The sequence below is a fragment of the Pseudonaja textilis genome, chromosome 4 (genome assembly GCF_049901715.1).
Source record: "Pseudonaja textilis isolate UNSWEBS1 chromosome 4, rPseTex1.2, whole genome shotgun sequence".
Taxonomy (NCBI): Eukaryota; Metazoa; Chordata; class Lepidosauria; order Squamata; family Elapidae; genus Pseudonaja; species Pseudonaja textilis.
In genome coordinates this window covers 41647781-41791959 of record NC_141993.1, presented here as the reverse complement: position 1 = coordinate 41791959, position 144179 = coordinate 41647781, and the positions used below count along the sequence as shown (strand labels likewise).

At 35.5% G+C, this 144179-nt stretch overlaps 3 protein-coding genes across 3 annotated transcripts; 2 read left to right on the top strand and 1 right to left on the bottom strand.

Annotated features, from left to right (window-relative positions):
- Positions 1-5463: 5463 nt before the first annotated feature.
- On the top strand, positions 5464-9095 carry ADRB1 (adrenoceptor beta 1). The gene has a single exon (XM_026704814.2). The coding sequence runs from the start codon at positions 6088-6090 to the stop codon at positions 7390-7392; it is 1305 nt and encodes a 434-aa protein (XP_026560599.1). The 5' UTR covers positions 5464-6087; the 3' UTR covers positions 7393-9095.
- A 58227-nt stretch (positions 9096-67322) lies between these two features.
- CCDC186 (coiled-coil domain containing 186) lies at positions 67323-101224 on the bottom strand. Its single transcript, XM_026704815.2, has 16 exons — positions 101016-101224; positions 87353-88014; positions 84592-84718; positions 83674-83802; positions 82930-83142; positions 81069-81188; positions 80015-80119; positions 78327-78425; positions 78068-78154; positions 75589-75731; positions 73997-74252; positions 72967-73156; positions 72790-72870; positions 71164-71374; positions 69262-69481; positions 67323-67649 (listed from the first exon to the last, which is right to left on the bottom strand). Exons 2-16 carry the CDS (start codon positions 87997-87999, stop codon positions 67566-67568), a joined length of 2712 nt encoding a protein of 903 aa, XP_026560600.2. The 5' UTR covers positions 88000-88014; positions 101016-101224; the 3' UTR covers positions 67323-67565.
- Positions 101225-107928: 6704 nt separating this feature from the next.
- Positions 107929-141150, top strand: TDRD1 (tudor domain containing 1). Its single transcript, XM_087932548.1, has 25 exons — positions 107929-108169; positions 108316-108462; positions 109250-109302; positions 109845-109980; positions 110511-110616; positions 115573-115624; positions 117472-117573; positions 118704-118877; positions 119877-120020; positions 120556-120724; positions 123297-123383; positions 124046-124222; positions 124540-124647; positions 125536-125706; positions 126957-127199; positions 127892-128014; positions 131425-131535; positions 131942-132112; positions 132973-133197; positions 133976-134095; positions 137788-137901; positions 139164-139331; positions 139944-140153; positions 140308-140354; positions 140978-141150. The coding sequence occupies exons 1-25, from the start codon at positions 107929-107931 to the stop codon at positions 141068-141070; spliced, it is 3492 nt and encodes a 1163-aa protein (XP_087788674.1). The 3' UTR covers positions 141071-141150.
- The last annotated feature ends 3029 nt before the right edge of the window (positions 141151-144179 follow it).

The following is a 144179-nucleotide window of genomic DNA, read 5'->3' as shown; positions in this document are numbered from 1 at the left end:
ATCTGACTGAGCCCCTTCTTATATCCATTACAGAAAATATCCTTTCGACTTCAAAGCAGTCTGTTTTTGTTCCGTGTTTGCAAAAGGTAGGATCTGTTTTAACTTATTGTGTGATGTGACAAGCTAATGTTTCACATTTCATATCTAGCTAAAATGACAAGTGTTCCAGATGGATATTAACAAGCAAGTAATTTTGGCTGATGAAATTAACAATGTGTGTTTGTGTCACTTACCAAAAAGTAAATAGTGTGCACAATTTTTTTAAATGTTATTAGAAAGAAAAAAAAAGTCTTGCAGAACCTAAGTTAAGAAATTAATCTCAACTTTTAGAGAATATAATCTATTTCATCTGAGGCATCTAATGAAATGGGCTACAAACTACAAAAGCTTCTACATGCATTCTTCAACCATAATCCTCCCAAGCAACTGCTATAGAGTACAACCAGCACAAAGTATGTATATACTAATAAAATCACTTCATCTATGTGAAAAATGATCATTGTGTGCAGCTTTCTCAAGATATGCTTCAGTCGTAGAACAAATATTGGAGACTTCAGATCAGATTCATGTGTAATGCTAAGTCATGGTTTCTTTCATTATAATTTATTGAATAAAACATAGCTGCTTGGCATAGCAAATACACAAATCACTAATCCACAATTAATATAGTTCATGGCTTAAAAATGTTTGAACCTTACCAACAGGGTTCCATCTAATAAATCATGGATGGTGGACTTGGTAAATGCCATTATTCTGTCTTGCTTTAAAAAGCATCTCAGGGATCTATTCTTAATCACACATTAAGAGCTTCCAAACTATACAGCAATATAACAGACTTTCTGTTAACATACTGTGCCTAAAATTGCTGTAGAGGCAGAATAACTGTTATTGTACCACTTACAGTGCTAGTTTTATCTACTATATTTTCAGAGTTCAATGGAGGGCTATATTTCACATTTGGAGGAGAATATTGAGGCTGTAAAATAGAATGGAAGGCCATATTATGCATAATATGAATGAGGCAAAATTAGAGAAGGCAGTTTGGAGGGTTTCTGTTTCTTAACTATCTTATGCTTATATTAGGGTTTACATTATCATTGTTGCGTATTTCTCACCTCAAAATGACAGAAAACAATGTTACTCATTTTCAGTCAGAAGAAGGTCTTAAGGCCACAAAAATGGGACTTAAATAGAAATGACTACTTTATTTAGAAGATTCATGAGAACAGATAAAGCAGACATTCAAATACTCCTGCCAGAAAGGCAGAACAGATTTCTGAATCCAGACAGCTCTTAATGGATTCTTTGTGGGCTAGATCTTATCATTTTCTTTTGCTCTCTTTCATCACAGAGACTCTCAAGTGACCTCAGACAAAACATGAAGCCAAAGTTCACTATCTTACAGAGATCAAGAAGTCAGTGCCGTTAAATCAAAGGTTAGGTGTGTGCAGTGATAGTAGTCACTTGGGGATGTGAAATTCTAAGCTTAGATTGGACCTCTCTGTCCAGAAGAGTGCATGCTATGAACAGTGAAGATCTTGCACGGAACCCTCCAATCCTAGGCCTATGGTGAATACTCAAGACTTAGGAAAACCCATGCCACCAATAGGAATGAGAAAAGAATTATTGTTTATTTTGTTATTTATCCTTCCATCCATCCATCCATCTATCTATCTCATTGCAGTGTTAGCTATCTGAGTTAATCTGGGAAGTGATTTTCTGCTATAGATAAAATGGAAACATTATTACCATTGTACAGCATTAACATTTCAAAAATCAATAGCACATTTTATGATATTTCAAATAGGGCTCTTCAAAATTCCTGCTGATACTGTAATCTTGGTTGGTGCTTTTGTGATGTAGAAGTATGTAAACCTGAAGGCTATTACTTTCCTGTCTGGGTTGTTATGTGATGTGAATTAGACTGACATGATTTTAGGGCTTCTTAAACTAGAAAAGCAGGATAGATATATTTAAAATAAATAATCTTGGTTTTTGTAACTTGACACCCTCCACCCACTGGCAAATCCCTCCAAAGATTTCTGGAAGTTGTGATGCTGACACATCTGGAGAAGCATTCAACTGGAGAAGACTATTATATAGCACCTTATATTAATCAACCTTAAATAATACATTGTTATTTAAACCCACCATAATGTAGGAGTTAGAATGTTAGATAAGAATTAGAGTTTTAAATATCTTATTATTTTATATATAATTATAACACACGCTTTTTTAACCTGCGCAATTTCCAAAGTGTTCTCACACATCTAATCAACTTTCCATTAAAAAACCCTAATACTCAAAAATCAACAGCATCATAAGCTAAAGACTGGCTATTCTAAAAAGTACAAATCTAAATCAATCTTTATGAAAAACAGAAAGGACAAATGAATCATTTCTGTCACGAGATTTCAGAATCTAAGCCAGATTTCTTGAACCTGGTGTCCTCCAGATGTGTGTAAATACTGCCAGAAGTAACAGCCAGGATGCCTGTGGAGGAAACAGTTGTTCGTCATTCTGGCCTGTGATGTCTATTCCCTTCCCCAAGAAGCATGTGAGGACTGGAATAACCTTCCTCAGAGATTCACCCCTGTCCTATCTTGACCAAGAACTTAAGAGGGATGTGCTCTTGAGATGGACCCAAATTTTTAGGCACTCAGTTTGAATTACCTGAAGCCAGGGATTCTTGGACTCTTTTTTCTTCTACTGAAAAACTGCACATCAGCAAAAAAAAACAAACCCAAAAAACTGTATTTCCTGCTCACCTCAGATAGAGGCACAGTTCAGGTTTTCATCCTGACCTTAACAATGACATCTGACTATCCAGAAGGGGGCCTGGGATAGGATCAGTTCTGTTCCCTTTTCCTGATTCTGTATATGGTTCCAAGTGAAAAACATCTCTTGCAGATTTTAAGGGTTTGAAGTATTGTGAAATTGAATTTTAAAAAAAAAACAGAAAGCAAAGAATCCAATTATCTGATTCAGAATAAAATATGCTCGACTCTTTACATAGCCTTTAGCATGTCTAGTTTTTCCTGTATATTTTACTTCCGAAATAGCTGATACAGCCCACATTCAGTAACTACAAATGCTTTTTTAAAATAAAGCAAGCGTAGTGCCCAGTCCAGCTTGGCATAGTAGCAGACAAAGGATTAAAGACCCCTTGCCTTGCATTAGGATTTTGAGCCAGATAGAGAAATAATCTTCGTGTTATGTGCCGTGTTTCAATCATATTAATTAAAAGCATCCCCTCAGGTATTATTTGCTCCAGGAAAAAAACTGCCACTGTTAACTAATACTAATGTTAGCTGTTATCCTGGAATAAACAGGAATTTGGAAGAGGGAGCAGTATTATTAATGAGGCCACATGTGGAAAGAATAATTTAAACAAATACTTTTTGTATCATGATCTCGGTTTTGATATTTCTCTTTCTTGCTACTTCTTTTAAAGAAATAAGCCATGGGAACTATAGTCACACATTTCATTTACTTTGGCTCCCATCCATCTGTATTCACTTGGAAAGGGGAGAGTTATAAGAGCAGGATACTGGGAATACTGGATGGCTGTGATATTAAGGGGCCCTCTATATAGAACAATTAATTCATTATTAATATATCTTTCTGGTGTACACTCACTTTCCATTCATATGTAATTCTATCATTCTGCGGGTATTCTAAAAGAGGTTGATGAAAAAGATAATTTATTGTGACATTTTTCTCTTTTGCCAATGATTAGAGTTATAACATTGGATATAGCCATAAAGTGGTGAACCCTAGTTTATTAAATAATGCACAACTGACTGTATTTTTGCAACATAGCAAATTATAAATCAAGGGTTACAGATTTCTACATATTGAACCAAGATCAAATAAAACACATTATTATAGTAACAGATCTGTGAAAATGATTGCTGTCTAGGCTAGAAAATACAACAGATTCTGACTACAATGGAGTTTTTTTTTTACTTGACATCTCTCTCTCAATGGCATTGGTAAGCTTTTCAATGGGCCATTGTATCACTAAGGTATCACTGTTTTTCTAGTAGCCTAATTGCGTGCAAACAAAGAGGAAGTGAAATGTAGATGCGGTTATTCCGATTCATGCACCAGAACACTGCTTAACAGGTTAAGTTGGCTACATCCTCTTTCTCCCACTGCAATCTTATACACTGTACTATTAACTCATAATTCAATCTTTACATTTACTCTCATGCTTATTATATCATATAGAAATTATCTTCAGGTTATGCTGCTTTATTCATTTATGAAATCCCTATGCTATCATAATAAGCCACGTGAGCTGGCCAGAAGACAAAAAGAAGAAAATTTCCACCACACCATGTCCTCTGCAAAACTTTCTAGGGAACAACTTGGAAACTAATGGAAGATAACGATATGAATGTCTACCAATCAGTTAGAGCGGAGACCTAGGACTAGGAAGATCCAGGTCCAAGTCCATTCTTAAGTTATTTAAAGGTAACTACCAGTAGTAACTTTGGAATCAATTATTATCAAGGGTCAGAATCAAAAGAGATCACCATTAAAAAATGCCTTGACCTTAGGAGGAAGGGCAGGACACACACCTAAGAAATAAATAAGCAATACTGATCTACATTCCTTCTGTCCTATGTGTGGACTTCCTGCACAGCAGCTGTTGGCTTCTGTGCATGGAAAGGAGAAGGCCCTTGTCCTTTTAATTGCCTCAGGCAGTAAAATGTTTGGGAAAGCCAGTTTCAAATCTAAAACTCAAACTGCTGGCAAAAGTAAGGGCAGTCGAAGTGGACGAAAATTCCTTTTATCCCCAACACACCTGCTGGACCGCAGTTTGGAGAAGATAAAAAGGTAAATACAGCATTGTTCCTGAATGGAAACCCCCCCAAAAAAAAAAAAAAATTCACTGTTTGACCATGGTTGATTGGCAAGCAAGAAACGACCCAATACAGAGCACAGGCTTTGGAACTCCCCAGACTTTTCCTATCGCCTCATTCCACGAAGTAATGTTTGGCGCTTCAGCTCAGGTGGGGGAAAAATAGCGGAACGTGAAGAAGCTGATCCGGAGCAGTATTGAAAATGAGTCGCCCCTCTGCCCGGCCTTGCAAACACACCAACCAACCAACTCTGTACTGCCTGGAAAAGACGGCAACAATTTTGTTCTTGAGAGTCACGCGCGGGTTAGAAAAAGGCAGCGACAACTTTGAAAGCCGGCTGCCCTCGTCCACTCTCGACACACACACACACACACACACACACACACACACACACACACACACACACCCTCGTCCACTCTCGACACACACACACACACACACACACACACACACACACACGACCACTCCCTCCCTCTCCCCCGCTCTCGCTATTCTCTCACAGACCGGCCGCTCCGCCGGCCAGAGACGGCAGGAAAAGCGACGGCGTGTTGCGGCTCGTCTCGTTTCAGCCACGAGGAGCTGTAAAAAAAAAAAAGGCTGATTAATTCACCCTGCCTGGCCAGGAGGACAGATCCGCGGGAGCAGAAGATGCCCCAAGGACACTCCAGGGGCCGCTCCACGCCCCTTCCCGAGAGCCGCAACCTTTCAACGCCGCCCCACCTACGGGACTTTCCTCCGCGGGAGCCAGACGGCAGGCAGACCCTCTCCGAGCCCTTCCCGAAAAGGCTTCCCTCTGAACTCCCTAAGCCGCCCACAGTCTCGGACAGGAGGGGCGGCGCGGGGGAGGGAAGACACCGCTCGAAGGGCTCCCCGGGAACTCGGCGGGTCGTAAAATCCTTGAGAGCAGCGCCGCCAACCCCTCTCCGAGAAGGCCGTCCCGCGGCTCTGCCCCCTCGGTCACCGGGCGAGTCCCGCTCCGGAGGTAGCGAAGTGGCTGCTATTCCAGCCGCCCATTGGTTGCTGGGCGCCTGACGCGCGGGCCACGGGGAGGTGTCCTGGACGCCGGAGCCCGCCGGAGGAGCGCTCGCAAACATGCTGCAGCCTCTAAGCAAGTCGGTCGCCCTTCCGACGGCGCTGGCGTGGAGAAGGACCCGCTTCGCCTTCATGCCTCCAGCCTGGATGCCCTAAGCTGACCCCTTTGCCTCGCTGCACAGCCATGGGAGAAGGATGGCGCTTCTTAGAGGATCGCCCTCCCAACCGAACGAACTTGACGGCTCAGGCTGGCCTGAGACCCCTCAACACCTCAGCAGACTTGGATCTACCTGGCAGCTGGAAAACGGAGGAGTTGTCCCAGCAGTGGATGGTGGGCATGAGCCTCCTGATGTCTTTGATGGTGACCTTCATTGTAGTGGGCAACGGTCTGGTGATTGCGGCCATTGGGAGGACCCAGCGGCTGCAAACCCTCACGAACGTCTTCATCACCTCTCTGGCTTGTGCTGACTTGGTGATGGGCTCTGTGGTGGTGTCCTTTGGTGCCACCCTAGTAGTGCAAGGCTCTTGGCTCTGGGGCTCCTTCCTGTGTGAATGCTGGATTTCAGTGGACGTCTTGTGTGTGACAGCAAGCATAGAGACCTTGTGCGTCATTGCAATTGACCGTTATTTGGCCATTACTTCGCCCTTCCGCTACCAGAGCCTCATGACCAAGAGACGTGCCAAGATCATCGTCTGTGTTGTCTGGGCCATTTCTGCCTTGGTGTCCTTCTTGCCCATCATGATGCATTGGTGGAGAGATACAGGGCTTGAGGCTAAGCACTGCTACGATAACCCCAGCTGCTGTGACTTTGTCACCAACAGGGCATATGCTATTGCATCCTCCGTCATCTCCTTCTACATCCCTCTTTTTGTTATGATTTTTGTCTACATTAGAGTCTACAGAGAAGCCAAGGAGCAGATGAAGAAGATTGATAGGTCTGAGGGCAGGTTCTACAATAATCACCAGCAGCAACACCAGCCTCCAGTCCACCAGCACCTGCCTATCTTGGGTAATGGCCAAACAAATAGGAGAAAAACATCCCGGATTCTAGCTATAAGGGAACAAAAAGCTCTTAAAACTTTGGGCATCATCATGGGGGTTTTTACTCTCTGTTGGCTACCGTTTTTCCTGGTCAATATAGTCAAAGTCTTTAATAGAGGTCTTGTACCAGACCAGCTCTTTGTATTCTTCAACTGGTTGGGCTATGCCAACTCTGCCTTCAATCCCATCATTTACTGCAGGAGCCCTGATTTTCGTAAGGCCTTCAAAAGGATGTTGTGCTGTCCTAGAAAAGCAGATCGGAGGTTGCATGCCAGCACTGGAGAGCTCTCTCATTATCCTGGAGGTTTCATCAGTACCCTGGGAAATACAGCTCCATGCACTCTTGGAGGGACGTGGTCTGATTACAATGGTGGTATGCAGAATGGAAGTGACTCCAGCTTGGAGGAAGGGAACAGTAAAATCTCCTATTCAGAGTCCAAGGTATAAAGGGCATGTGGTGAGTGGGATAAAAGAAATGGGAGGATATGCTGTATATTAGGAAGCAAGAAAGGAAGCCAAAACAAGATAGGAGAGGGAGGGAAACCCTTAAAGGAACACATTGGGAGTCTGGCTAATACTCAAAACTCCAGACTGACTTTTCTCAGTTGGAAGAAGATATTATTTACCTGAAGCACAAAGCAGGTGAACTTGTATACAGAATACCTCTTATCCAAATGGAAGGAAACAGAAGAGTGACTGACCACTGGGGAAAAAGAAAAAGAAAACTATTCATTTTCCAAGTCATTCAGCATTTGGATTATTATTTTTGGATTGTATGCTGCAAAGGTGGCAGTGGGGAGGTTAGGTAAGTAGGGCGTGGTATGCCAGGAAAGGAACAAAAGCAAGTCGCAAGGAATTGGTCAAAAAAATGTTTCAGGAAAAGTTGGATTTCTAGCAAGGGTTCAGCCAAACTATAATGGAAAAGCAAGGCAGGGCACTTCTGATAACTGAAGGAAATAGGAAGAAGCCCTTGGCTGACAGTTTAATTTTAGAGCTAAAGATAAACGCCCTTAGTTGTTTTTACTATTATCCTGTGTGTCAGTAGCACAAGCAGCCTTTATTTTTTTTTTGTTTGCTTTTAATTTATTCAATCCTTGAAAGGAAAAGAAGAAGTGCTGGCCACCTGTTTATCTTTCCTGAGATCATGTGAATTTCAGGCAGGAAACAACTTTAGAAACCATGCTTAAAGACTCTTTGGAATAAGCCATTGAAATATTTTCTAATGAGTTTTATTACACAGTCTGATCACCCAATGCATGTTTAGTCGGAAGCGAGTTTGATAAAACTTGTTCCTGTATACAGTTGAGTGCTCATTAGCTTGTAGCCTTGAAAACCTACATGCTCCTTAATATCCAAGAAGATCCATCAAAAGCACGGCTAATGGAGAGTATTTTGTTTTGATCCAATTTCTCTTGGGTTTGATCCTTTCGCCCAGTGATGTCAGGGGTGAGGGATATTACTTTTCTTATCATATGAGACATCAGCAGTAAGGCTATAAAACATCTACCTCAAGCTGTGCATATTGTACAGGGAAAATGTGTTTATATTAAACAGCTTATTTATGTATTATTGCTAGTTAAGGGTTTTTTTCTTTTTTAATAAAAATAGAGTCAGGAGTATCTCAATAGACAAATTGTTCACACTGAAAAATGGAAGAGAAAATTTGGCTACAAGCACCAGATATATGACTGCACATTTGAAAAGAATGAGAAATGCTTTTCCCCCTTTTGCACAGTATTAACAAAGTTCTCTCTGTAAGTCTTTCTCTCTTACGCACACACACAAACACACACATTCTTATAGAAAAACCCACTGGAAAACAAAGTAGATTCCAACTTGATTTCTACTGCTGGCTAATGGTTATTTTTTTAAAGCAATTTTATGTGATTTAATGGAGGTACTGTAAGTATGTTCATACCCAAGAGTTTCTATTAGTAACTTCTCTAACTCCCAGAAAATTATATGAACGTTTTGTGAATTTAATGCTTCATTGTCTTTCTCCGTTTTTACTTCTGTGCGTTTGTGTATCTGTGTGTCTGTGTATGCGAGGGACTATTTGCACATGCATTTTATATTGTATTTATATTCTTTGGGTGCCGTTTACTACTGTATGTCATTGGTCTACGTGCAATAAAAACACTGCAGCACAAGCAAGTGTATTTACAATGTGTCTTTAAAAGTGCAGGAATTATATTCATTTTTGATTAAAAACAGTGACTGTTTTTCTGGAAATATAGATCATGTTACCAATACGGTTGAACTTAATGGCTTTTCCTGACATAATTGTCTTTAAAAAAATAAGCTTGCTGTACCAAATAAGGCAGCATTCCAGTTACACTGAAGACTGTTGACTTCTCCTGAAATTCCAGGGCTAAAAGCAAATCATTTCCAGCTTGCCTATAATTAAATTTAGCTACTTTTTATAGGTTCTTTTTATCAATTTAATTTAGTCTGATAATAAGAAAAACTGGATGAAATGGCTGGAGATGATGCATAAACAGTGTGGATTTCATTTGAGAACTATTAGGAAAGAGAGATTAACTGTGCTTTGAGATGCACAAGCCATACATTGTTTGTGTACAATAAATCATACAGATGTCTAGTGATATACTTGAGCTACATGATAATCCATAATACCGTAAGATTTTAAATAAGTCCAGAATAAAGGGACTTTTCTAACTGCTTTACTGCAGTGCCTCTTTTGAAAAGTTGCAGTACAATAGAACAGAAATTACCATTAAAATAGGAAACAAATCAGTTGAGAAAGACAATCTGTAATTATTATGAAGTTTTTCAAAATTTATTGCTATTTTTAAATAGAAGCTGGTGATGATTAGAGTGTTATTTAACCTTTGATCTTATAATACTAAGAAACTGTCCCTTCAAAAATGCAACCATTGCCATCAGAATTTCAAATTCATGAGTGAGTGAATGCCAGCTTTACTAGCAATGTAGTCACTGTGTTTAATGAACATTTTGAATAGACTAGTTTGATTATCTCGCAATTTCTGATACTTATTCATTGATGTCATTCCTGACAGGACTTGTCCACTTTCATTAACAGTAAAGCAGAAGAAACTCAAATGAAATGTTATGCTTTTGGAAAGCATTGCCACCTAAATGGCCTCATGGCCATTAACTATCAAGAGAAAATATCCCCCCCCCCCCCAAAAAAGAGGAGGTAGCCTATCATTAGCTGATGTTGCCCTGAATTCATGATTTGGAGTAATCTGTTGAGACCTAGACAATGTTGAATACATTTCAATAAAACTATACAGCATACCAGTCAGGATAAAATAATTGCTTGTGCTTTTTAACTATGATTAGGTTTGACTTTGAAAGACAGGTTAAAAAAAAAACATTGGATCAATAGTTTATAAAGCAATAGTTTAAAAAGCAGAATGCTGCCTACTGCATTATCCTGCCCCAAGCTGCTATTCTCTAATAGCATTGGGATAAGAATTCCCAATCAGCAGAGCCAATCAGAATTCTACCTGACAATTCTAGAATTTCTCATGACAGCATGCTGGAAAGTCATTTGTGTGGAGAAGGCTGATATAAAAGATCTCCACGCAATGCTTATAGATGATATTGTAGACACCACTATGAATTGAGATTAAGATTATTAGAGATGTCATTGGTGCTGTCCACTTCTTATAATAGGTGGCCCTTGGTTCAGAGATGGTATTCAACAGGTTCTGACCAGTGGAAATTTTGAGTAGTTCAGAGAACCAGCAAATACCATCTCTGACTGGAGATTTTACATTATCCTTCCCCTGCCATGCCCACCAAGCCACGCCCACAGAATCGGTAGTAAAAAAATTTGAATCCCACCACTGCCTTGGTTCCATTTTTTTGTTGATTCCATTTTGTTCTTGATTTTCCTCTGAACAGCCTTAAGTATTCTTACGTTTACCATTATATTAGAAACACGTTGTGCTATGTACTAAGTTGTGTTATAGCTCTGAGCTTGTAGCATGCTCCTTGGTGTAGGTTTATATATGCTTCTTTCCGTTTCATTCAATACTGAAATTAAAATATGGGGGGAGAGAAGGAAACAGATAAAACTGAAGTGATTTTTATTGATAATAATGGACCATGAGAAGATAATTGTCAACATATTCAAAAATGCCTTTTTTCTGACTGAAGGATCATGTACTATATCAGGTTGTGAGGGAAGCAGTCTAGAGAGTATGGTGTTCATCACTTGCCTTGGACTATTTTAAATGTACTAAATAATCTGGGCCTCATTTGGCAGTGGCTGAGTACCACCATGTCATAGAGCTTAACACGGATCAAAACTTGGCCCTGGAATTTGTCTTCAGTGCCAGGCTGGAGTCACTTGTGTGGACTACAAAGTTTTGGAATGCTATGATATTCACACAACACTTACAAAAAATACACAGAGTTGGTCCAGAGAAATAGGTTTTGGTAACTATGGAGACTGTACTGGCAAAATGCCAATGAAGCGTGTTTTTTGCTGATGTATAGAATGTGATTAATGATAATAAAAGCTTTTCCAGTTATTTTATGTACTTTGATGAGAAGCAATACAAATCTGCATACATTTGATACATCTATTGAAATTTACATCCACAGATTTACCATAGACAATATGGCCAAAAATAAAATCTTGCACACTGAGAGGCCTTCCATCCTTTTCAAGTACACAGGCACATTGGCTGATGTATACAGTTCAATCTTTGAAAGCCAAATAATTAATGTTGGTAGAATTATTGTGAGAAGTAAAATGAAATCAAAATTGTTCATTTTATATTGCTGGCTGGACATTTTTAGTTATGTTGAAGCTTAAATTTGGAACTGTTAATGGACAGGGCTCACAATTCCAGAAGGTGTGGTTTGGAAACCAATTTTTCTATCCAACCAAGTCTTTCATCTTAAATTGCTATAGGCTTTCAGAACTGAGAGGAGTATTTTGGGATGAAACCAGATGTAAGAAGTCAAAAGGCTATTGTGCATGAGTGGAAGAATCTCTCCCTTCATTTAGATTTGGATAGATGTAATGTCATTTCCATTTCAGAAAACTCTGAAAACATTATAATATAGGTGAGGAAATATTGTTTATAGATAATATTTCTGTATTTGTAGTATAGAAAAAGAAATATTCATTTATAATCAGATACCATCCCTACCAAAATAAAGCTCTTTCTACAGTTATGTGGGTTCTCTGCTTGTTTACATGTGATGCTTTTTTGCCCTGTATTAACACCATTTTTAACAGCAAATTCAGCTGTCCAGGAAGGGTGTATGACACAAATCTGTAACACAATCATGGAACGCACATGAAGAAATGCATTTTGTTGGAAGGCGCATCAGAAATTTATTGCTTTCTGAATAGAAACAAGGGAAGTTGCTTATCCCAGGGGTGTATCTACCGACTCTCCATTGTTTTATACCTGATGATGTCTGGAGTTCAATAAGGACTTTTCAACCAAGCTATCATCCTGTCCTCATGTATATTTTGTAGGAAGGCTTTTCTCTTGATGTGACAGTATTTCACATACAGGTGATATTGAAATATTTTCAGATAAGTAATGTTCCATGTTTGCATTGACTTAAGCATAGCTTGGTGTTTAGCTTATATACCTCAAGTCAACAGAAATGCTGAACACCAAGTAGCCTGAACTGGATGCTTTTCATTTTGCCCTAATGTCCTTTATGGTGTAATATTTTCTTCTTCATAACATTGTAGGAATGATCAGAAAAGTCACCATTCAACGCAGCTGTTAAGCTTTTTACAGCATCACTTAAATTATATGCTTTCCTTCCACTTCCCCTTGCTTAGATGCTTTACATGGAATTTGCTTAGAATCAATTTGAGAACAAGGAAGTACAAAAAGCACCAGAAACTAATTTCCATGCAAAGCCATATCACAGTCTCCAATATGGAGACTGTAAAAGGCTGGCCTTGCATTTGTCTAAGGATATGAACAACATTGGGTGAAGGTAGGTCACTTGTCATTTGAGTAAAATATGTGCCTTGCTGTGATGCAGAATTATTTCAATCAGTGTTGGGGAATTTGAGGCTCTACAGTCATTGTTGAACTATAATTACCAGCAATCTCATGCAGCATGCTGGGAATTTGTTAGTCTGGGACACCTACAAGACCATTAATTGCCCCACCCTTGGTGCTACTTTTGCCTGTAATTCCCCATTTTTCCCTTGTAAATCTAAATTCTTGAAAGTTTACATTTGGTTTATTAAGTTTCCAAATGACTCATGAATATTAAGACTATCGGTCTATTAAGGATAATTTAGTTCATTAAATATATGAGTTCCATTGAATTAATTGATTAATGGTGCAATCCAATAAATGTAACGTAGGAACGGAATATAGTATGGCATGGAAAGTCTTTACCTTGAACTGGAAGGCTTTTTTATGTTCTTATCTCATGTTGGAGTAAATTTCATTGAATACAGTCCAGGTTATAGGGCTTTTTTTAAACATTCAGGTATTCAGGTTCATTTCTTAATAAAGTTATTTTAATTTATCAAATACGAGTCCTGGCTCTGGTAAATACAATTCTGGTGTTCCAACTATTAACAGAGAACAGAGAGGTTTTTTATTTTTTTGGAATCTCTGATTTTGTTGAATATAAATTTGTGTGCACAATTTAAAAATTCTTAAATGAATACAAAATTTGGGAAAGTGTGAGTATGCATTTACTAATCTGATTTTCCTATATTTTGGTTGGTTTACCCATGTGAATTGGTTTATTCATGTGAACATTGTCACATGAATTTCTCAACCATCATAACTCATAATATCTATCTGTATGGACAATTTCCCAGTCAGTTAATGATATAAATTGTATCCAAACTAACAGTGAATTAATCTGACTTATATAATCCATTGTGCAAAACCATTTGTTCCAACCCAAAGATTAATACAGAGATTAATAAATAGTATGTTAGCTACAATGGCATAGAATGTACACCATTCCTGGAAAAAAAAATTAACCTTCTGCAATGGCTATCACAATGGGCAACCTAAAATTCAGTTGTTGACTTGGCTAAATTTAACTCAAACTATGCATTAACTAGCAAACTTTCCCTACCTCACTAGGTTGATGTTGTTGTGAAGAAAAAAAATGTGGAGAAGCATCTATGGAGTATAAACTCTTTGAAAATAAATGTGTGATGAGTCCTCATTTCCTAAATCATTGAACATGTTCAAGGAAGGATACATAACTCAAATGCAAGTGAGATAATTGGAGAGTATGCATACTCTTGCAGGACTATCTGGTTGGAGTTTTCACTGATACTCTACAAACATGTATCATTTTCCTTCCTCCCTGTTGCTAATTCATCATGATAAACTAACTAATTTATACATCAAGATGAGCTTAGTTGAGCTATGAGTTTGTTGGACACTTTTTGATATGAAGCTCCAGCTTCATAATAAGAAAAAAAAAAGACAGTGCCCTAGTGTAGTAACATTCTTGGAGCATCATTTTATTTTTAACTTAAACATTTTGTTTATAACTTACTCAGTCTCAAAGATTCAGAATGGCTGTTAACGAATTTAAACCATGAATCTGTATCTTTTAAAATGCTTATCTGCAAAATGCAGCTCACTAGCTGTTCCTAAGATGACTCACAGCACAATCCTATGGAGTTCCCTGAGTTTGTTCCCAGGTAAGTGCAGAGGAATATTGCATCTTTAATCCTGTTATCATCTGTGAGATGACATTTTCAGAAGTCCAGCTAGGGTTTATGCTTTTAATTACAGAGGCTTATTAAACTTAATGTCCTGTATTACATGTACAACTAAGGCTGGTTTTATTTGTCTAGCATTAGTTTCAAAGAACTGTCAACTAAATAGAATTAAACGTATGGATTCTATCACAGATTTGTCTCCATGTATACAGGAAATATGGAAATACTTTATTCTGGGTTATTATTTCAGTACAGCATGTTCTTAAAAATGAAAAATTATGCCCAAGAAAGAGTTGCAGGACAGCTGGAATAGTGTGAGGCACGGAATCCAAACATCCATGATGGATCTCTTTGAAGCAAACCAGACATAAATTAACAAAGGAGCTGTAGTCAAAAGTGCAAAAATATCACATACATTTGGATTGAAGTTTGGATAACTAACAGAGTGAAGAAACAAAAATAATAATAAATCACAACCAGCAATCACAGCAGCCGAAATATGTTGACCTTAATAGGTGTTCTTGTCTATTTCCTTCCATTTAAGAAGGATTAATACTGTAATATCTAAAGCATATTTAATAATTAATGCTTCTAACTTTGTAAAAAAATATTCTCATTATAGCCTGTACTTTGTAATAAGAATGTTTTCTGTCTCACAACTATGTTTTTAGTTCCTGATCAAGTGTTTTCCCCCCTTCTGTTTCACTTTGTGATATCCTGATCTATTCACACTGACTATTCTATTCCAATAGGATATGTGATGAGCTTGAGAATTATGTTAAAATTATTATCACTATCCCTTCCTTTTAGACCCCAACTGTATGTCCTATTTCTATAACTTAATTCCAAAGAAGACTTCAAAATTACCTCCCTGTCGACTTTAGAAGTTATATTCCACGTGGCAGGAATGATAATGGGAACAAGAAGAATACCATGAGTTTGGATCATTGCTAAATGCATGAGCCACTGTATTTTTGCCAGTTTCTTTATTCATATCGACACCCATGTAAGCAGAGCCAGAATGAGCATGAAAATATATTTGGCGTCTGTTTTTTGAATTAGTCTGATCCAACAATCCTTCATCTCCTGTAGGAGTAAGTGGGGCATTTGGACAAGTGTTTTACACTTTCAGAAGCAGTTTAGCCGAATAATGCGAGAAAACAAAACTGCAGTTAGTTTTTTTATTAACAAATATACAAAACATGAGCTTTATTCTGTTAATTAGAAATAAACTGGTAATAAGCAATAAATGAGCCTTACTGAGAGTAAGAGATAAGTAGTGAAGCAGAAATATCTTCAAGGGGGATAGGGGCTCAGAAGAATGAAAGTAGCATCATCCTATTGTATCAGCCCTTTTGTAGATCTTTATACAATGTATATTGATAACAGATAATAGATAATCAGAGTTGGAAGGAACCTTGTAGGTCATCTAGTCCAGCCCCCTGCCCAAGCAGGAGCCCTACACCATTTCTGACAAATGGCAGTCCAATCTCTTCTTGAAAGTCTCAACTGATGGTGCTCCCACAATTTCCGAGGGCAAGTTGTTCCATTGGTTGATCGTTCTCACTGTCAGAAAGTTTCTTCTTATTTCCAGGTTAAATCTCTCCTTGTTCAGTTTCCATCCATTATTCCTCTTCTGACCTACAGGTGCTTTAGAAAATAGCTTGACCCCTTCCTCTCTGTGGCAGCCCCTCAAATATTTCTATTGTGTCTCTCTTCACTAGACTAGCCATGCCCAGTTCCTGTAACTGTTCTTCAAATGTTTTAGTTTCCAGTCCCCTAATCATCCTGGTTGTTCTTCTCGTACTTTTTCTAATGGTGCCACATTGCAATATACATTACACATGTTTTTGAAATGGATAGATATTATGGACAAGTAGCATGACAGTGCCTTTGCCTTTTTGATGAAAATAGCAAGAGCTTGTGAACACCCATATAGTGAAGTTTCCAGGAACATGAATGGTTAGGATAAGGCTGTGGCCACCAGCAAGCTACCATTGATCCTGAGTAATGTCAGAGCTGTTTATTATAGATCTGGTGCCACTTTAAGCAGTGGCCAAACTTGATATAAATGTTGTTAACTCAGTTTGTCATTACTATGATCACCATTTCACAGAAAGACAAATCCATGTTGAAAGGTTATGAGAATATTCACAAGACCACAGAGAAACCCTTAACCTTAAAGGAATGAATCATAAGCCCACCATATTTTTGTCTTCCTTAATGGAAAAAATATGTACTTTCTTGGAGAAGGAGGGGTTTGAATTCTATTTAAATAATATTTTTTTAAAAAATCACTGAATTATTCGAAATGGTAACATACAGAGTAATGGCCAATTTTCAGGGCACCCTTAGATGAAGTGTTAACCTTCACCCTGAAAATATACAAGGAAGTACAGGAACAGAATTTGCCAAAGTGGTCAGGGAATAGTAGACATGACTAGCTAAGCCACACACATTAGTATGCAAAGAATGCCTATTGGCCTTTGTGATATCCATGGGGTACAATCCAATCAATCAATTATTTGCAGCAGCCTGTACTATTTTTATGTAGACATACATTTTTCACTGGGGACAACTATAATTTCAAGTACAAACACATAACATATATCTATGTTATTTCTATGAATTCCTTTCTAAGCCCCATCTGAAGCTTAGATTTTATTAGTAACTTCTAAGGACATCAGCTTTTCTACTTTAAGGCATTTTCTCATCTGGGTAAGTGGGTGGATTTCCTCTTTTGTTTTTTTTAACGTGTCAGGTTGGATAAATAGGCTCTTAGGTAGAGACAAAGAAATCTGCATTGAGCTTTTTTATTATGCACTCATAATATAGTGGCATTAAGGATTCATTTAGAATATGATATACAGAGTAATATAAATATATGTGTGTGTGTATGTGTGTGTAAAGTAATGTAGATAAATAAGTATTGTATTTTAACAGTAGTATAGTAAGTAAGGAACTAGCAAATTAGCTGCAGATGTACCTATGGTAAATGAACTTAATTGTTACTAAAGGACATACACATTGCTGTGATGTCGTTGTAAGATGTTAGAACTTGTTTTCTCTTTTTTAAATTTTTGAAACTTTGAATAAATTTTTTTTTTTAAAGGGACTCATTTACCGGCACAGATTCTCAAACACTACAGGAAAAGAGTAAGTTTATAATTCCAAAATAGCAAGTCCATAACATTTAAATGTGTTTCCTGAACCTACTGATAAAGTTCATGAAATGAGGTTGAAAGGCATCCTTTTATTGTTTTGATTTGGAGAATTGCTGTGATTGATTTTACCATGGTTATCTCAAAGCATTTTGTATCTCTGCTGAGCTGCTGTGTCTCAGTACAAAATCAGCAACAACATTAGCTGGTATGCAAGAGTTAAAATAGCTTAACATCTTGTTTGTTGGCTTGTGATAGGTGATGGGCTGGGATGTAATTATCATTTGAGTAGCAGCCAGCTTTGTACTAATCAGAAAAAGAAGACATGTTCTACTGGAAGGATTAGACATCTAAAAATAGATCTGCAATGGTCACATCAGCAAGTGAAATGAAAATCTTTCACACAGCCATCGTGGCAAACAAACACACACTGTTAGTATTTCAATTCTTCTTGGACAATCCAGTTTGCCCAAACTCTTCTCATGCAATGCATCAAAAATATAGTATTATGAGATTCTTAAATGGTGTCAAGTAGTTCTCTCAACAATTACTATGGTTCACTGGCTTGCATTCAGAAGCTGAAAAAGTCTCGAAGGGTGAAGGAGGAAGTATATGTACTTGCTGTTGTATAAATAATAATTTGGCTTTTAAAAAACCAGGAACACTATTCAAAGTAGTGCTATTAAAACATATGAGTTTTATTTTTCTAAAGAAACAGCTCACAATAAAGACAGCAGTCACTTGCCTGATTCAGCCAGCTAAAAAGCAGGGGGAGAAATATTATCACAATGATAAGAGATATCCATCCAAGCAATCACAGCGCACGAAGAAAGACAAATGTTTGCCTTTAAATTATTATTTTCTTATGCCAGCTGGCCTTTTGCCCTCTCAAATGTCTCTAAATTATGACATATGAGTTATCAGGAATATCCAAGATTAGATCTCTGAGTATGTTCCCTTTTTTCATGGAAAGTGCCATGAGAGCAAAGACACCCACTACTTCATCAAGTGTTTTTCCTCTGGTCTTAGTCTAATTCTGCTGTGAAGCTTCTAAAATGCAGGCCTAGTGCAGAGACCTTGAATTTCCCCCCCCATCACACTGGATAGTGGCGGAGGGGAATGTGAGCTCATAGGGAGAGATCTAAAAAAAACAGCATGGGGAAACTATGACCTTCCTGCCACCCACTGACAATACTCCCCCAAGGACCCTTTCATTCTTCACGTCTGCCTTTAGCTGAATAAAAACACTTTGGAAGAACCAGTCATGAATTTGCTATATTGCATCTATTTGGTTAAGCCTTCTGTAAACACCCGGGTGAAGAAAGCGTTTAGAAAAGAAGCTCACAAGAAAAAGGAAATTGAGACTGAAGATGCTCAAATTTCAAAAGGAGAATGCAGAATTTTCTTTAATAACGTGTTAAGTTTAGGCAAGTTCTTGGAAAAGCATGCAGTAGCTGATTCTGTCATGGCTGAATTCATGTTCAAAACTTCCCTTAGTCAAGACTCAAGACAAGAGTAACTGCTTTGACGTATATGGAAATCCGTAACAAAGAATCCATAATTCCCTCTGGTCATGGTGGATAGGGCCAGAATGCTGAAAACTTCTCAGAAGAAAGATGAATTGTTTTAAAGGAACTAAATACTTAATAGGTAGGAAAGATTTTAAATTGCTGCTGCATTATCCTGCATACTGTGAATCAATAGTCTGTTGGCCAAGTTTTCAAAACGGAGGCGTTCAATTTAGGAAAATGAAAAATGAAATTATTCTTACATTTGTAGTTTTTCAGGGCTCCTGGTGCTCTCTGAGCTTGATTGTTTTCTTGGAGATGTTTCTTTACCCAAACTAAGTAACATCATCAGCTATAGTCAGAACAACCAAGCTCAGAGAGCACCAACGACTTCTCACCCCAACCCCGAGCTATAAATATTCTGCTTTATGGTCCTCTTTAAGTTTGTGGTTTTTGATACTCCTGGAACATACGTGTGAAAGAGTGAATAGAGTTTAAAACCAAAAGCAAGTTACTGGACAGTGCATAGAACTGGAAGTCCTTCCTTACAATTGCAATCAAACCATAGTCAGACTTAAGCTAATAAATATACAAAGAATCAAATGGCTTTTTAAACTATTTATTTAACTTTAAACGTATTTATGAAGTAGCACTCCATTCTCTGGATGCTCAAGATAATAATATAGATTTAGATAAGCCAGGTGACATTAAAAAGAGTGGTTTCCAGAGGTCATTAAAATTATATTATGGGATTAGTTGTATACACAAGGGGAAACTTTGCAGGATTCTGTTTCAGAAGTGTAGATTAATTTCATTTAAACCAAGAGTACACTAAAACCTCAGTTTTATAGACCAACTGGGGAAAAGGATTCCATTAAGGTAAAATGTTAAGCCCAAATTTATGCAATTTATGTCATATATACCAGTTTATACCTGATCTGTGCAATTAAACATAAATTACTTCATTATGCAGATGACATAAATTATATCAATTATCCAGGCTGCTTCAGGAAGACTTTGTCCTTTATTTAAAATTGTATCCATTCTGTTTTACATCTGTTCAACATGGTGCTATAAAATTGAACATTTACTGTACTGTGAATTGCTTGAAGAAACCTAGAAATAGCTGTATCATTATATAGAGTAATTATGAATAATCAATAAATATGCTATGAAAAACTCTCCCACTTGATTGGATTCATGAGAAACAGGTAATCTTAACAACAACTTCACAGACATTGTTTTTCATATACAGATATAGCTTCCATGGAAAAAATGTGTGTGGTCATGATTCCAGTGTTTATTTAACCACAAGGATGTACATCAGCAACACACTGTATAAATCAGTAATAGTGACTCATGCCATGTGTTGTATAATCATTTCAGTTATTGGATGGACTGAATACATAATAAATAAATAATGATTTCCTGTTCATTTCACAAGTAATCATGGAGTTGTTTTCTTCATCCATGTAGATCAGGGGTGTCAAACTCATGGTGGTGTTGTGGTAGTGTCACGTGATATATCAGGACTTTTTCCCCCTTCACTAAACTGGCCATGGGCATGGTCAGCATGTGACGCATCCAGCCCATGCGCCGTGAGTTTGACAGCCCTGATGTAGATGATCTCTTTGCTTGCTACTTTTTAGATATCATTTAAACAACAGCATGTGTAAAGCTGCTTTAGGAAACCTGGCTTGTGAAATTTCTTAAGTTTTTTCTTGGTGGCTTCTAAAAACTTGGTGGCCATATTTTGTCTATTAATGAGTCTATGTTTTATACTTACAAATGCAGTCTTCTTTTACCAACCCTTTTCAATCTTTAAATGAGCTTCCACACATTGCAACCTCATCACTTCACCCAGAGTTATTCTCGTATGAGATGTGGAGCACAGAGTATGTATTCTGTAAGAAGAAAACTATAACCTACAAATAAAGACATGAAATTCCTGTGTGTTTTTTTGTTCTTGTTTGTTTGGTATTACAATGACAAATTTGTTTTATTTGTTTATTACCCCACCATTATTATTTTTACAAATAATCCAAGGCAGCAAGCATACAAAATATTCCTTTCTCTTCCTATTTTCCCAGTGAGATGAAATGGATTATGAGTGAGTGACTGGTCCAGAGATACCCATCTGGCTTTGAGGACTAAGGCAGAATTTAAACTCTCGGTCTCCCTTTTTCTACACTGGTGCCTTAACATTAATTAATAGTAATTTGACTCAGAGTATACATTGTATTGGATCACAAAACTGTAGATAAATAAGCTCACCAATCATATTATGACCATCAACCAGTTCTACTTATTAGCAAACACATACAATACTGAGGTTATAATATCTTGTTTAGGTGCACAAGTCTAAAACAGTCAAGAATTATATTAATAAAGATTGAATAACTATAACTTGTTAAGGAACATATGGTTTGTTTCCAGAAGTTATGATTTTCTTCCTTGGCTACCTCAAATTAAGTTTGGAATCCCTCTGCCCAAAACACTGGGAAACAGCTGCTACATCTTATGGGAAAACTTTGGATCAGGAAATCAACTGATTTGGATCAGCCAAAGGCAGCCCTCTCTCTTTTGGGGAAATTTTACATTGATGAAATATGACACATTTTATCTAGTTTACTAGTCCTTATGTCAGCTTTTCTAAACCACAACAACTTTAAGAGGTATGCCTAGTGAATTCTGGGAGTTGAAGTCCATAGTCTTAAAGTTGCTAAAGTTGAGAAAAACTGTCTTAAACAATGTATCAAGGTGAAACATTAAAGGGTTATACAATGCATAGTATGCTGCTTTATTTCATTTTTTTTCTCTTAGTAAATGCAGTCAGACTAGAATCACCATGAATACCCAGAAGATAGTTTCACAAACCCTCTTGTTTACAGAAATAATACTTTCCAAATTTCTGCATTTTGCAGAACATTTTTAAAAGAAGTTTATTTATAGCAATAAAATATATGTGTATTTTAAATCTACCTAAATGGATGGGGTTAATTTGGTAAAGCATTGGACCATGGAGAAAGATTAATTCTTAGGAGTTTTATGCATTCATCCTTCTGCCACAGTGCTGAATCCAATAAGGCCACGACCATATCAGCAAAACTATGAGAATGTTATTAGTTTTAATAATGTTATTTGGCCCCACATATTTCAATTATTTCTAGTTTAAATTCTTAGATTTAAATTATTAACATAGATTTTGGAAGGTGAAAGGATATAGATAAAAAATTTCAGCTATAACAAGTTTGATAATTAATTACTGCTTCTCTTCTCTAACTGATTACATACTACACTTTAAAAATATTTTATTATATAAGCATTCCTAAATGTTCTGGGTTAATTAAGTGACAACTCAATGGGCACATTAACTACATAGATTATGTTTTCAACCTTATTGATGGCACAAAAGAACTTGTTCATACAGAATAATTCCACTTGTTTTCTTTCCAAAATTATACAGCCTTCTTGTTTCTATCTCTTTTTCTAAAAATAATATGTTATTGTAATTACAGAGGCACATTCTGCATAAATACATAACCACTGGGCACAAAATAATTCAAAACTGATCTGATAAAGTTGATGCCAAGACAAATTTCTGCAAATGAAAGTTTTGGTAAACTTTGATTGATATGTTTGTTTTGCCTTTTTAATAAATTCTTCTTTAAAAAAGACTGACTGAAATAAATTATTGATCCTTGATAGATTCACATTAGGAATTTCAAGTATAGCTAATGCTTTTCAGTCTCCAAAATGTTTCACTTCTGCAATATCACTCACTGCAAATGTGAAGAGTTTTCTATGGCATTTTTACGGTTTATTTTTACTGTGGCAGTACAATTAAATTGTACTTATACTGAAACTGAATATTTTGTGAGTCAGTATGAGGACACCATTCAAATTCCTTACAGGCAAAAAATAATTTATAATGTCAATGTTAGATAGGCTCCCAGTTCAAATGTTAGATAAATATTAACTGTAGAAAGGTATCTGCTAACAGCCTGCAGGTATCATTTTGTCTGAAAACTGAAAAAGATCCCAGAAACTATGAAACATTTTGTGATCCCTGTAATATTTTAAATTTTGTTTTTCCTGAATTATGGACGACAGTCTCAAAATTAGTTTAAGTTATGGCATAGGGTCTGCTTCCTATTGGAATTTGAACTTAGTCAGTACTTCATCTAGGACAGTGATGGTGAACCTTTTTAGCACCAAGTGCCGAAAGTGCACACGTGCACACATACCCAAAATGCAATGCACATGTGTGCCCTGCATGTGCATGCACCCCATAGATGCACCCTATGCATGTACCCCCGCGCATGCATGGCAGAGGCCCAAAGACCAGCTGGCTGGTGGGAGGGCACACGCACATGCGCGGTGGAACTAAGCTGGGGCACCGGCGCATGTGCCCACAGACAAGGCTCTATATGCCACCTGTGGCACGTGTGCTATAGGTTCACCACCACAGATCTAGGATGTATATGCTGAAAATGGTGGATTTTCAGATCACACATTTGGTCTTTAAATGGCCCAGCAAGAACAATGCTCTAAAAATTGATCAGGCCAGGAGAAATCCCAAATCTGAAGTGATGTACATTTACACAAATATGTCTGCTCCGCATGTACTTAATCATTTTAACTTGTCGCAATAACAGCCACAGAGGTTGGCAACATTAAAAAAGACTCTTAGGTGCAGATTCAAAAATATTGAAAACCCTGAGGTTATGGGTGAGGCAGGTATGATGGGAGCATATAGCATTGTCCTGGGCCTATAGGACCCTGGACCACTTAGGATAAGCAACACAGAATCTTCCTGGTGGTGTAGGACTATATTACTCATTGTCCCTCATTTAATTTGCATGATGGTTAAGGCTCAAATTCTGCAACACCCATTCTTAATCTCCCAAAGACAAAGGACTTCAAAGAATTCTGCTCATCTAAGTCCCTGCTTTCTCTAGGAAATGGTGTGAGCTCTTGTATTTTCATCTAAAATTCATATTCCCCAAAAAGTGAACTAAAACATTGAATATATATGCACTACTATGCAATATAATATCTTTGGGCTTCAGAACAGAGCACAGTTCAAAATCATATCATAGAAAAATAATAAAATCTCAACAGACATGAACCTCCTTAAGTAAAGCTAGCAACAAAAGATACTTAGATTGCAAGGGAAGGATCTCCTTATTCCAGCACTTTACATCTGATAATATAGAGGCTAAATAGTTTGCTCATATAATTGCAGGTATGTATGTATTCTCTGGTCTGTGGAAGCAAGAAGAATCCACACCAGGAATCAGGTATATGTAATCATTGACCATCTTATAATTGCTAAGCAAGACAGTTGTTAAGTGAGTTTTGACCCATTTTACTATCTTTCTTGCCACAGGTATTGTGAATCACTGCAGTTGTTAAGTTAATAACATGATTGTTAAGGTGGCTTCCCATTGACTTTGCTTGTCAGAAGGTTGCAAAAGGTGATCACATGATCCTGGCACACTGCAATTGTCATAAATATGAGTCAGTTGCCAAGCATCTGAAATTTGATCATGTGATCATGGTACAAGGTCATAAGTGTGAAAAATGGTCATTGGTCATTTTTTTCAGTGCTGTTGAAACTTTGAACAATCGCTAAATGAACAGGATTACCTGTAAGTGGTTACTGTGCAGGTGTGTGTGTGTGTGTGTGTGTTTTTTTTTCTTCCAACCATGTAGTACCCTATCAACCAGGAACTCTTTGGACTAAGCCCAATTTTACTAACAGTCTTATCAAAACAAACCCTAGAGGCTCTGATCCAGCAAATACATACATCTGTGTTTAATATGACATGTTACATAAAGTGGTATTGGGCTGATGTAATGGTTTGGTTATGTACTTGATATTTCCCTTTAGCTGATAGATGAGACATCTCATGTCCTCTTCTCCTCTCCCACTCAACATTTTACAGATTGTATTGTATTATTCTTGAACATTACAGGGATTTTAAAACTGCCATAATTATTTCATAGATGTTAGTTCAGGTATGTAAGCATCTAATCTCGTCAAAAAATCTTTTTTAAAAGGAGGACAGAATGTTGTTCATTCAAACAAGTTAATTCATGCAGTTTTGAAATTGCTCATTGCATAGTAATAGAGCTAAGCTATTTTTTTTAAAAAAGAATAGCAGGGGAGTGGCCAGATCAGTCAAAAAAACCCAACAATCCAGACAGATGGCATTGTGGGGATTGTAATTTTTACACAATAGAAATCTAATAACATCAATCTGTCCAAGTTATGAGCAATTACTAAGAACTGAAATATTTGTTGATAAGTTTGAACAGTTTCAGCAGTGAAGAATGCATGCTTACACCTACCCACCCATGATAGTCAGTGTTGACTTGTGTTCTTGACATCAAAAAATTTTATGCAGTAAGCGGAGACTAAGAGATAAACACAGTTTCTGCCACCATCTAAAATAAAGTCAATATACAGTATTACTTAAGAACAAGCATACCAAAGTGATCATACTGTCAGAAACAGTATTAGCAAGCAGATGAGTTTCCATTAAATTATTATCTGAGATGGCAGTGCCAATACCAGGTACAAAGCACTAGGATGGGGAAAGATATTTTAATTTATCTCTCATGGGCTTATGAAATTCACTGCAATGCTAGATGAAATGCAGATTATAACACTGTACTTTCCACGGTTTGATAGGTACATACAAACTCACTGTTAGTATCTAATAGAAAAGAACTATTGGGAGTCAAAACATGATTAACTCTGTCACATAAGTTGCTGTGATAATAATAAAGTATTACAGTAGAAGAAAGGCCACACTTTGCCTACCAAGCTCTAATTAAAAGAAGAAGAAATTACTACAGTTTTGGGTTTTCCCAACTTAATTGTATTGATAGGGAATTCTTCAGTGGCGGGATTCAATTTTTTTTACTACCGGTTCTGTGGGAGTGGCTTGGTGGGCGTGGCAGGGGAAGGATACTGTAAATCTCCAGTCAGAGGTGGTATTTTCCAGTTCTCTGAACTACTCAAAATTTCCGCTACCAGTTCTTCAGAACTGGTCAGAACCTGCTGAATACCACCTCTGGAATTCTTGTGGTTGCTGTCAAAGATAACTTGAGACAACCAAGTTGTTCAAGATTTTGAAAAATTTGTGATAGGAGAGAAATATGGAATCCATTATTATGCCAATTCTTTTTGTGAAATATGAGCTCTTCCTGACTCTTGCTTTTTAAAATAAAATTATAGCTTTGGCTAACATGGAGAGCAGATAATTATAGGGATAAAATCAATATTGAGAGACATACCTATTTTCTGGGCTGGGAACTTCCTGGTTCATATTTAAACCTTTTCAAAAATTGTAATCATTCTACAGTAATCTGTGACAGAGATTAAGTTATAGTAGACAATACAAAACAATTTGTTTTCCATAGTTAGATTTCTAAACATGCACTGCTATTTCATGAAAATATTGTGTTCCTTTCCCCAAATTAACATTTCCATTCATTAACTGGTATTTTTCAATCAGCTTAAATGCAAACAATGTATATGATGGCTTATCATCTTGCAATAAGCCGAGCAAGGGTGTTACACTAGGAATGTGAAGGAATCCTGCCTGTAACACTATAGGAGCAGAGGTGCTTAACATCCTCCATTTCTCCTGGCACACTGAGTGTTTCAAATTAATGAGGAGACACTGATTGCTGTAAATGGGTAAGGAAATAAGGGATCAGTCTGGAGGCCAAAGATCAACCTAAAGGGGTCATTTTAACCAAGAATATTCTTTTCTATCTAGGAAAATCGCTGCCTTACTGTTCTCATTGGTTGGCAACAGTGATTCCAAGATAATACATTAGACTAATTTTACATATAACATCGTGTTTTGTTATTGAACTATGATGATCCCTGCCCAAATTATTCACATTTCATCCAGAACAATCTAATTAAAAGAAGAAGAAATTTCTACAATTTGGGGGCATAATTATGCATGGCATAATTCCAGCAAATTAGAGAAGCTATCAGTAGAAGGTTTCTGATATAAGAGATCATCTCTGATTCTTGATGGGATTACACTGGTTTGGTGAAAGGAATTTGTAACCCTCCTCAAAATGCTTACAATATATTTAGAATAGAATAGAATAGAATAGAATTCTTTATTGGCCAAGTGTGATTTGACACACAAGGAACTTGTCTTTGGTGCGTATGCTCTCAGTGTACATAAAGAAAAAATAAAATATATTTTTCAAGAATCATAAGATACAACTCTTAGTGATAGTCATAGGTTATTAATAAGCAATCAAAACATACTAGGAAACAAATAAAACAATATAAATTGTAAAGATACAAGCAACACAGTTATAGTCATAAGTAGGAAAAGATAGGTACTAGAAAGATGAGAAAAAGAATAGTAATACAGTCTTAATAAATAATTTGACAGTGCTGTGGGAATTAATTGTTTAGCAGAGTGATGACATTCGGGAAAAAACTGTCCTTGTGTCTAGTTGTTCTGGTGTGCAGTGCCCTAAAGCAGGGGGTCTATAAGTCCGCAAGTTTTAAAGTTACTAAGGTTGGAGTCCCCTACCGTATAGTGTCATTTTGAGGGAAGAAGTTGAAACAATTTATGTCCAGGATGTGAGGGGTCTGTAGATATTTTCACAGTCCTCTTTTTGACTTGTGCAGTATACAGGTCCCCAATGGAAGGCAGGTTGGCAGCAATTGTTTTTTCTGCAGTTCTAATTATCCTCTGAAGTCTGTGTCTGTCTTGTTTGTCTGTAGAGCCACACCAGCCAGTTTTACAGGTGCAGATGACAGACTCAATAATTCTTCTGTAGAACTGAATCAGCAGCTCTTTGGGCAGTTTGAGCTTTGTAAGTTGGCACAGAAAGAACATTCTTTGTTGTGCTTTTTTGATGACGTTTTTGATGTTAGGTGTCTATTTTAAGTTTTGAGCTATGATAGAGCCTAGAAACTTGAAGGTTTCTACTGTTGATATTGTGTTGTCTAGTATTGTAAGAGGTGATTATATAGGAGGGTTTCTACGATTTTGAGTGTATTTCGTTCAAGTTTGTTCTGGTTGTACCACTAGTTGTTCAACCTCCCGTGTATAGGCAGATTCATCGTTGTCTCGAATGAGACCAATCACTGTCTCATCTGCAAACTTCATTACTTTAACAAAGGGATTTTTTGAGATGCAGTCATTGGTATACAGAGAGAAGTGGAGAGAGCACATAGCCCTAGGGGCTCCTGTGCTAATTGTACAGGTATCTGATGTGATTTTGTTTAGCCTCACCTGCTGCTTCCTGTCTGTTAGCAAGCTTATGATCCATTTACAAGTATGGTCAGATACAGCTAGCTGATTTAGTTTAGTTAGAAGAATACCTGGAATGATGGCATTGAATGCTGAGCTGAAGTCTACAAAGAGGACCCTTGCATAGGTTTTTGGAGATTCAAAATGTAGGATGTATTGCAGAATAATATTAACAGCATCCCCTGTCAATCTATTTGCTCGGTAGGCAAAGAGGTAAGAAGGCTCTTTGCAGAATTACAGGTATATCTTCTGCAACTGTCATACACTTTCTTGAACTGAAACATAACCACTCATGTTGCGGTTATTTTTTGTCAAACTAAAGTAACATGCTGCCCTGAAATACTACTTAGAAGCTTCAACTTGCCCAGAATACAACAATATTAATATTGCTGTGTGTCCCTAGGTATAACACATATACTTGTGGAATTACACTGGTCATATTTACCTTCCTGGTGCAATTCAAGTGCTGGTTGTCATTTTCAAAATCCTACATACCTAAGATATGTGTACCTCCAGACCAGCAACTCGCAGTGGTTTCTATTCATTAAATAAGATCTAAGTGAACCTTTGCCATGTCCCTCCCTCTATGTAGTATCATCTTGAGGATCATCTTGACAATTATTGCATCTATACTATGGAAGAGCATTTCTTTCAAGATTAGATTGGTTCAACTTGCTGATTTGTTTTTTGAAAAGCCATTAAAACTTGGTTATTTCAGAGGGATTTGAGAGTAGATTTGCTATGAGTACATGTGCATATATGCACCACACAAATACACGCACAAGTTGTGATTTTATGTCTGGTTATACCTCTGCAGTGTGGATTGTTTTTTTTTCTTATCTTTTCTGCAATCTGTTTAGTTTTTATGATTCACTTTTTTAAAGTCAATCAGTGTCTTCAGATTGAAGAGATTTATAAGTATATAAGTAGCTTTATTTCTATGTATGAACATTATAAATTAAACATAAAAATTAAACTGTATAAAAATAACTTAGTCTGAAAATCTGTATCTAATGTTCATATCATACCACCTCCCAACTTGTCATTCTATAAATATGAATGACTTATCTATTTATTTATCTGATTGATTGATTTGTGTGCCACCCATCTCATCTCTTATTAACAGTCAAAAATAACTTTCTAGGCCTTCCCATAATCTCTGTCACTACGTCAGTTTCATGGAAAAAGGCTTAACATACTTTCATGCTCAATTAGAAGCTCTGTTGAAACCTCTCCAGATGAAGAGATAGGCAGTTCTTTTTATTCCTTATATCTCTGACATTCATAGCTACATGGAACCACCATACTGCTGGCGAGAGATCCAGTTGACTAGACAGGAGATGGTAAATATTAACAAAGCCCTGGGCTATGCATATCACCAAGGCCTGTGCAAGGCCCAATTAATTTAGCCTATCATTTTCAGGGACAATGCAGATTGCTGTTCTAATTGGATCTAGGGGTAAGATTATCTGCCAATTCAGCAACTTTAGTGCGTCATCTTGTCCTTTGCACCTGAATATTTAGTTTATTGCCTTGTTTCACCTTTCCCCATTTGTCAACATGGTTGTGGGATCCAGAAAGAAGGCTATCTTCTTACTTTAAATAAAGGCAATTGATGGAACAATTGGATTCCCCTTTTCCACACTCTCTTCCACACTGGAAAAATCAAGAAATAGGGGAACACAAGACTTGGTTTATAGTCCCAAGGTTCATTTGCAAGGTTAATCCAAGGTTCACTTCAATACTATGTTGCCATCATTTATAAATTCACACATTCATTGAAGGGAGATGAGCTGGTGTTTGAACAGTTCCAGGACCTCCAGGTTTAAGGGGAGCAAGATACTCTAAATTCAGTTTTACTTTTCTCTTTCAATCTGAATGGATCAGAAATAATTAGATTGCACATTTCAAAAACCGAATTGCATGTTCAAACTGTGAGGTGATCAGAGTGAGGTGCTATGGAAGCAGAATGCTTTTGCACTTTCCCTGTAGGAAACATGCATCCACATACATATATTTGGCTAAGTATAGAATATATGTTTTCAACTTTACTTTTCCCAGTACATGAACAAGCAGACTATAATAAATGGATACAAATTTTGCAGTGTTCATTTGTGTTCATATTAGGAAGCACCTTAAGCAGTAAATTTAATGCTGGCATATTCATGTCAGCAACACTCACTGTTGATAATCTTTCTGGTGACTTCTGCAGAATGCCTCACAAATTAGATAAATGGTCTGTAAGGAGGACAATGATGTTCTAAACTTACCATGACCTCTTTCCCTTTCTTTTGATCACTGTAAATTTGATCATTTACCATATCCTTGATTTTGATTGTTTCTTAATGAGAATATATTGTGGAATCACAGTGTTTCATTTATTTAGATTTAATAGAAGAGCAATTTATCTTATAATCTAAGCAATTGCCAGTTCGTAACAAAAACAGTCCTTAAGAGAAAAATAGGAAAGAAGGAACAATAACAATACCTCCACACTAGTATTATTTTTTAAACTTTTCTTTTTAATTTGTGCAATTATATATTGGATAGGAGAAGATATCATGGATCAATATAAACTTTGTGGTGAATATACTATTTATTGTCTGCTTTTAAATTGATATTTTAAATAATTCCATATTTTTTTAAAAAAAAAAACCTTCAGGCATCATGAAACTGGTCTTAAATATCTCCTTTTAAATCTGAAATGATTCCTACTGAGCCCTTTGGAGAATTGGTGATAAGAAGTTATCAGACATCATTGAATCAGATTAATCAGGTGTCTGCCTTGATGTAAGGCAGCTATCAGGCTCCCTGGATGAAGAAGCAGAAGAAAATTTCAACCCCCATGCTTTAATTTGCTTCTTAGGTTTATATGAATGAGCTTAGTCACATGAGATAGTATTGCTAGATAAGAACTTATATTGCAACCTATAACAAAGTCCTATTGAAAAGTTAGTTGTTTTCTGCCAGTGCAAAGGTGCTGGCCCAGAAAGTTTAAGTCCATCCTTTTTCTAGCTTTTCCCCCATTTCAATGGTCTCTGCCCTTAGTTTCAAGATCTTGAAATCAAGCAGTTATTAGTTGCTGACATAATTGACATTTTGCCTTGGAAATTGCTGGTTTTCAATCTGCTTGCAGCAGATCCTGGATTCTACATGAAACTAAACAATAATAATAAATTGCTCTAAATGATGCCTTTTTCTGTAACCTCATGGGTGCCTAAATCTGTCAAGTGTGACATTAAAAATTAACTAAATAGCAATTAGTTTATTTCCTGCTGTTCAATTAATTAAAAAAGAGATAAAGAATATAATGATTAGTTTTTGCATTTTGGTAATGTTATGTTTAATTTTGATTAGATTAACAGCAAAACTTTATTGTTAATTTTGTCACCCATAATAGTATAATTATCATAAGAGGAATCTTGGGTGATTCAATAAAAATAAAAACACCAGAAAATATATTTATGTTATACAAAATATTAAATATAAAAATCAAATGTATCCAGCTCCTATTTCCAAAAGACAAAAATGATTTAACAGGAACAAAACAAAATATTTTATCCCAACTTTCCCCCAAAATATTTAAAATAATTTTCTCTATTCACCTCACTCTGAGTCTTCCCACACTATTGTGGAATCAATTGATTCCATGGGTGTTGTCATTGGCCTTTAATTCACAGAACATTTAGGTCACATTAGTGGGTGATTCTGGGAATTGAAGTCCATACATCTTAATGTTATTGAGGTTCAGAAACACTGTTCAGAATACATCTTATGTTATCTTGGTTCTAATCTTTGATTGGCACACCTGACTTGAAATCTAAAATATCTCATATGTTCAGGAGTGCTTGTTTCTTTTTCTTTGTCTTTCCCTTATCATCCACTCACCCATTTGCCATCAAGTTATTTTTATTTTCGTCTTGTATACTGTTCTCTTTACTCTGTACTCCCAATACTTCCTTCTCCTTTTCATGTGCCCCTTTTCTCTGCATATTTATCATACTTCTTTAATTATAGCCAGGATTGTACCCTTCTCCAATCCAATTTATAATTGAAGGCCCACCTGATCTCCTGCTTCCTCTCATCCTAGCTCAGGATCTAACCATCCTTTGTTGGTTGTGGTTGTTATGGCAGCAAAGAGAAATAAGAATTCAACAAAAGTTCATTAGAGAGTATGATTGGGTTTGTGAGGTAGAGTATGAGAGGGATAGATGAGAGAGAGAGAGAGAGACATATTATCTCTCCTCCATGCCATAGGACTGTTATAAAGATAAAATAAGGAGAGACCATGGAATTATCAGAAAAAAAATACAGTATAAACACATCACAATCTGCACAACATGTTACATTGGAACTAGCTCTCTAAAGTATCCTGTTTTTAGAAAAGAAAGATACGGTAACTCTGTATCTGTATAAACCATTAATCACATTTTAATTTGGAAGATATTTCTACTCTTGAAAGAAAGAGAGAATGAATATTGGCAACTTGTGTTCTTGATTCTCTGAAATAGTTTGTTTTATTTTTTTTTAATGCTTTTGCAACAATGATAGAGAAACCAGAAAATAATACAAAGATACATTATAAAAGATTAGGGGAAAATACATGGAATGTGGGGTTTTTAAAAAAAAAATGTAAAAAAAATCTTCATCATTTATCAATTGGTCCAAAATCAATAGCCTCATTTCCATCCAATTTTTTCATATTATCTTCTTTTTACCCATTTTTAATGTTGGTAAAGTTTTCCCGTTAAGTCAATCGACAATGGAAAAAACATGATTCTCTTAAATAGCTATGTGCAATTCTACTCAGAAGTAAGTCTCATTCAGTACAAATGGCATTTACTTTCAATTGGGCCAGGACATGATTATAAACTTTTTTTTTTCTTTTTCTCAATACTGTCACTGATTGAGGCAGGCCAAAACTTATAGATCAGGTTCAATTTGTGACATTTCAATGTATGGCTGGAGGGGGAAAAGTCCTGTTTAAAATCCTGGAGCACTACTGCCCATTACTGGCTAGAACCAAGCTCTGTAATATACTGGTCAAATTTCCTATAATATTTATATGTTGAATGAGCAATCTGAATATAGATCCCTGAATCAACATATAACATTCCACATAGCTCATGGAATCTTGTGCCAAAATGTATTGCTTAAGTCTCATAATTCCTTATGTTTTTCATAACTGTAGATGGCTACTTATTCCTGTATACCAGATGTTTTCTTTGAAATGGGGACTTAAATATTTTCTTGGCATGGTAAATGTGTCAAGGATTGTTTTTAATTGATTGCCTGGATAACTTCATCTCAATGAGGAATAGTCATGTAGCAGTCACTGTTCCTGCACAAGTTCTTTTATATAAGCCCATTCCAAGAAACTCCGTTTCTAAATATTGCTAAAGAGAGTGTTTTTTTTCAGATGTATTTGAAGTTCATCCATCAGTTGTCTTATCTCAAGCATGTCACCAAATACTCTTTGCCACTGAAACTTAATCTGTACTAGATGCAATAGTGCGTGGGTATCTGCCATGCATTTCTGCGATCATCTAAGCAACTGTGTTAGTTTATCCACTCTGTCTAATTTCATTCATTCAAGGTGACCTGCTTGTTATTTTGCCATTTTGGCGACAGGTTTTGAATGTATGATGAAACGAAAAGTTTGACTGGCAACATGATTACAAAATCGACAAAGTCTCTTCTCAGGTTAATATAATTGTACAACAGCCTAGTCAGTTTCCTTGATCAGGTACCCACAGTAATATAGCTAGTAGATAACAGGGTTCATTTCTTGTTACACTTAAGGTTTGAATGACAAGAACTAAACATCGCTTTTAGACACAAGGCACCTTTTTTCTTATTTCTGTGAAGAAACATTGTAAGTCATTTCTGTATACTTTTTTCTCCATCTTTATTTTTTCCATTCCTTGCCCTTTTTGCTTTTTTTCTTTGTTTGCTCTTCTTTCCTTTTTCCTTTCTTACTAACTATTGGGGTGTGTTAGATTTTATCTTCTTTAAAAGTTTGAATAAAAATGGACTTCCGGCTTGTGGTGCTTCGGTGCAGGCAGGATTCCGTGTCTATGCACGGTTTCTGCCTGTGTTCACTGCCTGAGTGCCTCGAGCCATTTGGCTTCGGGGCTAAGCCACCTTTGTAGAAGGTGGTGAAGACTGGGGGGTTCTGGCAGGGACGAGAGACATCGCATCTCTCTTCCCTAGCCGGCTAAATCTCCCTCTCCGATGGCAACTGAACGGCGGTCTCTGGCCGCCATTTAGAAGAGCCCAGCCGGGAAAAGGAATGTGCTGGAGGGGTTTGTGAAGAAATGAAACTGATTTTGCTGACCGGGACAAAGGAACAGTGAAAGTATCCTGGTATTTAACACCTACTAAAGACACATTGCTCTCAGACTGAGTAAGCAGCGAATGGATATCAAAGGGAAAACTTTTTTTCTTTTCACTCTCCTTCCAAACGGAACAGCTTTGAGAGAAATCGGAAACCCGCATTGAAGGTATGCTAAATGCTAAAGACTATGCTAATGCCAAAGGGATATGGATTTCTAAATATTTAAAGAAAATTTTTTCTTCTGCTGTGAGTGGGAAGGGAGAGGAAAAAAATTGAAGTAGAAATTGAAAATAAGGAGCAGACTGCCTAGAATTTTAAAGAGCCATTTGAACATTAATAAGACTTCAAAAGACATACTATAATTGGAATTTTGTGATTTAATAGCAACCCCAGAAAAAGAAATGGAAGAAGAGAAAAAGTGCTAAATGAAATAGTCTATCTGGATTGTTTGGTGACTTTGCATCTTTTGGGAAACTTTTTTTTTCGTTGTTTAAAAACACTCGGGTAGTTGTTTTGGGAAAAATTTCTCCTCTTTATAATGGCACCAATTTGGGATGAATTTAAAACTGAATATCTAAAATATAAAAAGGAAGAACAAGACTGGAAAGATACCTTGGACATTCTTTTTCAATCTCTAGAAATGGCGGTGCATTCCTATGGAGAATTGATTGCGCAGCAGGATAATTGGGACAAAGAAGGAACCATTTTTGATGAACATGTGACCCTATTAGGGGAGAAGAAGGAGGAAGAGGAAAAGGAAAAAGGGATTTTAAAACCTAAAAAAACAACCAAAAAAGATAAAAATGAGTTGAAGGGTAGATATAAGGTTAGAAAACAACAGGAAGGGGGAAAGCACAAGAAGAAAAGGGAGGTGGAAAGGCAAAGGGGGAAAAGGGTAAGGAAAAGAATAAGCAAGGGAGAAAGGAAGGGGTGAGAAGTCTCAATGATGGGAAGCAAGATCTGAAGAAACAAAATTTATTTAGAGACAATGGGTAAACTTAATTGAAAAAGGGATTCTGTAAAGTACATAAGACTGTGTTATTATAGGCATTTATAGAATAAAATGTTTAAGATATAAATATATAAATAAGTATCAATAGGTACGATTAAAATGGTTTTGACAGGGGTACTACCTATATTATATATCTATAAATTTCTTTGTTGTTGTCGTTCTTTCTTTTTTCTTTTTCTTTTTATATATATGGTGTGACTTTAGGATGTGCTAAACAGAATCCCAATACAAGTTATGTGTGATATTAAGTATTATTAGGTTAGGGGAAAGAATTAAAGGCGTCATACTCTAATTAGTGTACAGGAGAGGTTTTGTTTAAAGAGAAAAAATGAATGGATAGCTGAGAACAGACAAAGAATGTTAAATATTATGACTTGAACTAAGATAAGTAGAATAAAACTAAGAGAGTTAAAAAAAAGGAAGAAGCTATATAGAAAATGGGAAACGGTAATAAGATATGGAATGATATATAAAAGGAACATGATTTTTGAAGAGATGTCTGTACGATGAGTTTTAACCCAGGATCAAGCAACTTTCAGAAAAGATGTCTATGTTTTTATGTTTTATGTTTTGTTTGTTTTTTTATTGGAAGAGAATAATGAAAATGTATAAGACAGATGGATATAAAAAATGTACACAATCTAAAGTTAAAGAGATGTAATTTGAATAAATAGAAGGAAAGGAAGTAATAAAGAGAAGTTTGGGATAAGATATGAAGATGAACAGATAAGGTAAATATATATATCAAATTGTGCTTGTTTGGAAATGTGATAACTTGGAATAATTCTGTCTTTAAATAAGATGTTGTATTGGCTTTTTAAGAAAAAAACTCTTATGTCATTATATTCTATGTTTTGTTTGTCTGTGTATTGTTTTGGAAAATCAATAAAATTTGTTCAAAAAAAAAAAAATGATACTGAAGGAGATATGGATAATATGAATTTACAAAGACCTCTCAACAAAGGAACTGATTGGAGCCATGACCGTAACTATTTTAGAAACTATTTTAATAGTGAACTACATTCACTCATAAACCTGTACAGTAAAACTGCTTTCTGCTTGATTCTTCACTCTCCAACCATTTTCAGGCCTACACAAGCAAACAATGCCATTATTCACTGACTTAGAATAAAATAGAATAACAGAGTTGGAAGGGACCTTGGAGGTCTTCTAGTCCAACCCCCTGCCGAGGCAGAAAAACCTACACTACTTCAGATAAATGGTTATCCAATATCTTTTTAAAAACTACCAATGTTGGAGCATTCACAACTTCTGGAGGCAAGTTGTTTTACTGATTAATTGCTCTAACTGTCAGGAAATTTCTCCTTAGTTCTAAGTGACTTCACAATCTCTTTTCCTGAAAGCAGTATTAAAAAATGATAGCATGTCCTTTCAAATACAGACATGTACAAAACATCTTCAGAAAGTCATTGAAAACCTTCCTAATACTGAGTATTGGGCACCTAGGCATTTTCTAATTTTGAAAATTGGTTTGCCACACAAACAAGGCAGAAAATGCTTCCACTTCCTAAAGAGATACCAAGGCAAACAAGTTGCAAGCTTACCTGGTGCTTCAAAGCTCTACAACAATGGCTTATTAACATTGCTTAAGAAAGAAAAATGTTAGTGGTAAAAATCAGGAAAGTGTTAAATACATAGAAAACAGTCATATTATTATGAGACAATGTTTATTGTATCATTTTTTTCTTTTATTTAAATTTAAATTCAATTTCACTAAGATTAACATTTGTTTTTACCAAAAGAGGAGAATATTTATAGGTCAGGGTTGAAATGAGGGGTCCTTGGTGCTCTCTGAGCTTGCTTGTTTTATTGCAGATGTTTTATTACCCAAACTATAGGATTGGGAATGTTTTGAGGAAATGCCTTATTAGAAAATAGACAAGAAGTTTGAAGGCAAGAAGAAAAGCTCTCCGGAACTATGTATTTTCCACCTCCCCTACCATGTCTGCTAGTATCAACTAGCACTGATGATGTTACCTAGTGTGGGTAATAAAACATCTGCAATAAAACAAGCAAGCTCAGAGAGCTCCAAGAACTTTCCTTTTTTTCTGCCCCAAGCCACTCAAAAGCCAAGAGTAATCCTGAGCATAGCCTTATATGAATCATAAGCATAAATACCAAAACAGAGCAAAACAAGTTTGCCACATTGGTTTAAATATGCCTAAAATAATACATGCAGCTCTGTATATCTCTGATTGTTTAAGATTTACATCCTTGTTTTTCAAAATGTATTTATGTTGTTCAGCAGACAATATCACCTCATTGTGTACTGAGAAATAAACTGGGAGTTACCTTGTCCTAATCACTGAATCTCAACTTATCTTATAAGATTGTTCTAAAAATAGAAGAATCTACAGTAACTTCTTGAATTAAAAACAGAATATAATATAATTGTTAAATTAAGTTGGCGTGTGAAGGCAATAAACTGTCATTTTCCAAGTACTGTGATCAAGACAAACTTTTCAGCCATGCAGTCTGTAGTAACTGGTAGTAGTAACGTCAATTCTTACCCCAAACATGAGGGTTGAACTTAGTAGCTGAAATGATGTCTGCAACACTAGGATTCTAGGATTCAGAACTCTAGTAAACTGCATCCCAAAGGCAGAGTTCACCTCCTTTGTTTTCTCATTCTATTGGCAGCCTGATATGGTGGGGGAAATGGAAAATATATAGTCCTGGAGAGCTTTTTCTCTTGCTTTCAAGCTTCTTGTCTATTTTCTGATAAGGCATTTCCTCAAAACCTTCCCAACCCTGAAGCAGCAGGTCTGCATTTTTTTCAGAGGTCAACCACTCAAAGAATTTGGCAGACTGATTTTAAATGACCCTGGCAATGGATGATTTGTTCACTGCAGAGGGCCACCCATAAGAGATGTGGCTCAGAATCCACTTGGTTGTTGCATTAAGGATGGATTATGCTTAAAACTGGAATCTTGTTGTGCCAAGCTTCATATTAGAAATGTAACAGATAATGGATTTGGTTTCTGAAAGGTTCAAATCATCCCACGGAATTATTTTTTTAGTAGAGCACACACATATATTTTCTTCAAGTAGATTTTGCAACTCTGATGAAATTCAGCCTAGCATTAGAAGAATGTGGTGTGTTTTTTTTCTTTGTGTCTCAGAACTACTTGTGCTAAGAGTTTTCAGCCATGTGACTGAGAGTATTTGTGGCATTAATGGCCTTGCTGAGGTGCATAGCAATTCAATTCATGTTAGGGCAAATTGTCTCAACAGCGAAGGCAATGAAACCGCCTGCTGTCCTATTCAGAGTAAAGACCTGATAATAGTAATTGGACCAGCTTGCAGTCAGCACTTATAGCTTCATTTTGCAGCGGTACCCCAATATCTCCTTTCAGGTCTTGCCTCACCCTTATGTACCCTGGGATGGGCCTGAAAGCTTTGGAGGGGTAGGAATTCAATTTAAGTGCTCCAGCCCCAATTGGTCAAGCACCTAATCAGTTTCCCATTCCTGAATATGGCTCTGTAGTGAGTTACAGTTGGATGTAGACATTGTCTTGGAATTTTGTGCCTACTTCAATCAAGTCCTCTTCAAATTTGTATTTTGTTTAATATATAAGTAACAATTGTTTTTAGATCGTGTGAATGTTTAACTTCCCTGAACAAAATGTTCCCTGCCTGCCATTCCATTGCTGACAATCAGCAATCAGAGCAAAGAAACAGAGAATGAACAAACAAAAACAAAAAGACTTGGGTATACAATAAACACACACACACAGAGACAGACAGACAATCTGCTTTTTATCTTTTCATCCAGAGACCACTTAGTTCTAAGTGATAAGAACTGTTGTATAGTCAAAGAAATTTGCTCTTGTTTCTTCCTTTATTTTTATTACCTACTTTCAGAGCGTATTTCCCATTTGAATAAAACAAATTCAAAGCAACTATCATCCCAGATCATAGAAATGCAAAATTAAATCCAATTAGCATTAAAGAAAGAGAAAACACTAAGTCCACAAAAAGTTGAATAAAGAAGGGACAAAGCATACCTCCTTAATAATAAATATTATTGCTTTTTATCATTTTAAAATGTTTTTAGTATTTTAATTATATATTTTTATTGTAAGCCACCCAGAGTCATTGACTGACTTGGTGGCTTACAATTGAATATAGAATTGAATAAAGAAATAAAGTTAGACGCTTCAGTGAAATAAATATTAGACTCAAATAGTTTAAAGACACTCCTTAATAAAGAATCTACATCTGGAAATAGTTAGCATCAGGACAAGGTAAGGAAATATCATTCCACTTCCAGATAGTGTTGGCCAATATCTCAGATGAACCCTTACCTTTGGGAACTGGAATTTGATAACATCTGCAGAGCCACACATTGCTCTTACATGCCATAAAGTAAGCATTTCCAGCACAAAGAATCTGGGATCTACAGCTGCCAAAATTCAGGGAGGTCATATACCCCCCCTCCTCCAAATTGAAATAATGAATAGAAAGACACTTGGGAAAAATCATAACTCAGGTATATTGGTTTCAAAGTACACAGTTGAAAGTTCATACTGGTCTTAAAGTTCAAAATAGTTTACTTAGACAAACTTTATTTGCTAGGGACTACTGCATAGGTATCTGGTGGCAGTGGTATCATGTGCATTGTGTCTCAGTTACACAAATGACACATCGTATAGTTCAGGTGTACAATGATGTTATGGTGTATGTGATATCAATTACCCTTCCCTTCATGCTTATGAATGATGGCCAACTGCCTAATGGCCTAACTATATTCAAGCACTACAACTTTGCGCCAGAGACAAGAACAAAACACTTCATTAATCTAGCATAGAGAAGGAAAATGGGCCAAGTTCTCTAAGATTTAGGACTTCCTGAATGTTTTGAGTCTCTAAAAATAAATGCTACAATCAAAAATATAGACTTAATTCTACACAGAGACAGGACACAAAATTTCCAAAGCAAGAGTACTTGTATACTTCTATTTTACACATGAAGGTACCTGAATTTTGAAATACTTATTTTGATTGAAATTCTCCATGTAGACTAAAAGAAAAGATTGAGCATTCAGACTGACCACTTACTTTGCAGAAGGGCATGGAAGACTGGAGTAATTGGTGAAATCTATTCAAACTGTGTGCCTTGATCTGTCAATTAAATTTTTTTCCACTAAGTGAAGGCCAGCAATGGAGTCATTTCAATATTTCTTTTTTTTTTAAAAAAATATTGAATTTACAATTTAAAAACGTATCAACAATACATACACAAAATAGAAAAAATAAAGAAAAGAGAAGAAAGAAAACACCCGGCCTAACAAACCGGATAGGGACCAGTTGGGAGGGAAGAGAAAGAATATGAAGGGAGAAAGGGAAGGGATAGGAGGGGGGGAATAGAATAAAAAAGTACATTTAAAAGCAAACAATATCTTTTTGTAACAGTCTGTAAGGTTCGTTTCTCTACATTAGATCAAATCTACTCTTCTTTTCCACTATATTTAAGTTACCCTATATCTTTTACACAATTTGTCTCTGAGTAAGCCAATTGTACCAAGAATCAACATTTTTATAACATTTCAGTCTTTCACGGAGCAGCAAATGGTAAATATTTTGCCCTTTCTTCAGTTTAGATCAGTGTTTCTCAAACAGGGCAACTTTAAGGCATATGGACTTCAACTTCCAGAATTCTTTGGCCAGCCATGGTGGTCAGGGGAATTCTGGAAATCAAAGTCCATATATCTTAAAGTTCCATGTTTGAGAAACACTGGTTTAAACTCAACAGATATTTTTTTTTAAGAACTTCCGATATTTTCAAATATGTTATCACTTGAGTTGTTGTGGGACAACAGTTGTATAATTGATTCTTAATAATGCTAAAACTGAGCTTAGATTTAAACTTTTAATTTTTTTAATGTACCAACAGAAACTAATTTGGCAATCTTAAAAATGGCATAAATTATTAATACTTTTATTATATATTTTAAATGATATTTATTTGTAATATGCATTTTAAACAGCTGATAAAAGTGATGTGAATTCTGAATTATTCTGGTATCTGCTTTTATTATGTACCATCTACGAAAGGTATTATGCTAAAATAGTTTTACCATAATATCTGAACAAGATGAAAGTTTTTAATTTATATGACAATATTGATTGTGGGATTACAAGTGTGATAAACTGTATTTTTATTTAAAAGTCATTTGTAAATAAAGATATTATTAGAAAAATGAGAAAATATTATGTACATATGATATTTAGTTAGTTAGCTGGAGATATTAATATAATTAACTAGGGACAAACATTTTATGAGAAATGAAGATAATCTATTAATTCCACTCGAATTTGCAAGTAAAATAGAAAGAAGATTTTCCTTCTGTCAATAACATTTTAAAAAGTTCTCAGTTAAAGACATAAGAGGTAAAAATCTATAGAAGTGCCACTTGGGGAACAGGGATAATTAATAAAGGAAACGAGTCGACTGGTGAGAGTAGCTTGCATATCCCAGTATTTCAGATACAGACGGCAGACAGAATTCCAGAAACATCTGGTAAAAAGAAGGGGGGAGTCTCTGCTTTCATATCAACAACCGATGGTATAAAAATGTATCTACACTACAGAAATTCTGTGATGTGAACTAAGAGACATTAATTATCAATTATGAACCGTTTTATTCTCCAAGGGAGATTGGAGCAGCAAAAAAGAAGCTACTCTGAAAAGTTGAAGAATCAGCTCTCAACAAATGAACCTGAAAATATGTGGAAAACTCTTACAAATATCACTGGTTACATCAAACATCCTTTCCATGCTGAAGAGAATTGACAACTGGCAGATGAACCTAAATGTGTTGTACTGCAGGTTTGAGAGGAAACCACTGTCAATAATTATCACCACCATATCCATCTCAGTTACACCGACAGCCAAGGCATCTACAACTGATCCCTATGACAATCAAATGGGTTTTTTTCTCTCTTCACAGACCTCTTGAAATATTCTTCTACAGAAGAATTATTGAGTCTGGCATCTGCATCTCTATAACTGTCTGGTTTGGTTCTGCAACTCAACAAGACAGATACAGACTTTAGAGAGTAATTAGGACTGTGAAAATATTTACAGACCCTTCACATCCTGGACATAAACAATTTCAATTCATTCTCTCAAAATGACTCTAGAGCAAGTAGACACAAAGACAGTTTTTCCCCGAACACCATCACTCTGCTAAACAAATAATTCCCTCAACACTGTCCAACTATTTACAAAGTCTGCACTACTATTACTATTAATCTTCTCATCACTTCTTATCACCTGTCCTCTCCCACTTGTGACTGTATGACTGTAACTTTGTCACTTACAGATAATCAGAGTTGGAAGGGACCTTATAGGTCATCTAGTCCAACCCCCCGCCCAAGCGGGAGACCCTACACCATTTCTGACAAATGGCAGTCCAATCTCTTCTTGAAAGTCTCAAGTGATGGTGCTCCCACAATTTCTGAGGACAAACTGGTCCATTGGTTGATTGTTCTCACTGTCAGAAAGTTTCTCCTTGTTTCCAGGTTAAATCTCTCCTTGTTCAGTTTTTATCCATTATTCCTTGTCTGGCCTACAGGAGCTTTAGAAAATAGCTTGACCCCTTCCTCCCTGCCCCTCAAATATTGGAAGACCGCTATCATGTCTCCCTTGGTCCTTCTCTTTACTAGACTAGCCAAGCCCAGTTCCTGCAACCATTCGTTGTATGTTTTAGCCTCCAGTCCCCTAATCATCCTGGTTGTTCTTCTCTGTTCTAGAGTCTCAACATCTTTTTATAATGTGGTGACCAAAACTGGATGCAGTACTCTAGGTGTGGTCTTACTAAGGCTTTATAGAGTAGTATTAGTACTTCCCTTGATCTTGACTGTATCCCTCTGTTAATATAACTTAGGATTGCATTAGCTTTTTTGGTGGCTGCTGCACACTCCTGGCTCATATTTAGCTGGTTGTCCACTAAGACTCCAAGATTCCTCTCACAGTTACTGCTATTGAGCCTGGTTTCACCGAGTCTATATGTGTACTTTTGGTTTTTCTTGCCTAAGTGTAGGACTTTACTTTTCTCAATATTGTATCCTTACAATTTATATTGACTGTTTCCTAGTATGATTTGATTGTTTATTGTACCCTATGACTATTATTGTTGTACCTTATGATTCTTGAGTCTTGATGAATGTATCTTTTCTTTTATGTACACCGACAGCATTCGCACCAAGACAAATTCCTTATGTGTCACACTTGGCCAATAAAGAATTCTATTCTATTCTATTCCACTCTATAAATTTAAGAAGTAAAGCATTTAATTCTGCAATTTTCAACTGACACAAAAAGGGAAATAGTAGGTCTTTGCCTGAACTACCGAGCATCAAACTGACATGACTTCTCAATTTGAACAACAAGTTGCTTTAAGAAAAATAGCTATTTCAGTTTCTTATACTTCCTTATATGCTTTATTCTGGATTAGGAGTAAGTGATTTAGTTCCACTCAACTAGATTTTTGGATTTTAAAACTATCAGGTCCAGCAAGCATGACAAATGGCAAGGGAGAGAACATATGATAGCCAAAAAGATCTCATAAGTATCAGGCGGGTTGGATCTGCTCTAAAGTGACTTTTTTTATTTTAAGAGCAAGAAAGGAAGGACAAATGTGAGATAACTGATGTGCAGCAAGAATAAAAACAATTAAAGGGAAATGAAAATAGTTACTACTGCTACAAATATCAGCTAGCATGCATGAGTTCACCATTTGCTTGGGTAACTCAATATCTAGAAGCTGTGCAATCAGGAGATAAGAAGAAGGAAGCTGGGGTAAAACCATAGAGAAGTGAGAACTATGGGGTTATTGACCACTCCCATCTCTTAAATTCCAGATTCATGAACTTTAAAACAAAAGGCTACTATGAAGGTTACTAATGTAAGATCAAGTTATAAAACCAGTCTTTCAGACAAACAACCAGCAGCTAAGCAACTTAATTCCTCCTGCAGAGAAAAGTAAACTGAAGCAAACAACTGTTGGTTCCTAAGTACAGAGGGGAAGGATGATTCAAGCATGTAAAGATCAATCCTTTGTATACAGTTTCTCTGATCGAACACGCAAGGTGCATTATAGCAACAAAACAAAAGAAAACAAAGGCAAACAACTTTACATTCCCACTATTATTTGTGATGTTGACAGTGCAACTATTCTAAATATGTGAAATAGATATAACTGACCAGGAAGCTGTCTTTAAGCAACCAAAGTGTGCAACTGTGGTATAATATTTCTGTATACAATGGCTTAGGTGATTTGGTACAGGTAAAAGGCTCCATGAGGATTCAACTTCCAATCTAATAAGTGCCACGGTGTGTGTACAAATGAAGAAAGCATTAGAATTCAACAGAGCATAACTGATTTATTTAAATGAGCAATTTTAAGTCTTGATCCATTTTGGCTGTTATACTTTTCAGTCTCTGAGAATAATTATGTGTAATCTTTTAGAAAACCAAATACAGTTTTATATTCACTTTATGTCTATCATATCAGTGCTGCAACAATCTGGGCGGCTGCTAGAGGGCAGCAAAGTGATGCATAGAATGCTCATTTCTCCCAGATAGAGATCATCCAGTTGTTTCCCATTTATTATTATGAATTCATTCTGTTTGTTTATATGTTTAATTTAAACACTGCCAAAAACATATGACTCATGGCAATTTATAGCCCGCCCTTAAAAAAATAAAAAGAGAAGCCATTAATAAAATCAAAAGCAAGACTTAAAGCATAAACACAATATTTCTCTATGATGATTTGGTTTTTAAGAAGGGCACTTACAATCCCAATCTGACCCAACCGACTGTTTACAAGATAGAAAGGATGCATTATTTTATTATAGAGCTGTTGCTGGAAGTAATAATCTATGACAACAGCTGGGGTTTTTCAACAAGTATATATCTTGATTGAGTGTAGTATATGAATAAACTCAGCTGAAATCAGCTCTATTTGCTCAAAGCACTATTAGCACAAAAAACTTCGAGTTGCAAAAATTCAAATGACCACCAAAAGATAACAAAAAGAGTTTTCTAAATTACTGATGCTAGTGGTCACCCAGACCTCTAGGCACTAGATAAAGCCTAAATCTGTATGGAGTATATCCCATTTCTTTCTTTCTCCCATTCTTTGTTCTCATTTGGCATAGGTGCTTTAAAACTGGACATTAGGTGGGACTATGTAAGCAGTAGCTAATATAGAGTCCTGATGAAGACCAAGATAATGTCTTCAAATGCTACAATTTGCACTAATCAAATGATCAGTGCAAATTATAACATTCAATTTAATGTTTCAGAATTAAAGTAGGATAATCTGGTGGTCCATTTTTAAGGTAAATTATGTACAAAGAATAACTTCTACATAGTCGTGTGGGAACCATGAAGACTGCTAAACACGGATAATAAAGATTATGTTTGCTAAAATAGTGGACATCATCATGGCGTAACTCTGCCCTTCCATGCAAACCCAGAAAATTATTTCCACAATTCAAATTCTCATCCTGGTCTTTATTGTGATCCTTATCAAAGGATTTCTACTATTTTTTTCCACCTCTTTTTAAAAATGTTTTATTTGATCTTTGGCTATTGAATCCAGCTAGTCTTCCACATAACCTATACTATCAAGCCAATATTCCAACAGCAGAATCTGATTCTTCCAATGTCTGGACTTTTAGTTATATAATAACCCAGTGGAACTGCATCTATCTTTAGCAAAGAGATGCTCTGACTCATCACATGGGCATCCTGATCATGAACCATCTGGGAGTGTTTTAGTAAGTTTGTTCTTCCGCATGATGCACCATCCTGCTCTGTTTGTGGCACAAAGGAACTAACCAGTTAGGGGAGATTCAGGACAATAGAATTATTTGCTGTCTGGTATCAGTGGAAACTGACCACACAAACCTGGATTCCAGCCACCGGCAATAACATGCTCAGCTTTCAGATATCCAAGAATTATAATTAAGATGTGCTGAAGTCATTAAATCTGAAATGTTACAGAGACATCATTGTCATTGACATTTCAATTAAGATTCTCAGCATAATTATAACATGGGTAAATAGTATTCCTACTAAGTCAAACTTCTGGTTACTTTAAATAAAATTCCAGCAAGATCTTTTGGGTTTAATATTATAAAGATTCTTATTGAAGTCTTACACTCACTAGTGAATGCTATGCTCATCCCCATGCAAATACAGAATGAGTAGAACATGAAATTTAATAGGAAGTATAATTGTTGTGCCGTAATCTAACCCATTGGAAAGTATGAACTGCAAAAGTCTGAACATTAATGCAGAAACATTTTTAAAAATTCATTACTTTCTGTATAGAGGCAATACTACATTACCTTCTATATCCTAACCAAGGGGCGATTGGAATGAGATTATTTTTCTATTACTGTTGATAATGGATAAAATTCAGTTCCCAATGCTACCATAACCAGCTTCTAGTGCTGGTGATAGTGCTTCTGTGTGATTATCAGTTGCATTTTACTGGAACTTCAGCACACGAAGATTTTTTTTTTTTTTAATGCAAAACATAGCAGTCAACCAGCACTCTTGTCACTATTAAAGCGAAAATAGGGAAAGTGTGGCCCTTCAGATGTTGCACAATCCAGCCAGCACAGCCATTGGTGAGAAAAACAGCACCAAGGGATAAACCACCACCCATCATTCCCCCAATTTGAAATGTTCAGAGGTTAAGATCTGGGAACACGGATATTGCAATCACTATTGTAATATGCAAAGAAGCTTCCACTGCTGAACAGTGTGCATGACAAGGTGCACTTGCCAGAAACTTTTTTTTACACAACTATTAGAGTATTTCCTAAACAATCCTGTCCCGTTTTACAAAAGGTTGTCCTAATTTAAACTGGTTTAATTGTACTGATTCTCCCCAAAGTCTTTGTAAGAACTGCACTTTAGTAAGTGCACTGAAACTTTTGGAGATTTCGACTCCAACAGAAAAACCAATTCCCTATCTTGCTTAGAGGAAATCCAGCAGTTTTTATTGGAGTTTAGCTGTTCTCATATTTACGTAGTTGAAGATTATTAAAAGTAGAAAATCTTATGGAACTTTAAAGATTACCAAAGCATATACTACGGAGATTTTAGCTTTGGTTTAATAAAGTCTATTTCATCAGATGCCTATAATCCCAGAAGAGGATTACACACATTAATGTTGATAATAGAGAAAAGAAAAGAAATAGGTTACTTCCGCAGAGTTATCACACCTGTTCCCAAACTTTCAAAAATCCTTTGAAGAATGATCAGAGATGTCCTGACAATTCAGAAATGCTGACAACGGATCTAGCAAGCCTGTTTCAATCTACCACAGGTTCTGCATCAAGACCAACAACAAAAGCCTGGATTCCTATTCCACATGCATGGAGAGCTTGTTATTTGTTTTTTCAATTAATTTTTATTGAAGATTTTTTTCAGATTAAAAACAATACAAATTTGAAGAAAAATGAAAATTAAGAAAAGGTAAGTAAATAAGAAAAAAGGAAAAAAAACACTTTCTGATCTTCTCTACAATAGTTATAAAGGCATTCATATATTTTATCTTCTATCTTGGATATTGGATCTTGCAAATCTCTCTTTTCTTGGATCTTGTAAATCCAGCAATCTTTATTGGATTTTAGCTTGTTCTCCTATTTATATAGTTGAAGAGTGAGGTAGAACTTTTACAAATGGGGGTCTATCCAGCTCCTCTTGTAGTTGACAAAACAAATATGATTCACAATACTACTGAATACATTGCAGCTGAACTGAAAAGAAACCAATTTGTCTGCTAAACACTGAGGACATTTTAGTATTACAAATGTGGTCTACTAATCCAGATGTGTGCACCCAAATCTCTTAAAAAGTGATCAAATGTAAGATAATATTTATATGTAACTCAAACATTCTTGCATTTAATAGTTGCTTGACAAATTTTGTATGGAGTGTGATAAGAGCCATGAGTTTTTCTCCATATGTAAAGTAGTCTTAAATATTAAAACAGATAACAGATAATCAGAGTTGGAAGGAATCTTGCAGGTCATCTAGTCCAACCCCCCCACCCAAGCGGGAGACCCTACACCATTTCTGACAAATGGCAGTCCAATCTCTTCTTGAAAGTCTCAAGTGATGATGCTCCCACAACTTCCGAGGGCAAGTTGTTCCATTGGTTGATTGTTCTCACTGTCCGAAAGTTTCTCCTTATTTCCAGGTTAAATCTCTCCTTGTTCAGTTTACATCCATTATTCTTTGTCTGGCCTACAGGCACTTTAGAAAATAGCTTGACCCTTCCTCTCTGTGGCAGCCCTTCAAATTTTGGAAGACTGCTATCATGTCTTTCCTGGTTCTTCTCTTCACTAGACTAGCCATGCCCAATTCCTGTAACCGTTCTTCATATGTTTTAGCCTCTAGTCGCCTAATCATCCTGGTTGCTCTTCTCTGTACTTTTTCGAGAGTCTCAACATCTTTTTTATAATGTGGTGACCAACACTGGATGCAGTACTATCAAGGCTTTATAGAATGGTATTAGTACCTCACTTGATCTCAATTGCATTCCTCTGTTAATGCAATTTAGGATTACATTAGCTTTTTTGGCTGCTGCTGCACACTGCTGGCACATATTTAGCTGCTTGTCCACTAAGACTCCAAGATCCCTCTCACAGTTACTGTTATTGAGCCTGGTTTCAGGCTCTATATTTGTACTTTTGGTTTTCTTGCCTAAGGATAGAACTTTACTTTTCTCTACGTTGAATTTCATTTTGTTAGATACGGCCCAGTGTTCTAGTCAGTCAAGATCCATCTGGATCTTTAGCCTATCTTCTTGGGTGTTAGCTATTTCTACCAGCTTAGTATCATCTGCAAATTTGGTAAGTTCCCCTTCTATTCCCTCATCTAAGTTGTTAATGAATATATTGAAGAGTACTGGGCCTAAGGCAGAACCTTGTAGCACCCCACTGCTTACTTCATTCCATGTTGACTTAGACCCATTAAGGACTACTCATTGAGTATGGTTTGTCAGCCAGTTGCGAGTCCATTTAGTGGTGGTGCTATCTATTCCACTATTCTAATGAAATATATTAGAATCTTAGTGGAATTGATCTTTGCCATTCCATTTTTCCAAGGTTGGATACTTTGAGATGAAGTAGGGCTGTACCAATGGCTTTACAAATATCCACACAAAGTAGATATGGGCACTATGGCAAATAGTTATACTGTATTATTCTCATGCTGTTTTTAATCAACTCCAATTACAGGATGAAGAAACATTAGAGGAAAGTATATATTAGGATTGTTTGAATATTATGGATATATACAATCACCATCATCCATAGGAAAAGGACCAATCTTCCAATTTTTACATTTTCCATGATTGCTAGCACTATTATACCACATCTGTCCCAATGCCAGAAGGAACACAAAAAATAGTATAATCTACAGACCTTACCACAAAAAGAAATGTCCAACAGTCAACCTGTATATTGCTTACCTTCACAAAGTGAGTCACAATACAACAATGAAAAGATCAAAGTTGTGAGTTGTCACATGCAATTTCTCTCTCAATTTCTTTCCAGTGTTTTAAAAGAACATTTAGTGGTTTTGTAGGCAAAGAGAAATTGGAAATGAGTGACTAATCTGAAAACCAGCCGGTGGCAAAGCATGTGAAAAAGATGCAAAGCAGATAACCCAGCAAAAATGAGGCCAGAAATTGTACCATACAGGAAATCCATGAAACAGAACTAATGCAATATAGGAAACACAAGGCTCTGAGTCATCTTGGTGTTCCCAGTATACATCCAAAGAATTGAACATTTTAAAAATTTTTGTCCCCCTTCTCATCAGTGTATGTACACTGACAGATATTCATGCATATGATGTGGGTATTCAGGTATTTTGCTTCTAAACCATTGTTAGTTAGCTTAGTGTCTGAAAACTGAGCTTGCTGTAAAATGATGCCAGTGGGATTATTTGTTTTAGTTTTTTAGATGTGACATTTTACTATTTATCTTTATTTAGTATATTTACTATACAATCTGGCTATAAAATTGATTAAATCAATGTAAATTATAGTATTGTAAGTCAAACATAATAAATTGTTAAGGAATTTAGAGATGAGCTGTCAGTTGTGAGGCAGGCAAACATAGTGAGGTGAATAGTGTTTTGAAACCAATCAAGCTGGTGTTTAAAACAACTGGGTCCATGGATAGGAGTATCAACAATGCTCTTGGAGCCCAGTGGGAAGTTGGTAAGAGATTGACAGTTTAAATATGGAGGAACATCAGCAACTGGGCTAACAGCATACTGCTATTTTCATTCCTGCTTTCTGGAATGGGAAGTATAGTACAGAATACAGTGACTTGTGCCATATTTTTTTCTTGATTAGACTTCTCTGACTGGAAGGCTATTTTTGAGCTGATTTGAAAACTACCCATTTTTTACTTGACTTGAAGACTACCCATAAATTAAACTGTTCCCAAATGCAATTGCCTATCTGTTAATACCCCAGATCCATTATTGTCATAGTATATCACTATTACAGGAACTACACTGGATACCAGTAATGTTTTCTGGTTTAATCCAAGATGTTTTATCTTCTAGAATTTGCACATTGTTTGGGACTTGGGTCTCCTGTTCCATTTTGAATAACTGATCCATTCAAACAGAAGCTTTTATATTAATATAGCTGGTGGGCGGGAACACCAAAGCAAACATATTCTCCATAGAAGATCCTACAGAGTTTGCCTATGGAGTCAAATAGGTTAGCGCAAGAGTTGTGAATATCCTTTTCCTTCATAATCTTCAAAAAAGGTGATGTATTCTGAATGATGGCATCTTCTGTACTGGCTTGTTTAATTTACTAGTATAATATTACTATTTGTATTCTTTTGGATACAGGTAATCCTTGACTTAGGGGACTCAGCGGCTCAATGGCTAAGATGCTGAGCTTGTCGATCAGTTCAGTGGTTCAAATCCCTAGCACTGCGTAATGGAGTGAGCTCCCATTATTTGTCCAAGCTTCTGCCAACCTAGCAGTTCGAAAGCATGTCAAAATGCAAGTAGAAAAATAGGGACCACCTTTGGTGGGAAGGTAACAGTGCTCTGTGTGCCTTCGCTGTTTAGTCATGCCAGCCACATGACCACGGAGACATCTTTGGACAGCACTGGCTCTTCAGCTTTGTAATGGAGATGAGCACCACACCCTAGAGCTGGAAATGACTAGCACATATGTGTGAGAAGAACCTTTACCTTTACTTTTAATCCTTGACTTATAATAGTTTATTTATTGACTGTTCAAAGTTACAACGGCACTAAAAAAAATGACTTCTGTCCATTTTTCACACCAATGACCATGGCAGTATCCCTATAGTCACATGATCAAAATTTAGACGCTTGGCACCTGCTAATTTTTATGACGGTTACATTTTCCTGGAATCATGTGGTCACCTTTGTGATCTTCTGATAAGCAAAGCCAATTGGGAAGCCAGATTCATTTAACAACTGTGTTACTAGTATTTTTTTTAGTATTTATTTGATTTGTCAATCACTTACAAGATACAGGAATAAGAATAAACATAGTTTTGAATACATGAGATAGATACTTATAAGAAAAATAAAAAGAAACAATAGGACAAGGGCGGTAGGCATGATTGGTGTGCTTATGCATGCCCCCTAGTAATATAACAGCTACAGTGATTCACTTAACAACTGTGTCAAGAAAGATGATAAAATGGGGCAAATGTTTCCCTTGGCAAAGAAATTGTGGGTCAGTTGTGGTTGTAAACCAGAAACTACTTGTACGATTTAAAATCAGTTGTGATTGAATTGATAGAAAAATTTCATAAACAAATAATATTGTGGTTATTTTCAGTGAACTGTGGCTAAATAAACCATCCCATTCATGCTATCCTTCCAACTCTCCCAAACCAGTTTTCATCTACTTCCTAAACCTCCAATGTATATGATATCTTGGTTGCAGCAAGTGATGTTCAGCTCTTTATTCAGTTGCTGACATTCAGAACTGGCAGACTTAAAACAAAGACTAACTGCGCAATAACACTCTGAAAAGGAAGGTTGCAGAGATCAAAAACAGATTATATTCCAACTTCTATTGCTACTCAGGAATGCTAACACCTGAACAGCTCCCACAGCAATGTTATTGTTGTCTATAATAACATTAAAATAATCACAAAAACAAATCCTTAGCAGGTGTATCATGAAATATAATTTCAATTCTGATGATATTAGCTCAGCAACATGCTCTTATTTTGCCAACAGAAGTGGTTTGAGGCATGATGAAATTTGTTCTTTTCTTTTTTTTAATATTTCATGAATTGGCTCAGTAAACAGTTCCTTTCATGTTTTATGGAAGGACTTTAAATGTTGAAATAACTGCCCTGTGTTAGCCTTCCCAGGGAGATAGGATACACAGTCAGATGAGCTAATACTTTATTGTAAGAATACATTAACAGAGTTTTGTAAGTTTGAAAGTTCAAATAATTCATCATCTCTTTTAAAGCCAGAGTAGTTGGGCAGCGTGCCTTCTGACTGTTTCTTTGCCCATTATGCAGCTGATGTCTCCTCTGACCTTTCCTTTTTCCCTATTCCCCCACCTCATCTCATTATATAATGTGCACTCATTTATTTTGGCATTGCTCACATTTATTTAGTGGACTACAGCAGTGGTCCCCAACTTTGCCATGTTGGCAGCCCTGCCTGGCATGGGGGGGCGGGGAAGCATGTGAGTGGCAGGAACAGCAGAGCACAACTCCATTGGTATGAGCGGCAGGTATGCACATGTGAGCTGAGGGTACTTGTACTTGTGTATGAAACTCCACTTGCATGAGCCGAGTGTGCTCATGCACAAAGTTACAATCATGTGAGCGGAGCTTTGTGTGTGAGCACAAGCACCCCTGCTCAAGCGTCCTCCACCACCAGTACAATTTTGCATGTGTGAGCAAGGGCCCACTCCTCACATGAGTGGAGCATCACACACACGTACGCTTACCCATTGTTCACATGGCCCAGTTTCAAACAGACCGTGGCCCAGTAGTGGGCCACATTCCAGGGGTTGGGAACACCTGGACTAAGGTAACTTTTACCCATCCTAATGACTTTCCAAAAGTGTCACCATGCTGGCAGGAGATGGTAGATTCTGTGCTCCAATAAATCTAAAAAACATTTTACATAGGGTGTAATCCACTTATGGAAATACAGGGGTGATAAGGAATACTTGGAGAGAACTGAGAATGGTGAGTATGATGCTTACCTTTGGATAAATAGCTTTATTTGATTGGTTGGTTGGTTGGTTGGTTGACTGAGAGTCTAATCAACTCCTAAATGACTTTGGGGGCTTACAACTAAAAACCATGTTATTAAAGTCAATATTGTACAAAACAATTACAAGAGAAAAATATAAAACAAATATCAATACAAAGCTAAAACTAAAACCAGAGAAAAATTGTGGGTACAAATCATCCTGTTCTCCAGGTATTTATTTATTCGATTTCTATAGCCACCCATCTCAGTCAAATACTTTGTGTTTTTATCATTGTTCTGAACTTAAAATCGGCTTTAAAAAGTACAATCTTATCTCACAACACTCCTTTTAAAGCTAAGCTAAATATTGAAACAGGAGCCTCTGTTTTCTAGTGCTACACAACAAAGAATATGTGAAGAAAGGTTAAAGTTAAATTTTACAGAAGTAATGATCATGCAATTCCCAAAGTGATAATAAAAAAAAATCCCCCTTCTTCCTTGAAGAATGAAGTGGGAAGTTCTATTCATTTTTTAAAATTAGTTTTAGTTAAACATCATTTTGCCATTTTCAAACAAAGCCCTGGGAAATCCAAACTGAACTGGATTATTGGAGATTCTCATTGCTAGTGATAGTTTTCAGAACGTCCCCAGAGATATCTCTCAGAGAGTTAATTCATGCATGGAGGTGATCTGGAGCCTTGATATTTATTTATAATTCAATACTTATGGGTTCCCCTCCCCCAAAAAGTTTATTGTATCTTGGCAGCTGTCTGTGCGTCCTTCCAAAATATACCTGTCAGCCATCCCAAGGTATGATACACTATTGAGCAGAAGTGTTTGATTAAAAAAAAAAACAGCTCAGGTTTGGGCAGAACATTAGCCTTCCTAAGATGATCTTTACCAGTTCAAAATAGCTATTGATCTTGCAGCTTTTTTCCCAATAAGGTAAAATAGTAATAATACTTCACAACTTGGGATTCTTTTATTTGGAGAGTAGCAGAAGCATGTATTGGACAGCTGCAAAATGCACCTATTTGGTTCTTGCCATTCTCACAGGCACAAGGAAAAGGCATTGGATAGGACTTGCAAAGCTTAGAGGCCGTAGTTTGAGCTCCTGCTTCATTATTATGCAGTTTTTACATCTCCTTAAATATGAAATTAGTATGAGCTAGGCAATGGAATAGTGGTTTTCTGTCTCCTTTTCCAGTCAATTACACATGTAAGGAAACAAGAAATGATACATAAATTTTCCATTATTTGTAAACTACAGTATTTTTAGGAGGATTCACAGTGTGATTTGGGAGAAGAGCTGAAGGTCATAAAAGAGGTAGCAGTGAAACAAAGGGATGGGGTGAACAAGATTATGGGGTTTTTTACTTGACAGCAAAGATTTTTTTTTTACTTTAATTGTGTTAGATCCCTAAATAGAGCCTTAAATTGTATGTTTTATGTTTCCTATTTCCTAAAGTTGGAAACTGTTGCCAGTTTGTTTGAATCAGAACTGATATTCAAAGCAGAGCTCAAAGCAGCAGGTCACCCACTCATGGACTTCAGAAGATACCGGAGATGGCCCAGGTAAAATGTGTTCCATAAAACTAATGAGCAAATCATGGGATAAAGTATATAAAGGAAAGGAAAGATCCACCATAACAGCTACTTGAACTTCAATAAGAGCACAAGCTTTGCAAGAAATGATCTAGATTTACCATTGGTCAAGCTTATTGTGATGATAATTATAAGAGAGGCCTGCCACAAAATGTTTAAGTCAGATACTTCCTTCCATTTCTCTTTTTCTTACTAGTTTGGGCCTACCAGCTGATGAATATACTACAGTATGTATGAGCTGTTTGGATTAGGGACCAATTTGTGCTTTTTAAAAAATGTTCTTTATTTTATTTTCACAAACTTCAAAATTAGTATTTCAAGGTTAGTAACTTCTATTTGTTTCTTAGTGGCACTCTTTTTGGCAGTATTTATCACTTGTGCCCCCCCCCCCCATTTAAAATTATAGGCAGAAAGAGAAATGTTTGTTCCAAGGGGTTTAAAAGCACTTAAACAAAATCACAGTTGTGTAAACGTTGCTCTTGATCTACTCTGTGCTTATAGAAAAAGAAATGATTCGGGGTGAGAGATGTCTTTAACTAAATGTCCATAGGGCTTTCAATGACAGCCTTTATCATTATTTCTCAATCTTGGCAAGTTGGGAGTTAAAATCTACACATCTTCAAGCTGCCAATGGGGTTGGCGGGAGAGTGCATAGAAATGCTTGTCAGAGTTGAAAACCTGTCGAGATAAGCTTCTCTCCTAGTTAAATGGGCAAGGAAATGATCTATGGCTGTACCGATTGCCATTAATAGCAATTAATTTCTGATTTCTTTGAGGTTTAGCCATTCAGGGAAAAAACAAAACAAATAGTAATTATATAGCCTAAGAACAAAATTTTTGAACACAAATAACAAGTTATTAACAGAAAATTTCCATCCCCTTTTCAGTCAAATTTACCAGCAGTTTGGGGGAGGAGAAACCCATGACAGTTACATGGAGATCAAATTGTTATAGATTTATAGCGTAGATAGAGCATTATTCAGAGGAATCCACAGGGAAGTCAAAATCAATGATTTCAAAGTAAAAAAGCCTCACCCCATCACACCCTCCTACAAAAATGGCAGATTTGACCCCCTTCCAACCCTTATGGATGCCAATGCTTTATTTCAATACTTCCAAGGAAAAAACTTTTGAATGTAGGCTGTCTTGAATGAGCTCTCCCAGCAGATGCCAATTCTTCTGTTCTTCAGCTGTATTCCAAACTCAGCAGCTGGCCTGCTAATTAATGAATCAAAATAATATACTATTTTGAAAACACTACATTGATTACCTGTATTTTCTGGACTCAGCTCAAATCAAGTCCAAAATAGCTCAGGCATGGCTATCTGACAAATGTAAACTTGCCCCTATGGAAAGATCTATAAGATAAATCTTCTGAAGAGACCCATGCTTATAGAAGTTCATGTATCAAAAGTGCTTTTTATTGCTCTCAAACTTTGGATTATATTCTTTTTGGACTAGAGGTTGGTTTATCTCTCTTTTTTCCCCCAAAATTGGTAAAATGGGTTGTTTATTGCAGAATGTACATTTTGCATCACATTTATTGGTGAACTAACCTCTGGGAATATCAGACAAACCAATGAGGGTGTGTTGAGGTTTTGCAAGTCACACTCTGGGGCTGTCAAATAGGTTGATTTCTGAATGTCTGGGATATATTCTGGGTAGGTTTTTGAATCTTAGCCATGGTATCAACAACACCTTCAGGAGTAGATGCAAGATTTATTCTGGTACTTTCCAAGCCTAGTCTTCCTCATCCACTTTTTCAAAATGTCAAGATAGCAGCCTTGATTAAAGCCTTGCCTGTTTTTTTATATGTGTTGCAAAAGTTTTGTTTGCATCATTGTGGCCACTATCTTGATTTTTTTTTAATCATATCCTAAATTCACAGGCAAACAGACACCACATATATAGTATCAGTGCATCTGCCTTTGCTTTCATCACTGCTACTTTTGATTCTCTTATGCTCTTTCTGTTCTTATATGGACAATATTTTTTTCAGCAAGACATAAACTTGTGTTTTTTATCTTACCCAGTATTACTCAAAAGTAATTTTATCAATAAAGCGTATTTTGTTTTTTTAAGTTGTTAAAATTATTTTTCAGTATGTGGTTGTTAGTATTATTTTGGTTTTACTGTTAATCGATTCCATAACAGAAGGATCCAATCCAATCCAATCCAATAACAAAATGCAATAACAATTGTGGAGGTTAACAGAATTGGAAATAAATCCATCCATATTTCAATATGCTTGGTTACAGTTTTTATGCTCCTTTCAATGCCAAATCAACTATTGGAAAAACTGTCCTCTGAAACCAACTAGATTTGGAAATGAAGGTAAACTGATGACATCCAGCAGTAACAGTAAGATTTCTGGTGGTAATACCAAAGATGAGACTGCATTTCCTTGTCACAGATTTTCTTGTACAATCTTGCAAGTTGTTGTCAAGATGTGCAGATTTTTATCACAATGTATACAGAGTGCCTCATATAAAGGTTCCAAAAATACATAAAATGCCTGTGTTTCCTAAGCTACTGTTACTAGTAAATACAATCCTAACTATTGTTCTTCTAGTTAAAATTTATAATACCGTTACAAAAAAATGGAAATAGCTAAATGTATTTCCCGTGGGTTTCTGGTTCCATGTGGTTGGAAATGGAAAATGCATGTTATATTTGGCTTTTCTCTTAAAATCCATGACGTTTGGAACATGCTTGGAATCTCAGACAGAAAATGACTAATGATCCTTACTATATATGTAAACTTTGCATACAGTAAAGATTCTAGAAAGAATGCAGAGAAGAGCAGTAAAGATGATTAGGGGACTAGAGATTAAAACATATAAAGAACGGCTGCTGGAATTGGGTTTAATGAATTGGGTCTAGTTTAATGAAAAGCAGGATTAGGGTGACATGATAGCTGTGTTCCATTATCTAAGGGGATGCCACAAGGGAGAGGAAATCAAGCTATTCTCCAAAGCACCTGAAGGCAGGACAAGAAGCAATGGATGGCAAGTTGGAAACTGATCAAGGAGAGATGCAATTTAGAACTAAGGAGAAATTTCCTGACAGTTAGAACAATTAATCAGTGGAGCAGCTTGCCTCCAGAAGTTGTGAATGCTCCAACACTAGAAATTTTTAAGAAGAGATTGGACAATCACTTGTCTAACATGGTGTAGGATTTCCTGCGTGAGCAGGGGGTTGGACTAGAAGACCTCCAAGGTCCCTTCCAACTCTGTAATTCTGTTATTAACTTCAATGTCTTTCTTTAAGAGGTAAGTGGTATAGGAAAAAGTTCTATTCTGCAACATGCTTGGCATTCACAGTTGGAGAAAAACAGTTCTGAGAAATAACATTTGTAGAAAAACAAATCAAATAAATTGATATCTTTTCCAAAAACCATTCTCCCACACAAATTATCTGAACTGCAATGTCTCTTGCTCCGCTGCAATGCTCTTTCTCTCTCCCTCCATCAAATCTGGACAATATTCCACCCAACTGTAGAGTAAATGTAGAAGAAATTTCTGGGAAGTTTTATTATTCTATTCAGACTTCAAGGAAATATGTTTTATGTTTTTATGGATTGTACAGTTTTGTAGGCTGTCAATTGTCCACAGGAGATAGGCAGATAATAAATTTGAATAATAGAATCCTTGGTGCTCTCTAACCATGGTTATTTGCTGCAGATGTTTTTCACATCAGGTGACATCTTCAGTGCCGAATGGAGTGGGATTTGCTTTCTTTCTTTTTATTGAATAAGTAAGTAAATGGAAATAAATAAATTCTCATTTTAAATTTTATCTTAAGATCACAAATCATCAGTTGTAAAATAGGTCAAATGTGTGGTGTTATAATATTCAGTGGTCATCCATTCTCACTGGAAAAAAATGAGACTTGGCCCTATGAGAAATGAAATATAAACAATACCAGGCACCTACATAACTTTTTTTTTTACTTTAACAGCCTGCTAAGGCAATCTATCTTTTCCAGATACATTGAATGTGAGTTAGAGAGAGGAGGATTTGAGGAGGAAAAACCATTGAGTCTCATAGGAACGGAATTGTTTAGTCCCAGTGTGCTCTTAAAATGCAGTTGTGGCGCTGTTCTATTTGTTTCTGCCTTATTAACATATTGATTAACCATCACTCTTGGAGGCTTCAAGTACTCTAGGAAAAAGAGCTTTTGTACAAACTGGCTTCATGCAGGAGTCTCAACCTAGCTAAGTCCAAGGATTTAAAAAAAGGTAAGAATTTTACTTGCTGGAAATTTTTTTGTTGTAAAGCATGAAGTATCATAATATAGTCATAGAAGATACTGTGATAAAAATGTTAGGTTTCTACACCCAGTCTACTGTACTTGCCAATACAGGGAATTAAGTTATAAAATTAATCTCTGAGTTTCTACTCTGAATAGTTATCTTAACTGATTGTTGCCTACTTCCTGCTTTTGCTCAATACTCCCATTCTCCACAAAGTGGTAAGATATGATCTGAGAAGCTATAGCTGCAGTATTAGAAATAAAATTGCTACGTTCACTGCTTTTGACAGTACACCTTGGAATTGACATCAGTGGCCTGCCTCTTGTTTGCTAAGCCAATAAGTCAATTTCTAGCAGATTTGTTACAAGTTAAACTATTGCACGTTTGTTCATATTTATTATTTCAAACCCAACATATACAACTACTTTTTAGAAGAGAGCAGAGAATCTTCTTTTATATATGAATATCTATAGAATATTTTTAAACCAAGCCTTCCTCTCTCACATACACACTCACACTCACACACACTATATGCCTGTATGTGTATCAATAACACACATACACACAGTAATGCAAATGGATTTAAACATTGATCCACTATCAGAACACCAACAAAAATGCAGCTTTTGTCAGGTATGGCAAAAATGTCACACACACACCCTTATTTTTTTGTAAGAAGATATGCAGGGTTTTTTAGCACCACCTACTGTTGTTCATAATAGGCTATTTTTCATTTAAAGCATTTTATTTAAAATATATGCAACACACAATTATGTATATTATTAAACAAAACTGCATCATACACAGTAAAGAGAAAGATCTTTTAGCTTTGTTTTAAAAACTAACACATGTATTGTTAGTATATATTACCAGCAGGGTGTAACTTATGATTCACAAGATGGGGTTTTTTTTGCTCATCATTAAACACCAACTTCATAGTATTTGCATAATTTTGATTTGGGAATGAATTTACAAGTTATTTTTACAAAAAACAGAGCATTTCTTCCAAGGAAGCCAAATATCCTATAGTAGTCATTCTGAAGACAAAAAAAAAAAAAAGCAATTTAGAGGACTCCCGTTTGTCTGGTTTTTGTGCATCTTGCTCAAGGATGGAAATTATTGGTAAGAGGAACAATAACTATCAGGGCTTGTACTAGCAATATCAAGTGATTACTTGCAGGAATGTCTTAATAGCAGTGGTACTTGGTACACCAAAGTCAAACTATCATCCTACTTTAACACAGTATTTTCCAGTGCTATCAACTCAAGTTGCCATTAAGTTCAAATGTGAAACTAAATGCTGTGTCATCATGTGAATCAGATTTTTGCATTCTTTAGATCCCTCACGCTATGTACCAACAGGTAGATACAAGTTTTCATTCTCAGGTTACGTAGTACTTATTGCATTATTTGACACTTTGGAAAGTAAGCGCCCTCAGATGTCAGTCAGAAAGCACTCAGCTACAAAGGTCCATGTGTTTTACTAATAACTTGCTGTGAAGAATTGAGAAGAATTTCTGACAAGTGCATGCAATCTAATGCTGACTTAAAAAAACAAGATAGGTTCAGACATGTTCCACATTTGTTCCTGTTTCTTTCCAGTCTTCATACAGGTAGTAATTAAAAAAAAAAGTTCACAGCAATGGTTCTGTCTTAGGCCCAGTACTCTTCAATATCTTCATTAACGACTTAGATGAGGGAATAGAAGGGGAATTTACCAAATTTTCAGATGATATTAAGCTGGCAGGAATAGCTAACACCCAAAAAGAGAGGCTCAGATGGAACTTGACAGACTAGAACACTGGGCCATATCTAATAAAATGAAATTAAGTATAGAGAAAAGTAAAGTCCTACACTTAGGCAAGAAAAACCATACATATAGACTAGGTAAAACAGGCTCAATTGCAGTAACTGTGAGAGGGATCTTGGAATCTTAGTGGACAACCAGCTAAATATGAGCCAGTAGTGTTCAGCAGCAGCCAAAAAAGCTAATGCAATCCTAAGTTGTATTAACAGAGGGATATAATCAAGATCAAGGGAAGTACTAATACCACTCTATAAAGCCTTAGTAAGGCCACACCTAGAGTACTGCATCCAGTTTTGGTCACCACATTATAAAAAGGATGTTGAGACTCTAGAAAAAGTACAGAGAAGAGCAACCAGGATGATAAGGGGACTGGAGGCTAAAACATACAACGAACGATTGCAGGAACTGGGCTTAGCTAGTCTAGTAAAGAAAAGAACCAGGGGAGACATGATAGTGGTCTTCCAATATTTGAGGGGCTGCCACAGGGAGGAAGGGGTCAAGCTATTTTCTAAAGCGCCTGTAGGCCAGACAAGGAATAATGGATGGAAACTGAACAAGGAGAGATTTAACCTGGAAACAAGGAGAAACTTTCTGACAGTGAGAACAATCAACCAATGGAACAGCTTGCCCTCGGAAGTTGTCGGAGCACCATCAGTTGAGACTTTCAAGAAGAAATTGGACTGCCATTTGTCAGAAATGGTGTAGGGTCTCCCACTTGGGTGGGGGGTTGGATTAGAATGACCTACAAGGTCCCTTCCAACTTCGATTATGTGTTATCATATAGCAACTTCTCATAGCATGTAAGCCAGCAATTACAGAAGCCAAGTTCTGAAAGTCTTTTATGGCCAATTGTAATGCAAGATCAGAGAAAAATAGAGTAAAAGCAAAGCATTCAAATGTGAACTCACTTTTAACAAACAAGATGGGATTATCGAGATGGTAAAGGAAATGTGACTGGAACTGAAAACATAAAAGAAGCAAGACATTTAATCCAAATGTGTTAATAGTCTTCTTTTCAAAAACATATTTCATCAGCTAATAGATTTGGATTCCAATATGATTTATATCTGTATGTCAGTTAATAATAGTTAATAGTGCATAAGAGGGCATGCATAAGCGCACCAATGTGCCTACCTGTTTATTATTTTGTCCTATTCTTTTTTTTCTTATTCGTATCCATTTCATGTATTCATAACTGTTTATACTTATACGTGTTATCTTATAATCACTTGACAAAATAAAAATAAATTTGAGATGAACATAGCTGCTTGTTTTACTATACCATATTTCATTCTATCTTCCATTAACAGAACAAAACAGCATCTTCAAAAGCCAAATTGATAATACAATCTTTTTTCAAGTTTACTGTTGATCTCTAGGAATCAGAAAATTCTAGTAGAATCTAGGAATCTAGCCTAGATATTTTGCAAAATAATAAACAGATTGTCCTATCCTCCTTCATGGCTCAAGTAGGTCTCCCTTTCTGAATAGTGAAAAAAATCTGCAAACTTCTTTAACACACATCTATTTGCTCATGACTGTTTTTCAAAATCATCTGTTTAAAACATGTGGACTTCAACTACCAGAACTCCCAAGCCAACTGGTGGAATTCTGAGAGTTGAAATCCACGTATCTTAACATTGGTAAATTTGAGAAACACGAACTTAGCTGATAATCCTTTTGTGGTCAGGAAATATACATCTTAAAATCACATTACCAAAGATATGAGTTCTGATGAGTAAATAATATTAAGTGAATTGCTATTTGTGAAATATATTCTAAACCAAGCAAAACAATGACAGTTGAATCCATAAACTAGACCATCTTAGAATAGTTTTAAGATTGTCTGAGTAATTTTCAAACTTTTCTTTTTCCATTGGATTTTTTTTCATTATTCATTATATAATACCTCATTCATTATGCATGGTTTTCCTGATTGTAGACCTATCCAATAGTATCTATTATTCTACTTGTTTATCAACTTTTCCTCATTCAGTGAGCTAAAATAGTTAAAAAAGAACACTAATGAAACGCAGATCATTGGACACTAATAAACTCTCTTCAATTTAGCTACTGTTTGGTTTCAAAAGTTTGCTGCATGGATCCATGGGTGTTTAACTATCCTGAATATAAAGAAGAAAGAATATAAAGAAAGGCACTTTAGTTTACTTAATACTGCTAATAAGCAGCATTAACAAGTTGTTTGTCCAAGCCATGTATTAGCTCGTGCTGCAATGAATGATCCAAAAACTAAGTATCAGTAGACAGTACTTGTTCTTGTATGGGGGGCAATGAGGAGATACAAATTTATAATGAAAAATTAATACATTTGAAAAATCCCAGAACGAAGTAATAGCAAATTCATATTATTGACAATAAAACAGACATGTCCATAAAAATCAGCAAAAATTGAGCTTCATTCAAGGTTTTAGAGTACTAGCATGGAATATCAATTCAAACTTGACACTTGTTCACTATTCGAAGCAAATAAAGACATTTTTAAAAAATGTCATTGCAACAGATTCAACATCCAGAACAACTTCGTTTTCATTAAACTTCCCCAATCAAGTTTCTTACTCTTTGTCTAGCAAAAATATGTTTGAAGGAGATGGGTCATTTTTGAAAATGAAATCAGCAAGGCTTCTAAAGTATCAGAGTAATGATGTTTTTTGATCCTATATGTATCTTCAAAATAAACTCTCAAGAGCATAGTTGCCAATATTTTGCCCAAAATCCATACACTGGAGGACAGGAGAAACTGGGGAAAAAGAGATGGGAAAGAAAGCCAAAGGAAATTATGAAAAGTAAATAAAACCTGACATTAAGTTGAAGAGAAAAAAATTGCCAGTCTTTAACTTGTCTGTATATTCTTTGGTTTAGGTGCTGACAAAAAAGTTATTTGATATACTCTTTTGGAATGGGTGAGACTGGAGTGTACAAACACCAAGGTTACTAAACCAAGACAAAGATGGTTTGATGCAACTTGTATATTTCCAACATTTAGAAGACAACCATGCTCACACTGAGAATATGTCAGGCTTATTTCTGTCTTTTTAGAAAAGCTAATTTCTTTGGATTAACTGTTACTGCAATACATTTTGCATCACACAATGTAATCCTTTCCGTACTCAAACAAGATTTCTATATTATTCAAGAAAAAGAATTGCTTGAATGCAGTTTAAACATTATTCAGTATAATTACAAACATGAACCTAGTTCACAGGCTAAAATTTTGAGTGTCGGCGATATATTAGTCTGAAAATGAATATAGTTCTGTCCTACACATGTGAGAACCTCTTCTTTTACAAATACTTAGACATGCAAGCGCTGCTTAAATTTCAGTTCTTAAAATCAATATTGTATGATTAACTTAGGGCATTCATTTTTTATTATTTCAGACCTAATGTGTTAAACATGAAGAAAAACAGTATGAGAAAAATATCTAGCAATAAGTCCAGTTGCATTGCACATGTTCTTTCCTCAGCAACACAGAGTTGTAACCTAAAAATTATTCTGTACAGCAATATCCACAATCCTAAAGATACAATGTACAATTTAACATTACAAATCAGAAGGCAAGCATGTTTGCTTATTGAAATTGTAGAAGGCAAGCATGTTTGCTTATTGTAATGTTGCAGCTATACATGTGTTATATTTTCAGAAAAATATGAAAAGCACAACTTTTAGAAAAATACAAACTCTAGCACTATGTACAGGTTTATACAAGGGATTTGTTTAACCTCAGATGCTGGTTGTTGTTGTCCCCAAAGCATGTCTTAAAATCTCTGTACTTGAGAAGAGGAATGGAGCCATCACATGCAACTATGTAAACAGTGCTAAATGAGTTTTGTACTTTGGAATAAACAATCGCAGGAACGCTGCAATTCAAAACCGTTGCTGCCTCCCTTTCATATACCAGGCAAGGGAGAATAAAATAGAAATGGAAAGATGATTTTATTGATGAAATGAAAAACTCTTAATTTTCTGATTACCTTGCTTTAAAAATAATTATAATAAGATTCAGTTGTTCTGTAATAGTACATTTTTGGACAGCAACTATTTTTAACCAAGCAAAAAAGGGAAAAAAATGTTCGGACAATGGATTCATTTAAAGTGCTGTCTTCCTGAAAGTGCAGCAGGGATTAATAAAAGAAAGGCTAAGTATTTGCCTAACATACCTAAAAATCTATTGCTTCCCTTTGGTCCCAGAGAAAGAACAAAAGGGTATTTGAGCTTCGGTCTATCACACCTCGGAAGCATAGATACACACATGCTAGTGCGTGTCAAAGCAATAAAAAAGTGTATATAGAGCTTGCATTGGTTCCTCCTTTCTTTCTCTTCTCCAAGGTTAACATTCATGACAACTCCCCTTATTCCTAACCAACTGCATGGAGAGCCAGGGGTTGTGAGAGGCATGGAAGATGTTTCTATCATCATAACATCTTTGATTCTCTTCTACCAACATTATTCAGAGCCTTAACTATATTTACTGCTTCATACTCAGTACAGACATAGTTGCTATTATCTACAGGTTTAAGCCATGCTCCCTTATTTATTGGCTCATTGTTCTCCCATGGCAGCCCTCTTGCAATCTTCTTCTAAGTGTGCCAGGATGAGCTGCCTTGGGTGCTACACACAACGGCGTAGACAGGCAGAATATAAATATAACTTTTACAAAAGCCTTACAGAGTAACCAGCATAGTCTTTATAAATTATGTGGTTATCCCAACCCAAATTACCTAGATGATGATGGTGGACATAAAGAATAATTGTCATTATTTGTATAATTAGACTAATATTGTTAAATAGTTATGGAGGTGATCTCAGTATCTTCAATATCTGGGCATATCCCCTTTTCTTTTCCTATCAATATGGGATCTTATCAGTCACTTGCAGAGATATATGTAATTTCACCTGTGCTTAAGTGAAGTTATTACCGTGTCTATTATTTCTATTTCAATTAGCACAGTCAATCTGCAAGATTTGAAGGCTTCATGACTCTGTATTTTGTTTTCCCATATATACAAAATCGGTTTTAATCTCTTATGTCTATACACTGCAGAATTTTCCCAAACTTTTTTTTAAGGTGATCTTTTTTTAAAAAAGAAAAAAGGTATTATTCACATTTGAGGAATTGAGGGATTTTAAAAAATGTTTTTGGTCAAGTTGCTAAAATACCTGTCATATCTTTCAACTGTATATTAAAAGAAGGTGTACTATGAAGCCCTTTCCCAATGTATGTTATAAATAACAAATTTAAATATATCCAAGAACACACGTATATTTGGAGAAAAAGATGTATGCCCTAGAAGGCACTGGGGTTAATATACATGCAAAAGCCAGCCTTTTTTCTCCTCGTTTTCTCTGCGAAACAAGTATCAACAACAAATGCACCAGTCTTATACAGTAGTCCATTTTTAAAAGTTGCTTTTTTAATTGCACAAAGCAGAGTGGTTGCATTCTCTCTAACAAGAAGAAGCTGCAAGTGTTGATATGACTAATTTCAGTGATGGATGGAAGTATGTTCAGAAAAGTTCAAGGTCTCCATTTGTTTAAGCAAACCAGACATTTGGATCTAGTCAAAGTTGTTCACAATCAACTTTGTTTTTTAAAACTTTGTTGGACTGACAACCTTTTCTGATCTTGGTCTCAGTTATGTCTGCTTCAGCCTCTGTTCTAATTCATGTTGCTGCTTAATCAATCGTTCTATTTCGGTTCCAAGAGTTTGTAGGTTATCCTTTGAAGAAAAAAGACAGAAATTAATTGTTAGCAGAGCTTCCAATATTTAAATTCAAATAGAGCTATCTAGACTTTCAGAATTTATTTAAGCATATTATCTGAACTAGCATATATGCGTAAGATACAACAAGATGTATTAACTTACGTCCTGCATTTTTAATTCATGCAAAACTGCTGAATTAACCGTGATAATCCTAATTTGTTCTACATTTCTGATTCAAGAATTCAATCTCTATTATTTAAAACATTCCTTTAAAAAGAAGCAATCTCTTATTTAAATTTTGTTGAAATCATCACCAACAAAATAAAATATTTCAGATGCCTTAACAGTACTATATTATTATGGAATAGTACAGAATACTATATATTTTAAAAAAGCAAATTTAAAATGACAACATCAAGCAAAAGAAAACCTGATTAAAGCTGATTTAATTTATTTGAATTTCTTACTTTCCTAGTCAAATCTAAGTTCTTAATTTATTCATATAAAGACTTATATGAAAAGGTTCAGCATCAATCGGATAATACTTTTTCATATGTTCCTTTGGAATTAATGAGTGGGATTCTGGTTCTTATTTCAATTAGTTATTTCAATTAGTTAGAAAGTAAAAAATGTAATGGCTAGAGCCATAACCTTTTAAACTAAAACACTAATCTCTTCAATACTAACATTTATTTTTTTTATTTATCATTTGTCTTCTATGCCATCACCTTGCCAAGGAGATTCTAGCAGGCTTATAGTCATACAATTAAAATACCATATAAAACATTAAAATAATAAATAAGAACCGGGCTCTGAAAACTGTAAAAATATATTGAGAAACTTTCATTTTCCAGTCAGGCTTTGAAATAGACATTTTGGCCTTAAATCTAGTGAGTCGTGAGAAGATTTGTTTAAGTACAGATTAGTCCTAAAAGATGAACTCCCATTTGTACTATCCTAGTTGGTGACTACGGAATTGGCCTACTTTTATCCTTGCTCTCTTTTTAAAACTTCTAGTTCTAACAGGAGTAAAATTGTCCAAACTTGTTGACATTGCCGTGGGCCCTGTATGTTAACAGAGAGATTTGTGGCCAGTGCTTCAAGGACAACATTGCCTTAGAATACCTGTTACCAGCAGAAATAATGGGTGAGGAGTTTCTCACATGTACATTTAAAGTCTCCACAATAAAATTCTATTTCCCCAACAGAGTCCTTGTGTTCCTGAAGGGAAATCCCCATCTTTCCTAACCAGAAAGACACATCTGAGAGGCTTCAGTTTTAGGATAAATAAGATTCCTTCTTTTGTTAAACATCTCATACAATAATTTAATTATATATTTATTTCATTTTGCTTAAAGCAACAATATACCCAAAGTTAAAACCATTCTCCTAACTGTTCTGAAAACTACTTCCCAGTGTGTTTAGAGTAAAAACCCTAATTCTAATCAAATTTCTTTTACTGTAGCTTTAGTCTTTTTTTCTTAATGGAAATTGCTATACAAACCCATTGTTCATTTTCCTGCATAGTCCCTATTGTAATCTTCACTGTCCTACAATTTTAAAACTACTGTGAAACAGTGCACAGTATTTTATTAAGTGTATCGTGGGACATTGTTTTAATACTCACTTTTAAGGTAATGTTTTTCAATAAGGTATCCTCCAGGACTGCCTGAAGTTTCCTGTTTATCTCCAGAGAGAGTTCTAATGTGAGTCCGCTGTCTGCTGGGTGTGATGTATAGAGAGAGGCCATGATCCCACCTCGCCGACTTAAATGTACTTTATTGAAATCCGATGCTTCAGATGAAAGTGTGCCAGCTTCTTCCCGCAAAATGTAACTCTGGATTATTCTGCAAAAAAACCCGAAGTAGCGTAAGACAATGTCACAGAAAAGTTTGGCCCTCCTAGGAAGGTTCTGATTCATTTGCATTGCTCTTAGCCTTAACTAACAAAATCCATTTATTACGCTTTACCCAGAGCACAATTCTTGAAAATGTCAAGAATGGGAACTGTAATTTTGGAAGAATGGATTAGGCTGTTATTTATCCCTGGGCAACCACTACTGATTAAAGAAAATGGAACTCTGTATACATGCTTATGGAATTCAACTCTCTATCCCAAATGAGAAACAAGGATATGTTTAACATAAGACACAGTGACATACTTTGTGGATGTAATGGCTTACAAACCAGACAGATTGAGTTCACAGATAGTCCTAAACCAAATCAAAGGATACCACAGGCTAAAGTGGCTCAGGGCAATGCATGAACCTAGACACTGAACCTTAAAAGTTTTGCACCACACGGATGCAACTTTTTGGGCAGGTTGCATGGTCCAGTATGCCAAAGGATTAACAGAAAGCTTTCTATAATATATATGTTAAAATGTAATGTGTGAACTGCCATAATATCATTCATTTACTTTTTCTTTGTTCAGCATCTTTATATATTCAAATTACCTCTGCTCAACCATTTCTTGGGTCATTTCTTTTCTCCTAACTTGAACTAGATCACCCTTATGCAATTTCAGAACACTTGCAATTCCCTGGGGTCTTCACACTTGATATACAGTTCATGCAAACTCCAGTAACTTAATCATAGCTAGTCAATGGCAAGCAAAGAATATGAAACTCTCAAAAAATGTATCTTTTCAGTCAAAAATATATAAAACTAAGGAATAAGTTTGTGCCTAAGTTATACTTCCAGAATTACCATTAATATACAAAGCTGATTTGTAAAAAATGTCTTATGTGATCATTTCTACCAAAAATCATTTACCAGTAGTAGCTCCAGATGGCAAGAGCTAGTTCAGTGTTCTGTTTGCAAATGACAAAATATCACCACAGAGCTAATTCGGTAAATTCTTAGAAACTTTTCCATATTGGATATTGTTTTAAGTATCAGAACTTTGTACCATGTGAGTTTCAATTAACAGTTACAAAGTTAGAGATTTGTAATGATATATTCTGCCAGGGTACATACTGAATATTTCATTGCAATTACGTGCAGCCACACAATTACTTCAGAATATTGAATGGCAGAGTTAACACAAATATTTTTATATGAACTTGAAGAGCTTTAGCTCTAAACTAAGCCATTGAAAGCACAGAGCAGGAATAAATTCAAGCTAATGACTTTCTAGCTAGTAATTACTTTTGATTCAGTTTATTATGGACTATTTTCAGAATCCATTACATACCTTTTCATAATAGCACTGACTATGTTATATACATCAAAACATAAAGGTTATATTTCTACAGTTTAGTCATCATTGCTATCTTCATTTAATTTCAGAGCAAGTTCCATTTATTATTAACAGTGTCTTTTTACTGAATTCATATATAAGGCTGGGAAATGGAAATTTCCTTTTTATAGTATATGTGTCTTTTTCCTTATTCAATAAACAGTGAAATACCTGGAGCTATTTGGAAAAAGGATACCACTATTTGAACTTTTACTTCCCAAATGTGCTGTGGGCAATACTAGGATTTTTGTGTGCCTTTTTATTTTCCTAGCTAATGAGAAGTACATACTTGGTTTTTTTCCGGATTTCTTCCACTAGTTGTTTGATATGATCCTCCATGAACTCCATCTTTTCATTTTTTCGAGCATGTGCTTTCTGCAGTCTTACTATCCGCTCAATCAAGACAGTTTTGTCCACTTCAGGGAAATGATCAACTACTACTGAAGAGCCAGTGTTTTCTGGTGAACGATCTTCATTGCTGCTCCGAGCATTAAGGGACCCTGCCAAACCAAGTGCATATTAATTGGATGGTCCAGTTTTAAGAAAAATCTCCCTCCTCCCACCTATCCCTTCGATTCTTCCCCTCCCCCCCACGTGTGTATCTTCAGAAGTTCCTGTTTTGTCTCTGTTCAGAAAGTAACAGCATTCATTAAATTTGCAGTTCTTTAAATAGAATTAATTTTGGGAAGAAAAATAAAAAAGAGTTGGAAATAGCAGCCAAAACCACTTTGAACTTCAAGGTGAATATTTGATACCAGTTATAGATTACACAGATTACTGGAAAGTTCAACACCAAGAACTAATACTTTATTTTTAGCTTGAAAGTTTTATAGAAAAAATAAATTTTAAAGCAACAGGGTCAACCTGTATTGCATAAACTGAGTCTTCATTTGTGTATATTCAACTTTTCAGACAGTAGTTTTAAATCACCAAAATCTTATTCAGATGAATTTAAAAAAACCCTTAGAGATGAAAGATCAAAATCTTCAAGGATTACTTAGGTTTTCCACCTCACAGAGCCACAACTACATTTCATGCAGAATTCGCAAACTAAGCCGGTTTTTAAAGACCTCCCTGACTCCCATTTGTTCTGTTTGTGTATTCATTTTGCAATAAAGAACATATGGGTCTCATTTTTTGTGGAACTCTTGGGCAGAATGACCGAGATATGGAAATCAGAAAGAAACAAAAGAACATTAAATGTCAGCAAAAGAAGAAAAAAGAATCTTATGACATCCAGAAATTGCTTGGGTATGAAATCGCCTACAGATAAAATGAAGATGGTATTCTTAAAAAACTGAAAATATAGCAGAGTCAGCTTGTGCTACCCTTAAAATATCAGCAATGGTATGTCAGTAATTGCATAAAGTAATGGGGATCTCAGCAGGGAAGCTCACATATTACAGTTTTTGTTGGCTAAAAATTAGCTAGGATTGGAAAATTCATCACAACAATGTGTAGGTGAATCAAGTATAGAAAATTGAAGTGTACAAATGGCATATAAGTATAATACATTATATACATAAGCAATTTTGAAATGATTTGCATTTACCACTTCGACTTAAAGTATTGTCATTTATTAATACATTCTTATAGCTATACAGTACACAAGTTTCAAAATTTGCCTAAGTTTATCCCACAAGATATTAGCATGAAATTATTCCGGATCTGGAAGATCATGGAAACATTATGCTTTCAGGGAAAAATCAAGACAGGTAGTTACTGCTAATTTTGGGATTGGGCTTCATAAGAAATTCAACATTTACGTATTCAAGTATGCATGCCATGAACCGTAAGAAATTTTTAACAATTGCTGGGGAAGAATGTATCCTTCATGGCAGACTTCTCAGCTGTAGCTTATTTTATTAGCATTAGCATAGCTTTGTTTCTTCACAAACCCAGAAAAATAACTCACCTGATGAGCTGGAACGACTCCCCATGCTGCTAACTTCTTTATCACAACTGCCATTTTCAAGGTTATCCAATTTTCTTCGTGCTAATGAAACAAAACATAAGATCTTTGATGCAAAGCTGATATTTAATTCATAGGTCAAATAAATACCACAGTAGCCAATGTTTGAGAAATGTTAACCTTGCTGAAGCTGCTTGGTGAGATCTTTAAGATTTGCAGCATGCTTTCGCTTCTGCGTCATGAGTTCATCTTTTAATTCCTCTGCCTTGGTGTTCAAGTCTGCAAATGATTTCTGTTGAGATGCTAATTCCATCTCCAGCATCTGGACCTTGTTTCTGTGGAGATCATCTTCTTTCTTCAACTTATTTTCCTGAAAAATGACATATAATCAGCATTTCCTTTCCAGGTATTTCATATAATTTAAACTACTGTTTTTTAAAAATAATAATAAAAGAGATTCAAGACCAACTTGCAAAGTTTGGTCTGCTAAATGATTTGTCTGGTTCGTCCTACTCAATTTGTTCCAGGCCAATAGATTGTCCCTTGAGGTTTGCTTGTTTTTTAGCAACATGGATTTATCATGAAAAGCAGAAAATAAGCATAATTGTTATGTAGAAATTTAACCTTTAGAGGGTGGTTCAGGAATGACTAATTCATTTTAATAAGGATTTCAGTATGGGCTGTAGAACAGAAAACATTCATACTAAATTAAGCAATAAGACAGAATAAAATAAGACTCTTTTAAACCAATGTTGGACAAAATTACTAAACGCTATATAGAATAAAATTTATTTGCTGCTTCCTTTTAAAGTCATTTAAAGCGATAATCTCCCATGGTAAGAGATTCAAAACAAGGGCTTCCTAGATCTTGCAAATCATAAAGCATATCTTAAACCCTAAAAGCAAAAGTTGCATTTTGCAGGTTAACTATTGATTATCCATTGGCAGTCCATAGTTCCCTACATCCACATAGGAATTGAAGGTTATTGTCATGTTATGCTTTATTGAACAAATGGAAATGAAGTGCAAGCAAGATATGGCTCCTATTGTTAAGGAGAAAACTGAACTCTATGATTCACATGAAAACTATTTAAAATGGATCAAATTCACTTAGGAGGAACCAAATGTGCTCCTTGACCCACAGACCACAGGATTTGCAGGTAGTGCTTATGGAAGAATAGTGAAATATTTCACTAGTACTTCAATTTACCAATTCATCTCTTGCTTGATTAGCAAGTTCCAGCTGATTCTGAGACTCTCTCTCCATGAAGATTAGCTTATCAAGCTGCATCTGTAAGGAGTTGGTTTCTGACTGGAGTTGGGCATTCTTCGTAGTTAGCTTTTCAGTGAACACTAACAGTTCAGATTCTCTTTTCCGGCTGCCATCTATGTCCTTCTGGAAGTCACTAAGCAGAGTATTCAGACTATCCACTTCTTCCTTCCAAGAGTTCATTTCTTGTTCATCTCTAAATCAAATATATATTTTAAAGAGTAAAATGGAGAGCAAACCGAGCAAGTAAATATCTCTTTCTGGTTTAGCTCTGCTGGGCAAATACAAATTGTACAACTGAAAACACATTAACAATACCGGCAGAGTACCCTTATCCCACCCTAATTTCTTTTGCTTAAAACAGACAATAAAAACAGAAAATGTATCGAACAATAGTAGACCAGTTATACTAGTCTGGATCAAATCTTGGTATGTGAAAACCTGCTCCAAATATAAGGTATTTATTACCTACTTAAGCAAGTAGTCATAGAAACTTAGAACATGAGGTGATTCATAGCAATTAAATAGTTTTAACTGCTAAAAGAAAATGTATTTGATGGCAGGAATGTCACTTCTAAGGAGGTTACACATACCATCTTCAAACTACAAGCACACCAACAATATTTTGTGGAAATGGGTTTCAGTTTTAATTGGCAAGAAATGCTTATGTTACACATAGCAAATACAAAGGGAAATTGGTTGGCACTGAAACATTCCAGATAATTATCATTTATAAAACCTATAAGCTATCTAGGATGGTTCTCCAAATATATAATAGTTACCTTTATTTAATATGTTATGAAATACACAGAGAAGTTATGGTAAATTATCAATTTAGATACACACAATAAGATAGAATAAAACTTATCTTTGCAAATGTTACTGAAAAGATATGTGATTTTAATTTTTTAAGAATGATTCATTTTAAGCTTGTAAACACACACTAAAAAGAGAATGCTTATCCTTCTTATTCCAAAAATGAGATCATATCATTTCAAATAGCTAAACTAGCCAGAATTCGTAGCCCTGAATAAAGACATATGTGTTTATATAAATAAAATAACAAAATACTAAATAATTAAAGATATATAAAATAGAAATCATTTTTATATTTAATATTAGCCTAACTATAACATTATTTTTTTTCTTTTGAACGTGCCATTACAATAATTTAAACACAAAGCTACATTGCATTACAACAAGTTTTAGAAATATTAAACAATAGCATTCTGACTTTGAAATATCCCGGTTTGTGTTCAAAATAATTATTTCATATTCAAAATACAAATTGCTTCAAGCATTTTGAAAATGGTTAAATCAGATCATTTTGAACATGAAATTTGCAACGAAGTATTGCTTGGTATTCGTGAAGTTACATAATTAAGTTAATTTTATTTTTAAAAAATCACTGTTTATTATTGTGGAAATTATTTTGTTGCACCAGACAGAATGTTTCAAATTGAATGCTCCACAAAAAAGAATATTTCCATTGTTTAAAATAAAACAAAGAATTAACAATTTAACCTTTGTACCTTTGATGTTGCTCCTGCAGCAGGTCTAAGGTTTTCACTTTCTCCAGCAAATTATGAATCTCAGCTTTCTGTCGATTAATAAGTTCTCTGTATTTTGATAACTCATCTTCTGTTCTCAACCGTTCATCTTCTAAACACTTGACCTAATAAAGAAACAAAGCAATTCATCAACATAAATAGCATTTTATATATTTCATTAGTTTTTCAGGACATTAAAAAATGTTGCTGAACAGACATGCTAGATAACTCAGCCTACTTTTTTTTTTCTTTTCATTTGCTGCTTTCTCTTCTAAGAGATTCCAGAACTATTTTGGAAGTTTGCACTTTCATCTCACAAAATAAGTTAATCTGATAAATCTCGATTTGTTAAAAGAAGCCAAATGTGAGCTGTCAATTATAAGGTGCCCTATTTTAATTAACTACTGCTCATAATACAGACATAACACGAAATTACAATTAATCTAAAACTGAGCAGGAAGCTTTGAATCTCCTCAATTTTACAAGAGCAAAAATGGATTACTGTATGCGACCTGGTCATTCTAGAAATGAAAAACTCAATTGACTTGTCAATGAAATGCAATCATTATGATGACCTAAGAAAGAATTCACATTTGGGAAAATGTATGATCCTTTGTTAGGAGTTTTTGGTGTGTGTGGTTTTAGGCCTCCAAATTGGAGAAAATGCATTCACATTATAAAGTAACTAAATGGATAAGTGAAGTGGGTTTCAACTTGTCCTTAAGTAATCAACAATGGATGAATGGTTTAGAAAAAATGAATGAACGAATAAACAAACAAATCAACAAACTCTTCTTTTTGAATAACAGCAGTCCCATAAAGTATGGAAATCTTGTGGATACTTCTTCTAAAACAGGGATTCTGTTTCTTCTAGAACAGGGGTGTCAAACTCAGAGAGTCATGTTGTTGTCACGTGACCTATCACAACTTTCCCCCCACTTTTGCTAAACCAGGGTGGGCATGGCCAGCATGTGACACATCTGGCCTGCAGGTTGAGTTTGACACCCCTGTTCTAGAAGAAACAAAAGTTCAAAGAAAATAATATCCTGGGCCTTGGCAGAAACTTAAGGCTTATGGCAAGCACTCTCTCATAGTTGTGTATGGCTGCAAGAGAACAAGCCCTCCAGTAGTATCACAGATGCTGTCCCCAATAAAGCAGGTGAAAATATTGTATTTCTAGTACTAGGCAAACGTGCAATTAACCCAACAATGTTGTATTGTTAGCTGCAATATTTTGCATTTACATATTTATTGCATAAACTTTTATTTAAAAATTGGATTTCATTTTTAAAAAGGATTACTAATCTTCCATCCTTACCTCCCCAGCCCTTGATTTTGCGTAATGAAGAAAAATGAAGCCGTGAAAGTTCAAATAGCAAGAATTAGATCAACATTAGCAGATGGTGATTCTGTCAAGCTTTTGAACACTGAAATATTTCACAAAGCTATCCAACTGTTATTTGAAGACTCTGCTGTTCAGGGAAGTCACATTTTTCAACAAAAAAATAGGAAATGAAGGTTGCTACAATATGTTGGGACTTCAGCAATTCATGATAATTATATGGAATGCATAAAATTAAATAGCTCATAAAACAGAATACCTTTTCAATAATTAGACATTTTGAACTGTCCCTAATTTTGCTTATAACATTGACTTTGTAGGAGGAGTTTGGCTCACTTTTATGATAACTCTTGGATTTAAACTCAAAAAAGCTTAATATTGCCCTTATAGCTGTACTACAATTTCAGAAGTAGCTTAATTGCCATAGAAAAATTAACTCTTCCACATGTGAATTCTAGAAGATAAAATCTTTTAGAGTTGGCGTCTCCAACCTTGGCAACTTTGAGAATTGAAGTTGGCTTAAAGGCTTAAAGTTGCCAAGATTGGAGACCCCTATTTTGGAGTTTATAGTTTCATATATGCTTTCAGGTCCTAATTTATAAAAGCAAGAACTCTTAAAGAATTAACTATTCAACAAGTATATCTGCATTAGACCCTTGCACTGTGGGTTGCCTTTCAATTTGCTACTGTCTAATTTGTATTTGATATCCAAAAGATGACACTGAGTTAGGTCATCTCTGGGCACACAGTTAAGTAAAATCAATTCATTAAGGACACTCAACAGTACATCTCTGTTGGGTTATCCATCAAGGGCTTTTGCTGTCAAGGTTCTTTTCTAGTAGTTTTAGGGCTCGACTCTGGAGCCTTTCCATCTCTGACTCTGGATAGAATTGCTCTTCCAATGTTCATGTGTAATTTAGGGCACTCAAAACCCTGCTACACTAAAGGGTTGCTTTTCATGATCCTCTACCTACCTAACCTACCTTGTGAGGACAATAGGGTCACAATGCTGAGATGCATAACTGTATATTTTCAAAAAATAAATTAACCATATGTACAACCATGTTAAAGAATCCTTGACATCACCATTCTCCTTACAGCTAAATTCCATTTTCTTACCTTTGTCCTTAATGTTCGCAATTCATCCATGCCTTCCTTAAATGTTCTCTTCACATCTTCAAGTTCTTTTATCTTGGCATGATGGACCTTTGGAAGGGGGAAAAAAATCCCAAGACATATCTCTGTTTAATTCGGAGAAATGATTTTCAGCTTTCGTCCTGTTAGATGTGATTTTTATCAGATCTCTTTTTCTCATTATCTAGCAGCAATATTTAATTTTTACAAAAAAGCAAAAACTGATGCAAGTAATACACTGTACCTCTAGGTGATCAGATTTCTCTTGCAATTGTTTCTCCAGTTCTCCTTTGGTAAGTCGAAGTTTTAGGTCCAATTCATTGGATTTAATTTCTTCAGACTCCTAACAGTGTCACAGATGAAAAGTTGAAAAAACATAAAGATAAGCTTAGGAAGCAGACTTAAATGCCCTCTTCAGAACCCTATATAGCTATAGCAATAGCACTTAGACTTATATACCGCTTCACAGTGCTTTACAGCTGTCTCTAAGCTGTTTAGAGAGTCAGCATATTGCCCCCAACAATTTGGATCCTCATTTTACTGACCTCAAAAGGACGGAAAGCTGTGTCAACCTTGAGCCTGATGGGATTTGAACTGCCAAACTTCAGGAAGCTGGCAGTCAGCAGAAGTAGCCTGTAGTACTGCACTACTCTAACCAATGCACCACCCACAGCTCATATCTATATAAATATTATCTCAACTATCTTGATGATGTAATTTATACATTAAAATATCCATCATAAGACCTATTCATTGCACAATTTATTTATCTCTCCTTCATCTACAGTCAACTTAAAAGTTGTTTGTTTTAGTAAGTCAGCTTTGAAACAAATAGCTGCTTTCCATACCAGCAAGAAATAAGCAAAGTTACAAAGTCCCTGTGAGGCTGACACACATCCTCACATTATAAACATGTGGGACTTTGTGGAATAACTAAATTCCTTTTGCACATTGCATTGAAAACAGGACAACTAGATGCAAATTTATGACAGAATCGAATCGAATAGCTGAAGCTGGAAGGGACTCTGGAGGTCTTCTATCCCTCTGCTTAAACAGGAGACTCTATACCATTTCAGATAAATGTCTCTCCAGTCTCTTCTTAAAAACCTCCAGTGATGAAGCCCCATGATTTCTGAAGGCAAGCTGTTCCACTGGTTAATTATTCTGATAGGGAGTTTTTCCTTAATTCCAGGCTGCTTCTCTCCTTGATTCCAATAGTTTCCAACTATTGTTTCTTGTCTTGTCTTGTCTTCAGGTGCTTTGGAGAATAATTTGACCCCCTCTTCTTTGTAGCAGACTCTCAAATATTAGAATACTATCATGTCACCCCTAGTTCTTCTTTTCTCTAGGCTAGACAATGATATCTTGATCTATTAAAGATATAGCTGCTTTGAGCACTCAGCATTTCCAACAATAAGTGAGCAAGTTTAGAGACAACATCAGATGTTAAATCAAGAACATCTGTTTATTATCTGTGTGATGGAGGACTATCCTCCTGGAAATAAGTTAGCATGGCTTTCCTGCCAATTATATTTAGCTCCTCCTAATCAAGATCAGCTTGATTATTATTAATACTGAATAATATTAAATTTAATAATACAAAAAAGATAATGAAGATTTTTCATAGAAATGCAATACTTTCTACAATTGAGTAATTACAGAAAGTGGACTTCTCTTAGGTGGAACATAAAACTGTCTATTTTAAGAAAATAATTTGATATTAAGAAAAGGTGAACTAGTGACAGCACATGACATTGTTATAAGTATTTGGCACAGGGATCAAGTCTATATTAGATTAACATGATCTTTTGTACTATCACATATAAACTGTGATATGTGTGTATCATGTGTCATTATTTTCAGTTTTAGACAGAATTATTACCGTTCTGTATTGTAAGAAAAGATTTATATGAAAGTGAAATTAGATCATACCTGATATGTTTTTATTATTTCTTGGCAATTCTTTCGTATCTGATCAGCTTCCTCCTTGGCTTGAGTTAACTTTGCTGTTGCCACTTTAAGTTGATCTTTGGTTTCCTATAAAATGATTTAATAATTACTAACAGTAATTTAAATAAAAAAAGCATTGGTAAATTAAAATCTGCACTGAAAAGATAGCATTCTATTTCAATTCATGGTGGACCAGAAGGGCCCAATGAAAAGTTCCCAAATGCCGTACATGTAGAATTTTTTATTTTCATTGTCATTGTTAGGAATGTGAGTCACATAACAGCGATTTGGGATGGAAATATATAAACCAGGATAGACATTTTAATACTGTCTCTTTAAGGGAATGCAAAAACTGCAATTGGGTGTGGTTCCGCAAATGGCCATAAGATGGAGCCAGAAACCTGGGTTTAGTCTCAGGAAGTCTCAGTGAAGTGATTGAGTCTCTGTTTCCTTCTGTTGGAAAGAGTTGCCCTTTCTCCATTTTTCTCCTAAATGACTTTTATTCTTGGAATTGATGTAAGTTTGTTACTGAACTATTTTATGATACTGGACTTTGATATTCGGATTATCCCTGGACTGAACACTGACTGCTTTACCGGTGAATGACTTGGACTGTGTGTGGAACTTGGTTATGTTTATTGAAAGTAAAAACCTACATTAACTATTCAGTATATCTGTGTGCTGTGTGTGTATTATTCAAACACTTCTCTCACTACGTCTCCCTGTATGCGCTCATTCTCCTAACGCGGAATTACCTCAACAGTCATTATCTATCTTCTTGTCCAGAATGTTTAAAATGACACAGATAAAAAATAAAAATAAATGCATGGATATTAATACAATCAAAATGTTTAAATTATCTTATTTTCAAGTATCTTTATTTTATTTTAAAAGGGCCAAAGAGACCCAAGTTCCCCCCAAAAGTTGTGTATCTATTCAGTTTATTTACAAATGTAAACATTAAATAAAGAAACTAGACAAGAAATTCCTAGAAAAGCAAATGTTCTTAAAACCCTTATAGATATTTTATACTGACCTTGTGTAAATCCACTTCAGCCTTTAATTTGTTTTGAGCCCATTTTACTTTGATCATGTAAGAATTGACTTCTTCTTTTAATTTTTCAACATCTCGTGACATTCTGGTGGTTTCATTTTCCTTTATAAAGGATAATTTTAGAATACTGATGTTAATTGAGCCTATATGGACTAATAAAGTTTAATTTATCATTCTGCAAACAATAAATGTAATCATAATGGTTTAACCAAAATAATAAAATAATTGGATTTTCTTGACTTTTAAGAAACCTACCTGTCTGTATCTATAGGACTAGTGACAATGGAATATTAATTCCTGGAAGGACTTGAATGTACAATTGATATTGTAATGTTAACCAAGGAATTGTAGAATTGTAAGTGGATGTTTAACTTACCATATAAATGTTGATTAAACCTTTTGGGCACCGGTTCCATGGATAAAGGTTTTCCATGGACCGGAAGAGGTATGGTTTTGTATGCTGCCTGGAGCATCACTTGTTTGTGTGGACCAAGTCTGCTGCTGGTCCATGGAGCTGGTCCATGGATTGGGGGTTGGGACCCCTGAATTAAAGCATTTCTGCAGATAGCAATTTCGTCTTTGCTTGAACATAGTCAATTAAAAACAATTTTGCCACCTCTTTCAGTAACTGATGCTAATGTCAAAGCTACATACGTTACAATAAAATCGAATAGTTATTATATCTGAATTTATGAAAACATTTGTTATTTTTCTTTTTTTCCTGACCTTGATTTTAACTATCTCCGATGTAAATCCTTTTTTTTTTTTCCTATTTTAAGAAAAATAAATCTTACATTGAAAAAAATATTCCAAAGGCAGAAGGGAGGTCTTTCCTTATGCAAATCTGCCTTCTGACTTTTCCTTTGTTAGGCTTTTTCTTTCTTACGAAGCACAAACACTTTTAACCTCACATATAAATATGCCTTTAAACATAATTTAGACTGCACATAATTCAAATTTCACCATTTGAGGGCAGCAAATTCCTGACTATACTGAAAAGTATGAAGTAACTCTTTTTTTCCCCCCCGACTCATCGCTTTACAATACCATAGCTTTCTTTGCTTTATGGTAAAATAGTTCAAATTCTGTAAAATATAAGTTACCTGAATAAAATTAAGAGGATCAGGAAAACTATATTCTAATTTACATGACATATAAAGAACAATAGGGTCTTATTGCCAGCAATATTTTATAGGTAGCTAGACTTAGTTCCTTTTTCCATAAATTAAGACAAATTAAAATACAGATAGAAATACACAATTTGAGAACATCATTTATTTGCATAAATCAAGATAAGCAGTATAATATCATAAATGTCAATATGCTTGAAGATTGTGGGTATTTTATACCTGGCTGCCAGCTTGCTATAATGAACTTTCTGCTCTTCTCCTGAGATTCTTTTAATGGCAAATAGATAGGTAGGTAGGTGGATGGTTAAGTATTCTTGGCAGATGGACAGATATAAAGCCAGCATCTTACAAGTTTAGGAAGGCTCAAGTGGCAGATATTTGAATCCCACAGCTTTCTTTAAAAATATCCCCATGGCTTGAATTCTGGTAATCAGTAGTTCTGTGGTAGAGCATATCAATTCATAGGAATCAGTCTGTGTTTAGGCAAGCTCCTCCATTCATAGTAATTGTTTTCTTTAAGTCTCCCTAAAAGAATCCATCTTATCACAGATATAGATACAATATATATGCCGAAACATTTCTCGTCTGCTTCATTTTATTGTACCCCCTTTCAGCATATCATGTGCAAGAAACACTACACGGTATCATCATTTTTGGCCTAGTTTTTGGTATTCAAGGTGACAACCAAAAGAACGCCAATGCAAATAGCATACCTTGCTTTCAAATAGTTGGTGCAATCTTGCTTTTTCCTGGGAAAGCTGCTTGATTTTGTTAGTATGCTTTTCAATATCTTTGTTTGCATCTCTCAGTTTTCTTTCAAGGATTTCCTTTTCCTTCCTGAGGTCCAAAGACTCCTTTTCTCCTCTAACATACTTCATGACCATAGCTTCCTTTTCTTGACGGGCTTCTTCACATTTTTTGTTTGCCTTAGAATATCAAATATTACAAGTTTACCTTTAGACATTAGAGCAATATTTGTTTTTGCCTCCAAGGAAAGTTAAAAAAAAAAAAAACCAATTGAAGGACTACAAAATACATAGTTTTCTACAGAAAATTGAGAGGAACTTGTTTCTATTAACTTGGCTCCAAGCAAAGTTAGAATAGGACAGGAGTCCCCAACCTGTGGATCAGGGTTAGGCCCACTACAAGACCTTGGTCTGTTGGCCACTGGACCATATGAGTGGCTGGCCAGTGCGTGTTGCACATGCACACCTCACTCGCACTAGAGTCGCGCACATGCTCATAGGCCATTTTGCATCACGCACATGCTCAGGACCCATTTGTGATTAGCACACTCAAAGCCCCATTAGCATGAGCGCATGCACGCATAAAAGTGCCTGTCTCCCCCCCGGGACTCCAACCCAGAAATTCTGGGGAACTCTGGAATACACAACATAAACATGTGATGGGGCAAAATAGCTTTCCTTAAGCTAGGAAATTATCACCTGATTAATTACCTGATCTGTACGAAAGGCCATCTCTTTGTGCAGTTGCTGTATAGCAATTTTTGCAGCAGCATCCTGAGATACAAGTTTATCTTTAACTGTTTTAGCTTCTTTCTGGAGGTCTTCTATTCTCACTTCCAACTGTAAAGGAAAAACAAATACTAGTATGTATAGGTATATGTAAATTATATAAAATGTAAAACTTGAAGAAAGGTCTTAAAAACTGACACATTAGAAGCCATAATTTCTGCATTTCTGTACCTTAGAAAAAAAGTTTAACATAAGAATTTAAAAACAGGAGCCCGACATACCAAGAAGAATCTGACAAATTCTACAGAATAACTTATTGAGCAATAAATTATATTTTTTTAAAAACAATAGTTTTGGAACAGGTTGAATATCTATATAGGATCTAGGCCAGATGTAGTATTCAGCAGGTTCTGACCAGTTCTGGAGAACCGGTAGCGGAAATTTTAAATAGTTCAGAGAACCAGCAAATATCACCTAGAGATTTTACAGTATCTTTCCCCTGCCATGCCTACCAAGCCACGCCCAAAGAACCGGTAGTAAAATTTTTTGAATCCCACCGCTGATCTAGGCTGAAGTAGAAATTTCAGAACTTCCAATTAGAAAGCAAAGAAACATTTACATGCAATATGGGAAGAGAAAGTAATAAAACATAAAAATATCATTTTAAATGTGGTCCAGCAAGACTTGAAAGTGATGAATTGTCACTTCCTTTCCTTTCAGAAAACCCTGCTCTGCAACTGAAGAAAAAAATCACTGCAATTTAGTCTATCAGGAAAAAAAAATTATCTTAGACTGCGGAAAGACTAATCTGAAATCTAATTGTCTGAAGACCAATTTAGGACTACAAATAGAAATACACTATGTTTCCTAAGGAAACTTGGATCAGCATAAAACTCTTACCTGTCTAATTATATTGAGATGTTGCTTTTCAGTTTCTGTTCTCTTCTTCAACTCATCCTTTAAGTTGTCTTTTTCTGAACAAATGTCCAAAATTAGTTCCTGATGCTTCTTGTTTTCTTTAATCAATCTATCCATTAAAACAATTAAAATAATTGATCAGGCAATGTAAATAGTAGTGAACACAACCTTCTTACCCTATTTGAAATTGCAACACAGACCAAGAGATTTATTTAATATATATGGTGCCTTCCCCAAAAGCAATAAAATACAATTAAGCTCCCATAAGTTGAAATGGCCTGATAAAAAGGCCTAGTTAAGAAGACCTAGTCTCTAAAAACAGAAACCCAACTGTAACCTTCAATGAAAAGCATTCTGGTTGGTTGCATAAATTGGCATTTTTTTTAATGAAGTTGAAGGGTGTCCATTTAATTGAAGCATGTTGCATAGGTAAACTATTTTTCGTCCCTGGACTTCTGTGTTACCACAATCATTTTTGGTAAGCTAAAGAGGGTTGTTATGAAATTTTCTGTGCTGTAGGTAAAATGGGGTTGCTTGATGATGCACTTGGTCTTACAGTTACCATTATGTTCTCTGTTTATGAGTATGTCTAGGAAGGGTAGTATGTCACTGTTTCCGTCCTGTCTTGTGAATTCAATTCTATGCAAGAGAATTCTTAGAAGCTTGGCGTTCTGACAAACTCACAATTAACAGGCATATAGAATTTTTTTTTCAAAATTCAAAAGCAACAACAGCAGCTCAAAGGAAGGGCCAGATGGTCCAGAACACATCCTCATTAACCAACACCCAAGATAAGTATGGAACCAGTATCTAATTACAACAAGCACCAGATAATAGCTTGCCAATCAAAGAAGAAACAATACCACTGATCCTGCCCAAACCCACACAAGGCTGGTAGGACGCACTGCATCTCTCCTATGTCGGAGTGCTGATGATGTTACTTAGTCTGACAACAAAACATCTTTTAGAAGAAAGCCACATTCAGAGGAAATTAAGAACCCGGTTTAATTGCTATCTTCACACCAAAGTTACCTTTTAGATTCAATTACTTTTAAGAGAACAAAACAAAAAGTTAACAAATGCAGTGATTCACATAAGAAGTGGGGCATGAAAACTTGTAAAATGGGGTAAAATTCACTTAACAAATGTTTCACTTAACAACATAAATTTTGGGCTCAATTGTGATCGTAACACTACCTATACATTAAAGGAATTGTCTGGACAGAAAAAGCTAGATAGCCATATAAACAACCAACTGGGCATCTAGTATAGCTACATTCATGGCAAAACTAACATGTTTAGAAATATATCCGAAAGATTAAACTAGAAGACCACAAAAGAAAAAGAAAAAAAAAAAGGAAGCAAGATCCTGCATTGCTTCTCAAAAGTTCACTATCCGGGTTGACTTTGGGTTCTGCTCATTACATAAGTTTGTTGTTATAGAATGGCTAGTACACATTAAGTATGTAAAAGTAAAAAGTTGAAGCTGTAATATTTTTATATTATACTACTGCACTAAAAGTCTGTTCTTTCTTTTTTCCCCCTTTAGCCTAGATCTTTCTTTCCCTGTTTCCTTTCCCCATTTTTGCACTATTTTCATTTTCATTTATATTTTACACTTTGATAAGTCTAATAAAAAGTTTTCAAGTTCACTATCCGGGCTCTGCAAAGTGCTTCAGGTGAAAGTAGCAATACATTTGATTAACCCAGGAACATTTTTTTATATTTAATGAATTTATATACCTACCACTCAATATATGACTCAAGATGGCTAAGTCAAATCTAAGATATAAAAATAAATTGGATCTTCTTGGATCCAATTTCCTTGAAAAATTCATGAAGTACACGCTCATAGGGAATCGCAATATCCATTTATTATCTCTATTTTAAATTGCAACCATGTCTAAAAATGTACAATCATTATAGATCTCAGTTGACTGTGCATATGCTACTAAGCAACAATAAATGCTTCTAATAGACTGTGTGTTGTGTTTTATCTTTTGGTTGCTATGCTTTAGCAACTGTTGTGTTTACTTCTAGGTTTCTACAGGATCATATCAACCTTTGGATAAAGATAATTTCATAGTTAAGAATTAGCTATGAAGCTCCAGGGACAACTGCAACTTTTGTCAAACATAAAACAAGATACAATGGTGACTTTGCAAAGGGCTTCAATTTCATGAAATGAAATGTTAAACTAAATTCTTTCTGGTTGTCCTTTTTATTGTAAGTTCATCTTGTATAGCTAATTATCCCTATATAACCTTAATTCAAGGTTAATGTAAATATATATGTACTATGTTACACTAATTGTCCCATCCTATAACAATGCAGCTTAGCAGTTGCGCTTCATAATTCTAGGCAACCTTTGTTGTTTTAGACTACAATTTATTTCTTAACCAAGTACTTAGGATCCCATCACAGCAAAGGAAATGCTTGATAATGGAAGGTTCTTCATTTCACTTTTCAATGTAAAGTATCTGATCAGCAAAAATTACACTGAAAAATATTACTAACACAGAAATTGGGCTGACATTGCCCAATTTTTACAGATTAAGAAGCAACTTGGCTTTCACATTCCCAAAGAATTACCTTAAGGGATTCCTAGATCTCAAAATTTCAAAAATATTTGTCCAACTGTCAGTTTCAGTATGATCATAACATTATAGTTATACAGACAAAACTTTAAATCTATTACAGATCACCAAAATGTTTAAGAGGCAGGTATTAATGCAGTACTTACTTCTTTATTATGTGCTCTTGCTGTAAATATTTATCTTGAATGCATTTTTCAAACACAGCCAAAGTAGCCTTGGTATTGCACATTCCATTTGAAAGTGTAGGATTTTTCAACAAATCTGTTGACAGGAGCTCAGATTCAATTTCTTCTAGCAAAGCCTCCTGAGAGGAAGCATTCTCTAGATTTGAGATAAGGTTTTTAGTGTAATCTGTGTCATATGGGCTCTCTGAACAGACCCCATAAGGTCTTTTCATGTCATCTTGAAATAGATCTGTCAAGGATTGATTTTTGTCCTCAGTTTTCAAAGCCTGTTGTTCACCTTGTCCACTGGGCAAGCAATCTGCTTCCTTAGATTCTTTTACTTTCAACTCAGAGCAGACTCCATTAAAATTAGGAGCAGACTGTGCTTCAATTACATCTCCATCTTCATTTAAATCAATAGATGGTGAGGTGGGATCCAGTATTAACTCTTTGCTTTCTATGCTTAAAGTGCTTTTCTCACATCTTGTGTCTGCAATATGTACATCATCCTGAATATCATACTTTTTGTCAGCTTTTTCAACGCTCGGTAAGTTGGAAGATTCATTATCAGTCTTTGATAGGTTGACCATCCTTGGACTATTGTGCTGTTCTGGTAAGCGCTCATCCATCTTTCTCCCAAGAATCTAGAAATAAAATAATCCATATTATCATAGACAAACAAAAGGTACTATAATCTATGTTCTAGGTAAAGCATTCTGCTGATTTTTAAATATTATGGCAGTACTTGAAAATTAGTTCCATTAACTGAAAGACATATTTTTAAAATCTTTTAATCCCTTTTCATATCCCATAATCACACATCACTGACACAATCCAACCAGAAGAGGGGGGGGGAACCCACATTTATTTATGCAAATCATTGGGCAATTAAATAAATAACCCATATTACCTAGGCCAATCATAGTTACCTTTTTATATAAATATGATGCAAACCAGGAAACCATCCTGAAAGCAATGGTGGTGAGAGCAGCATCCACACCTGGATGACTATTTGGATACATGTCCAATTTACCTGACTGCTAATTATGCAATTTATTCTTGCCCCAAAACCTGTTCAGCCTCTCCCTATCAACCTACCCACTTCCTTTGCAGGATGGGATATCTGGATCTAGAATTGCTGCTTCAATTTCATCAAAGGGACTATGGTGAAGCTCCTACGTAGCTGCCACTTGTTTAACACAGGAGACATAGTAATAGCACCTGCCGAAACAATGGCTTCAACACTATCCCTCTCCTAGTTGCCCTAAAACACTATATATGGAAGCAGGAAGCAGGCAGGTCTCTTCAGAGAAGAATTTCAAGGAAGACTCCAACAAGGTATGTTTTTTGACTTGTCCAAAACATTCAAACCTAATGATCAGTCGAGAGAAAATGTTAATCCTATTCCAATACCAAATTTAACCAAAAAGAGTTTTGACTTGACTTTTACCTGGCACAATAAAAAGATAAAGTAAGCTAAGGAAGAGATAATTAAAAGACAGATTAATATATATTTCTTCCAATAACTAGTAGTATGAAGCTTAATTTTTTTTACTACTGAACACTTACTTCCTTGGTTTGTATTGCACATGGTAAAGTTCCAAAGGATGTTAGATTATTCACACTGAAAACTCAAAAAAACTTGTATGCATTATTTACATTTTGATAGAACACTGTGTTCCCAGCTTCAGCTAATGAAGGGAATCAGGGCCCTTTCCTCCTACGTAAGCCATGCAACTCATGTTACTCCCTTCTCTGTTCCTCCCTGCATGCCCTAGGAAAAAAAGGGGTGGGCCTGGCTCTCTTCTGAATTCCCTCTCCCTTGCTCTACCTCTCACCTGCTCTGCCCAGCCAGCCTTTGCCCTTCCCTTGTTTCCTCCATAGCCAACAAAGCCACACTTCCACTCTCTGTAAGCTGCTCGGCCTCCCCCTCTGAATCAGATTCTGACAGGGCCATGACACAAAGTGCTAGCATCTTCTCATTATTTTATATGATTAAACACAACTGGTCTTCCCTGAACCCCCAAACTCCCTACTTGCATAAACACATACTGTGCTTTGGGCCTGAAACAAGAGGGAAAATGTTGAAGTCATTGATTTGACAGTTCCCAATGCTATGTCTCCTAGAGCAGGAGTCTTCCAGCAAAGCTGGCTGGGAAATTCTGGGAGTTGAAGTACTCCAGGCTTAAAGTTGCCAAGGTTGGAGACCCCTGTCCTAGAGTATACAAAATATATACAGCAAATATGAAATCTCTTTGAACACTCCATATCTGAGTCCTGAGCACAGAAAGACTTCTTCCTCCCTTCCTATTTCACAATGTATTAAAAAGTCTAAAGAACAAAGTAAACAGGATGTGTTACAGCCAGCTCTTTAATTCTATGAACAAAACAGGATTGGCTAACATCACAAATTTCCTTGCCTTAAATATACGTGCATGGGTTGAAGAATTATATTTCCCATTAGCTTGAATACAAGATCTAGTATAGAAAAACTATTCCAAGCTCAATGAAAAATAAGTTATTCTGCTTTCATAGTATATCACTTCATGTTTATCCTTTCATGCACTATTCCTGCTCTTTAAAAAAAAAAGTAATAATTCTGAATAAAGTGAAGAGAATCTTACAGTAGAAACGTTCAATAGATTCGCTTCAAAGTGCCTATACCGTATCTACTGTCCAAGAATGCTGGACTCCAGCATACATTATATGAATACATCTGGACAGGTCTCAGCTCTAGTTTGGAAAGTTCCTATAGGTTTGAACTCCTCCTTTAAATGTTTTCCATTTATTCACATTAGGTAGCACCATTTGGAAAAATATTCAGAAATAATATTAAATGGCATCTCAGCATCCCCAAATGTAGATTTGAAACAAGTATATTTTCTCAAATTTTACAGAAACATATTTAGTGCCAATCATTTTTTTATGTATGGAATAACTGAATTGGAAATATTTGAAAATGATTCTTAAAATACTATAATCCCCAAAAAACCCAATAGATTTTACAGAAGAGGCTAAAAAATGGATTTATTGGTAAATAAAATAAAATAAAAAACAAAATAATAATAAAACAAAACAAAACAATAAAATAAGCTGAGGCAATACTATATTATATTGCTAAACTGTCTGGGTTCATACAGCTTAAACTAAATTGCTGAATGGTTCTACCATATAAAATATATATATAATGAAGACTTCTTAACCAAGGAGTTTAAATTGGTCCGAAGCAATTATGTGTCTTAAACATCTATTAAACTAGGGAAAGCATCTCTTTTCCATTACTGGTTGGAGTGATTGAAGCAATTAGCTTCAAAGTATAGGTCCAGAACACATAGGGAATGGGAACATCCATTCTTTCACTTACATTCTTTTCTTCTTCTGCATCTTTGTTCTCTTTTAAATAGAAGGTAATTCTTACCAAAGTTCTAAAACTCTGCACATACTGTTAAAATAATATTTTTCTTTTAGAAAAAGGGGTAGTGGTCATGGATAAGCATTCAAACTGTGTAAGATCTTTGCGACTTCATGACCATCTTTTGACTTTTTTGGGGGAAAAAAGTGTCCTTGTTTAAAACAGAACAGAACAGAACAGAACAATAGAGCTGGAAGGGGCCTTGGAGGTTTTCTAGTCCAACCCCCTTGCCCAAGCAGGAGACCTAAATTATTTCAGACAAATGGGGGTCCAATCTTTTCTTAAAAGCCTCCATTGATGAAGTGCTCACAACTTTTGAAGACAAGCTGTTCCACTCATTGTTCTCACCGTCAATAAATTTCTCCTTAGTTCTAGGCTGGATCTCTCTTTGATTAGTTTCCATCCATTAGTTCTTGCTCTGGCTTCAGGTGCTTTGTAGAATACATTGGCCTTCTCTGTAATTTTATTGGAACACTGTTATTATGTCAGCCCAGTCTTTCTTTTTATTAAGCCAGACCAGAAGTCTTCAAACTTTTCAGTCTGAGGACCACATTGGATATTTGCAAATATTCAAGGGCTGGGATGGGGTGGGGAGTGGGAATCAATTTTAGAAATGAGCGAATAAAATTTTACTGAATGATTTTGCATAATGCGATATGACTCAGAGCAACAGCAAAAAGAAATGTGACAGCTACGAAGAAACAATGCCATGCTGATATGGATAAATGATGATTAGCAAACATAAAAACAGAGAAAAGCCATCCTGGATCAGGCCAATGCCTAATTAGTGGAAATCACTCCTCCGTGCACTCGCAGGCTAAAGAAATAACTCTCTAGCCAGCTTCCTCTTCCTCGTTTCTCATCCAGGTGACCCTGACCCATTTCTGAAGAGACTTTCTTTGTAAAGGGAGGAAGGGGGAATGAGACAAGGAAGCCCCTTGAATCACTCCCTCCAGCAAAAGAAGCAACCTTCCAGCTGGCTCAAAGTTAGCACAAATTTGATGCTCCCCCTTCCTTGTCCAGGAACCCTCCAGCTGGCTCACCATCACCACCCAATCAAAGAAATCGCGAGAATCCAACTTTCCTTTCAAAACAGTGATGAATACAACCTGCTCTTTTGGCCTGTGTTGTTTTGAAAGAATTGGAGTTCAAAACATTGGAGGAGCTGGCGAGCTGGAAAGAACCTTCCAGAAAGCCGGATATAGCCCACAGGGGACTGGAAACCGCTAAACTGGACATATCCAATTCGTGCAAACAAGCCTCATACATTTTAGCCTCCAGTAATCTAATCATTTTGGTTGCTCTCCTCTCCTTTCTAGAATCTCAACATCTTTTTTATATCGTGGCAATCAAAACTGGATGCAGTGTGACTACTGTGGTCTTACCAAGACATTATAAAGTGGTATTAACACTTCACATGATCTTGATTCTATCTCTTTGTTAATGCAGCCTAGGAATGTGTTGGCTTTTTTGGTGGCTGCAATACACTGCCGGCTTATATTTAAGGGGCTCATCTACTAGGACAATTTAGACTCTTGATTTTGCAACATATGTACTATTTATGGAAAATATTACAAAGAATCCAGATCTTTCAATGTACAACATGAATGTTGACAACAGAAATTCATTAATTTTACTTGAGCTATTATTTTTTTAAAGCAAGTTTACTAACTTGATGTCAAGATGAAATGTCTGAAACTGTCCAAAGTAAAACCTCATATTAAACAAAACAAATTAAGCTTTGTTCCATTGATTCCTTTAGAACCATTTAAAATTAAAGGATGCATTTTTAAAATAAAAAGTATAAATTTCCCATTATTTCAATTTCACATTTTGCCATGCTTATGAAGGGTACGGTCAAAATCATATTTCCTATGCACAAACTACATTTGATTGCTTTATAAGAAGGGTGGCATATGCATTTAACAAATAAAATAATTAGGATTGCAGATCTCAAAAACCTAAGGTAAGGGAGCAAATGACAATGAAGTGACAGCAAAGTGGGCTGGAGATATTTGAAGAATTTTTTTAATATTCACCGTAAATATGATATTATAATAATGGATCCGAGCTCTTTCCAGAAAAAAAAATCATTAAAAAACAAGCCAAAGATTCAAAAAAAGATAAAAGTGTCTCAATAGGCATGAAATTTAGATTTATTATTTCACAGAATGATAAAGAAATTTGGAAAAGAGCTGTATGATTTCAATCTTGCTGTAATTTCAAAAGTCTTTGATAATCTAGCTTCCTTCCCAGGCTTAGGATGGGAAGATTGTCCAGCCTCTGTTGATTTTTTTCTAGTGTCCTGAGTTTTTTTTTCCAGGTGTGCTATTTTTTTCCTTTTTCTTTTTATCATTCCTACTTTTAAAGTTTATGGCACCCAGAGCTTCTTAGAGGTCAAACAGCCTCTAGATCCAGTGAAATAAATGTCTGTATTCGCAACAAGTTTGTTGCAAGGACTTACCCTTAGTTTATTGCACACATAATAAAAAGTCAGTTATACCGAGTTCAGGAATCTTTTCCAAACTGTAAGATTGCAATCTTTTGCTCTGGGTATTCTTACAGGAATTCTTTTATAATGAACAGAGTTGTGTACTTTGACCAAGGCTTAGTTACAGATCTTCAATTAAAATTACAGTAAATTGCTTATATGTACTGGATTTTGACCAACCTTGAGATAATGAATAACAAAATGGATTAACACCTGAACAAGGCAAGTAAATTTTGTATTTTATCGTTATGTAGAAATGACTATAATAAATGGATTCTTATTAATGGAGCAAGGAAGGACTTTGAATTTATGCAAAACTGAAATAATAAACTGTAGCATCACATATATATTTAAAAAGTTGGAAGAATAATAACGAAAGGAAGATAAACTTATGCTATACAGCATGTATTTCTGGTTGAAAAACAGTTCCTTTACCGCATCATAAGTAGCTCAGGGAATTTGTATTGGTAAGCAATTTAAACACCCAGACAACACATTTATTAAGCACTAAGAAATGAAATAAATAGAAAATTAATAAAGTTTATTTTAAGAAAAGAAGCTCCAAGCTATAATCCATAGACAATCCTGTGGTAGTTGCGAAGAATATCGTACTCTACCTTTATCCTTCAAGATTGCAGATAGCCTTTAATGGGAAGAGTAGACCATATAAGTAGTATAGTGAGGAAAACAGTTTGACAAACATATGCTTGCAACTACCAGAAAACTCCCCCACCCCCAATTCTACGCGATCCATGCTTTATTCATGTTAGATCTCATGGTTCTAACATATTCTACAATAGTTGTGAGACTTGAAAAGATCACTCCTAACTTTGTGGGTAGCTTCAAAGCTATGGTTCCTATATCCATAGAAGGCATCAGAAGAGAATGCTAAGAAAGGTGTCCTCACTTGGATTTTATAATGAAGGAAGATTCCTCGGAATATACATGTAGAGATTTACTCTCCAATAACATTAATATTAACATTATTTTGTGGTTGAGGAACAAGGCGTTCAAGGCAGACCGAATCATTCGTCTTCGTATATATCACAGTGTTATGTATTTATTTGACATCATACTTTAAACAGGAAAACCTGATGTGTTCATTCCCATCTCTGAGGTTAATTTCAAGGCCACTGAATGGTAATGAAAAAACTACAAAACGATAGCAAAAGCTGCCCCATGGCAGTCCTACTAAAGAGTATGTTAGAATCCAATCTGCCTCATATTTTAGAGCACTGCCACCCTTCTGTTCTTCAAAGTCTTTCATGCCAACTTATATGACAGCAGTTTCCTCTTCCCTAACGAATTCAGTCCATTCATTCAGTGGCCAATCAAGAAGGAATATTCAGGAAAGCCAGCATGAAGAGATAAATCTCTTTGTACTCTCTGAAAAGACCATATTTTAAACATGTACTGCTCGCTATAGTTTCAGATACTTCCTAACTGCCTAACTACTTGACTATGCAGCTCTTCCCAACTCTCTTCATTTTTTAAACCTCTCTTCCTACATAAATTGCAGTGATTAATATCAAAGCTCTATATTAGATCAGGCACCTGAAAATAAAGCAAACATTTGCCATATCGTATCAGCTGTAAATAGCATATTAATTTCAGATATCACTGTGGACATAGACACCAGCAATTATATTAACAAACTTACCTTTCTAGTCCAACTTTTCCTTGCTCTGTCATAAATGACACTATGGATTTGCAGTTATTATCAAGGGATTTACCAGAAATGACAACTCTAACCTTCGCAGCTTCAAGATCTTAGAAGCACTAACTATACAGTATTTATATAAAAACTAATATAAATGTAGTTATAAACAGATCAATGATCACATTACACTAACAAAGCAACAGAGTTGTATACGTAAGATAAGGGTGGGGGTGTTGAACAAAAAAATGAAATATTTTTGACCTAAGACTTTATGCCATATTAGCACAAGAACTATTTTTAGAGAAGTATTATCCTCCCAAAACCAGTAGTTGATCATGGTGAGCATAACTTGAATAGAAATGCATAATTGACTAATACGTGATACTAAACCAACTAAAATTATTTTCCAGAGAAGTTTTCCAGAGAACTTCTGGATTTTCAATCAAAGAATAATACAGCAAGTATGTTTTCCTAGTGGACTCAGTGATTTAACTTCTGTTTTTTAAAATAGCCTGAGAAGAAAAACAACACTTTATCTAATTCAAAACAATAGTTACATGGCCATTGTACTTTGATACAACAGATTAAACCTTTAAGATTTCACAACACATTATTACTGCAGGTAGTTGTCACTAACAACTACAATTGGCAGTATTTCCATTGCTTGTTAGTTAAGTATGTCATGCCCAACCTTATGCCTTTTTTTGCTATGATTGTTTACTGCTAATTGTATCACATGGTAGTTAAGCAAACCTGGCTTTCCACATTGATTTGGCTTTTTAGAAACCTGTTGGGAAGGTCACAAATGACAATTACATGAACTCGGGATGCTGCAACTATAGTAAATACATGCTGGTTGTCAAATGCCTAAATTTTGATAACATGTCCATGAGGATGCTGTGACAGATGTAAGTGCAATGATTGGTTGCAAGTCAGTTTTTTCAATGCCATTAGAAATTTGAATGATCACCAAACAAATGGATGGAAGCCAAAGACCATTTTTATATATTTTATGTTACATTACCCTGTATGATGGTTTAGAAATGTAAATTTGGATGGGAAACAGAACTATATTTTACCAGGTCTCCAGTAGGTCATCTTTAAAATAAATGCACAAGCCTTTCCAACTATTCTGGTCAAAGGGATTGGGTCTTTTAAAATTTTCACTTGATGCCAAAACTCAAAGGAAATCCCAACACTTCAACCATCACTCTCCTTCTCAAGGCCCAGAAACTTAACCGGGGTTCAAAAGAACATCACTGCATAGGAAAGATAATTCTAGATGATGCAAAATACTTTTTTCAATCAACCTACTAGAATATTGAGGTCAGAATGCCCAGAAGGAAAATTATTTTGGTCAATTCTTTCATAGGAAAAGAAACTCTACTATTTAAAGTTTCTTTTCCCCCTCTCTAGGTTATTTTTGGGATTCAGACAAGGGTATTAGACTGCTTTCTGAAACTGGTCATTTTCTTGCAGATTTTTCATTACCAACTAGATAACATCATCAATAGTAGTCAGGAATGGGATTTGCTCTTAGTTTATATTCTAATTGCTTGCTCTGTTAGTGTTGGTGGGCGTGGTCTTGGAAGTTCTTTGGTTGGGCTGTTTACTATTAGTTTGGCAGTTCCTTAGTTGGGGTATTGTTTACTCCTTGATTGTTGGTCTGATGTTAGTCTTGGAGTTAATCTATATTTATCTGGATATTGATTAGGGTAGGGAGATCTTATTACCTTTCTGGCTTTTTTGTTGCCTCTTTTGCATGCTACGTAGCAGAGGTGGTATTCAGCCGGTTCTGACCAGTTCTGGAGAACCCGTAACAGAATTTTAGTTCAGAGAACTGGAAAATAATACCTCTGACTTATCCCACCATTTATTCTCTGCCTCCCAAGTCCCAGCTGATCGGCTAGGTGTTATTTTGTTGCCCTGAACAGGAAAATGGAGCTGAAAAGCAGGTTAGTGGGGTGGGGGGAATGGGATTTTGCAGAAACCTTCTCCCAGGAGTGGGAAGGGAATTGGGATTTTGTAGTATCCTTCCCCTGCCACGCCCGCCAAGCTACACTAAGCCACACCATGCCCACCAAGCCATATCCACAGAACCGGTAGTAAAAAAAAATTAAATCCCACCACTGCTATGTAGGTATTGTTAATGTCTATTGATGGCTAATTTGTCAGAGTGCCAGGCTTCTAGAAGTTCCTAGCATTTTAGGCTTGGCTTGGTCTAGGATAGTCACAATTTCCCAACTGAAACTATGGTTAGGTCTGTCCATATGTTGTGAAATTAAAGAGTTTTGATCATGTCTTCTGATTGCTATGGGTAAGGCTATAGGAGACAGCTTCTATATTTCTATAAAGGGATCACAATTCTGATTATAGTATGTTAGAAGATTAGTGTTCCTACGTTGCTCATGTTTAAACATGGTAGTCATCTATATTCTTATTCAACTGCTTGTTATTTGAATAATAAAGTTCTGTGGGACAGTGTGAGATGAATGTACACTCATTCCAGTTGGTTATCATCATCAGAATGTTTAGTATATAGTAATCTCTAAGCAAATGGTGACTTTTTCATGTAGAGTATTTTTTACATGGTTTGTTTTACTGAGATCCCATTATCTTAAAATCACCAGATAGTGAGTGATCATGACGGGACGACAAATACACACACACACACACACACACACACACACACACACATATAATCTTGGGAAAACCCAAGAAAAATCTTTCTTTATAGATCTAGATAGATTTTACAATTCCACAAAAAGATATTGTTAGAATCTCCACAGAAAATTCCACTGAAGGGACAAATGTTTCATTTAAACCAGAAGTATTCCAACATGAACACTTTGAAATGTGCATCGAATTATTGTGGGCTTTATCATGCTAAGGAGGATCACTGTCCACTTTGCATGAACAAGCTAACACCAGGAGCAGGGAAATTCTAGTAGGGCTCCTGCTTTGTTTGGCAAGTAAACATGCAAAGTTGCAGTCCTGCAGAATCTATTCCCATTCTGCCTGGGGCACCAAGTTACTGGCTTGTCCTTGCAAAGAGAGGAAAACACAAAACAAGCTTTGCATGCATGAGCCTTATGTTTTCTATGCCTTAGCTGGATGGTTGTCAAAACCGAACTACTGTATTGCTGGCAGGCAACAACAAAATCAGGATTTTCTGTTGCAGAAATTATGAAAATTCTGCAAGCGCATCCATCTATTCAAAATATTTTTTAAAGTTGATTTATTGTACATTTTCAAATAAGATTATCAGATTATGTCATTGTTATATGATTATACTATCATTGTTGTATTTGAAATATGTATCAATAATTATTAGTGATATAATTGTATTTTGTCCATCCTTAATTAGAAATAAATCATCAGGTTTGGGGGATGGGTGAGGAAAGGTAAATCACACACTTTCCTTTATCATTTTATAGGTCAAGAAAATGCAACATTTGCAAAATCTAATTTTAGAACATCTTAGATAACTTTGTTTTTAAATTTGATATGTATGTATGTATAAAAATTAAATCTTATAACATTTAAAATGCTTCCAGGCCTATCTTTTCCAATCTGTACCTTTCAGTCAAAAGATTTATAACTCAAAATGGAAGTCTTCTTTGTTGCACATATTACATTGCTATGTGAGAATATAACAGTGACCAATAAATCAATATAGAAATAGGCAGAAAAACAGAGCTTACTGACAATTTGATATATTTGGTATAGTTTTCCTATTATTCATACAATGTTTCATAACACTGAATTTTTACTTTATCTGTCATTTTACTTTATCTCTCATATGGTGTTCTGTTGCTAAGGCAAAAATTAAAATAAACATTTAACCTGTAAAACTGATCCTATTCTCAGTCATGTAATATAGTAAAACTACTGGTACCATAAGCAGCAAAGAAAAAAAAAACCCTGAGGGTTTAATAATACTAAATCAATTCAGGACTTTCAGACTGGTAAGATCTACAACCAATATAATTTCACCATTATTATAGCTAATTGTCATCAGCTATTTGTTACATTGCTTTACTGTTTTGTATATTGAATTCATTGCAAACAGAATTCAATATACCTTACATATAAAGGTAGAACAGTCCGTCACAACAATACCTCAAAATTTATGAATGGCAAATTGTGTTCTATTATGTGTCAAATAACTTGTAATTTGATTGGATCCATATTAAATAATAAAACAATATAGAGAAACCAGCTTGGAATGGCAGCATAGAATAACTGATTCAGAATACTATGTATTCTGGTTCATTAAAAATACTATTTGTGTATATATAAAATAAATACATGAGGCTTTTAAAATGAATTAGTTATTGGGCTATACTATTATTACTATGGATTAAATAAATGTATATGTGTGTGTGTGTCTGCAACACACAATTGTGAGCTGTCTGGAAGTATCTTTTCTGTCCAAATAATTAGGAAATGTCATTTAAGACAATTACGTTTGTTCTGAGCAGCTTGTATAAGCTAGCCTTAAAAATAATCAAAGCCCACTGAATAATAATACTCTTTGTTCCCATAGATAATAAGTATCAACTGCACAAAGAATGCAAGTCAATTTTACCAAGAAGTATTAACTCCATTTATCTAAATTATATGGCTTTCATACACCTGTAATTACAAAGCATATTGTTCAACCAAAAACAAACCCTTCCCTGGTACACAAAATGTGGGAAGAAAGTGCAAGAATGAAAAATCTGGTGCTGTACTATTCTTAGCTATTAATTTTTAAAAGATTACTCAAATATGCTAAATTACATTTATTCAACTTTCAGCCTGTAACAAAAGCTGTTCAGAAAGACCACTGTGGCAGAACCATCAGGAATTATGGATAAATTGTGTAGAATGGCTTTGTAAGAAAATTGATCTTTGGGATCTTTCCAAAAGACTTTGAACATTGTATCATCTGCTTTTATAAGCATCTGGCTACCTGATAGGGAAGCCACAAAATGCCTTGTTCATAGCTCAACATTCAAAATAATAACAAAGGCTTATGTTTATCTGTCACTAAATCCCACTGAACCTAGTGGGTTTTACTCTTAAACATAATGAAGGTCACAATTCTTCTGAGAAAGACACCAAAAGCACTTTGTATGCAGTAATCCAACTACCATTGATAAGAATGAAGATAGAAATAACATAGAGGAAAGGTTTTTCTTATCTATAGATTGAACATTTAATTGAGGAAATATTTTAATTGCAAACCAGTAAAGTAAAATATATAGCAAAGCCAAAAGCTTTTGAGGTAGGACTTTTGCCTTGAGAATGCTTTTAGCTGATGTATTCTTATATTGCATTTTGCAAAACTAAATGCTAAATCTAAATTTCACAAGCATCCTACAGTAACAAAGCTGAAATCAAGTTGCACAATCCTTTTTCAATCTTTATATCATTTGATTTAAAATGGTTATATTCGGACACTCTGGTTCGCATCAGAAGTCTGAAACTCTCATGAGATACCCCAAACGATTTTACACCTGACACCTTTCAGATGCATAAAGGTAAGAAGCAGCACCAGCCAATATGCACAAAGGCATCCTTAAAGGATCAGTTCCCTAACAAATTAAAATAAATTCTTCACTCCTTACACATCTGACCTTGAAGCCAACACCTTGGAGGACCTTTCTATCATTTACTTCCTGGTAGAACAACTCCATCGGAGTTTATCCAAGGTGAAACGGACCGTCCATCAACATTTAACAAAAATGACAAAAGCCCACGAGTGCTTTCATACGAGGAGGAGGGGGCAAAGAAAGAATGCCCCTATGGAACCCCATTTAGTAACCTACGCGGGGCTCCGCGGGAGGAATAGAGAAGAAGCCTCGTAGAATGTTCAGTGTCTGACGTCAAAAACCTTTTCCCCGATTAAAACAAAAACCCTCCAGCAGGGCAGGTAAAGAAGTCGTGGGAATCCACCCCTGTAGGCAGGTTTTTCTGCCGGCTACCCGAGCCCGCATTCCTCTCTTTTAGCTTGCCTATCTTGATCTACATTCTTTGTGACCGAAACCTCATCAGATTTCCAAACTGTTCTCAAGCCCAGTCGGGAAGCGCTTACCCGTTTGCTAGGAGGCTGGGAACCGGAGCATCTGTTGCATTAGTAGCCGCTCTCCCATTGCTAATTAGAACCGAAGACCAAGAAAGCGTGGCGAGGTGGGTGTGCGTGTAGCGGGAGGGTAGAGAGCCATTCTCGCTCCTCTGGTTCCTGCTGCAGCCCCCTCACAGGAACTGAAAGCTGACACATCAACAAAGATGGCTGCCACGGGTATCCAGAGCAGCTTCATTGGAAAGGCGGAGTGAAGGCGGAGCGAGATCCGATTAACAGCCTGCAAGGGGGTGGAGAAAGAATCCTGAATAGGCCTGGGTTAATTCCTCGGTAGGAGCCCGAAAGCTGCCTCTCGCCATTCATCGGGCCGTTGCAATTCATGCCTAGAAAGATACGGTAGCGGGGGGAAGCGATGTTTCCTACCGGTACCACGCTGGTTGGAGGTATCGGTCCTGCCTTTTGATGATCGCTTGGGTTTCGAGGATTGGATCCGTTCTCTGAATGAGACTACCGATTTTTAACCTCGCCATTGAGAGAAGCTGCCGTAGCTTGTGGAGATTGTAAAGAGGCTGAAGTCGAATCACAGAGTTTACTTACTGCAACGTAGTTCAAGAAAAATAACGCTGGAGCGTCATCGCGTCATTTTAGGAAGAGCCTGGTAGTCGTAGATTCCGGGGAAGCTGCTTCTATAGAGGCACCGAACTCGTAGAAGTTGAGGTGATATTTCGAGATTAGCTCACGTGCTGAAGCTTTCCAGTCATGATTCGAAGAAATCCATGTGCCCGAGACCCATGTTGTATATTTAGCACGAAGTTGGAACTGCTTTCCTTGATGACTAGCTTCTTGGAGTTATTCCAAGAAAACTATATACAGTACAGGCAGCTGGTGTTTTTCACACTAGCACATATGCAATTAGGGAAGATACACTCAGCCAATCTATCCTGCAAAGTAGTAATAGTAGCTTCTCTCGCAGGTGTCTACATTCGTCTGCACGCACTATCAAGTTGTAGCTGAGATCTCCTGGCAGCAGCTTTAGGATCTTGCATATTCAACCAGAGTTTTGTGCACCTTCTGGTGGGGTGAGATATATGGCCCAATGATCTGCAAAGGAGCAATGTGTTACAGCAATTACGGGTATTCCTATTGTATAGCTGCATAGCTCCAGTGGGTAGGCACTGTAGGACTCTCTTGCAAGGGAGAGACACAGGTACCCCAAAGTTCTTTTCTTTTTTAAAAAAAAGTTTAGGTTGAATATTATGGCAAGAAGACACAACTACAAGCCACATTTTTCATTTTCTCAATGCCAGCTATTTACTTTCCATTGTTGATAATAATTATTCTTAAATTTATATACTGCCCAATTCCCAGCAAGTGTTTTGTTGCTCAGCAAATATTTTGTTGCTTACTATAAGTTATGTTTGTCATTTTGTTTCTATCTAAAACATGCAAAATATGTTCTATTTTATTTCTTTCTGGTCTTGGAAAATTAATTATTTTATTATGAAATTTAGTTGCTGTCCATCTTGTTTCAAAGTGACTGGGAGGCTTACATTATTTTGTAAACCCAGCAACCTTAATTCTTGCTTTTGGCTTATTGTAATTTTGTTTACTTAATAGTGCTTAATATTTTCATCATTTATCCCTCATTGTCTCTTCCCTATCAAATGATTATACTTAATTTGTGTGACTAAATCTTAACTAGTTTCTTTCAGGTCTACATTTGTGATTAAGCCACAAGATTCTGGTTTCAGTCATTTTCTTTGACCTGGTTTATGCACCAGAGATGTATGATTGCCTTTATCTTTCGATTTGACTTTTACGAAAGAGATGGGCTCTTGGGTGAAGAAAGAATATGATGTTCTTAGATATAGTGTTAAAGTATTAAAATTGATGGTGAAAAGTTGCTGTTTATTTACTTTTTCACATTTTTCTCTTTTTCTGTTCATATTTTTAGTAGGTTCTATTTATTTTTATCTCTTTGATAATAAAATTATCAAAATAATAAGACTGGGAATGAGAGATAGGCAATATTATAAAGTCATTTGAAAGAAATATTTTTCTGGGACGTATCATATAATCATATAATCTTTGAATACAAGATGGGAAACGCCCACAAAAACAGACAAAAAACATCAACTACTACTTCTGCCTAAATAAGAGGAATGAAAAAACATTATATTTTACATTGTCAAATAATAGCTGATGATTTCAGATGTCACCATGAAAAGTGGCAAATATTTGCCACTTGTCTAAAATACAATCATTCCTATGATTTGAGCAGAAGCTGGAAGAAGATAAAACCACACAGATCCTTGTACATGCAAAAAGGCCATGCAACCTGTCAAACAAACATTAAATCACAAGCTACATTTATATACACAGAATGTTGTTGTGAAGCAAAAATGTATCTTTTTCATTAGATTTAAAATAATTATGCATTACAAATCACATCATCTGTAGAGATCATGGATCTGATATTTCTTTGGTGTGCCATAGAGTAGAAATTGCATTCAAACCTGTTTTGCAAGAGATCTACCTAAAATCATTCTCAATATACAAAACAGAATAACCGAGTCAGAAGGGACCTTGGAGACCTTTTAGTCTAACTTGCTCAAGCAGGAAATCCTAATACTGTTTCAGACAAATCTTTGTCCAATCTTTTCTTAAAAACCTCCAGTGTTGAAGCACCCATAACTTCTGGAGGCAAATTGTTCCACTGATCAATTGTTCTGTCAGGAAAATTCTCCTTAGTTCTAGGTTGGTTCTCTCCTTGATTAATTTCTATTCATTGCTTCTTGCCATACCTTCAGGTGATTTGGAAAATAAGTTAACCTTCTTTGTGGCAGCCCCTCCAATATTGGAGGACTGTTATGGTATGTTTTATCCTCCAGTCCCCTAATCATCTTGCTCTTCTCTGCACTTGCTAGCATCTCAATCTTTTTTATATCATGGCAATAAAAACTGGATGCAAGATTCCAAGTGTGGTCTTAACAAGGCATTATAAAGTGGTAATAACACTGTGTGTGATCTTTATTCTGTCCCTCTGTCAATGAAGCCTACAACTGCTTTGGCTTTTTTGGCAGCTGAAGCACACTGCTGACTCATATTTGATTGTCCACTGGGATTCCAAGATCCCTCTAGCAGTTACTACTAGCCAGGTACTACCTATCCCAGGGGTGTCAAACTCACGTCGTCACAGCATCGTCAGGTGATGTATTGTGACTTTTCCCCCTTCACTAAAGGTATGGGCGTGACGAGCGTGTGACGCATCCAGCTTGTGGGCCCTGAATTTGACAGCCCTAACTTATACCTGTGCATTTGGTTTTTCTTGCCTAAATGTAGAAATCTTACTTTTCCCATCATTGAATTTAATTAGATAGGCCCATTGTTCAATTCTTTCAAGATTCTTCTGTATTGAGCCTATCTTCTGGAGTATTGACTATTCCTGCCATTCTGCAGGATACAAATTTGATGAGTTCTCCTCCCTTGTCTAAATCATTGATGAAGATATTCAAGAACACTGGGCCTAAGACAGAGCCTTAGTACCCCACTGCATATTTCCTTCCATGTAAATGCGGTTCCATTGAGAACTACACATTGAGTGCAGTTGGTTAACCAGTTACAAAACCATCTGATACTGGTAATGTCATGCACAGAATAAGGCATTAGTCACATTGATTTTTAGTTCCATTATGTGGTAATGTGGCCAAATTGTGGCTTCTGATATTTGTACATGAGTCTATTACAGCAATATATTTATACTGCATCATTGTAATCACTGATTTATCAAATGGTAAAGTTCATGTATATGCAAGAAATAGTACTTCAACCAATACTTCCAGATGTAGTAGTCCAGGATCTTTTAAAATAAATATTGGTAAGCAAAGAGGGCAAAATGAATCATGAGGAACTTATCCTTACTAGAATATTGAAAGCTTTCCTTATTAAGAAATTTTAAAAACCATGCTTCAGCAGACCCACATTTTTGCACAAAGGTATTCCAAAACATAAGATCCATAATTATGTTTTAGTTTCTGGTCATATTTTTACATGACATTAACTGAATCAGGATTACTGACTTAACATTATTTTTTAGGTTTCTATGGTGCATCTTTATCACACAGGATGAAGTCAAAATGCATGTTAGGGTAAAACGAGGTTAAATAGTTTGGGATTCAGTGTCGTGTGGCTATAGTTCATGGTGTGAGTTATTGTTAGTTAAGTTGGCTACTGTTTATTTTGTGAGTTCATACAGCTCACCAAACCATTAACTAAATCCCCTAGCTGGGTTAGTAAAACAGTAGTAAAACAGTGAAATATGATAGACTAGTTTGTAGTTTGCTATGTTGCATGAATCTAAAACACTTCGTTACTTCAATAAATTGCAGGCTAGCAAGTTGTGTAAAAAGGTAAATTGAGGTTCAAATTCTGCAAGAGAACCTGCAAGCACAACTTTCTTAGGAAAAAAAATGTTATTTTGGATTTTTTTAAAAAAAAAAACACGAAGAATATAGTATTTAATCTACTGGGCTCAGATATGGGACTATCTTAGTGACCTAAACAGATTACTTTAGTACTGCAATTACTAAAAGAGATTAAATGCCCGGAAACAAACAGAACTTGCTTCGTAAGAAATAACTGCCAGCATTCAAATAATTAGAGATGTTCAATGTAACCTATACACAGCACTCATAGTTTAGCATTTGACAAATACCTAAAATCAGCATCACTGTACTATTGTACAAGTATTTTAGGCACAGGCAGTGAGATGGGATGTTCAAATCTCGCGCAAGAAAATACGTAAACCTAAAACACAACTACCGTACAGCCCAGGTACCAACGGAGCCAATATGAAAATGCTTTGCATCATTGAGGAACTTTAAAAGAATGAAGAAAACAACACATCTTGCAAAGACACAGCTCAAAGTAGGCAACCCCGCCCACCCGGCCTTAACTTCACACTCTCGGTGTCCGCCAGTTATACAGGTGGTGCATGCGCTCTGCTGATCACGCGGCGTGGAGAAAAGGAGACGAGGCTGGGTATCTGGAACGAAGCCTCGTTTTGTTCGGATTAAATAGCCGAAGAGGCTGTTGGAAAGACCGCGCGGCCCTGGATTTATTTTTATTTTTTTTCTTTTTCTTTTTCGTACGTGGGGAGAGTGGCGGGTTCTGCTTCCAAACTAGCAAATGTAAGCTCCCACCCTTTCGCTTCCACTTCGACTTTTGGGAGTTCAATTGCATTAAGCTCGCTCAGAACTCCTGGGCAAATATATTCGCTGATGCTTTAGTTCCAGTCTGGATTTGTGGCCGGCTGAACCACAAGTGCTAAGTCTTTTCAGTGTGGGTTGTAGATGTTCCGCCCTTTACTTTTGGACTACATTAGCACTTTGCGCGAGCTCTAACTCAGTGTCCATGTTGGGAATGTAAGGTTTGTTGTAAAAGTTGCGTGTTTTGCGGCCAATTGTGATTTAAGGCATTGTGTGTGAACTCGCTTCCCTTCTCACTCCGCGCCATTTATAACTAGAGTTGAATGGCTTCAATTCCTGGGTCCTTCCAAGTTTTCTATCATTTGCTTCTCACACACGAGTCTGAAGGGTGTAAACTGGGGTGCGATCATGGTTTTTCCTGGGCTGCGTCTTCGCACTGTAAAGGAAAAAGAGGTAGAGGAGCTGTGTTAGTGTAGTAGATGGATCAGAGGATTGCTAGCTAGAGCAGCACTAGGTTTGGTTGCTTATTTTAATTTTGTGCAATAGATTTTGTTTTAGCCGAGGTGGAATATTAACGTTACATTCTTGAAAAGGAAGAATAGACTAAACAGTAGTCAAGAAACCTATTTGTTGGGACTACTAAGAGTTTTAGTTCTACGAGTAATGGAAGTATTGTAAATCATGTTTCCTGTTAGAGGAATGGCCTGTAGTTTTCCAAATGACGTATATACAGTATTTTGGTATATTTTGCCAGTATTTACATAAACTGAATTTGTGTGGCTAAGCGATTTCACTGCAGTACTAATATGATACTTTACTACTACTACTACTACTACTACTACTACTACTACTACTATCTTGGTATGGGAAATACAAATCTAAAAGCACCATAGGTAATTATTGCCTTTTGGATTTCTAAATTTCAGTTGAAATATACCCATGTGCCAATAGTGTGAGATTACTGTATGTGTTGGAAACTTGAGGCAGACATCATGGTACTGTGGTTCTTTAAAACAAAAGGCTTTATAAAGTTTGGAATACTGACTGGGTTGTTTTTTTTTTTTTAAGAACTGTGTGTATTGAAAACATAGGAAGAAAGCTTGTGAAAAAATTCATGTTACCAGCTTTGTAATTAACATGTGACTAAACTCTCTTGTGTAACCTGCATGCCTTTCTTTTCTTCTCCTTCTCTCCAACTGATCCCAGTTTAAATCCTAATCAGCCTAACCCTTCTATACATCTGAAAAAGTGAGCTGCAGCTTAGTACAGCTCAAACCTTTTAATAACATTTATTCGTGCAAAGAATGCTATCAGAACTCTTCAGTGTGCTGGAAGTGGTTTAAATTTGCTAAATTAATTTTTCCACATTTTTTTTCAATGAAAAGGAATATGGGAAACTAAATTTAGAAATTCTGTTTTGCTGGTCCAAAGCATTTAATACAGGATTCTCATTTAAAATTATTGTTGAAAATGTAGTTGTTTCCTTGCATTTTAAAGTATTGTTACAAATATTGTGCTACTTTATGAGGGGTTGGATGATTTTTTTTTAGCAAGTGTTCTATGCTTAAGAGAAACATTACATACAGAAACATCTGAATTCTGTTTAGGAGCGTTTATTTGTAATTTAATTGTTTAGCTAATGTATTTTATTTTACTTTCCTAGCTGTTAAATTATCCATGAAATTGTAAGGAAATGATTCTAATATAGATGTGTGAAAATGGAACAAAGGCTTCAGATAAAGGATCTCAAAAGTCCAAATCAGTCCTTGAGAAGTCCCAGCACAAGCCCCAATTTCAAAAATACGGTACTTGTTGATAATAAGGTACCACCATTGCTCAACAATCTTCCGATTTGTGGACAGGCAAAATCATTTGTTACAAATTGGAATGAAAACAACAACCATGATGGCAGTGATCACAAAACTGTTCCATTAAATATGGCTGGAACAGGAATGAAAGGTAAGAAAAAGTCTTTAAATTTAATGTATTTTGTAGTGCTGTATTCTTATGTGCTTTTTAATTTTATCTTGTGAGATAAAATCTTGAAAATCTTTATCTTGAAAAATAGGAATGATACGTTTTGGTTGATTTCATTTTTTTATAAGTGTTTGGTTCTAAAAATTGTTTTCCTTTTGTAAAATTGGGTAATTTTATTATTTTATTATGTAAAGCTCCTCCAGCAAATTCTCTGTTGTTTGTCAACCATCTCCCACCTTCTCAATCTCCAGGGTCAAAGCTCAATGATCCAGAAGGTATGTACATTTTGGTAATAGAAAACCACGTAATTGGAATGAAGGACAAGGTGGTATGCTATAATCTTGTATTCATTCTTTATCTGCAAATATTGGGAATAGTGCTATTATTGAATAATAACTTTGGACATAATTGTTTCCTTGAATGTTCTGCATCAAGGGTCTTCAAACTTGGCAAGTTTAAGACTTATGGACTTCAACTTCTAGAATTCCTGAGCTAACATGACTGAAGGAGGAATTCTGGGAGTTGAAGTTCACAAATCTTAAACTGCCAAGTTTGAAGACACTTGATATGGATAGTTTATATGCCAAAAAAAATATCACAGGTAGTCCTCCTTTAACAACTACAATTAGAACTGCCCACTGCTCATTAAACCAAATGGGGTCAGTAGGTGAAACTATAACTATGATTAGATCTTACTTCAACTTTGCTTTACAGATCTGTGAAGGTGTATGCTAATGCAAGCACTGATCATAATGTTACTTTTTCATTACTATTGTAACTGCAAATGGTGTTAAACAAGGCAGTCTCTAAATGAAGGCTAACTAAAGTCACTGTTGATTATAAGAATGTGGTTTCCTTGGTGATTAACTTTAAAATTTAGAACTTCTTGTATTGAAAAACTTCATTAATTTTAGAAATAAATCCATCTACACCTACCTTAGGTTGTTTCTGGATAGGCATTTTATCCTGATGAAAAAACTATATAAATTTGAATTAATGATTAAAAAATATCTTTATTTTGTTAAATTATTTGATTCTAAATATTTTCATTCTATATTGTAGGGAAATTCAAAGTTATGAATAATTTGCTATCTTCTACAAAGAAAATGAATCCTGTAAGTTTCCACTAACAATTTTCTTATGTCCTTTTGTCATAATTAATATGATTATTAATTGTAATAAAATAGGTTATTCCCAAATTAGTATCTGATTCATAAAGATAAAGGTCTGCCCTGTCCAGTCATGCCTGACACTACGGGGCGATGCTCCTCTCTTGTTTCTGGGGCCAAGGGATCCAGTGTTATCTGAAGACATGTCCATGGTGATATGGCTAGCATGACTATATGCCAGGTGCATGGAAAACTTTTACCTTTCCACCAAAGTGGTACCTATTTACTCACATTTGCGTGCTTTCAAACTGCTGGGTGGGCAGGATTTAGATTCATACCTAATACTAAACTTTAATTTGGTTTATGTTAATGTGTCATATATTATTCAATGTATGTAACATGTTATTCAGGTATTTAAAGAAAACCTGGTCTAGCCATATGTCAACATAGCTGTTGTTTATTTCTCTGAGAGATACATACTTTCTTAAAAATTAGGAATTTTAATGTAAAATATTTAAGACCAACATATTTGTCAATATGCTTTGCAGGTATCTGACTCAGCATTGATACAAACAGTGCATTTATCAACTTCTCCTGACAAAGCTTTACCTATCAGCTATAATTCACAATTCAGTCCATTAAGTCCTTTATATCAGCCAACTTGCCATTTTTGTGGGCTGTTTGGTAAGTTTTTGTCTATGATAAAATAATCTATGATAAAATAATGTATACTTTAAAATGTTGGTTAAAAGTGGGATCAAAGAGCTAATAGCTTTTAAGTGAAATGAATTTAATGTGAATTCAATTCAGGTATCAGTTGAAATATTTAAGTCTGACCACAAATTTACTAGGTAGTCTTAGGGAAACCGCAAATTGTATCTGTCAAATTAAACCAAATATAGACATAGTTGAATTGCGTTTACTGAAATAATGGTTTTATCATTGAAACTACCATTATGAAAGCAGAATACAAAACTTGCTTAGTACAAGCTTATGACAGTTTTCTATAAAAAGAATTGAATTATAAAGCTAAGTATTCTTTGTAGGTGGCTTGTTCAGTCTTGATATATCAGCAGTGCATAAAATGATTTCAGTTAGCACTTATCTCCTAATGACACTATACACTTGTAGCTTTCTTTCTCATTACGTGACAATTGTTTGCATTGCTCTTCTCCAATAACCTGACCCCAGTAATCTTTTTGTAATCTTTTTAGGATCCTTAAGATGCATCCAGTGTATGCAAGTCTACTATTGTTCTGCAAGTTGTCAGATGAAAGATTGGCAAATACATAATAATGTCTGTAAGCCAAGTAAAACGAAGTAAGTTAATGGATTACAATTAAAATTTAATTAAATGATATCCATAAGCTTTTAATTCATCAATCAATTATATGTAAAAATGTGCAATTACAATTTTAATAAGAATTTTTTTAAACAATTTAAAGTTATCTGATTCTGAATAAAAAACTCACATCCATGCAGACTTGTCCTTATTTAGATAGTCATATAGTTGTATATTCAAATTATGATGGTTTAATTTTCAATTTTTTTATTAAACTGATTGACAAACTCTGTCAAGTAATTGAATAACATAAATAGATACTTAAAAGAATAAGAAAAAGATGTGACAGAAAGTAGCTAGAAGCAATTAATATACAAATTGATTTTAACATATAACTGCTACGCGCTTCCTAAGAGAAATTTCAGGAAAGCGCGTGGGCGCCGCTCCGCCCGCGCTAGGCACATTGGGACGGGTCCCTAAAGAGGATTCCGCTTGAGGGGGTATAACACGCTACATCATTGCCCCTTTTTCAGGGGAAAAGAGAGTAGTGTTAACCCCATAGCATCTAAAGGGGTGTTGGTAGTAGATCTGTTGCAATTAATATAAAATGTATGTTTTATAGAATTGAGGTTCCTGCTTCTGATATTTTAGCAATAACAATAAGACTTACATACCATTGCATAATGCTTTTACAGCATTCTTTAAGTGGTTTGCAAAGTCAGCATATTGCCTCCATCAATCTGAATCCTCCTTTTACCAACCTTGGAATGATGGAAAGCTGAGTCAACCTTGAGCTAGTCAGGATTCAACTCCTGCCAGTGGACAGAGTTAGCTTGCAATACTGCATTCTGTCCACCGTTCCACTATTCAGTAAATAAAGTATTTTTATTATTTTAACTTGACCTTTTCTGGAAGTTGTTAAATTATCTAAAGTTTTTCAATGTTTTCAGGTGAATATTATTTTTGCTGCTAAGGTTAAATAAATAAAGTTTTTTAACCTTTCCCTAAGTAAACACAATAACACATCATCACATGAGTGGACCCGATTTCATGACCATTTTTACTGAAGTTGTTAAGCAGATAATTGTGATTAAGCAAATCATGTGGCTGTCAGAAGGCAGCTGGGAAGGTCACAAATCACAATCATGCAATTACAAAATTCTGCAACTATTGTAAATATGAGCTGATTGCCAAGCATCCAAATGGTAATGGTCATAATGAGTCATCATTAAACAAATGTCATACATCAAGTACTACCTATGTATCTTTGTTACAGAACCACCATAAATTAAAGATAGCTTTTTGGAGACAACCTCTCCAGAGTTTGTTAAAATAATTATATGTGCCAATCTAACAAGTCAAGTCCCAACGATGTATAATTGTAACCTATTTTTGAAAGCCATCCTTTTGGTTGTTCTAGCTAGTTAATTATTTTCAAAATTGTTGCAAGGGCTAACTACTGAAATTATAATTTCTGTGTTACCCAATAATTATTTAAATTTAAACCAAGAAAACCACGGTAATTTGTTATATTTATTGCTTTGTCCTTTATTTAGTTTCCCTTCCTTTTTTTCATATGATCATAGTGTTAGTCATATGATCATAGTCAGATCATAGTGATTGTCCAGTTCTTTTTTTGCCTGTGTGTGCCAATATATTAAAACCTGTTTTGGAATTTCCATTAAATATTGAAATAATTGAACTTTGAAGGATTTTCATTTTGGCAATTGCAATCCATCCTGAAATATTGCTACCCCAACTTTTCCTTGTTTAATATTTTCACAATATCTTTAATATCTTCATTGTAGGTGTAAGATTAATAAGATAAACATTAATATCTTGTTATCTGAATATTATAAATATTTATATATAATTGGAAGCCCTAAATTGATTTTGAATTTGAACTTTCTTTTGAATGTCCCGTTCAAATTTCTTTTTAAGTTCTTATTGGTATGGTTAGCTGAATGGGAGGTGTTCAAAAGAGTCAGAACCATATCATAAATTTCAAAGATAGCTCTTATTGTATGCCATCTAATTGTATGCCATAAGTCTGTTCATTGGTTCTGTTGTCAGAGCTACAACAGCTACATCGAATAATAAAGATGATAACAGTTTAATCAATTACTACCAGAATCTTTCAGTAAAATAGAGTGATAACTATTTAGGTTTCATGTAAGCTTCAGTTGTCCACTATACAACCTGTGCCCTGTTGAATCATCATTTCAGAGATATTTCCATATCTAAACAGAGAAACAAAATGACCGAGGGTGGGTAAAAAAGCAGTGACAGAAGGAATGACTTCCAGCTTTCTGCTGGCTTCCCCATTCTGTTTCCTAGCGGGAATCTGGCAGGAGGCATTGGAAATTTCCCTTTCCTTTCCAGCAGGCAAGTAAGTGGCTACTCCTGAGTAGGAGAGAGAGCAAGGGATTGTGAAAGTGGCTTAGAAAATGCCACAGAATGTTGAAAATGAAGCTCAGCAGCCGGTAGCACTGAAGCAGCCCCAGCTTCCTCAGATTTCATTCCTTCAGGACTCATGGACTTTGAACATGTTCTGTAAGCATTTGAGATACCTTGTTTCAAAAATGGTTTCCCTATGATGACTGCTTTACTCATGACAATGAGAGTTTAGTAATATAGAGATAAATGTGATATTACAAAAGCCAGCCTTAAATTATATTTTTGTAACATAGATAGTTATTGACTTAACAACTATTTAGTGACTGTTTGAGGTTAACAGGACTGAAAAAAAGTGAATTGTGACTGTTTTTCATGCTTATGATGGTTGTAGCATCCCCATTATCACATGATTGAAATTTGGATGTTTGGCAATTGGTCCATGTTTATGGTGCTTGCAGTGTCATGTGCTCACCTTTTATGACCTGTGACCTTCTGACAAGAAAAGCCAGTGGGGAAGCCAGATTCATTTAACAACTGTGTTACTAAACAACTGCTGTGATTCAATTAACTGACAAGAAAGGTCGTAAAATGGGGCAAAATTCATGTAACAATTGTTTTGTTTAGGAACTGAAATTTTGAACTCAAATAAGTACAGGACTACATGTACTTATTTAAAAAAAAAATCATCCCAGAGAACCAGAAGCTTTTAAGTATATCTAGGAGCATATAGTAATAGCACTTAGACTGATATACCGCTCCACAATGTTTTACAGCCCTCTCAAAGCGGCTTACAGAGTCAGCATATTGCCCCCAACAATTTTACCCACCCCGGAAGGATGGAAAGCTGAGTCAACCTTGAGCCTGGTGGGATTTGATCTGCTAAATTGCAGTAGGAGTAGCTTGCAGTACTGCTCCCTTAACCACTGCGCCACTGAGGCTATTTATAGTTAGTGAAGAGTTATATTCATTTTGCCAATTTGTGTAATTTACTAGTAGGGAGAATATGTTTTTGGAATAAAATCAAATTGATCTACATGAGTAATTTTATTTACAGTCATTTTAGGTGGTTAATAATTTTGTATAGATTTTGAAATCTATATTAAGAAGTGAAATGATCCACTAATTGTCAATTCCTGAAAATGTTTACCTGGTTTAAAGATTACAGCTATCTTAGACTCTTTCCAGGACTCTGGTAAAGGTTCTCTCCAATGCAAGTATTGAATAAAAGTAAAAATTCAGATATTAAGACATTTATTATTAAATTGCTGTATGCATCAGAACCTGGAGATTTCCCATTATTAATAGTTTTAAAGACTTCAAAAAAATTCTGAAACAGATCCAACAGTGATTTTGGGTGGCTTTAATGTTTATTTTTAACTACGTAAATTTTAAAATAAAGTAATGATTTAAATAATTATTGCTTAGTAAATATAAATTAAAATAATTTAAAATAATTAAGGAATATAATGGTTGAAAGAAAAACATTCAAATTCTCTTATATCTTTGGTTTTTCTATGACCATTGCTATCTTTAATGGCAGTATACTTTTTTTTTCTTTAGGGGTGTTTTTTTCGGTTCTGTAGCAGCATTCTGGGAATTCATGACATGTTCATAGCATTTTGCTTAAAAATACTTTGTTTATAGGAACTAGCTGACCCAATTTTCTATAATTCTTTAGCTATACTATATTTTCATATAAATTACTCTCCCCCAAAAGAGTTTTTAGATTGAGAAGTACAATCTGTATAGTTGTACTTGATCTGCAATATATTTATTCAAGATTGGAAGGGTAAAGTATCATGCTTGTTTCAGGCAATCTTTTTTCAGGTGTGATCTGACCTCTTTGCAGGCTAGTGAGGATAAAAAAAATAAGCATTCCATATATTTGTGTGCAGAATCTTTAGACTCTGAGATCTAAGCTGCTCAAAGCTGCTTTTTCAAACTTGAAACAGTCTCTTCCAAGTTAAGAATAATATTTCTAATTTTACCAGATATATTCTAGTAGAAACACTGTCAGACTACAGGCAGATTGAACATTTTGTTTTTGAAATATTTTGCACACTCTTTGATTAGTATTTAAACTCCTTGGCTTAGTTGTTTTAGGGCAGGGGTTCAAACTCACGTTATCACGGCGGTGTCACGTGAAGGGGGACTTCCTCCACCTCGCAAACCAGGGTGTGGATGTGGCCAGCATATGACGTATCTGGCTCGTGGCCCACGAATTTGACAGCTCTGTTCTAGGTCCACAATACATGGCAGTTCTTTTTGTTCCTTACTTGCTGTTCCAGTCAAGGATTTTATGTGCCTAGGAGAGCCTTGGGGTTTCCTTTCCCAGTCAGCCTTCCTTCCTGCCCCTGCTTAAATTAAATGATTAATATTATTCTTAGAGATTCTGTTTTGGATATACTTTTGAATTCTGGTTTAAGCAAGTCAAGATTTAGATGTTAAAGCAGCATATGAAACAACAGTATTTCTTGATCAGCTAGAAGTTTGTAAAGTGGCACAAAGTTATACTGCCACAACATAATAAACTTTAAATGAAGTAATCTTGTAATTGAACTGAACATTGTGCTAATGAATGAAATTATTCTTTTTAGTGCAAATAAAGCTGAATACTGTAGAAAATCATTGGATGAAAGCAATAAAAAGGTATGGTGAAAGGAATTTCCTTCTGTGGTTGACAAATTTCATTATACTATTCTGATGATGCCTGGATATTTACCCTTTCTCTTTGTGATACTTTTCTCATTTAAAATTATGCATTCGGAAAGGGCTGATGCAAGTCTAGTCTACCATATCCTGGCACAACCAAGAATCAACATAATATCCTTGATAAATAGTTATCAGACATCTGCTTCAAGACAATCAGTAAAGAGAAGCCTAGTGTTTCACTGAAAATTGCTTTTACTGTTAGATTGTTTTTTTCAAGTGGATTTTTTTTCCCTAGAACTTAAATTATTCCGTGAGAAAGCCAAATCTTCAGAGTAATATTTTAAGACACTGGAAAGAGCTATGATTTCCGCTTTCTATCTTCTTAAGGCTGAACAGGCCGAGATGCTTCGGCCTCTCTTCATAGGATCTGTTTCTACAGTTTGATAATACCTGCTGCTCTTCAGTAAACCAGCTCCAATATTTTGGAACCCTTAAAATTCAATGATCAGAAGTGAACACATATTCAGGCTGTGATCTGACCCAAGTTAGTATATCAATCCAGTTGCCTTTTTTTGCAGCAGTAAGTCATCTAGCTGATTGGTTTTATTTTACATTCAACTACTATTTCAATAGAGCCAGATGGCTCAGTGGTTGTTTTGAGCTTGTTATCTGGACAGCAGATTTAAGATCAGAGGTCTGTACAATGGGATGAGCTGCCATTACTTGGCCCAGCTCCTGCCCACCTAGTAGTTCGAAAACATGCAAATGCAAGTAGGTTAATAGGTACCACTTTAGAAGGTTTCATGCACCTTTGACATATAGTCATGCTGGCCATATGACCACGGAAATTCTCTTTGGACAACATTGCTCCCTTGTCCAAGAAATGGAGATGAACACTGCCTTAGAGTTGGGCATGTTTGACAGGAAACCTTTATTTTTTCTACTATTTCAGGTTTTTTTTTGCTAATACATGTAGTCCTTGACATTTAACCATTCAATGATTATTCGAAACTACAACAATGCTGAAAATATACCCAGTCCCCATAGTTACATTGCAGCACATTGCAGTTGTGATCATGATCTGGGTGCTTGGCAACTGGTTAACATTTATAACCAGTTGTCCAGCACCCCAGCATTGAATGATTGCCATTTGAAGCCTTCTCTGCTGATTTTCCCAGAAAGTCAATGGTCTATCTGGGAGAATCACAAATAGCACCCACACACCATCCTCAAACTACTTGCTTTCATGCCAGCAATTCACATACCCTACCAGTGCTACACCATTCATGCATACACCCTTCCTGATCTGCCTGGCATCTCTTGTACACGCTATTCCCAATCTGTGGTATATAGTCTGGCCATGTAGTGTTTCTCCTACACCCCAATGCAGTCCTGCCACTTACCTGCTGGCCTGGGACTTGCAATTTTCTGCCAGTTTCCCTACTACTTCGGTTATCAGTTGCCAATTATGGTTTAAATATTATATTACTAATATGACAAGAATTACTGCTAGTGAGGTATAATATCAGTCAAGATAGTAAAACATTCTTTCCAGTTGTTGTTTTTCTATTTTCATAGTAACCATATTACATTTTCATTTCTCCAGCGATTATTTTGGAAGACTTCTTGATATTCCCTAGAAGGTTTCTGAAGTTATTGTGGATATTACAAGAAGGAATACAAATTACTTACGTTGTAAATGTTAGCTTATATGCAGAATTATAATTCTTGTTATAAATTCATCAACAATATAGATAAGCTTCTTAGATGGGTCAATCTTTTTGAGGTTTTTAAGTAGAAAATGGGATTATTATTAATCAAATGTAAACCTTTGTTTCTAACAGGAAAATATATTACCGGTGAATACTAAAAATGTAGAACAAGGGAAGAAAATAATGCTGTCTGATCTAAATTATTTAGGACTTAAGAAAAATATGAAAATCAAAGTAAGTTCTGATTTTACATTTCAGTATATTTTGTATAATGAGGGCCTTACAAACTTACAAAGACCTAGCTAAATTAATACAAGTGGTCCTAACTTGGCAACTTTTTATTGTTAACATTCAGTGACAGTGCTAAACAAATGGTAGTTACAACCATTCTTAAAGTTACGGAAGTTGCAATGTTCCTGTGGTCACTTGATCAAAATTTGAGTGCTTGGCAATAAGCCCATATTTATGATTACAGTGCACACTTCAACTCCTCTCACCTGCCTATCTATTCCCCTTCTCATCTCTGCCCTTTGGAACACTCTAAACTTTGCCACTGCTGCCTGCCCCACCTCCTTCCAATGACCTTTGTTGAATTCTGTCTTCTGCTGCTGGCTCAAGATTACAAGGCTTTACACAGTCCTGGCTACCTTTGTCTGGTCTGCTGCTCACCACCATCCTGTTTCCTCCACTGACTATATCTCACTGCCTCCTCTGATCAGACCTGGCAAGTTTCTCTTTGACTGGCAAAAGTCTGCTACACCCTTTGAGTATATCTATGGGTCACAACCAAACAGGTCACAACCTCGCCTGGAGTCCAGGTCGACAGAGAGTGAAAGGTGACAGTGAAGGTCACCTGGTGGCAGCAGGCAGCAAAATGACAGAGCAGGCTGTCCAAAGGATAGAGATAGGGAATATGGACTAGTGGGAGGATCTGAAGTGGAGGCAAGGGAAGTGCAATCTCATTTACCAAAGGGACACCACCAGGCTTGGCTGGAGAAGATGCAGTGGATGGAATGATAGTTCATGCAGGGCAAGTGAAGCATGAGGTCCTGCCTAACAACAGTGTAGTCTTTGCCTAATAACTGTAACCAAGATTATTGGAATTACTGTTACTAAGTGCTGTAATCATATACTGTTTTGCTTAATTATAAATTCATTTAGTGACAAATTTCAATCCCAATTAGAATCATTAAGCAAGGACTATCTTACTTTCTGTAAAATGATTTTAATTTCATTCTTTATAAGAATTCTTAAAATTTTTATGCTTTGATTAACTTCGTTCATGTATTTAGTGTGATAAATATGTAGTTGATTGAGTAAATCTAATGCTAAAGACAAACTTTCAAAAATTGTTTCTTTTCTAGGGTACAATAACTGATTTTAATAATCCTAGTGAATTCTACATGCAAGTCAGTTCTCTTGAAGTTCAGAGTAATATTTTAAAATTAACAATGAAACTGAAAGATTACAAGGGAATCAGTCAAGAATATATTCCTGTCAAAGGAGAAGTTTGTATTGCAGAATATTCTCTGGATCAGGTAAATTGACTTTAGAGTAGACCACTTAGTGTTTTGCAGACTATTATGGATATTGATGGTAACAGATAATCAGAGTTGGAAAGGACTTTATAGGTCATCTTGTCCAACTCCCCGCCCATGTGGGGAGACCCTACACCATTGCTGACAAATGGCAGTCCAATCTCTTCTTGAAAGTCTCAAGTGATGACGCTCCCATAAATTCTGAGGGCAAGATGTTCCATTGGTTGATTGTTCTCACTGTCAGAAAGTTTCTCCTTATTTCCAGGTTGAATCTCTCCTTGTTCAGTTCTCCTTGTTAAATGCTTTCATTTGGAGTGGTGCAGCAATTTTCAGAAGAAGTAGGGGCATTATTGGCACCTTCTTAGTTTATATATTTTTCTGGAATTTTCTAGTAATTATGGAAGGCAGGAAAAGAAATTACTTCTTTAAGGAAGTATTAAATGCATATTAAATATACATGTAGGACTGTTCAAAAAGTACCTTTTTGATTGAACAACTGTAGAAGCTATCCTGAAGTATAGATTACCAGCAATTTAGCATTTATTTTTTATCAGGTCAAAGATTCATATTTATTTTTAACTAAGTGTAATTGTGATATGTAATAGTAACTTGTACTTTAGACAAAGCAAGAAATGCCATAGAAAATTGCAGCACAAAGATTTGGTTTCTTTTTTATAGTAAAATGAAAACTGCTGAAAACAGAAAATTAAGAGAGATGATTCTAATCTTATTTCTGTTTAAAATAGGTGGTGTCACCTGAAATATTTCATATTATTTAAGTGTATAAGTAATATTGAAGTTAATATAATTCTATATGGCCTATTCAAAGAATGGTCTGTGTGTTAGGAAGAACAGATTAATTGATTTGCGTCCATTAACTAAATAATTTAAGTATACAAAATTATATTGTAAGGTAGTGTTTGAAATGAAGACAACTTCTAGTAAAAAAAGATCATAGTGAATAATTTTTCTGCAGCTAAGTAATTTGTTCATATTCAGACTTGGTGTAGGGTACTCATAAAAGAGATAGATATCCTTACAAAGACTGCTCAAGTACTGTATATTGACTATGGAAAAAGAGAAAATATACTACTACACAGAATTAAAGGATTGCATGAAGATATTTCACAGATCCCACCCTGCGTAAGTATAAGTTTAAATATGTAAGAAACTTCGAAGAAAACGTACCATGTCTTTGAGAACATGTTAAGTATCCTCATTTTGACTGCAAGAGAATATAATCTGATTTTTTTTAAAAAAATAATGAAATATTCTAAAAATGTTGCTCCTAGAAAAATAGAAAAAAATGATCAAAAGTTTAGCTACTTTTGTCCAGAACATTACTTATGACTTGAGAGATTTTTTTTGATGGAATTAAGTTTTATCCTGATTCTTGGTCAAGGATCTATAAATGTTGATTTCTATTCTTGGTAATCTGTGAATGCAGAATAGGGTTGTTGCATTTGGAGAAAACCTTTAAGTAGATGTATTGAACACTGGAATATTCAAATATATTTAAAAGAAGAGTTTTTTAAAAATACAGAAATTATCATGATTTCCCCCCCAAGATGTTTGTATTTTGACTATTTAAGAGCTTCTGTATATTTTAATAATAGTTGCTCTTTTATGTTTTTTTTTTAAACTAGCTTAACCAACTTTCTAAATGTTTTGTTTTTAGGCCATTAAGTGTCGCATTGCTAATATTCTTGATACAGAACTCTGTAATGAAAACTACAAGAATATTATTGCTCCAATTGTTGTAGGAAAATATTGTTCATTAATTATCACTGATGTTTCGATGGATGATATGCCTTGTTTTACTGTAGATGCTGTATTATCAGATTATGGTAAGTTTAGATAACAGTAATAATATTTTTTTATAACAATTGTTTATTAAAAAAGGATTCCTGCAATGAAGTTTTGTGAACAAATGTTTGCATTTTATAAAAATCTATCTTGTATTCCTGTTACTATGTCAGAAAACATGTTGAAAAGAGTATAGGTTGATTGCTTTGCATAAAAAGTCTTTATTTGCTGTGCTTTAATTTTTCTACAAGATTACCCAAGGCAGTATAAATAAGCAATTTTTGCCACTTAAAATATTTTGTAATCATTCAATATAGAAGTAAAGTATATATTTTATTTTAAAAATAATTATTAATTTTGCAATTTTAGTCTTCAAAATGATTTGAAAGGTATTATTTAGAACAGGCCTATGCAATTTGTAGAAAAATTAAAAATAATCACAAAAAGCTACCTGACATGCTGATAGCTGTTCAGTTAGTGAAGCAGTTAGCACTGGAGCTGGTAGCGGCTGTGAAGCTTAGAGGCATTCAGTAGCATGTAGTTTGGCTGCTTGACATACCACATATGACCTGTGGTCCATTGTTTAGAACCTCACATGAGGTCCATGGCATTAGGTTGGGTTTTAAACCTGAAAAAAGATGTGGGTGTTTTAAATAATCCTTTCATTTAAGTTAAGGTGACTCTAAAGTAGACTCCCCCCGCCTTGGAAACCTGATAAAGGCTTTTAATATCAAAAATACATTGTTTTCCCATGAAAATCCAAATCACTACTTTCAAATCATTTTTTGAAATGTGCATTACTCTAATACTCTAGTGTACATACTGTGTTAACCAGTTGCTTATTTAATTTGTAATACGTTATTTATCCTAAAAATTATTCTGTAGTTGGTCAAATATTACAAAGGTAGCAGTGTCTGCCTAATAACTATAAAGAAGGCGAGATTATTTAAAAAAACCTTTGATGTTACAGTTCCAAATTGATATTACTTGGAAGTAAATACTAAATTAGGTAGGAATTAATTCTACACTTAGATTTACTGTATTAGTTTCTTTCTCTTTTCATGAATCAAGTTACTGGTTTTCAAAGTGATACATTTCATTCGTACATCTTAATATATCTCCTATGAAGGAAATCTCATTTAAATCATTGGACAACCACAGAATAAAATAACATACTTACCATACATTTATTTTAGTTTGCCTTGTTTCAATATTTTCTTTCTATCCTTCTTAATCAGAATATCAGAAATCTGAATTTTTAAAAAATCCTTCCTCAATTCTTGAATGTCTTTCTTCAGAATTGACTCTCAGATGCCCAAACTCACTGGACAACATATAGTCGCATAACAAAATATCCATAGAGAAAATTTGAGATAAAATTTCCCCAAACAAGAAATAATTAAAATAAAATGTAATTTTTCCATTACAAGTTAAAAAAATAAGACTAAAGCTTTTTTTAAAAAAACTAGTAAAAACAAAGTCCTTAGGGTAAAATCGGATATAAATGTAAATCAGATCAAATAATTGTCACTACCCTGGGTTGAGTTCTGTCACTGCTGGCTTCCTTATGGCAAATGAAATCATAATTTAGAGTTCTAAAGTAAACAGTAAGAAAATGAAAAAAGGTCATATTAAAATCCAACAGAAGGTTATAAAATGAATCTGCATTCAACCAGTCAATTAAAATATTATAGATCAAAGAATAAGAAAAACTTTAAAACCTCTGATTGCTCCTACCAAGAATTGTCATCTTCAAGCTGCCTCTTTTCTAGAGGTTTTGCAATCATCTGAGGGGCATCTCGGGTTGTTCTTTGTTGCTGCCATTCAAATCTGGGGCACAAGCTGTCAAATAGCCAGCTTTCGCAACATATCAGTTGATTGCTGGTGGGAGATCACCTGTTGCTCAGCATGCCATTTGGGGGAAGTCCTGACCAACATATAGTCCTAATGGTGCTTTCTCCAAAAGACAACTGGACTTCCTTGTTTTTTTTTCTTTGAAAACTTTTTGCTTCTCATCAAAGAAGCTTCTTTAGTTAGAACAGAAGATGAGAAACAAAACCTTTTCAAAGAAATTTCAGTTACCTTTTGGAATAGCCATGTCCTGGATGACTGGGATATCCATGACCTGGATGATTGACAGTGTCCAACATGTAGACTGGTAAACAAAGATTCTTCTGGATAGCCATGTGTATTTATTCCTTTACTATGTGCAAGCAACTACCATAGAGTAGGACTGTGTATGAAGGCTGTCACCAAGAAAAGTATGGCCTGAAGTTCTCAAATATATTGCATCTCTACTGTACTATGAAAAAATATAAATGCTTTTTGATCCTCAAAGTTTGTGTTGGAAACAAAATTGTTTAGAATGGTTAATATTGATTATTTCATACGTATTTAGATAATTAATGGGTTTTTTATTTATTTTGTTACGTGTATGCAGATGTCTGTTTTATAAAGATATAAGCAGAGTTTTCATCTGCAATATTTTTTTATTGCTAAACTATAAATTGGGTATGATTTTTCAAGAAATCAGAATTGTGGCTTTGAAAACATCATTTTGCAAATACCTTTGTATAAACTATCAGCAATATACATAGTATTATATATTAATAGGTAAACCGTTGCATGAAATTATTTTGGAAAATATTCATGACTGGAATGCAAAGGAGAAGGATAGTAAGAAAGTAACCTCAGCTATGGGTAAGTTCATCAGGCTTTTTTCCCCCTAATGAAATCAGACAAAATTCAAGTCAAGAAACATACACTACTTAGATTATTTTAAGATCTAGGAAGGAAGTACAGCATTTTGGGGTTCTCATCCATCCATCTAATCTATAAAAGAGGAGTGGAAAAGAAAAGAATGAACAGCTACACAGCGTGGGAGATGGACTAGGATTTGAATTTTTGAGACAATGGACAACTAGTTGGAAATAGATTATATCTCATCTGAAAGCAGTATAATCAGATCACTTTCCTGATCTGGTCTATTTTGTAGGACTGACAGTAATTTATTACAATCAATGGGCTAAAAGTCCTATCCATAAGACCCGCAATAGTCCTATAAAATACTTGGATTTGGAATAGTACATATTTCATCACTGTTGCAGCCAATCTTCTATAGTCTAATTTTTTTTCCCTTTTCCACTCAGTTTTTCTTTTTGCTCGAATATGTTCAGTCTGTATGGTGAGAGGTAATATCTTCTCTTTCACTAATGAATTTCATGTCCCTTTGTAAATTCTGGATTGATTGTATTGGCATTCATAGATTGAATAATATGGAGCAGATACTTATTTTAATAGTGGTTAGTTAGAAAGGTGAAGAATCTTTCTACACAGATTCTTAAGTATCATTTTCTCCTTAGATCATACTGTGGAAAAAAAATATGTTCAAGAAAAGAAAGTGGAATGGAAAGAACTGGATGATAACGATTGCTTAACTCCAAATATTGTCTCAGTATCTATAGGCGATGCATTTTTGGGCATGGTTGCCCACATACAAAACCCAGGAATATTTTTTTGTCAACAGACAGTAAATGGCTGTAAGTTCTTCTTTTATCTTGAGATATAAATACTTGTGCACCTGTATATTTTGTGCATTTAATAAATTATTGAGATAAGATAAACACATTTACGTGTATGAATGATCATAGGAAGAGAACATTAAAATGCAAACTGCAGTCTGAAAATTGTAATTTATCATGAGCTATATAAATGACTTAAGTTTTTTTTGAGATTACAGAAATGAAAGTCTTAGGAGGCTAAATAAAATGGGCAATATTACTATAACTGTGTATTTTTAAAGCATAATTTGCTCTTTTTTATGTAGCAATTTTCATTTAAGTATATGTGTTGTTAGGCAAACTTTCTCAACTTCAAGTATCCCTACGTGAATATTGTGAAAATACCTCGATCACCCCAGATTTTTGCCCAGCAGTAGGAGATGTATGTTGTGCCCAGTTTACAGGTATGGAGGAGGAAAAGACTGCTTGAATATTTATTATTATTATTACCGTTATCATCATTATACATTTCTATTTGTACAATCAGGAATCCTCAGTAATGTGTATCCAAAGAATAGGTTAGCCACTAATATATATTTGTTAAGGCTATATAATGCAATTTGAGTATAATCCTGCTTGAATGTTATATGAATGAAACAAAAGTAAACAAAAGCTAGACTGTTAGCTTTCTTAGTCTGCATTTATCATGGTAAGTTAAAACAAATTAAAACCAACGGTGAGAAATAGTGCATGTGAATGCACTATTAAATAATAAGACATTTAGCCCTTTTTGAAGAAATCTGTACTGGCCTTATAATTACCACAACCAAGTCCATTTTCTTTTGGGCGCTGTTTTCTAAATTTTCTTTCCAGTTTGGAAAGTGATTTTTTTTAAATTCCAGACTGGATTCAGGTTTAGCATTAGCACTGAGATGGAAGTATTAGAAGAGAAACAAAAATTATACAAGACTGCTACTGAAACTTCAGCTGCTATAAAATGTAAAGCTTGACAGGTTCAGCAGCTTTTGGCAAACCTTTCTCCGTTCCCTTCTATTTCATGTACCATATATTATTCTTTTGAAGCACAAATATTTTCATTTTAAAATAAGCAGTAAAATTGCTTGCTGGCCTTCTGATAAGGTCAATATACCTTGTATTTAAGAGGATAAATAATTATTGTTATTTCCTTTATTTGTGTATAGGGCATCTTATTATTTTGTGATTTTATTTTTTTACATCAAACTTTTATATTGTATTGTATTTTAACATTGTAGTTTCTTTGTTGTATTACCACTGATACACTTTAAAAAAAATAGTTAAGATTAAATATGACTTCATATTTTTTTCCTCAGAAGATAACCAGTGGTATCGTGCAACAGTGATATCCTTTATTTCAGAGAAAATTGCTTTAGTCGGATACATAGATTATGGAAATTTTGAAATGTTACAGTTAAATAGACTTCGACCAATTGTTCGGAAATTAATGGAATTACCAATGCAAGCTATAAATTGTACCCTAGCAGGTAGGAAACAAATAATTATAATTCAGTATTGGTGGAACAATTACTTTTTGTAAAGAAATCCTTAAGGATCCTTTTTTAATTGTGCCTATGTGTAATATATGGTATATAGTATATACTAATTGAATTGACATGTATATCATCCTTTTAGGAAAATCTTTACTTTGGATACACTCAGCAAGAATGTATATATTGCTTTGAACAAGATAGTAGGTCTGTCTAATTAGAACGTCTCCTGTTGACTAACTCAGCTATTAATAATTAAAGTTAGAAACTTCCAACAGAATTGCATCAGGGCCATACAATTGTAAGAAATCTGTACGGATAGATAAAACAGCAGCACAATATTAATTATTTTATGTATTTTTCATTATTTCTCTGCAAATTCTCAGAAATATTTTTTTGTAGTACTCTGTGAGTACCCCAGAAAATGTGCCATGAGTTTAGTGGCGCTTTGACCAGTGGAAGAACACGAGCCTCCCAAAGATTGTATTATTTTTGGCAATTGAGTGTTCCTTGGGCAACAGTGCTGTCACCAGCAGATCCTTTCAATCCAAAAGCATCCTTGGTTTGGTTTTGTAGGTGCTTCTTATATGAATAACAACAGACAGTATCTCATCTTTAACCTCTATAGTTCATATAAAGGTGTTTTTATTATATTTGAAAAAAACCTAAGCAATTAAAGATCCACAAATGTCCAGATGAGCCAAAAGAGTTCTGGTTCAGCGAGATCTAGGGCTCAGTGCCATACTGAATGGGGCACCAATGCCATATGTGATGATAGTCTGTATTATGGAGGTAGTTGTAATACACATGTGTTGAAACCAGAGGCTTCAAGTAAATAAATAGTTCCCAGTGTTCCCTTTAGTGGGGAAGTACCTTTGACACTTGTCCACTACATGTGTAATTATAAGAATTAAAACCAGGATGATTAAAATATTTTTTCTGCATCCTTTAATGACACATTGAATCCTCTTTCACTCATTTGTTAGCCAAAATGGATGTAATGCTTCATTAAGATTCAACAGCACTATTTAGGTATGAAAAATAGTTTCTATTTGGATGCATAAAAGAGAACATAGCAAATGTGAAATGCATGATAAATTGGTAAGCAAGGAAATATCCTAACAATAATAAAAATTCCTAAAAGATTGTCTTTACAAAGTAATGCTTGGGAGATTTAGTCCAGCTGCAGAGAAATCATGTACTCTTTTCATGTATGGCATTTTAAAAAATTGTCCTTTTGTTTTCAGGTGTGAAACCAATATCTGGAATCTGGCCAGCAGAAGCAACTTTTGCCATGAAGCAACTGGTCCAGAATAAAGTAGTTGCCATAAAAGTCACTGACAAGAAAATGAACACTTTTGTTGTAGAAATTACAGATGAATCTGTGACTCCATCAATTAATATATCTAAATATCTCTTAGAGTTAGGTTATGCAGTAGAAGAAGCACCTATTCTTTTGAAACCGATTGAAACCGTGAAAGAAACAAATGGTAAGTGTAAAAGGTTATTACTATAATGAGTAATAAAACATTCAAATTATTTTGTAGTGTATGGATGATAACTTGAGTTTAAGAACAGTGGTGATTGAATACAAACTAATATGTTAATTCTAACAACTAGAACAAGGATAGGTACTTTTTTAGGGTCAGGAACAAATGTGGATTTTAGAGAACAAGGTATGGTTTTTAAAAGTGGCCGCCACGGTGGGTAGGGTTAAAAAAACTATTTTTCTCTGAAGATAAATAGCTTTCCAAGATAAAATCTTCCTACTTTAAACTTTATGAAACCCAGCACTATTTCTGCAAAGAAATATGGTTGCAGAGGCTCATGTTTCATTTTGTGGCATGATATATGAATGTCGTTCAAGTTATTTTGTAAAATTCAGACAGAAAAAAGACTAGTAAGCATCAAGTGACATGTTCATGGATCTGTTGGGGGCCTTGGGCAATTCCCACTCCTTACATTATTTAGTATTTGATATATTCTTTATTATTTTTTATTCAGTTACCAGTTGAAATTGATTAATCTTGAAATTAAAACTGATGCTTCTAAAAATAGATAGAATTGATAGATATTTTAGTCGGATTATATATGAGTTTATCATTTATCGTATATATTTATTAAGAGGGTTATTAAAACATAGTTGTAGTAGTTCTTCATATTCACTTCTCCTTTCCTATAGGTGAAAAGCAGGAGCCTGTTAATTGGTCTTGGGTCACATTAACAGCTAAACAGGTGGTAAATGTCATGGTCTCTGTGTTGTACAATCCCAGCAAGTTCTATTGCCAGTTATTAAACAAAGACGGTACATGTTTTTTCCTCCTTTGCTTTCTAATCCTCCCTGGGGCTAGAAATAGATTTGGTAGCTTCAGGAAAATTAACATAACATAAACATTCGGTTTAAATAAATATATTGTAATTTGGGGCAAAATAATTAAATGTTATGTGTATGCTGTTGACACATCAGTAAAGAGAACTTGGGATCAGATGTGAGAACTCAAAATGTCAAACTAGTGTGCAGCACTAGGAAAATTTTGATTTAGTAGTATTTGGAAAAGAGTGAAGGAGTTTCATTAACTAGAAAAAATTATGAAGCAGGAATGAAATAGATTTGAAGAAATATCCTGAAGTAAACCCTAACTGTAATGTGTTAGTGTGATCACCAAAGCAATATAGCTAATCAAAAACAATTCTTATCTGCTAAATAATGTTTATGCAGTTTGCAGGTATGAGTATCTTCTCAAAGAACAAATTGCACTTCTCAAAGAACAAATTGCACAAGTCTATGGTATAACTTTCTTTGGTTAATTCCGTAAAATTATTTAAATGAATATATATACAGTCCTGGAACTGTATACGTATTGACACAGAATAAGTAAATTCTTCATTTATTTCTACCAAAGTGCTTTTTTTTCTTTTTGGAGAAATACCCTTGTTGAATATATGGCACTGCTTCACAAATACATAGCTGTGAGACCCTTTTTCTTAGGTTGGGCTCAAGGAATCAGGTGGGATTGCTGCTGCTATACCAGTCTCCCTGGTGCATGGCTGCTTCCCTACCTGGGCTCCTAGATCTCACCATGGGACTGGTGGTGGAGTTCCCCAGCTTATATTTCTGGGAAACTTCAATCTGCCATCCCTTGATCAGAGGTAGTCCGAGATTTCATGGAATCCATGACTTCCAGGGCCTGTCCCAGGTCATTCAGGGCCTGACTAGGAAAGTGGTCACACACCTGATTTGGTGTTCTTGTCAGAGCAGTGCCTATGTGACCTGGAATTGGTGGACTTGTCTGGTTCCCCTGTCATGGTCGGATCACAGTCTGATGTCAATGAGTTTCTCAAGACCCCCAACCCTCTTCCAACCCTCTCCCTGCACGGAGGCAGGACCTATTAGATTGATCCGTCCCTGTCAACTAGCGGTCCTGCCTGATGGGTTCCAAAAGGAGCTGGGGTTTTAACTGCAGATCTGCTGTGCAGTCCAATCGAGCTCTTAGTCACTGTGACTGAGGTTCTAGATAGGATTGCCCCCATGCAAACTCTCCTCACCCATAGACCTCTCTGTCCTCCCTGGAGGAACTGAGAGGGATGAAACGGATGAAGAGACATCTAGAGCACTGCTGGCGGAAGACAGGGTATAAACTCGACAGAACACTGTTAAGAGCTGCTATTAAGGAGTACATTGTGGCGATTCATGTGGTGAAGTGTAAATATTTCTCCACACTAGTTGTATCTGCCAATAATTGCCCAACGACCCTCTAAGGTGAGCCGCCTCCTTGTGGGAAAAAAGGAGATTGAAGCGGCATGCTGAGGAATTTGCGGATTTTCTGGAAGGCAAAATTGCTTGACTTTATTCCCAGCTAGCTATTTATTTATTTATTTATTTATTTATTTATTTATTTATTTATTTATTTATTTATTTATTTATTTATTTATTTAGTCAGTCAAGCGATTATAAGATTACAGGTATAAGTATAGACATAGTTATGAGTATATGAAATGGATACATATAAGAAAAATAAAAAGAAACAATAGGACAGGGATGGTAGGCACGTTAGTGCGCTTATGCATGCCTCCTAGATGCCGGCATGGTTGCTGATCCAGTGGAAGCCCCTGAGGCAGGTTCTTGCCCTGTTATCTGGGAATGGTTTGACCCTGTTGCTCCTGAGGAAGTGGACAAGATCCTAGGGAGCATGCACCAGAAGCACATGTGTTTTAGATCCATGTCCTTCCTGGCTTGTGAAAGCTTCCTGGCAGTTGACAGGTAGGTGGACTTTAGCAGTGATAAATGCTTCCCTACAGGAGGGGATAGTGCCCCAGCACTTTAAGGAGGCTGTGGTCCTCCCTCTTCTTAAGAAGCCTTCGCTGGATTCTACCCTGTTGGATAATTTCTAACTTGTCTCCAATCTTCCCTTTTTGGGGAAAGTTGTTGAGAAGGTGGTTGTGTGGCAGCTCCAAAGATTTCTGCATGAAACAGATTATCTAGACCCCTTCCAGTTAGGATTCAGGCCTGGATATGGGACAGAAACATAATTGGTCACACTTTTGGATGATCTCTGGCAGAAGCAGGATGGTGGTAATGCATCTATCATTGTTCTATTTGACCTCTTGGTGATACTGTCGTCCATAGTATTCTTTTGGAGCAGCTTCAGCGGATGGGATTGGGAGGCTCTGTGCTATCTTAGTTCACTTCCTTTTTCTGCAGTCAGTATTGATAGGAGGGGAGAGATCCAGTCCTCACCCACTGCTTTGCAGGGTTCTGCGGGGCTCTGTCCTCTCCGTTCCTATTCAACATTTATATGAAGCCATTCAGTGGGATCATCTGTCACCATGGTCTGAAGTATGCTCATGATACACAGCTGTATATCTCAGCCCATGATGAGTTAAGCAATGTTGTTTTCTCCTCTCGCAGGGCCTGGATGGGGAGCAATGAGTTGAAACAATCCTGGCAAGACCGAGTGGCTCTGGGTTTGGGGTTCTTTGGCCCTGGGAGAATTGCTACCTCTGGTCTTGGATGGGGTGGCACTACCCCAAATAGATCCTGTGCATAATCTAATGGTTCTCCTGGACTCACAACTCCAGCTCAAATAACTGGTTGTCACTTTTAAAGCCCTTCAAGGCTGGGGGCCAGGTTATTTGAGGGACCGTCTCTTATCGGTCACTTCTATACAACCCACTAGAGTGGGGAGACAAGGAATGTTGCGAGTCCTATCCCCTAGGGAGATATACCTGGTGGGACTCAGAAGAAGGGCCTTTTCTATGGTGGCTTCCTCTCTCTGGAACATCATTCTCCCAGAGATTAGAATGGCCCCCACTCTAACACTCTTCCAGAAGGCACTGAAGACCTGGTTCTGCCAGCGGGCCATTAAACGGCGGAACCATTTAATGGGATGGAACCCATTAAATGGTTCATCTGATGTGTTGTCGGCGGGGCGGGGGGGGTTATTATATTGTTTTATTAATTTATTATATGATTTTTCTCTCTTATATATGAGGCTTTTATATTCGTATAAGCCAACCTTGAGTTGCCATGTACGAATAGGCAGCAATATAAATAAATACATATGAGTGTCCCATGGGCATTTATTTGATCATTTTTAGAATGCTTGACTTATAGGCACAAAGACTAGCGCAGCTACACAGCTTTGACTGAAAGGAAGAGTATTAATCTTGAGGTAATCTTAAAACACCTCAATATCTCACCCGATTCTTTTCCAGATTTGAATGCTCTCAAAGAACTCAACTTATCTTTAGCAGAGTACTGTGAGAAAACAAAACCCAACGTTTCCCAAATAATAAAAGGGAAGGTATATGGTGCTTATTTTTCTGGTAAATAATATCTTCCCTCTGTTTTTTAAAGAAATTTCAACATTTGTTGTATGCATGTATCAAATTTGTAATGTAAATTGAAGCAGTAAAGGAATCCGTTAGATCTGTGAATGTTCCATTTTACCGTACTATTGAATATTTTATATTTCTATATGACTAGTTTAGGTTAGTGCAATATTGCATTTTGTTTTGTTTTACTTTACATTATGCCTTGATTGTTGCAGCTTGATGTAGATTTTTTTCTTCTTAATAAGATTCTTCTACATTTACTGTATTTTTTTGCATTGTAAGAGAGTTAGTATCTAGCTATAAATGACATTGGTAAATTAAATAAAATTGATTAAGCTCAGGTTTCTGGAAGAAAATTAATTATGTGTTTATTCAATCTCCTTTTCTTTTAAATTAGAGGATGGTAGATGGTATCGTGCCTATGTAAAAGATGTCATTTCGCTTGAAGTAATTAAAGTTCAGTTTGTAGATTATGGAAATTACGAAGAAATTACGCTAGATAAAATTAGACAGATTTCATCTACATTCTTGAAACTTCCCTTTCAGGGAATCAAATGTTGGCTTTCAGGTAATTTCAGGAGTAAGAAACACTTGAATTTTGTATAAGATAGTAAATTAAAATATAAATAATACCTCATAGTATTTGATTATGTTCATTTTGTATATTATACATTTGAATAATTTATCTTCATTTTATGTTTCTAAAACAAAACAATTTACATTTGCTTTTTATTAAGTTATGCATTAAAATTCAGGGGCCTTAAAATGGTACAATTGATCCAAAAGATCATACTTTCTAATAAATACAGCTGAGTCATTAAGTCCTGTCAAATTGTTTCTAACTTGGAATTAATGTAGAAATAATCTTTAGTCTGGTCATTTGAAGTGAGCTCAATTTTTTAGAAAAATATATAAAAAGACATGAGGAAAAACAGTAGTTTCTAGTATTGGCTAAAATTGGCAGTGTCACAAGTCAAGATGCTTTCTATTATGTAGTCTATTGAGTAGTTACATGGTTTTGTGATGCTAAATTCCATAACAGGATATACTTGCAGGCCTTAATAGAGACCAGACAAAGAAAAATACTACTTTCCTAATACAATATATTGAATACTTCTACTCATAACAGTTTTGCATATTCCTGTCAAAACATTTTGAATCATTCAGCAATCCAATTTGCTGTGAGATGCTATTTAATATTATATTAGCTTTTTTATTGCCCCAAAGAGTCAAAAGATGGAAAATCATAGCAATATCCTTAATGCTTTGAGAAAAAGTATTTTCTCTTCATATTCATGAATTAATTCCTATTAAAGTTATTAATATTTGCTCTTTAAGAAGTGTATGGAATATTGTGCTCATGATTTCAAAAAGCATTTTCTAAAGAGCAGTGAAAGTCTACTTAATATTTCTTTCTGTTCACCACAGGTGTGAGACCCATAAATAACAAATGGACTACAGAAGCTATAACAACCTTTCAAACGTATGCAACTGAAAAAAAACTGCAAGCCAGAGTAATTTCTGTAATAAAGAATGGTGCTGAAGTGGAGCTTATTGATAATTCTAATAGCATTCCCATGATCAGTGAAATATTAATAAAGAAGCATTTGGCTTTTAAAGAAGACTTAATATTAAACCCAAATACAGTATCAGGTGAGTTGATAAATGAATTTCCAAAATAATGTAATAATTCTATTGTTTGGAATAGTATGACAATCACTAAAAATTGCTTGTCTGAGGAAAATTGTGTTCCAAGTTTGGAAAAAAAAAACCCAGGCTTTTATTGGACATTCTGCCATGTTTCCTAACAAACATGGGAAGCAAGACTTAAGAATACTTTATGCTGTTTGCCAATAGAAATACCCAAAGTGTTCCACTTCAGAGTTTGAAACCTTTATTCTAGCTGTAATGCACATATCCTCAGCTCAGTTTTATATTTGACAACATTCACAACACTTACAACATTCAAGGTATTGAATGTATTTTATTTGGTATTATTACCACCCATGACCTCTTAACTTTCCGAAATATAGGATTTAAAAACAATAAACTTTCCTAGCAGAATGGCAATAACATTTACCCAACTCTTCATTTCTGCTATACCTTCATCATGTTTCCAGCCATTAATGCCCTTTTCTATTTTTTCAAGCCAATTGCAGCACACCATAATATGGAGTAAAATGTCTAAATTTGTCCTAAATGAAGGCAAAAACTCAGAAATAAAAGTATTTCGCTCCAGACTTGGTACATTTTCCTTACCTTTTCTGTTCTCTTTTAAGACTAGATTATAATTATTGTAGCATGCTATCCAGAGATACCAGATGCCTTAGTACAGATCTTGTTTTGAAGTGCATGATGATGTTCCATAACATTTTCATTGGATGTTGCTGTATATACTGTATATTTTTTTAAATTTCATCTGATATTATAGGTACATCTACCAGCATGCAGTGGACAATGCCAACGTTTTCTATTGGTGATACATTATCAGCTCTTGTATTAGATGTGGTAGATCCTGGCTTATTTTATGTTATACCAAAAGAAATGAAAGGTAAGAATCAAAAGTACACTATGCCAACAAAAATGATATTTATTGACCCATTCACAAATTATGTATTTATATAAATAAACTATAGCAAACCTCCAGCATGTTTTCTTTCTCACTGTCTCTACCCTCTGAATATAGAGTTCCTGTTAGATAGTACAAGTAGGAAGATTATGAATTTATGTTCTCTGTAACTCTAAATTGCACTGCTAAAATTTGGAAACAAAATAACTGAATTTTGGCAGCATTATTTCAGAATGGTTTTGGAAACTATCCAATTTTTAAGAATGTTTCTATTCCATTTTTGCTTTCCTACATCCCCAAAGTGAAAAAACCCAAGTAATTTAGAACTTCCCCTTTTACTGTTACAATATCATCAGGTACTTTTCCTCTAGAAGATCAATTTTCCTTTGATTGACAGCCCTATAACATTATATTAATAGATTGTTGTGGATCCTGAAGTTGGAAATAAAATGAAACCTTGTTTTTAATAAACTACTTAAATCGGGGATGTCATACTCAAATTCATTGAGGGCCACATCAGGGCTGTGGTTGACTTTGGAGGGCCAGCCGGGTGTGGCCGACTGGGTGGGCGTGGCCAGCTTGACGCCACACCCCAAACTGCTTGTACGTTTGCTCTTTGCATTGGGTAGACGAGGTCGAAGCCACTGGCCCAGTGTTTCCTTTTGCATTAGGTAGACTGGGCTGGAATGATGCAGATAGACCAGGCTGAAGCAACATGGACCAGCCCCTTACATTTTCCAAGATGACCCTGTGGGCCGGCTCCGGTCTGTGGGCCTTAAGTTTTACACCCCTGACTTAAGTAGTTTAATAAATCATTTATAGGGAAGAGAGGTCTATTATTGAGAATAATCAGACAAATCATAGTATCACTTTACATAAAATTACATCATTTTTTTATCCATTACATTTTTATCCATTCAAAATAAAGCCGGGAAAATCAGCATTTTGTTTAATCATATTTTTACATTACGTCACTTCAGGAACATTGGAATATTTTAATTTATTATAGAAACAGAATTTTGAAAGTGTCAAAAAAGTTACAAAAAGACTATTGGAAAAGAAATATATTTCATTCTAAAAATTAATTCTGGTGCATTAAATATTTCATGCAGTAGACCTACTTCGCTTCTTTGGGGTCCAAACTAAATCAAACCACACCACTTATGTTTTGAAAGTTTTGGCTTCCACATAGAACAAAATGGGATTGTTTTGTTCCAGAAATGAAACTGTATTTTAAGAGATTTAGAGTGAGCAAGTATGGAGAAGGCAAAAACTAAAGATAGTTGAAGGGAGGATGGGAAGGAAACGTGCTAAGCTATCACAGGAGAAAGTTGGGGCAGTAAGATATGTTGCACAGGGAATGTTTTCCATAGTAGCGAGATCATTGCAGTAAGGAATAAAGGCCAGTATTTTGGCAGCTGCACTTCAATTGGAAGGGAATTGGAGAATTGAATAACAAAATAGCAGACTTGAAAGGGATCTTGGAGATCTTCTAGCCCAACCCCCTGCTCAGACAAGAAATTCTATAACATTTCAGACAAATAGTTGCCTAATTTCTTCTTAAAAACCTCCAGTGTTGGAGCATTCACAACTTCTGGAGGCAAGTTGTTCTACTGATTAATTGTTCTCATTATCAGAAAATTTCTCCTTAGTTTTAGGTTGCTTCTCTCCTTGATTAGTTTCCATCCATTGCTTCTTGTCCGGCCTTCAGGTGCTTTGGCGAATAGGTTGACTCCTCCTCCTTTGTGGCAAACCCTTAGATTTGAATTTTGCTATTTTGTGCCCACTCCTCCTTTCATGAAACAAGCCATACCCAATTCCGGAAACCGTTTTTTGTATGTTTTAGCCTCCAATCCCCTAATCATCTTTGTACTGCTCTTGGCACTCTTTCTAGAGTTTCAACTTCTATTTTATCTATTTTATTGTGGCAGCCAAAGCTAGATGCAATATTCCAAGAGTGGTCCTACCAAGGCATTATAAAGTGGTAGTAACACTTCATATGATTTTATCCTATTGGACAGTTGGAAGGAATGCCATACTGGAGACAGCTGAGAGTAAAGGGTGTGAAATGCCCTAAATGCTTCATAAAACCACTCCAGGATTTCATTTTGTCTGAAAAATTGGACTGAATTGTTGAGTTTGCAGCTAATTTTAAATGGTTTAGCAATGGAACATAGTAGCTTGTTCCAGATATGAAATAGATCATAATTTCTGTTCTGTACACATTTTTAATAGGAAAGCAAAAATTATTTTTGATGCCCGTGAGACCTATAATATTGTTTAAAAGAAAAAAAAGAGCTGGCAAGATTTTCAGTGAGAAGTGGTAGTATCCAGAAATCATTCTGATATCCCTTTGCATGAATCCAAAGTAATCCTCAGATAATAAAACCAGAATTTAAGGCTAATAGTCATCTTAAAGCACTACTGGTTGGCCATAAAAAGGATGAGAAATAGACAGATTTCACTGCTAGCTCATTAGCTTAAGAAGGCATGGGAGGAAATTGGAGGAGTGTGGACTGATGTTCAGACTGGCATAGCTACAGAGAAGTAGGGGGGAAAGAGCAGGACAAGATTATCATCCAGAATGATCATTAAAGAGAAATGTAAAATTTGTAAGTGGACTTTGTGTTTGAAGTAATTGGTTTTATGATTTTGAATTTTTATGCCTGTACACAGCTGAAAACGGTGCTAAAATTGTCATGTGTAACTAATAATTTTACAAGTTTTAACATTTATATAACATCTCAAATGGTGCCTCCCCTGATATCCTTTCAAATCTGAAACTTTTAAGAAGTGGACAGTGGATGGATAGATGTTTTTTCTCAGGTGCATTTGATTTCCCTTAAGAAAACAGCCCCCCACTTGCTGATGATACTGTGACTTCTTTATTCTTTTTGAACCTAAAGTATGGCCAAAAAGTTTTTTTCAGAATCTGGAAAATGTCAGATAAAAAAAGCACTCAAACTAAATCCTTGGCATTTTCAATGATTATTGTAAACTGAAAGCAGCTTCAGAATTCTGTTCCCATTATGTCAGCAGAGTTCAAAAGCTTAGCTGGTTTATTTCCATTTCAGTTGTGTTGTAGTTGAAATTGTTGAAAAGCTAAGTGTGTTTGAGACATAGTGATCCATTTTCTCAAGTGATCTATATTATTCAGTGTACCTTCCTAGCTTCTGAATTTCAGGTACAGAATAAGTAGGCTAGCTTAAAGGCTTTGTTCAAGTTTTTTAGCCTTCCATTCAGTACCCCATTGATTAGTATGAGGGTAGTGAGAAGACAACAAGTAAGCTGGGACTAGGTAGGATTTTGTTCCGTGTTCCCAGTATATCAGACAGGCAGACATAAAAGCAATAAAGCCCTGTAAGCTGCAGATGAAGAGAATGTGGGAATGCTGTCAGAACTAGAAGTATCTTGGTGATTAGTTCAGGAGTAAAAGACAGAAAGCCTCCCAGAATGGGGAGGTAATGGTGCACATGCATGTATTTTTATGCACATATATACATACACAAATTTTAAATGTATATAAACTTATACAGTTGAAAGGTTATGTTTGCAGGACTTACGTTGCTAAAATGTCAAGGATGATGTATAAAAAAAAATTCTTGAACTTTATATAGCACATTTGGACATGTTATTTAAAAGCAGCCCTTTAAAATGTTTTGTTTTCATTTCAGTGGATTTAGAAAAGCTCAAAAAGCTAATGATTGAACTTGCCGACTATTGCTATGCTGAAAATGATAACATTTTCCAACCAAAGATTGGTGAACCCTGTTGTGCTAGGTTCTCAGGTGAGGGAATGGACCTAGAAAACTGAAATGTGTGTGTTTGAATAAATGGATGAAATAAAAATTTTACTTACTGTAGAATGTGCTGCAGTGATTTGTGAATTAGGTGAAAACAGCATTATTTAATGTATTTAAGTTTATTTCATTTAAACTCAGAAATCAATGTGTGCATTTAGTGGTTTAACACATGATTCCAATAGCTACTGGAAAAGGTGTAATAATAAAATTGATCACGATTTCAATATTAAATAGTCAGTAAAGCAGACTATTTTTTCATTCACAGGAAAAGTTAACTACACTAAATAATAAACAGCTGGTCTCAGCAGCTTATGCATGGGAAAAATATGCATAATTGTTTGATTTGTTTCAAAAGTGAGTCAGAATGTGGTTATTTTAGATAGAAAATTATTTAAGTTTTTTGTTCTGTTTTTATTTAATGACGTTGATTTTCTAACCTTTTACAATTAGGAGAGGTCACAATGTCTCTTCTACTAGTGGTTTAAGCCAGAAGGGTGTTTATTTGGGATGGAACAAATCAGCAGATCTTTAAGGAACATGTGTCCCAATGAGGAAAATATTCTGGATGTGACTGCATTGAGAACAAGCTGTGAAGAAATAAATTGCTGTGAAGGAATTTATGCTTCCACTATTGTGGTGTTTGGTCATTCTGCTTATTCTTGGCTATCTCCCTCTTAAACAACTTCCATAGTCCCATTCTTTTTAAAAATTGTTTTGAGTTTGTAGGTGGATGACAAGTTTAAGTTAGAAAGAGAAGGTTTCCATTATCTATCTCTCTTGCTTTTTGAATTAATCCTGTCTAAATTTAAGGAAATGTATTCCTTCAAAAATAAATTTCTTCAAAATTTGACCTGCTTGTTTATTTGGGAGAATTCTTCCAAATGATTTTTCTATAAGTGACCGATAGCACTACTTGTTGCCTATATACTGTATGTTAAACAGAACTAGTTTTCTCTTTTAAAAAGATACTTTCCTGTAAGACTTCTCCCCTTCTTCACCTTTCACTCTTCAATTTAGAAATTCTCCACAGTGAATTTTGCTATCATTGAACAAACAGAGAGTTGGGTGGAAGAACAACAAGTGAGTTAATCATGATTTGGTTAACCAAGACTTAATTGGAGTTGATGAAATGTTCACAATATTTAAGAGAAACCTCAGCATTTAGATGTATTTTGCGTAAATGCAATTCATTAGTTTGTCTATAATGATGACCTTCTCAGTCTTGATTTTTCACTCCATCATTTTAGGCGATGGCAAATGGTACCGTGCTCTTGTTTTGGAAATAAATGTATCCGAAGTCAAAGTAGTATATGCCGATTATGGAAATGTGGAAATGTTGCCTTTCTCTAGACTTCAGCCTATAACTGCCCCCTACTTAAAATTGCCGTTTCAAATACTTAAATGTTCCTTAGCAGGTAACAAACCAACCAGTTCCATTTGTCAAAACAGTAAATATTTTATTTTAATTCCATTTTTCAGTCATATAGTTATTTATGTCAGAATAGCATTAAATCTAATGAATTAATAACCATGGTGAGGTTTTTTTTCCTTTGCTTCTTCTGGAAGACTGCAAGAGAAGAAAGACCAGGTGTTACATACAAAGAGAAATGTGCGACGTACTCCTTTCCAGTGTTTCATAATTACGAAAATGAGAGATTGATGAAATTTGTGCTATGAATGTAGTAAATTGTATTAGTGACATATTAGTGTCAGCATAAAAGAAAGTTAAAATTCATGATTCAGGTGGAGTTCACTACCTTGAATAAGCTTTTTCTTTCCTTTTTTGTCTTAGTTATGTCCTTAAACTTTGCAACATATATTCTTGATGTGTCAGAGATTCAGTGAAATGTATTGATATCTGGGGGGGGGAGTATTAACGAGATAGATCATCTTTATTTAATTGGTACTGAATATAACGTTGAGCACTATAAATGATTCTACCATTACCATTCTGTATAGAATTGACTGAAACTAAACCTCTTTGAACTTTTGAACCATTATATATTTGTAGTTTCTCTCGGTTCCAGGTATTACGGGACTGGATGGAAAGTGGTCCATATCAGCAATAGAGAAGCTGAAAAGTCTCTTAATGAATAAACATGTAATAATTACAGTGAAAGAAGTTACTCAAAATATTTATCCAGTAATTGTGCAAAAAAAGAGTGAAAATTGTGTTATGGATATAGCAGAACAATTAATAACTGAAAACTTGGCAAAATACAGCAGTAACGGTGATCGTAAGTACTTCCAAACAATTGCCTGTATATGCCTTTCTGAAACATTGTATAGCTAAAACAAAAACTGGTAGCAAGTATTAGGAAGTGCATTTCAATTTTCACTTCAGTTTTTCACTAGTGGAATAAATATTTAAATTATTTTTCCTTCATTTAGAATGCTCAAAGACAACAGATTGTTACTGTGTAGAGTTGAAAAAGCAAGTAAGTTTCAATTTGAAATTAGTTCTCTTGATTTCTAAGTACAGATTGTTTACACAGAAATGATCCACAGAACACTTATCTGTAAAAATATTTTTACTGAACAAAAAAAGTAATCAGTCTTTTCAAATGTATAACTTGCATAGTAAAAATATTAATAAAAACAGTAAATTTTTAGAGGTCAATGCCTAGTTGATGTTATGTACCCAAATGAAACTGTAATCTTAATCTGTTCCTGAAATTTCACTAGAAATTTCAACTGTTTTAAGGCTCTCAATATATTTGAGTAATTGACTGTAAAGAGGATGGATTTCTTCCCCCAAGAAAAGGCTATGATTCCAAAATTAATTATCTGTATTTCAGGAGTATTAATTCTTATTAGTATAGTAATATGAAATTAGCAAAAGTTAAGTGTGAGAATGCTTCCAAACTAATAATTAGACAATACGTATTGTTATTGAGGCTCATTACTAGTTGAATAAGTAGAGTTATAAATTGCAGCATTAAGCAAATACAATCTGAACTAGAATGCTTAGTGGTGCTTTCTGTTTGCAGTAAATGGACTGAAAACCTAGCTTGAGGCAAGACAATTCCATTATAATTTCTGGTTTTCCTCTATATTATAGGTTGCAAAACTTGAACAGATTCTTTATTTTCTTCTGAAAGACCGCTTTGGTGAAGATAACATTCCTGACATTATAAAGCCCTTGGAAAAATAAAATTATGTATATATCATATATTGTAATATATCAAATATTGTAAAAATAGTACTAAAAGTTAATGCATTTTGTTTTATGTCAATTTAAGTTGCTGATTTTGTGAGGTGCCAAAGTGCAAAACTAGTTTTCTGCCAAGGGATGCCCTGAAATAACTGGTATAATTTAGAAGCAACTATGTTTTGAGTGCCATTCGTTTTTCAGATGCTATGACCTAGAACAAGGGTGTCAAACTCATGGCCCAGCCAGGGGCGTCATGCATTGACCACGCTCACTCCCGGTTTAGTGAAGGGGAAAAAAGTAAAAAAAAAGTGACAACAACGTGATGCTGCAAGTTTCCCCGACCTAGAACAATGTAATTGAATCGTGTTACTTTTCTTAAGCCAGATCAAGGCTGAAAAGTTCATTGACTTTTGTGTTGCAACTATTTACCAAAGAAACAGTAAATAAAATTTATCCATACAAGTCAAGTGGCTTCTCAAAACCATTACATTTATCTCCAGTCTTGGGTAGAGTATTGACATAGACTTTAGACATTCAGATTAGGAATCAAATAGACTTGGTTGGGATAGAAAACAACTGTTAGCTGTCCATAACTGAACGCTAATATGTCTATAAGTTGTATTTTGCAATAATCTTGGTGTTCCCCAGGAAGAAATCTTGAATTTCTATGAAGCACAGAATAAATCCTTTCTTCATATACCTAAGGATGCCTGCAAGCCCACCCCCACTTCCCAAAGTATCTACACGTTCAACTACAGTCCTAGTGAGAGCTGAAAACAATTACAATTTTATACATGCTCTCAGATTCTAATAAAGCCAGTCTCCAAAATGCACAAATTCTTCTGCAGCAAGCCCTTAATTTAACAGTTTTCCCATTATTCCTAGATGTTTCTTAAATAACATTTGCAAACATTAAAATTCATGCAAATTTACATGCTTCATTTAGTCTATTTAAAATGCAGCTTTTCAAATATATAACAATGTGGATCTGTTCCTTACTGAGATAAAAGTCATTTGCATCTTAAGCTGAACACCTGAAGCAACTCTGACAAAAATAACAAACATTACCGGAAGTTTCCCTAGATGTCGCTACATTATATACTAGGACCCAGAAGGGCCTTCTCTGTAATGACTTCCCTCTGGAAATTAGACTTGCCCTCACTTTTTTGGAAGGCCCTGAAGACAGGATTCTGCAGCAGACCCGGGAAACTCAGAGTGGGATGGAGCCCATAAAATGGCTGGTATAAATGTGTTGTCATTTGGGAGTGGGGGAAGGGAGTTATTTTATTTCTTTTATTTCTTGTCAGTTGCCATGAATGAATAGGCAGCAATATAAATTTTCCAAATAATTAGATCTTTAAGGGAACGGACAGTTGTTAGATCGGTCCTAAAATACTACTTTACTGACCATAGCTATGTCCACATTTCCCTTTCCTCCTGACGTAGGTTGAAGGAATTAAATTGATAGTGTTAGATCTTGAGGACAAACAGTATTCAGCATCTTTATCACTGATTAAAGCAGAGAACTGAATTCAGTTTATTTCAGTGGTGCAGGTATGATACAGCATAAAATGTAAATTCATGCCTCAAGTGCTTTGAGTAGAACTGCTTTCATTTTTTTTTTAAGTTTTCCTTTTCTACACTTTAAAAAGTTGTAAATGCAAGGATTAGTCATAAAATTGTATTTTCATCACCATAGTAACAATGGTAGCTAAACAAGACAATTAGTAAACGGGGAACGTCTGGAGATTCTCAGTCATCCAGGTCATGGTTGTCCCAAAGGTGCTCTAGGATTTATATCCTTCATTCCAAGGGTGGGATTCTACGGGTTCTGTCTGGCTCTACAAAACCGGTAGCTCTGAAGAGCAGCAGACGCAACCGGTTCTGTGCTGCTGTTTTGGCCCGCCTGCCCGGGCTCTTACCTGTCCTTTATTTCCTGCTTTTCCAACTGCTGCGCGCCCGCACACAGTGCTGCTCAGCTGTCCGGGCAGCTCAGCAGGTCATAAATTGCACTCGTGCATGCGCACGCAACGCAGAGAAACAGAACTGGTAGTTATACCGGTCGGATTCCATCCCTACTTCATTCCCCACCATCCAGTCAGTTGTAGAAGCTTTTGGGATGAGAAATGAAATGTCTTCTAAGAAAAACTACGAAGTCCAGTTGCCTCTTGAAAAAAGCACCATTGGGACAGTAAACAAGGACTACATGTAGAGAGTCCTTGCTATTGTGAGAAGATTTCCCATCAGAAAAAATCTGATGTTAAAAATCCCAATTCTTGATCTGCACCTTCTGCCAGAAAAAATATTTTAAACTCTACTGCAAAAGTTTTTGAGCCATTAAAATTGATTCAGGATTCCCAGGATCCAGATCATTAAACAAAACAGGCATCTATTTTTGTTTACCAAAGGCAACCACTACTGATCATCTATCATTTTACAATTTTAGAGAACCTACATGTTTCTCAGCATGTTGCAGATAGCTCACTATACTCTTGCTGCTTGTCTCATATTTCCTGGGGTATGCTTAAGTATAGTTGGGATTGGTTGAGATTTCAATTTGTAATGGGATGTGGGAATGATCTTGAGAAAAGGGGAACTGATGCTGCCTAGGTAACAATCAGATGAGAAGTATCAGTTTTCTGCCTCATCTGTGGCTTAATGGCCAGAGAAAGAAACTTCAGAAGGACCCACTATAATGGATCAAGCAGTTAAAGTGGAGGTGGGAAGTTTTGTACTTTCAGACTTTGAAGACTGGTGTCAGTCCTGCAGATAAACTAGACAGGAAATACTACTAGATGAGCTAATATACAGCTACATTTGAAGAATCCTGCAAGTCTGGAAGTACAAAACTATAGGGGACGTGCATAAGCGACCCAATGTGCCTACCTTCCCTGTCCGATTGTTTTTTTATATGTATCCATTTCATGTATTCATAACTATGTTTTACTTATACCTGTTATCTTACAATTGCTTGACTAAATAAAAATCAAACATCCCCACTGAACTGCTTGATCCATTAACTTTTGAATTAACCACAACTCAAGAAATTACAACCTAGTGTATTAATTGAGTCCACTATATGTGGGATACATATTAGTAGTGATTATGT

Coding starts and splice junctions, on each gene's coding strand:
- TDRD1 (XM_087932548.1), top strand. CDS start 107,929: ATGGAACAAAGGCTTCAGATAAAGGATCTCAAAAGTCCAAATCAGTCC. Junction 109,981..110,510: donor CCATTTTTGTGGGCTGTTTG/GTAAGTTTTTGT, acceptor TAATCTTTTTAG/GATCCTTAAGATGCATCCAG. Junction 128,015..131,424: donor CCAGTTATTAAACAAAGACG/GTACATGTTTTT, acceptor ATTCTTTTCCAG/ATTTGAATGCTCTCAAAGAA.
- ADRB1 (XM_026704814.2), top strand. CDS start 6,088: ATGGGAGAAGGATGGCGCTTCTTAGAGGATCGCCCTCCCAACCGAACG.
- CCDC186 (XM_026704815.2), bottom strand. CDS start 87,999: ATGGATGAGCGCTTACCAGAACAGCACAATAGTCCAAGGATGGTCAAC. Junction 72,871..72,966: donor CACCAAGCAGCTTCAGCAAG/GTTAACATTTCT, acceptor TTGTTTCATTAG/CACGAAGAAAATTGGATAAC. Junction 69,482..71,163: donor GAAATCCGGAAAAAAACCAA/GTATGTACTTCT, acceptor GTTTTTTTGCAG/AATAATCCAGAGTTACATTT.